At 35.5% G+C, this 144,179-nt stretch overlaps 4 protein-coding genes across 6 annotated transcripts in view; 2 read left to right on the top strand and 2 right to left on the bottom strand.

The window, feature by feature from the left end:
* LOC123531139 (alpha-mannosidase 2-like) overlaps positions 1-23,521 on the top strand; it is a 44,312-nt gene extending 20,791 nt beyond the window's left edge. The window contains exon 2 of the mRNA XM_045311924.2: positions 16,091-23,521. Coding sequence (XP_045167859.2) covers positions 16,149-19,379 — 3,231 coding nt within the window. The 5' untranslated portion in view covers positions 16,091-16,148 and the 3' untranslated portion in view covers positions 19,380-23,521. The remainder of the gene's footprint in view (positions 1-16,090) is intronic.
* Positions 23,522-26,007: 2,486 nt separating this feature from the next.
* On the bottom strand, positions 26,008-47,850 carry LOC123531150 (actin-related protein 10-like). Its single transcript, XM_045311934.2, has 12 exons — positions 47,674-47,850; positions 44,403-44,475; positions 42,301-42,380; positions 41,941-42,049; positions 41,060-41,167; positions 40,129-40,196; positions 39,812-39,888; positions 33,280-33,315; positions 32,096-32,175; positions 30,572-30,727; positions 29,633-29,834; positions 26,008-28,922 (listed from the first exon to the last, which is right to left on the bottom strand). Exons 1-12 carry the CDS (start codon positions 47,742-47,744, stop codon positions 28,819-28,821), a joined length of 1,164 nt encoding a protein of 387 aa, XP_045167869.2. The 5' UTR covers positions 47,745-47,850; the 3' UTR covers positions 26,008-28,818.
* Positions 47,851-56,815: 8,965 nt separating this feature from the next.
* Positions 56,816-109,659, bottom strand: LOC123531162 (uncharacterized). 2 transcript variants are annotated; one of them, XM_045311945.2, is made up of 7 exons: positions 109,518-109,659; positions 84,527-85,009; positions 72,719-72,908; positions 70,833-71,047; positions 70,432-70,591; positions 64,003-64,148; positions 56,816-63,163 (listed from the first exon to the last, which is right to left on the bottom strand). In XM_045311945.2, the coding sequence occupies exons 2-7, from the start codon at positions 84,976-84,978 to the stop codon at positions 62,815-62,817; spliced, it is 1,512 nt and encodes a 503-aa protein (XP_045167880.2). In that variant the 5' UTR covers positions 84,979-85,009; positions 109,518-109,659; the 3' UTR covers positions 56,816-62,814. The 2 variants fall into 2 exon arrangements, with proteins under 2 accessions (XP_045167880.2, XP_045167888.2); XM_045311953.2 differs by lacking the exon at positions 109,518-109,659 and adding an exon at positions 109,230-109,385.
* Positions 109,660-109,683: 24 nt separating this feature from the next.
* On the top strand, positions 109,684-136,242 carry LOC123564483 (uncharacterized). Of its 2 annotated transcripts, none has more exons than XM_053516737.1 (14): positions 109,684-109,818; positions 112,451-112,525; positions 113,256-114,094; positions 114,777-114,864; positions 116,159-116,325; positions 116,825-116,923; positions 127,501-127,573; positions 128,339-128,395; positions 128,647-128,754; positions 129,337-129,654; positions 132,009-132,274; positions 132,481-132,567; positions 133,665-133,867; positions 134,878-136,242. In XM_053516737.1, the coding sequence occupies exons 3-14, from the start codon at positions 113,261-113,263 to the stop codon at positions 135,152-135,154; spliced, it is 2,577 nt and encodes an 858-aa protein (XP_053372712.1). In that variant the 5' UTR covers positions 109,684-109,818; positions 112,451-112,525; positions 113,256-113,260; the 3' UTR covers positions 135,155-136,242. The 2 variants fall into 2 exon arrangements, with proteins under 2 accessions (XP_053372712.1, XP_053372714.1); XM_053516739.1 differs by having other exon boundaries at positions 109,706-109,818; positions 112,454-112,525.
* Positions 136,243-144,179: the final 7,937 nt, after the last annotated feature.

Genomic DNA, 144,179 nt, shown 5'->3' with positions numbered 1-144,179 from the left:
GCTAGAGCTAAAATTAGGAATACCTTTAAACGATACCGTCCCATGAACCACTGGATTGGTCTTCATCAAACATGGTTTGTAGCATCATTATAAAGTCCTCTCTCAAATTTGCCCAAAATGGGGCAGTCAGCCCGTTGTAGGGGCCACTAGGTCTAAAATAAAAATATGGCTTTTAATGATTTCTTCTTATGAACTGCTCAATGGATCTTCATCAAACTTGGTCTGTAGCATCATTATAAGGTCCTCTCCAAAATTTGTTCAATTGGGAGGGCGCTTGGCACCTTTTATGGGCCAGTAGAGTTGAAAATAGAAATGCCTTTAACGCTTGATGGATCTTCATCAAACTTGGTCTGTAATATCATCATTTGTTCAAATGGGGGCACTTTGGCACTTTTAGGGGCTACTAGAGTTAAAATAGAAATACCTTTGAATGATTTCTTGTGATGTTTATGAGTTTTTGATGCGTTACAGCAAAATACAAGAAAAACTTTAAATAACTTTTGTTTTAATGAACAGCTGAAAGGGTTTTCACCAAACCTAGCTAGAAGCAAAGTCAGATTGTTAAGACTGTATTCAGGTCAGCAACTTAGGCCCATTTGAGCCTCTTGTTCGTATTACTAAACAAGGCCTAGCAGAGTCTCAACATGTGTATTTTTAATGCATGCAATTCCATATTCTGTGATAAAGAATCAGCCAAAAACACTATTGATATCAAACATAATTATTAAAGCTTCACAATAGCTATTTTCTAGAACTTCCCATAGAAAATAAGTATTTCTACACCCTACTTTCCTTTAAAAGATATATATTGTCTTTTATAAAAAACAACAACAACAGCATAAAAATGAACAATTTGACAGTCAGAATGATGACAGCCTTAGCTGTTTGTGGCACTATGGGACATTTTAAGATTTTTCCCAGCAAAATATTTTTAGACTCTTTCCTGAAAGTGGAGACTGTGAGTGTGATTTAATAACTTTAAATTTTTGTTAAAACTGAGATGAAATAGATGCGTATAATGTAAATAGCTCTTTACTGCAATTCCCTGTGGAAATTTCCTGTTTTGAAGTGAAGTTCTAAGTGATTCCCAAAATGTGTTTGATAAATTATTGAAAATAAAAAAATCATGTTTCACAGTTGGTGGTATCTAATTCTCCAAGTGTGGGCAAGATGAGTCAGAAAAAGATCTGGTTAGAACACTTATGTAACACAAACCCCGGGGAGACTTGCAACTGCCTAACAACAGAGTTAGAGCTCATTCCCTGTAAGAGCAGCCATCAGTGTTGTCAGCGATGATTTTGACAAGAGATTAATTGAACCAGCCAAAACAGCCACCTGTATGAAGTGTTACCACCTGCCTTAAGAAACCAGACTATGTCACTCCCTTGGCTGGCTGCTTAATTCAGGTTTTTCTTTAATGTGTTTGCAGTCTTAGATCCTCCACTTCTGATCCATGTCCAGAAGTTGTTAATTACTTGACAGAACAAATTCTGATCACTAAAGTCTACTGGGTAGGTTAGTGTCATTAAACAAACATTTAAGAACAGAATGACTGAGAATGTTGGCCATAATTTTATAGTATGTTTTTTAGCTCACATGTCACAAAGTGACAGTGTGAGCTTTTGTGATCGCGCAGTGTCCGTCATCCGTCCGTGCGTCCGTCCGTCCGTGCGTAAACTTTTGCTTGTGACCTCTCTAGAGGTCACATTTTTCATGGGATCTTTATGAAAATTGGTCAGAATGTTCATGTTGATGATATCTAGGTCACTTTCGAAACTGGGTCACGTGCCATCAAAAACTAGGTCAGTAGGTCAAATAATAGAAAAACCTTGTGACCTCTCTAGAGGCCATATTTTTCATGGGATCTGTATGAAAGTTGGTCTGAATGTTCATCTTGATGATATCTAGGTCAAATTCGAAACTGGGTCAGCTGCGATCAAAAACTAGGTCATTAGGTCTAAAAATAGAAAAACCTTGTGACCTCTCTAGAGGTCATACTTTTGAATGGATCTTCATGAAAATTGGTCTGATATCTAGGTCAGGTTCGAAACTGGGTCACATGCCTTCAATAACTAGGTCAGTAGGTCAAATAATGAAAAAACCTTGTGACCTCTCTAGAGGCCATATTTTTCATGGGATATGTATGAAGATTGGTCTAAATGTTCATCTTGATGATATCTAGGCCAGGTTCGAAACTGGGTCAACTGTGGTTAAAAACTAGGTCAGTAGGTCTAAAAATAGAAAAACCTTGTGACCTCTCTAGAGGCCATATATTTCACAAGATCTTCATGAAAATTGGTCTGAATGTTTACCTTGATGATATCTAGGTCAAGTTCGAAACTGGGTCATGTGTCTTCAAAAACTAGGTCAGTAGGTCAAATAATAGAAAAACCTTGTGACTTCTCTAGACGCCATATTTTTCATGGGATCTGTATGAAAGTTGGTCTGAATGTTCATCTTGATGATATCTAGGTCAAGTTTGAAACTGGGTCAGCTGCGGTCAAAAACTAGGTCATTAGGTCTAAAAATAGAAAAACCTTGTGACCTGTCTAGAGGCCATACTTTTGAATGGATCTTCATGAAAATTGGTCAGAATGTTCACCTTGATGATATCTAGGTCAAGTTTGAAACTGGGTCACGTGCCATCAATAACTAGGTCAGTAGGTCAAATAATGAAAAAACCTTGTGACCTCTCTGGAGGCCATATTTTTCATGGGATCTATATGAAGGTTGGTCTGAATGTTCATCTTTATGATATCTAGGTCAGGTTTAAAACTGGGTCACATGAGCTCAGAAACTAGGTCACTATGTCAAATAATAGAAAAAAAACGACGTCATACTCAGTTCAAAACTGGGTCATGTTGGGACAGGTGAGCGATTCAGGACCATCATGGTCTTCTTGTTCATTATAGATACTTGATTCCCTGAAGTGGGAGCCTAAAGGTTAATGGCCTGATAGTATTTTGGGTCTGATAGAACACAATTGATGGTCTATATGTGATAAAGAGAAAATAGCTGTTTTTCCTGTCATGTATTATTCAGGAATTAGGAAAATAAATACTTGATGTACGATTCTATCTACCTAGCAGGTCAAATTTACAGAGGCCTGAACGGACACTGTGCTGGTGTTTAATAATAGGCACTGTTTGCTTTTAAGGAAGATGAATTTTTATATAACATTAAAACTGTTCTTTGTTTCATAAAATTTGGTCACATCAAGTTAGCTCAGTATGATATATTCTAGATTTTCATTTAGTTACACACCTAGAAGTAAAAGCGAGGTTGATTTTCATTAAGTGAAATGCAAGTCTGCTCTTAAATAAAACATCCATATGGTACAGCTAAACTTAATAAACTCTGCTACACCTCATAATTTGCAACAGAACCACTTCATAATTTCAACTATATATTTTTTTTACAAATGCTATAGACATCTAACCACTAACCATTATCAATGCCCAACTGCTCAGCATCTTAGTAATTTAAACATAAAAAAATGATTTTCACTAAATTTAACATAATTAATTTAAGCTAAGCATCATTAAAGTTGGTAAGAATTAAATGCTATTTTTTAATGTTTTATATGGGTATAAAATACATTGGGACTTTTTTGCAAATCCATTCCCAAAATTTGTCTCTCTGTTTATGGATCACATGTACCCATTTCATTCTCTTCATTGTCTTTTGGATCTTTGTATACCCTTACGAAAATGAAATATGGAAACAAGCTGGCATTAAGCTGCAAGGTAACTGTCAATGATCTGGCAACAGTCTGTCAAAAAAAAAAAGGTAACTGGAAATAATCTGACTCCTATATGGGAACAAACTTCCAAGAAAAAAAGTTTAGCTGAAAATAATATGGACACTATTTCCATATTATTTCCAGTTTCTGGGAATAATCTGCATACTATATGACAATAAACTGGCTCATAACAATCAGCATGTAAACACACTGACAATATTGTCAGCTTGTTTCCAGTGTCTGGAAGAAATCTGGCAGGAAAATGGCAAGAAACTGGAAATAAAAAACATAATTTCTATAATCGAATTGAATGAGTACTGAGTTACCAGCTTGCATACAAAAACTTAAGCAAAAAATGCTATGTGGAAAAAGGGGCTTAATTTTGGAAAAAAGTATAGTTATGGGACCTGCTTAGTACATGTCAGGTCATGACATTGAACAAGTGTGTAATTAGTTTCAATCTATAATTTTGTAAAAAAACAAAAAAGAAGAAGAAAACATAGGGGCATGTCCAATAACTTCTATTCTTTGAATAATCGAGATAACAAGAGCTGTCTCCGTAGGATGACACATGCCCCCGATGGCACTTTGAATGAATAGTTATGGCTGATGTTAGAGTTTAGGACCTTTGACCTACGGAGCTGGGTCTTGCGCGCGACACATCGTCTTACTGTGTCACACATTCATGCATAGTTATTTTAAAATCCATGCATGAATGACAAAGATATTGACCGGACATGCCCATCAATGCACTATCATGAAAAATGATCTTTAACGTCTAAGTGTGACCTTGACCTTTGAGCTATGGACCTGGGTCTTGCGTGTGACATGTCGTCTTACTGTGGTACAAATTCATGCCAAGTTATTTGAAAATCCATCCATCGATGACAAAGATATGGACCGGACACGCCCATCAATGCACTATCCTTTAACGTCTAAGTGTGACCTTGACCTTTAAGCTACGGACCTGGGTCTTGCGCACTGCACGTCGTCTTACTGTGGTACACATTCATGCCAAGTTATTTGAAAATCCATCCATCGATGACAAAGATATGGACCGGACACGCCCATCAATGCACTATTCTTTAACGTCTAAGTGTGACCTTGACCTTTGAGCTACGGACCTGGGTCTTGCGCACTGCACGTCGTCTTACTGTGGTACACATTCATACCAAGTTATTGAAAATCCATCCATCGATGACAAAGATATTGACCGGACACGCCCATCAATGCACTATCCTTTAACGTCTAAGTGTGACCTTGACCTTTGAGCTATGGACCTGGGTCTGTCGCACTGCACGTCGTCTTACTGTGGTACACATTCATGCCAAGTTATTTGAAAATCCATCCATCGATGACAAAGATATGGACCGGACACGAAAATTGCGGACAGACCGACAGACAGACAGACGGTTCAAAAACTATATGCCTCCCTTCGGGGGCATAAAAATTACATAAGTGACAATATTGTATGGATTGGCTGTCTGTCTGACAGTACATTGGATATAAATTTACTCAGAGCAGATTCTGACAATGTACTGGCTACACACTGGCAATATACCCATCTTAGCAATTTTCACAGCAAAACAAATATTACAAGACACCTTATCAAAATGGCCAAGTGTTGCATTTTTCCCTCCAAAACTATTTTCAGTTTTCATTAGTTTTCCAGCACTGATGGGCACATTGTAAAGGTACTTTTTCATCATTTTACAGTTACTTGTTTTCATTGTAACACAGATTCTATCCGCAACAAGTATTTTTGCTAACAGATATTTTTAAAAGTCATGTATTTTCGCTACCCTTTAAAATTAAACTTGCAGATTTACCATAATCTTTGTCAAATTTCCTTTGGTTTCAATATTATATTATTGATAACTGAAATATTGCAAATCTGAATTTGTATTAAAATTGAGTCACAAGCAAATGAAGGTTTTAAGTCACATTTAAATTCATATTAAACATTAATAAGAATAAATAGAAAAAAATACATACTGACACTAAACTGGAAACAAACTTCCCATACACTGACAATGCTATGACAATACAATGGTAATAAAGACAATTTTCCTAGGGGGAAATAAAAAAAATTAGTAACACTGAGTAGTAAGCGATATATTGGGATACTAGTCCATCTTTAGCTCAGTAGGTAGAGCGTCGATCTACGGATCATGGGGTCGCGAGTTCGATCTTAGGACGGGGCTTATGTTCTCCGTGACTATTTGATAAATGACATTGTGTCTGAAATCATTAGTCATCCACCTCTGATTCATGTGGGGAAGTTGGCAGTTACTTACAGAGAACAGGTTTATACTGGTACAGAATTCAGGAACACTGGTTAGGTTAACTGCCCCCTGTTACATGACTGAAATACTGTTGAAAAACAGCATTAAACCCAAAACAAACAAACAAAACTAGTCCATCTGCCACACTAATGTATACCCGCTGTTACATGACTGAAATACTGTTGAAAAACGGCGTTAAAACCCAAAACAAAAAAACACTAATGTATAAGTGCTCATAACTTTGTACTGCATAAAGGAATTTAGTTAAAACTTTAAATAATGATTCCAGTTTGCTAAAGTGTTTCTCTTGTCCATGTAAGAGAGCCTGGCATGTTGTGACTGACTATACACTGACAATACAATGACAACACACTGGCAATATGCCAGTGTGTTGTCAGAAAAATATTTCCAGTTGACTGGCTGTGCACTGACAATACAAGGACAACAGACTGGAAAGTCCAAAAAGCCGCTTGTTGTCAGTTGTGTATCCAGTGTGTTGCCAGATTGACATTGCATACCAGTTTGTTGCCAGATTGTTGTCAGTGTTTATTTCCAGATACCTCTATATAATTTAGCTCTTTCAAGTAGTTTTATATGAAAAATCAATGAAATTTTGTTAAAACGTCATTACAAACATCACTGACAACAAACTGTATATAAACTGACAGCAGACTGGAAGTTAAATTTTACAGTTTATTGTCAGCTCTGGAAATAGGCTGGCAAGTAAATGGATTTTAAAGTATTATTGACTGGAAACACACTGGACATAAACTGACCACACACTGACAATAGGGAAGGTTTTTCATAAGGGTACTAATATTATATCTGAGTAGTTTCATATCCTTATCACCCATATTTAATAAGGATATACATTTTCGCCCAAAGATTCAGATCAAAATTCTGTGTTGTCAAAGCACTAGCCGACACAAAACAGCATTGGTTTGGTTTTGGTTCAGTGCCTGTATAACACATCAACAAATGGCAGCAGCATTCTGAAACAGTTAATGAACCTGTTCATGAACAGTTTATGAGCTTTTTTTCATGAACAGTTCATGAACCTGTTCATTAGAATAATTCATTAATATTTTAAGTGTTCTTAAAATGTTCTTATCATGAAATACGAATTCAAGAAAACAGCAAAGCAGCATACCATACACTATATTTTAGCTGTGTATAAAATGATTATGAAAGAATAAATGAAAGAACAGCTTGAAATGTTCTGTTAAAAATATCTGTTATTTTAAAATTCTCCAATGACTGTTAAAATCTTACTTCAAACATAATTTGATTTTATTGTCATAAATGTGCACAAAGAACTGAGTTTTTACTGAATTACAAAACACAAGGCTTATTGTACAGGTTTTGAAATGGTTATCAGGTGTTCAACTTTTATGAAAATCATGTATAACAAGTCATTATCTATTTTTTTGATATAATAATACAGGAACTTGAATTACAATTTATTATGTACAGACAGACTGGAGACTATATTACAGTATTAAATTTTATGGACTAAATATTATATGGTGTATCCATATGACAATCCTAATTTTATTTTGAATTTATGTTGCCTTGAATTGTAAACAAATCAATTTTTATTGAGTTTCATCATGTATCAGCATATTATAAACAATCTGATATACCCAATCACACAGCAACAAGCCAATTAATTCCATTGATGGCAATTAACAAATTGTTTAATTATTTAATGTTCTCTATTCATCATCATTATAGAACTTTTAGTCTCTAGAAATTTATAGTCTTGGGTATTCAAATATTGATAATGTGAAACTTTATGGTCAGTATTATATTCAATTGACAGTATATTATATTATTGCAAAAAAAAGGGGAAAGTCATCATATAGAATATTAAAATATGTTTATGTAGTCAAATTATGTGTCATAAAAATAGGATGTAGTGAGATTTCAGCAAACTTGTTTTTATGACACCTTTGGGTATTTAAATTAATCATGATAGCAGAAGCTCACAAATGATTCATTCATCGTTGTTTTTTTTTTTTTTTGGCTGATTAATTTTCAAATTATATATGAATATATCACATTTAAATTTCCACTGCTGTCATTCAAAAAAAACACTTCCTGATTGGCTTAAACTGTGAAAATTTTGACAAACCAGCATGTAACATACATAAACTGTACAGAAATGACTGTAAACCTTCTAGTATGGGAAGACCTAATATTTTAATAAGCAATCTGTAGTAAAAACAAATTGTAGAGCGTCACATCTGTTAAAGGAATGTAATTAGATTAAAATATTTCCATTTTCATTCCATTGCCCCTCAAACAGTACAATGGGATTATATCAGTTGGCACTATTTCTCCAGAAAATCTGGTTGTATATCACATTTGTAAAGTGTTCTGATATCATGTACTTGAAATGTGAGGTTTCTTGCCATGTTTGTACAAAATTCATGAATACTCACCAAAGAGTAAAAGCTTTCATGAATTTTTAAAGACCTGGAGTGAAATGCTCTCGATAGGATGCCAAAATTGAATGAACTGTCAAGAAACTAGAAGGGTATATGCATGGTATATTAGAGATAGTTATATATTTGTATCGATGACTGTTAACTCTTAAAGCTGGATACCTTGGAGACTGTAGCTGTATACTTTGTGTCTAGCTAGATGTTTTAGAGATATTAGTTACATGATTGTTTCTAAGACTGTGAATCTAGCTGGATACCTTGGAGACTGTGGCTGTATACTTTGTGTCTAGCTAGATATTTTAGAGATAGTTACATGATTGTTTCTAAGACTGTGAGTCTAGCTGGATACCTTGGAGACTATAGCTGTATACTTTGTGTCTAGCTAGATATTTTAGAGATAGTTACATGATTGTTTCTAAGACTGTGAGTCTAGCTGGATACCTTGGAGACTATAGCTGTATTCTTTGTGTCTAGCTAGATATTTTAGAGATAGTTTCATGATTGTTTCTAAGACTATGAGTCTAGCTGGATACACTGGAGACTATAGCTGTATAATTTGTGTCTAGCTGTATATTTTAGATATAGTTAATTCTTATGCACCTGAAAGCTGTCTATAGTAGATTTTATGTTGACAAGGGGAAGCCTATGTAAACCCAGATGTTGACAAATGTCATGCAGCAGTTCTAGGTGCAGTCATTGTAAATACACAACACAAGATTTATGTTAATATATAAGTATAAAGTTTGTTGAAAACTCACAGTTTACTGTGCACCAAGACAGGAGTGCTTCCAAGACAGAGAATTTCTTTAAAACAATAAGACATGATAAGAAGGTTTGATGGATGGTATATTTCACGGTTCAGTAAAACCAAGAACATTTGTCTTGATGTCATTACCACTTCAGCAATAGATGTATTTTCATTCCAAGGAGGAGAGTTTGCATTATTCCCTTGCATATTACTGTCAAACTTGAAGGCAGTGGAATCACTTATCATTATTCCTGGAGGATTTATACTGATATAATGTTAACTTTGAGGCCATTTTTACTGATAGGCCTAATAACTTAGTTTCCTGGTACAAATATTTCTTCCTAGCTTTCTTGTTCAGTTATAGCAGAAAAAGTGCCAAATGATATTGAACAAATCTTTTAATCAGTCTGAAAAAAAAACTGATGGTTTTTATATCAGAAGTTATCAACTTTGACCAGAACCATGCCAGATTTTGCAGGAAACTCATTTGTCTAGTCTTCTTCCCAGACAAGAGGAAATGTTGTTGCAGAGCCATTCAACTTTATTTTGTCAATACTTCTGTCCGAGGTCCAAACACCTGTCTGTTTAAAATGCATCTTATGTAGACATTTATTATCAGTTTGAAGTCCCTTCCTGTCAGCTGTCTGTGTGTGTAATGTTCCCACTTGCCAATTGTCTTAGTGAGTAAAATCCCCACTTGCTACCTGTTTGAGTGTGTGATGTCCTCACTTGTTAGTAATGTCCCCTTTTGCACAATGCCAGTGTGTGTGATGTCCCCACTTGCACAATGTCTGAGTGTGTAATGTTTGTTCTTAGTTTATTCCTTTCATACTTGCTCAACTTTATTATAGAGTACTGAGAGTGAGTGGTGGCTTATAGTACCAAATTCTGCTGGTATAATATCTTAAAAATCTCATTCTTTGCTCAGTGGTGTCTTTGAATACATTTATTGCCATCGGTCAGTTACAAAATATGTGTTCAACAGCCAGGTAGATATTAGACTTGTATTCAAATCATTTTCCCAGGCTTTGCTTTCAGTAACATTATAGAACTTGAGGCAGTCAGCAGAGCTGTATTTTTCAAAATATATTAACATAATATTAAACGCACTTCTTTCACAACTGAAAGGTGGCCAAGTCCAGTGGTTAGAGTTCTAACTACACTCCAGGTTCTTGCTATTATTTTTGGCAGGAACATTATGATATGGGGAAAGCAATACACCTGATCCTAGTGTATAAATGAGTGGCTAAAAGCAACATTCTTGGACATCCAAAACAAATAAATCCTGATAGACATGAAGGGTATCAATGCTAGATCTCTAAGTAGTTATGCTCATCAAATGCTCTATGGTATGGTTCTACTTAGCAGGTGAATATATTTATCTTTATTGTAGTTTGATATAAAACAAAATCTAATCAAAATAGTACATCTTAGTTCTAAGGTTAATATGATCTAACATCAGAAGTATTGTCTCTCTCAACAGGAAATAAAAGACTGGGCCTTATGGTCTCCAAAAACATAAATTGTATGTAAACATGGCAGGAAAATATTTAGTTCTTGGTGCCAATGACTGATCGTGAGATCTCTGTGAGCTGATTGGTTTATTTCTGTCTGTCAGACAAAACATTCAACAGCCATTTCTAGGGAGATATTATTTTCTTATATACAAAAAATTTGATCAGCTGTATGATAACCTGCTGCTAAATGAGATTGTATCTACAGAACTTCCTTCCTTTGTTATCTTCCTAACTTTGCTAAAACTTTTAACCTTTGTGTTCCTTGTGCCAAGAACTTTTGGTTATTTCAATGACATGTTCACATTCTCAACTATTGTTTCCTTTGTTTCTTTTTGAGATGGGAGATGATCATCACAAAAACTTTGAATGTCCAGGCTTTGAACAAAGAATCTTAATGATATTGTTTAGAGTATTCCACACAAATGAGATACAAAAATAATTTTATGGCTTCAAAACAGAAACTCAATTAGCTTCTGTATATTTCCTTATTTCTAATTTTTTAGACATAATTTTGGAATTGATTCCAATGTTCAATTATCTAGACTAGACAGTTTTATTGCATTTTATGTTTTTGATTCCCTCTAATACTCTGATTGCATGAAATCATTCAAAACTGTGCTAAATTAAATTTGCTGTGCACAACAGAGGTGCTAAGCTCCAAGGTTTGATGTTAAAGCTATTGCAACTAGGGGACCAGGGCTTGGTCCCAATGATTTTACAATTGATTTTCCTGCAGTTTGTTGACATTTGAAATACTTTTTTTTTTAAATAAAAAATGTGTTGGTCAAATAAAAGTTGAAGCCCGGGCTTCTGTGATTCCACCTTGCTAAATACATACGTAAAATTTCAAGCTCTTAAAAACCTTTTAGTAACAAAATTCTAGCCTGAAATGAATGATGTATATCAGATAATCTAACACATTTACTTAATTCAGCAGACAGGAAAGTATTTAATATAATAATAGGATATCTGGAAAATGAGGATATATCCTGCAAGCATTTACTGATAAGCCTAAAACATGTGATATTGCTAATTTGTTCTGACATAATATGTAATTACTGCAAAAAAACACACACACAGGAACAATTTGTATTATGGTAGTCGCCTGTAAAGGCATTTCATCAAGTTGATCTAAATTATGAATGAACAAAATATAAGTATCTATTTGTTGGGTTTTTGTATTGAACCATTGTTAGGATGTTTAATTAGACAGGCATATATTTTATTGAGTAGACTTGATTTCAGTCTATCATCATAATTGTTTTAGTTGGACAAGTAATGTTTGAGATAGTCTACACTTTCATACTGATCTATTTTGAGAGGGGTGTGATTTTTCTTCATTCTAATGTAAATTAGTATATTTTAAAAAATTTAACAAAGTAAACTAAAAAGCTAAAAAGTAACAAAAACATTAGAATTAATTCTGGTAGACAAGCAATCTGATTATGACTTGTAAACATGTTATATGAAAAAGTGCTATTTCAAAGAAAAAAGAAGCAGTTAGCAATGTGGTTATGCTAGACTTTTCCATACTTCAACAAGCACATCTAAATAGGAACTGTTTGATGAATCAAATTCTTTTAGAATTTGTAAATATTTATTTCTCTAATTTTGCTTTGGAATGTTGTATATTTATCAGTATGATTTCTCAAACTTTCAAGTATGAAATTGATTTAATGACATTTATCTAGAAATAATTCATGCAAAAAAAAGTGGCAGTATGGTGAAGAAGCTTTGGAAGAGTTATGTTCTTTTCTGTCATGTTAACAGTTTATATTCTGTCATTTTAATGGCTTAACACAAAGTTAACAAAATGATAAATTCGATTTAATTGCAATCTTCCAAAGAATCAGGTTATTCGGAGATAAATCCCAGGAATTATGCTCCAAGAATATTTCAAATCAGAGATGAATTTCAGAGATATTGCTAAATGTTTTATGTTTTTCATCTGTCTTTCATACCACAGATGTACTGTGTTAAAATCTAACTCCTTTAGACTGGTTATCTGTAGAAAATCTAATGATAGTGTTGTTATCTTTGAAATTCAGAACCAGTCTGGATAAACATACTGCAGCATTAGATAATGCTCTTTCGGCATCCTGTAATTAAATTAAACTGAGGGAAAAAGTGCTTTAAATTAAGATTTATGTATTTTTTTTCATCAGAGTTATCAAATTTTGGTCTAAACCATCTGTATACTCAAATATTTTGCTGTTAGGCTCATTTTTTAGAATTACAAATAAATGACGATTTATTCCTGCAATATTGGTTCCTCAAAAATAATTCCCTCTATCTCAATATTTATCTTATCTAATTAGCTATATCCATTTGGGATTTACTGATCTATTTAATCAAATAAATTTGATGTTTTCCTGTAAAAATATTGGAAAAACATGTTCTATTCCACCGAGACATTTACATTGAGCCATCTTAGAATACATCAGATTAAACTAATGTTTGAGGACATTTCCTAGATTTTTTTATCTACAGATTTGTAAAAAAAAAAAATTACACAGCTTGTCTACTTCAGTATTTACTCTGTCAATTTCAGGGATCATAAGGTTATATGTCAGCCTGCTTGTTTTTAATATATAGGTGGGATAAATAAATGACCCTTTAGAAATTAGTATTCCAATAATTATGAGAGAACCAAGAAACGAAGCATTTCATGACAAATTAAATTTACTGACAAATTTTTGCTTTTGTACATACATTATTACATAACTGATATATAATAATTTTATAAATTCCAACATTTAAATGAAATACTTTTTTGAAATTTTTATTTCAAGGAAATTTCCAGGAGTAATCTACTAAAAATGTAACAAAAAAGCACATTTTTACCATAACTTTTTTACCTTTGGACAACTTGTTTTTTATTTTTATTGTGTAGGTGGCTAATACATCGTACAGAATGAAAACATAAAAATCATTTGTAGCCAGTTTAGTGTAGGTTAGTGTTTATTAGTAAGCATTTATTACATTAAATTGGTCTGGTGCGGAATAGCCATGTGACCAATTTAATTTGATAAATGCTTACTAATTAACACTAACCTGTTTAGTGTTTGAAAGTATTTTTTGTTTACAAATTTAAGCTCCGCTTACAGTATGTGACTTACCGGGTAAATAAACGACTAGAAGTAAATGTTGATTTACCAAAATAAATTTCCCGATAATTTGAAAAATACTGCAATGCCATTGGATGAAATATAATTTCAAACACTAATGAGTTATTTAGATTGAATACTTGGTTTAGACTGATTTTTACAAAAAATAACCCATATCTAGATAAAATATTTCAACAATTTTTTTTTCATTTGCTTACAATTTCTGATAACCAATTAAATGTTAAATATGATTTCTTCTGCAGCAGTGATTAATTAAACATTGAATATAGATCTTTGTGGATGTAAGGTATCATTATAAAAAAAATAGATCTACTGTGCTCTGTAAAATTCTGTTTTAAAACTAGTATGACATAAACTTTTTGCAAATATTTTTGTAAACTAGGCGTTTTAGATAAGAATGAAAAATGATGCTTAATCTATGAAACGTGCATAAAAATCTAAGGTTTTGCTAATATTGCTGTAGGAGTAATGATGACTAATTGAAACGAGAAATTTTGTGAGGAAAACTATTGTTTAATGCAGAAGATAAAATCGTCAAGTGGTATTTTTAGTTTCAATGCATGTCTGCACTATGATATACGAGATAAGTCATAAATAATTATTGAGGATTTCATGTCCTATATCTTACTGTTTACACTTTGTGCATTACATCATGAAAGATTGATTTAAGATATACAATTTTATTCTCAAATGTATAAGTGGTGGCAAAACCTTTTGCAACATTTTGTATATTCTCAAAAATTTTGAAACACACCTGTATATCTGTGCTGTATTAATAGAACTACAGGAAACCCAAAAATGGTCAGATCTGATCTACCGGGCTCGGCCACCAACCAATCCCTCGAGATTCTGCAGATGTTATAACACGAAAAAACATGCGTTATCCCTACATTGGTCATGATTATATAAATGAAAAACAGTTTTATAAGACAGAAAAACACCTATTTTTGTATAAAAATGAGCTGGCACAAGACCATGTACAGAATATTGTTGGAGAAACATCAGCAATGCTACAAGTATTGTTGATGTATCCCACAAACTGTTTTCATTAAGGCTATTTTCCTATTAGTGTCAGAGATGGTCATTCATCATTATTAATGGTCAACACTGTGGGATAATTATTACAAATAGACAAATAGTTCCTGGCCAGGTATTGTTATAATGAAAACCATGTTTATACCTACTCAGACAGGTAATTTGTGCTGTACATTTTTCATTCTCCAGAACTTTGAGGAATGTATATGTATGGAAAACAAGTGGGAATGTTTGCTACATGTTTATATTTTAGTAGAATAATAAAAATTGTATTTGATGCACAACGTATAGTTGAGACTTACGAAGCAGCAGTTCTGTAAAAGTTATTACTTGAAATATTTTAACCAGCCTTCTGCTTAAATTCGCTCAATCATCATAAAAATGGCATTACTTAAATTCCCATTACCTTCATTTTTTTCATTTTAATGTCAGAATGTTTCTAGAGTTACTATTTCTTTTAGCCAATTGTATTAACTTTTTTTGTGTCTGGATCATGTATCAGGATCAAGCATAAATGACACCACTGCAAATGTTAATAATGCATTAATTCCATTAAAATATTATACAACTATTTGCTGCTATAGTCGTGTTGTTTACAGTTCTATAGAAATGAAAAAGATGTACTGGGTTGCATATTTGAACAGAGTGAAGGAGTGCATTACACTGTAATCATTATTCATTAGTAGATGTAATTAATTACATTGTTTTCTGGGATGATCTGTGCAATTAACCTGATTACTGGCCTCCCCTCTGGGGGCAAAACATCTCCTATATAATGATCACTAGGTAAATAAATAATCCCAGAGATAAAAGGACCATTTCACTGATAGGCTGCAATCCTTATTGACAGATTCCATTTCAAGACTATAAAAACAACTGGTACATTCAGTAGATTCAAATCTGTTATTTAATGGAAATTACTATTTTTCAATGGGAGTAACAATGAAATTAAGGGATTTTTGCAGACAGGTAAATATCGTGTAAAAGATAAAATATTAATAAGGAAAAAATGTTCTTGTCTTACCTTTAAAAATAATCTTAAAATTGCGATGTTGGCTTGATTTTAATCTGGCATTACTCCCAGGACAATATTCTCTTTGACACTTTTCTCAAGCTATGATAAACAAATTATTAATGAAATTCCTTTCAAGAATATAACATTATTTTGTCTTTTTCATGTCCTTTCAGATAATGGGGCGACCAAGATGTTGAAGAGAATTGTAACCCATAGCAACATTGTACCAGGATGAAGTTTCAGCAGAGACTAATGATGTTGTCGTCTGCTGCAAGTCTCACGCTCGTGTTCCTGTTGCTCCTGTACAGTCCAGGTGTGATGCACGTGCCTAGGGGACATCCTGCCACACGGCATCGCAGGGCTCTCTCTATCGATTATGACTTTGATTCAAACCAGTGGACTCCAGCCTTGCAAAATCCTCAGTGCATGGAAAATGTAGATGTGAAACAATTGGACACTTCAACAATTTTTACACAGAACCTTCCTGAACAGACTAACTACAAAATTTACAAAAATAACCAGTATAAATTGCAACATCCAAATATCAAAGGAGTAGCAGAAAAAATAAATGTAATAATTCTTCCTCACTCACACGTAGATGCTGGTTGGCTACAAACTATTGAAGAATATTATGTTAATCATGTCAAAGGGATACTAAATAATATGGTTAAAAAGTTAAATACATATAAGGATATGACGTTTGTATGGGCAGAGACAGTGTTTTTGTCTATGTGGTGGAATGAGTTGGATGATGACGTTAAGCATCAGGTGAGACGTTTGATTCAGAGAGGTCAACTCGAGATAGCGCTAGGCGGGTGGGTTATGTCCGATGAGGCATCAACTCACTACCCTTCTGTAATTGATCAGCTGATGGAAGGTCATCAGTGGGTGTCGGAAAATCTGCATACAAAACCAGTCAATAGTTGGGCGATTGATCCGTTTGGACATTCCGGAACCATGCCGTATCTATGGAAACAAGCTGGTATGGAAAACATGGTGATTCAAAGAGTGCATCAAGCAATTAAGGCAACACTTGCTTCTCAGAAAGCTTTAGAATTCAACTGGCGACAAAACTGGGATTTTAGCGGTTCAAGTGATATTCTTTGTCATATAATGCCATATGTTTACTATGGAATGCAATACACTTGTGGTCCAGACAAACAAATTTGTGCAATGTATGATTATGGTAAACCTAAATCTCTGAAAGAACAACCAACTGGGAGAGAAATAACCAAACAAAATATTGCAACTCAAGCAAAATATTTGTATGAACAGTATAAAATGAAGGCAGGATTATATAAATACAATACAGTATTAGTCCCAGTCGGAGATGATTTTAGGTTTGATACGTCACTAGAATGGGACACTCATTATCATAACTATAAAAAAGTAATGGACTACATCAATAACCAGAACTGGAATATGTCTATTCAATTTGGTACATTAAAAGACTACTTCAGATTGTTAAGAGATGAGGAGTTCAGGAAATCCAAAGGTATATATGACAGTTTTCCAGTGTTGAAAGGGGACTTCTTTCCATATTCTGACCAAAATTCGGAATACTGGACAGGATATTTTTCCACAAGACCATTTCATAAACAATTATCACGTGACATTGAGGATAACTTGCGAGCAGCTGACATTTTAAGCACATTAGCATATTCACAGTGTAAGAAATATGGAATAGACTTTGAACGGCATCACGATGTGGCTAGTCAGTTACAGGAAGTGCGTAGAAATTTGGGACTGTTTTTGCACCACGATGCAATAACAGGAACAGCAAAGCCGCATGTTGTTGAAGACTATGAGAACAAATTGTTAAAAGCTTTTAATCTTTCACAAAATGTGATTAGTATCACAGCTCAAAACCTTCTTACAGACTGTGAACATGATGACCCAGTGATCTTAAGTCCTGAGAAATTCCGTACGGACGCACACAGTCCACTGAGGAGATATACCGTGACAGTAACAAAACGTGGAACCAAACTGATCTATTTTAACCCACTTGCTCAAGAGCGAACAGAAATGGTCACATTAATAGTAGATAGTTTTAACATTGAAATAAAAAATTCCCAACATATTTACATTCCATTTCAAATAAATCCAGTTTTCACATCAACAACAAACATTCACCAGACACAGTTTGAAATAGTGTTTCAATTAGAAATTCCTGCATTCGGACTGGAGACGTATACCTTATACAAAGTAGATAGAAATGTGTACGGATATTGGTCAACTGTGGAGACATTTAATTTGGAACCTGTTCAAAATCAGGAAAATATGAAATTTAAGCTTAAAAATTATAGAAAAGTACATAAAAACAGCTACATAGAAAATGAGTTCATTAAAGCTAATTTTGATAGAAAGGGTATGTTAAATAAAGTTTATGACAAGACAGTTGGAATATATAATGAAGTGGAATTAGACTTTATGAGCTATTCTTCTGAAGGAAGTGGAGCGTACATTTTTTATCCATCAGGAGAAGCTGTAGGTATATTAGAAGAAATAGTTCCGAACATCAGAGTAATTAAGGGACTATTTATGGAACAAATTCAAGTTGTATATAAAAATTTGTACCATTCCATAACTGTTTTTGACACACCTAGTACACAAGGACAAGGTTTACATGTTGAAAACAAAATTGACATGCGTTCCAAGGTCATGTCTGACAATGAAGTTATTATGAGAATTAACAGTGATGTGAAAAACAGTGATGGTTCATTCTATACTGACCAAAATGGTTACCAACTGATTGGAAGAAAAACAAATTTCAATCGTAGAATAGAAACAAATTATTATCCAATTACCACAATGGTGGTGTTGGAGGACAGTGTTAAGAGAGTAACTTTGCATTCTAAGCAGAGTCATGGAGCGGCCTCACTGCACCAAGGATCCATAGAGGTGATGTTAGATCGTAAAGTTTTGAGTGATGATAATCGAGGACTTGGTGAAGGTGTGTTTGACAACAGACCAACCATAAGTAATTTCATTCTTCAGTTTGAACACAAAAGTTCTGCCGTTCCTGTGAACAATTATCACATTGCATTTCCTTCTTTAGTAAGTAGTGTTATAAATGAGTGCTTGCAGCAACCAGTCCAGACATTATTCACAACTGTGAGGAATGATGTGTTTCTGCCGAAAATCCATCCAAAGAGTCAGTCAATTCCATGTGATGTGTCTGTTGTGAGTTTGAAAAATTTAGTTACGTCAGACCTAGTCTATAGTGGTTCCAGTTTAATCATTCATCGTAAAAAGTTTGACTGTAATTTCCCTACAGCCGGACTACAGTGTTCAATAACCAGCACAAATCCAACTTTATCATCATTACTACCAAATATTTCCATCTCAAGTGTAAGGGAAACAACTCTTACACATCTACACAGAAAGAGTAATGTACTCTTGGAGAAAGAACTTGCAATTCCCACAATGGAGATGATGTCATTTCTTCTTGATTTATCATAGCACTTAAGAACATATAAAACAATTATTACACTGTGATCTCAATTTTCAGGCTTGTTCATACTTTTTTAATATTTAAGTTTACCTGATATTTTAGATTGTCTTCTTTTTCTAGAACTTACCTAGTATTTTGTACTTGGACTCTGCATTGTTATTTTTTCTGGTCCTTTGAGAGTCATGGAGTCCAGTCAGTTTTAGTAGGATAGAATTCTGCTTAAGCCAGTGCTAGGAGGCGAGAAGGATGTTACATATTTTGTTGCCTCTCATGAACAGATTCTTTTAACCCTTACCCTGCTATGTTTCTATAATGGACTGGTCCATCTTTCAACTTGGACAGTACCACTTATTATTTAAAGGTGTTTTCACTGAAAATTTACTGACTGAATAGCGAACAGTGCAGACCATGATCAGACTGCACGGATGTGCAGGCTGATCTTGGTCTGCACTGGTCGCAAAGGCAGAATCATCTGCCACCAGCAGGCTAAGGGTTAAATCGAGTCTGCTGTTACTTGGTTGCAACACAATGCACTCCGTGCTTCCATAGGATCTTCTTATAGATTTTATTATGTATGTTAATTAGTTTACTTTATACTTCCTACAACACATTGACTTTGCACTGTATATGTTGCACATACAGCAGTATAGTAGGATTACACATATTTCAAGACAGCATGAAAAACATACTGTGTATGTATTTTATATTATTTGTTTGTTGGTTTCTTCAGAAAAAACGTGTAAGAATGTAATTATATAAACAACTATTCTGCTTGTTAATTTACAATGATTTTTAACATATATAAAATGAAAGAGCATGGCATTCCCTTAGTGTGAAGCCCTGTATGTGCTGAAGCCCTGTATGTGCGGTGTTTTTACTCGCCTGAAATTGCTGTTTTTTGTGTTGAATGGGTTAGGTACCAGTTAACATGAGTGCTCTGTAAACTTCATATTTTCTAGATTGAATTGTTACATTTACTTGACAGATGTGACCATTTCAAAACAAATATAAGTCCATTAGGAATTACTCTTATCTGTTGGAGTGTTTTGCATAAAAAGTCCTGATGCTGTTATAAATGCTGAATAATTTTACAGTTTATTAAACATATTTTTATTCTTCATATCATATATCCAGTTAAATTTTAAATATACGAGATGGTCAGTGTTTTGATTTAAATCTAAGCGGCTAGTATACATCAAAGGAACTTGAACTGCTAAAGTCGTTGGCGACGTTCTACTTATCTGTAGATAAAAAGGGACTTATGCATAAAAATAAATTGCTTGAGGCAGAAATAGTATTTTATAGTATTGGTAGAACCATTGGTGCATAGAAACTTTCGCTAATTCTTGTCCGTCCTGTAATAGTGTACAATATAGACTTTTTATTCATGATATTAAGTTATTTCTCTCTGTGTATATGTATAGTGTGTAGGTTGTAATTAAAGTGCATTGTACATAATAATACACATTATATGTATATATGTATTACATATTACAGGCCCAATATGGCAGGTTTATTGTCCTGATTTGAAACACATTGTTGACAATGATATTGTGATTGTTCAGTGTGCTAACCTCCCCCCAGTTGCAGACCCAAAAATGCACCAGATGTCACCATTTCACACCAGAGGTCACCATTTCAAATCAGAGGTCACCATTTCTTACCTATTATTCAAATATTTCCTGACCCATTATAGGAGTGGGTACCCTCCCCCGTACCTACCTTAGAGGTTGAGAAACAACGGTTTAACTGAAATGATGTCTGCTGAGAGGTTATTATATGCCTCAGCCTGTTCAGTGTTCAGATTAATGTTATTGTAAACCTAGAAATGGTATTGCGCTCTTTAAGTTGGCGACTTTCGCTGTCAGTGTGTTTCCGCGAATTTTTGTAGTCGCGAAATAACCAGCTACTGTGAAAATGTGAAAGTAAGAAGTTTTCATTGGTTGTCGGCTGCAAAGCTTCTCCACGATATATTTAGTAGTTTACGATTGCTAATTGTGTATTGTGGAACGTGAATTTTGTTCATGATCATAAAGCATGGTTGATGATAAGTGACCAGTTATTTGCCCAGTTTGTAAGCAGTCTTACCTTACGTGCTGAAGGTACCTGTAATTTTGCCTGCGACTGTTTGTTTTGTTCTAAAGCTACTCAATTTTCACCTATTTCGTGTACGATGTATGCCGCGAAGCTTTATAGCCGCTAAATGCCTGTTGTAATAAAAACACAAAATACAGTTTTCCCAAATGTTTCTAGGGTTACAGTATTTGGGTACTACCAATTTAGATGCAGAAATGCACTATAGGCCATCATTTCATAACTGTGTTTCTCAAATTTTCAAGGGATATGTCCCCCACCTAAAGCTTTGCCAGTGAGGCTTTCATTGGGGAAGGGGGCCCATCATCCCCTATAAAAAATGTTTGGATCCAAGCTTGATATTTTTTCTCCATATGAAGCAACTGTACTGTGATGTAGTGCTGTCAAATCCAAGTTCAGATCAGAGCATGTGAAAGCAGATCATATTATGTAAATTTTTGTCTAGGAATCTGTAAACTTTGTCACCTTGGAAATAAGATTTTGTGACATTTTGACATTTCTGGTACACATTTTAATATTTCTGGTGTATTTTTTGTCATTTTGGGGAGAAATGGAGAAGTATTTGTGACATTCTTATGGATTTGATGTTTTTGGAGTAAACAGTTTTAGCTTCCACGTCTGTTTTTTGTTAGGATTGTCCACTCACTTGTTTATATTGCACTTGGTACTCTAAGGATCATATTTATCTCATGTTGAATGTTGTATTTACCTACAGATCATATGTTACTTATTTGCCGTTTTGCATATGATGCAATTCCTTGTGTTGATCATTCCATTCTTTGTTGTTTGTCGGTTGTGTTGCAGATTTTACATTTGGCAACAGAAAAATTAAATGCTTATTAATTTATACCTGAAGGTGAGAGAAAATTTTCTATGGCTGCAGTGGTCTTTATTATACAAAAAGGCAGACCAAGGTTTCAGAAAGAGTTCAAGTTGTATTTTATTGATATTCAACATCTGAGGTGAACATTTTCCTCTCACTTGAATACAACATATTTAAGATTCCACATGTTCTATTTTTCATTTGTAGATCTGTGAACACTAGTGCTTTTAAAGTATGTTTGAAATGTAATTAGAAACTCTTCCCTATATGTGAAGTTTTCATTATTTTGAAGAGTATGTTGAAGACAAACCTAATTAGATTCTTACAGATTTCAAATATTCATGAACCTCAAGTACGAGATAGTCCAACAGGAAGAATATAGATGCAGTTAATATAACAGGCTATATACATGGTGTGATCACTTTTTGCATGGACACAGTACAAAATTTGATTTCTTTTGAAAAAGCATAAAGAGGTTCAGAATTCCTTTAAAATTAAGTTATGTCTGCTTCCAGTAGCATGTCAAAATTACAATGGGAACCAATGCTAAGTAACTGGCAGTAAAATTTAATCAAATCTTTTATTTAAAAGAAAAACACTTGTTGCTGTATGAATATACATAACAAACTTAGTTACTCTTGCCTACTAAAACTGATATCTTTTCCTGGAACTTTTGTACTGCCCTGGAATAAAGTTACCAGCACTTTAAAAATCTAGCCGATGTAACGGATTTAGTCCAACTGTCATTCAAAAGGAATAACCTTCATATTTCAGACCTACATTCAACTAGTCAAAATTTCATACGCAAGAATTTTGGGAATTAAATCACTATTAAAGCACAGTTTTCAGTATTTATGTATGAACGAGGAAAGAAGAATGCCGTTCACCAGTATGGTGGTAGTTATATTGTATGTGTGTACTGTGAAATCATTTATATTCGTGGGGGACTAATTTTCATGGATTTCGTGGTTCAGTCAATCCACAAAATATAATCCCAACGAAGAAGTAAAATTCCCATTCATTTTATGTTAAAAAGTTAAAATCGACGAACTCATATCCCCACAAAATTGCCGTTTTGATCAAAACCACGAAAATACATTCCCAACGAAATTAATGATTTTACAGTATTTGATTTGCTGTACATTTATAATTAAGTTTGAAATGTTTTGTACAAAAAGCTACTTTTTGTGAGTGAATATATGTACTATTGAAATAAATAAACCACAAATTTGATACTATTTTGTCATTTGTTTTTTGTTGTTTTTTTTCAACTTGTTACATACTTTCTTACCCAGTACAATATGATTCAAGAACTTTGACCTTGCTATGTTTGGTCACATTGTGAAATATCCTTTGGAAATATTTTTGAACACCCCATTGCTATTCATTCATCAGTTTGACTAATCAGGTTTAATGCCTTTTACATTTTAATTTCAGCTCAGATTTGTCAGTCAGTCTGCACTTCATATCAGTATCAACTTATTCTCACAAGAGCCATTTTAACAAGAGCTCGTAGAACACAAAATGCCCCCCCCCCTCCTCCACCCCTGATGCATTCAGTAATTGCACAAGGAACAGAAATACTTGGTCACTGTACACAAAAGTTCTACTGTTTTGCGTCAATGTGACCTTGACCTTTGACCTATTGACCTAAAATTCTATAGGGGTCATCTGCTGGTCACAATCAACCTCCCTAGTAAGTTTCGTGATCCTAGACCCAAGTGTTCTCAAGTTACCATCCAGAAACCATTTATCTGTTCCGGATAACTGTGACCTTGACCTTTGACCTTCAGACCTCAAAATCAATAGGGGTCATCTGCTGGTTATGACCAACCTCCCGATCCTAGGCCCAAGCGTTCTTAAGTCATCATCTGGAAATCGTTAAACTGTTACGGGTCACTGTGACCTTGACCTTTAACATACTGACTTCAAAATCAATAGGGGTCATCTGCTGGTCATGATCAACCTCCCTATCAACTTTCATGATCCTAGGCCCAAGCATTCTTGAGTTATCATCCGGAAACCATTTAACTGTTCCAGGTCACTGTGACTTTGACCTACTGACCTCAAAATCAATAGGGGTCATCTGCTGGTCATGATCAACCTCCCTATAAACTTTCATGATCCTAGGCCCAGGCGTTCTCGAGTTATCATCCGGAAATGGATTGGTCTACATACTGACCGACCGACTGACCGACATCTGCAAAACAATATACCCCTCCTTCTTCGACGGGGGCATAAAAAAGACATCTGCCCCCCATAATTACTTGTTCATACTAGGTATGTGATTTTCTATCGAAAGTACGCTGCAACATTGTCAGCGGCCATCTGATTACCTTTAAAAATCCTGCTATGAAGTTTGATTGACCATAGGCATTTTCCGGGTAATGATTTAAACCATTTATAGTCTTGACGTCGCTGTTGCTTAAATATCCCTGCAAAGGATATCTGCAACAGGTGGGTGACTCGGGAGAGGGTGGAGGAAACCTACAACTGTACAGAGATAGATGACAACTTCTCATTGACATTGCCTTGCTGTAGAGATATCTCTCTCACTTAAATCAATACTTCACAGGTATAGTGAAAAATCTGCTGACTCTTAATGCTGACAGTTGACATACATCATATTTGGTTGTGATAGCTGTTCATAATGAATTATTGATGTACACGTCTCAGACATCAAAGAAGCTTTCATGTTAAGACTGCAATAAATTGACATGAAAACTGGAATATATAACAAGAGTTTTACAGAAAAATGTAAGCAATTGGTAAAAAATTGGTGAAAGTCGGATCTCCAAATGAAGAAATTTAAAACAAGAACTATGTTCAGCAACTCTTAATATTTATTATTTATATTCAGCACATAGTATAATAGTACTCAAGAAGCATATTGCACAATTTAGGTAACACCATTGCCATAGTGACATAATGAAAACAACACTAGAGATTGCTTAAAAGTAAAATCACTTCTCCCTATACCATTTCATTTAAACAGGAAGGTGAGGTGAACTGATCACAAAGTCATGCATTTGGAGATAAACAAAAAAAGATAAGCTAAACTATACCATAATGGTGATACAGGTTTATTTAAGGGGAATGACCAAAATTGTCCAAGTAATCCTATGAAACTATCTCTCATCAGTATTTTCATCAAAATCTACTACAAGTTGGATAGTGGTTTTATTTTACTAATATCTCAGAATGAAAAGATTCAATACAGTTACAAATATTAAGCAAAACTATCCTCCAAAATTATAAAGCGCCCATTCTCAACAGGTACCTTTCAAGTCACAAACTACAGTATTTCAATGGAAGTTTAACGATTTTTTAGAAAGGACAACTAAAGTTTTTGTCTAGTCTAAGGGACTGATTGGAATAGTGGAAGTCGAAAGTCCTTGAATTAATATTGTACAGGCAGTTACTGTTGGCATAAACAGCTTCAACACTGATGACACCAGTCTGTTATACAGAACAGATACGGCTAGGGAATTCTCTTGGATTTGTCTTACATTTAATACTAATTCAATTGTGCTGACTCCACTAAAACAATGCTTAATTTAGAAAGACAACAATAGCAGTCGTACTTTCTATTTTGAAGGTAATCATCAGTCGATGACGAGGACAAGCCTTGTTCCCCGAGACGTTCATGCTATATAAGGTATAGATTATTTCTGTATTAAAGTCTCATATTGCTTTTAACTCGCATCTCAGACCGACTATTTCAAAATTAATAAAATAATTATACTTTAAAGGAGGTGTTTATCTTACAGACAGTAACTGGATGAAAAATTTTCAAGACAAGCAGGCAAATTATGACAATTACAGCTACGCAGGTAAATAACTGCGGACATGATAGAAAATCCATAACTATAACTATACATAATAACGGCATGTTTACAACACAGGATATAAATCAATGCCTTAGGTTATAAAACTGAGACTGGTCTTTTAAAACTGAGACTGAATGCAGCACTTTCAGCCTTTAAAAGAAAGATTTTGAGGGATGCCAGCCTATACCATTTAGATACAATTATGGAAATTAGGATCTGGTATTGCTGAGCATGCACCTTGCAATGATAATCTAATTTCCACTATTCTTCAGCATTCATCAACTGCCTGTTGTCTTCCATACAACTATCAAGACAGAATCTCTAGGGGTTAATTTGCCTGAAACAAAATTGACAGCTGTAGACCATGTTGACTGTGCTATACATCTCCATGTCAACACTGTCTCTGCAGTACCAATCACTGTCACAATATACAACCAATTAAACCATTCAAAATTCTCTCTTAAATCCTAGACCTCCTTACTGCTGCTTACATTGAATGTTTAAGACAGACGACAGTAACTGTATGACAAACCGCTGTCTTTTTTTTTTCTGTTTAGAACTCTGTAAAACCTCACTTTGCCGCAGATTTAAAAAAAGTGAAAAGATAATTATCCAAATAGTTTCAAGAACTTTATGATCACTGTCTTTAGTGAAGACAGTTTTGACATTTTCTCTGTATCAAGTCCCATCCATCGCAGCCATGTTTATAAAGGACCAACGATCTTATATATTCTGATGGAATTATTTTTAATCAGGATAATCCATTTCACAGGAGAATATCTTAACAATTTTCAGTATATATCAACAGGACTATTCTAATAATACAAAAACTTGACCTTTTACTGAATATGCCTCCCAAAATTTGATTAAAATCTGCTTTAACTGTTGCCTTGAAACGTAATACACTTGTTTTTAATCACACTATGTTCAAAGTCATATTATGAGTAAGTGGTCAAAGCCAATCTCTACAATGCATTTCAGACTTTTTAAGTTTTCAAAATATCTGTAGAAAAAAAAAATCCTGCTCATGGTGGCCAAGTTTCTTGACCAATTTTGTTTAGCTATACAGCAATGTGTCATCCTATGATTATTTCGGTAAAATTCTTCTGAAATCTTACAATCAGCTTCAGAAACAAGGACTTTTTGTAAGTATTCTCTTTTATCTGTCATGGAAACCAGAGTTCTGCTTGAATAAATCCTTTATTTTAGGTGTAGGAAACTGGAGAACTATCACTGTGAAATTTTATAAAGTGGTTTCAGAGATGTTATATAAAGCAACGACGGATGGATGGATGGATGGATGGATGACAGACAATACATGATCACAACAACTACAACAAGCCTTTGGCAACAGTTGTGCTAAGGTGTACAATTTCAGTATGTTTCACATTTTTCACACATTCATGATATCCCTAACAAGTTTTTCAAGTACATAACCTCATCCAAAAACAAGAGCACCGCCTTGCGGGTGCTGACGCTCATCTGATTTTTTTTTGTGTAATAGAAATATTGTCCTACCCATGATTTTCTAAGTCTAAAAAGGGCCATCATTCTTGCAAAAAGCAGGATAGAGTTATGTTTCTTGAAGTTCAGTGTCCACTTATGATGGTGAAAAACTGTTGCAAGTTTTAAAGCAATAGCTTTGATAGTTTATGAGAAAAGTTGACTTAAACATAATACTCAACCAAGAAAATGATTTTCTAAGTCCACAAGGGGCAATAATTATTGCAAAAAGCAGGATGGAGTTATGTTGCTTGCTGTACAGGGTCAGCTTATGATGGTGAACAAGTGTTGCAAGTTTCAAAGCAATAGCATTGATAGTTTAAGAGAAAAAGTTGACCTAAACATAAAACTTAACCAAGAAATCTGATATTTTCTAAGTCCAAAAAGGGCCATAAATCTTGCAAAAAGCAGGATGGAGTTATGTCTCTTGCTGTACAGGGTCAACTTATGATGGTGAACAAGTGTTGCAAGTTTTAAAGCAATAGCTTTGACAGTTTAGGAGAAAAACTGACCTAAACATAAAACTTAACCAAGAAAACTGATTTTCTAAGTCCAAAAGGGGCAATAATTCTTGCAAAAAGCAAGATGGAGTTATGTTTCTTGATGTACAGGGTCTGCTTATGATGGTGAACAAGTATTCCAAGTTTCAAAGCAATAGCTTTGATAGTTTAGGAGAAAAGTTGACCTAAACATAAAACTTAACCAAGAAATCTGATATTTTCTAAGTACAAAAGGGCCATAAATCTTGCAAAAATCAAGATGGAGTTATGTTTCTTGCTATACAGGGTCAGCTTATGATGGTGAACAAGTATTCCAAGTTTCAAAGCAATAGCTTTGATAGTTTAGGAGAAAAGCTGACCTAAACATAAAACTTAACCAGGCAACGCCGACGCCGACGCCGACGCCGACAACCGCTCAAGTGATGACAATAACTCATCATTTTTTTTCAAAAAATCAGATGAGCTAAAAATACCCGGCAGATTTTATTATAACAAAATATTATAACACCATTCCCACAATAACACATGTCACAACTGGAGTTTACACCACTCATTCATTGATATCATGCTACATAAATCTGACCACAATTTGCTTAAACACAAGATGTTACATCAAGCCGGTGAAGACAGCTATCACAATAATGTTCTACAAGTCCAACAATGACGTATTTCTGGTCCAGTCAGATGAGGATTTCTATCAAGATGCGATGTTACACCAATCAGATAAACTTCCTGTTTCCTTATACTGGTCCCGACTGACACTCTTGCTTGCTAGTGTATCCAGGGCTCCAAACATCGATCCTACAGGAAAACAATAAAAACCCTCAAAGTTCTAAATCACATCTACTACGTCCAACAAGAAGCTTCTTCTGATTTATTTCTTGTAAATTGTTATTGGTACTGTCTGAATGAGGTGTGAATTTAAAGTTCAACAGTTGAAACTTATTTCTAAGAAGCTTCTAAAATTTCTGAATTTGCATGGATACTTATGTCTCCAAATAATGGTGGTACATGTAAAGAAAATATTTATCTAAATGAGAACAACATTATTCAAATCTAAATACTTTTTTGAAAACATGTTCCAGAATTACAAATTTTGGGGGAAATCTGTGTCTACCTAAATCTTTCAAGTGACAAGATCAATAGTCAAATTCTTGATTAACTAATACTTGGATTTTATAATAACATTACCTATATCATTGATAGGTTTAATAACATTTTCTTTAGTTCCTGCATTTCTTACCATCTGTCAGTGACAACCAACCATACATAATTATTAGAGGTACAGAGTAAAACAAGTTTAAATATTACTGATCAGTTCATACTAGACAAGGTATGTCTAATTGCAGACCTGGTTACCAAGACACTACTTGAATTTTTGACAACACCAACTGCAAATACTGAAGAATAATATCATTAAAATGATGGGTTCATAAAATACAGACACTGAAAAGAAAACTGAATTTGTGACTTAAAACTTTCCATTTCTGCAAACAATACTTATATCTCACCTCCAAGCCAAGCAGTGTAATTAGCTTTTGCAGGTGGTTGATGGAACTTAAATTTTTTTAGTGCTAGAACATTGGTATATCTTGGTTGCTTGATCAGATCTTGTAGCTCCATCTGTATGCGATGTAGAAACCCTGGTAACAGAGCTGTCCCTCCTATAATCACGATGTTATGGGACAGTTCCACTCTCATATCTATTGGACTCTGAAATCATATAAACAATGACATGTACCTGTCATTATGTGTTCTGGTGAAAATCAATGATTCAAAAGGCAATTCAAAGTCATAACTGAATCAAAGCTAACAGAGTACACTTCATACGTTCTTTTACTTAATATTTAGTCAAAGTGACCACAATTCATTTTTAAGTTGAAATGTTAATCTGAAAACAATTATGTTATTATCTGTAAGTTATCTTAGTGTGTTCAAGGTGATCTTCCATGTTTCTTCTGACTACACATTTGTGTAGTCAGATTTTATTAAGAATATATGAAAAATAGAGGATATTACAGGAGTGTCTTTTCATATTGAATATATAAATCTTGTTGAATAAAATTGATAAAATGCCTAGCAGCGCCTCACATTTTATTCAACTTCTTTAATAAATTTGGTGGGGACCTATTACTGATCAATTCTATTTGACCAATATCCCCTATACTTAAAACAATGTCAATGTCAAAGCTTTATTAAATTAGTGTGATACCAAAATTATGTAATGGCTTTATTTCACTCCCAACAACGTCAAATATGTGATAAAGCTCCTTTTATTATAATGTATGGACATTGTGATACCTGTTTTCCAAACCTTGTGAATTGCAATTAAGTCTTAAAATTAAATCTACCCTTATCTTTTATTTTTAATGCAGACAACATTAGACTTGCAAAGAAAAGCTGTTTAAAAATTTCTATCAAGTCCTCCCGGTGTAAAATCCCAACTTTACCTGAATAATAGCATCAAGGAGAAGAGTGGCTATAGATTGTTGTTCATTATCTTGTTCAAACATGACTTCACAGGCATGCTCCCTAACTTTACCATCTACATGTAGAACACTTCCCCCATCTAGAGGGTACTGAACACTAGGGGGTGGGGTTGGCAGCTGTAATACAATATAAATTGATAACACTTTTCGCACAGATTTCCTTATATAAATCAACGATCCACTGTTTGTTCTATACAACTGGTCTATATTCAATACATTTATTTTGGGCTAAAGTCAAAATGGCTTGCCAGTCAATAATAAACAAGCGCTCGACTATAAAAAAACTGGTGTAACAGTATGTATGGTGTCAAAATATAACCAGATATTTTCAGAGAAAAGATGGAAAACAGATAAGAAAAATAATGTACTTGTATTTGTTGGACTGGATAAGTCTTGCATATATAGCAATGTGTCACTTATTCTTATTAACTAATTTCTATGTCAAAGAGCCATAACTGAGCCAAAATCCTTGTCCTAGTTATGGAGTCTTGTCTACATATGGAGACTATGATGGTAAATAAGTGGGTAAAGTTTCAAAGTCATATGTCAAACAGTTTAGAGAAAATATGGACTTGTGCGAAAAATGAACCTATTTCTAAGTCCAAAAAGGGCCATAATTCAGCCAAAATACTTGACAGAGTTATATACTTTTGTTTTCAGATAGAGACTGTTACAACAAACAAGTGATATAAGTTTCAAAGCCATGTATCAAACAGTTTACACAAAATAAGGACTGGTATAAAAACTGAACCAATTTCAAAGGCCAAAATTCCGCCAAATATCTTGGACATAGTTACATACCATTGACCACAGATGGAGATCATGATGATGAACAAGTGTTCAAAGTTCCAAAGCCACATGTCAAACAGTTATGACAAAACATGGAAATGTACAAAAACTGAACTTATTTCCAAGTCCAAGAAGGGCCATAATTCAACCAAAATACTTGAAAGACTTATGTACTCTTGACTACAGGTAGAGACTGTTATAATAAACAAGTAATAACAGTGTCAAAGCCATATGTCAAACAGTTTACTCAAAATATGAACCGGTACGAAAAACTTGACCAAGATTTTTAAGTTAAAATGGGCCATAATTCAGACAAAATCCTTGATGGAGTTATGCACTCTTGCCTAAAACTGGACATGGTGATTGTACACAAGTGTTGAAAGTTTGAAAGCTATATATCAAAAGGTTTTGTCAAAATGTGGACTGGTACGATACTTAAAGGTGTGACGCCGATGCGGACACCAATGCCGTGGCAAGTAGGATAGCTCTACTTATTCTTATAAATAGTCGAGCTAAAAAAGACTTCCTGTCATATGTGACCTTTTATGGATGGTCCCGTGGAAAGTCACATATGACAAGTTGACTGTATATGAATTCACCTAAAAAATTCTTAAAAAAGACATGCAACACTTTCAGCATGCATTATTATACAATTTAATTTTGGGAAAAAATATTTTTATAAACCTTTATACTTACACTGCTTTCATCTTCACCAAACATTGTGACTCGATGAATTTTCTTTGCACGATCGAATTTTGTTGTAAAACAGCATCGAACTGAAAGTACAGGAAATTGTTAAAAACAAGAACAAAATAAAATTAATCATTCTGAGAGGATTTAATTACCACATTCACATCAATTTATTACCTGTTAAAACTTTTCCTAATGAAGTTAAGTTTTATTTGTCTGGCAGGTATTAACAGACATTCTAAGAGTACAAAATTCTCTTGTTATAGTCAGAAACAGGTTAATGGCAAGTATATGGAATTTGTAATTTTATATACTCCAAATATGAGGCAATTTTACAGATTTCCTCATTTAGAGGCCATTTCGAAACAATAATTCACATATCAGTATAGAATGTAATTTAGGCAAATCAAATTGTAATCTCTTTATTGCCAGACAAATTTTAACAGAGTCACATAAGCTATGCATAGCTTTTTTTTGGATGCTTTTAAAGCTCAAACTAACACAATATATGTCATATGCTGAATTTTCAAAATTTTGATAGCTGAAGAAGACACCAGGCGCCCCTCCAGGCATTGTTTCAGGCATGGACAGGCACCCTTGTAGAACCACCAACCTTCCATATGCCAGCTTGATGGCTTCCTCACATGAAGAATTCTACAGCCAAAGTGAGGCTTCCAACCCATAGCAGTGATGAGCAAGTCATTCGAAATCAGCAACCTTACCAGTCAGACACAGAGGCCCAACAAAGCTATTTACTAACATCTGACATTGTCAATGCACTAAGTCATGGATTCAACAGTCAGAAATCCAAGTTAGACTCAAGACTAAAATACAAACTATTGGCTGAATTTCTTATCACTTAGTAGATCTACATCTGTATAAAGAATTTTGTTTTGTTTTTGTTGGGTTTAATGTCACACCAACACAATTATAGGTCATATGGCTACATTCCAGCTTTGATGCTGGAGGAAGAACCTCTGTGCATTGTTTATCACGAGCGGGCACCTGGGTAGAACCACTGACCTTCCATAAGCCAGCTGGATGGCTTCCTCACATGAAGAATTCAATGCCCTGTGTGAGGCTCGAACCCCCATTGGTGAGAGGCAAGTGTATTGAATTCAGGCACCTTAATCACTTGGCCACGGAGGCCCCCGTATAAAGAAACAAAACTTTCTATGCAATATACTTACCTTTAATATCTTCTAAAATATCTTCAGTAAGACAGTCTGCAATGAAAAAGTAAACATTCTAGTGTATCTAACACAGCTATCTTTTAAGGTATATCTAACAAAGCTAACATGTAAGCAAACATTTCTTGCTGTCCATTGTGTATCTCCAACAGACAATCTACACACACATTCTAAAGGGTTGTGTATCTCCAACAACAGACAATCTACACACACATTCTAGAGGGTTGTGTATCTCCAACAACAGACAATCTACACACACATTCTAGAGGGTTGAGTATCTCCAACAACAGACAATCTACACACACATTCTAGAGGGTTGTGTATCTCCATCAACAGACAATCTACACACACACATTCTAGAGGGTTGTGTATCTCCAACAGCAGATAATCTACACACACACATTCTAGAGGGTTGTGTATCTCTAACAACAGACAATCTACACACACACATTCTAGAGGGTTGTGTATCTCCAACAGCAGATAATCTACACACACATTCTAGAGGATTGTGTATCTCCAACAACAGACAATCTACACATACATTCTAAAGGGTTGAGTATCTCCAACAACAGACAATCTACACACACATTCTAGAGGGCTGAGTATCTCCAACAACAGACAATCTACACACACAAATTCTAGAGGGTTGTGTATCTCCAACAACAGACAATCTACACATACATTCTAAAGGGTTGAGTATCTCCAACAACAGACAATCTACACACACATTCTAGAGGGTTGTGTATCTCCATCAACAGACAATCTACACACACACATTCTAGAGGGTTGTGTATCTCCAACAGCAGATAATCTACACACACATTCTAGAGGGTTGTGTATCTCCAACAACAGACAATCTACACACACATTCTAGAGGGCTGAGTATCTCCAACAACAGACAATCTACACACACAAATTCTAGAGGGTTGTGTATCTCCAACAACAGACAATCTACATATACATTCTAAAGGGTTGAGTATCTCCAACAACAGACAATCTACACACACATTCTAGAGGGTTGTGTATCTCCATCAACAGACAATCTACACACACACATTCTAGAGGGTTGTGTATCTCCAACAGCAGATAATCTACACACACATTCTAGAGGGTTGTGTATCTCCAACAACAGACAATCTACACACATATTCTAGAGGGTTGTGTATCTCCAACAACAGACAATCTACACACACATTCTAGAGGGCTGTGTATCTCCCACAGCAGACAATCTACACAAATTCTAAATGACTGTGTATCTCTAACTGAAGAATATCTAACACGCATTCTAAGGGGCAGCTGAAGCTCTACACACATCATATGTTCTAAAGAGCTGTATATCTCCAAAAGACAATCTACAGACATATTGATATGCTAAAAGGCAGTAGACAATCTACACACAGATTCTGAAGGAAGGGCTGTGATTTTCCAATAGTAGACAATCTACACACAGATGATTTTCCCATACATAGACTCTGAAGGGCTGTATTTTTTTCCAATAGTATATAGTGTATCTACATACATATTTTTCCCATAGCAGAAAATCTACATACAAATTCTAAAGGGCAGAGTTTTTCAAATAGTAGACAACCTACAAACAGATTTTTCCAACAGCAGACAACCTATATACAAAGTCTAATCATTCAAGTTACTAATGGGCAGTGTTTCTCTAATAGTCGACAACCTACACACTGATGTTTTCCCACAGTAGAAATCTATACACAGATTCTAACAGGTAGTGTTTTTCCAATCACAGACAATCTACAAACATACGTTTTTCCATTAGTAGACAATCTACACAACAGATATGTTTTCTATAGTAGAAAATCAACCTACAGATTCTAAAAGGCTGAGTATTTCCAAGTGGAGACACCTCTCGAATAAATTGACAGGGACTGCATTTTGGCAAAGTTGAGCGATAACTTTGCCTTAAAAGACTTCACTTCGCCCTTCCCGCTCTGAAAAGTGAAGTTCCTGTTGCCAATAAAATTGGACAAAAGAAAAACATAACCAGCAATTAAGTGCGCCGAGTATATATGTCTCAGTTATGTTAAGTCTGTAAACACAGTATGCAATACACAGATTGTTACCGGGAGGCACTCGCAGTGAAACATACTTGTAACAACACAAGATGATCACTCGATTTCTGGTTGACGCTGCTAAATTGGCTGCTAACAGCCCAGTAGCCAATAAATAATAGTTTGCGATCAGATTTGTTTGCTGCGACTGCAGTAAACGATGATTAAAGCAAACAGAATAATAACAAGAGGGCCATGATGGCCCTATATCGCTCACCTGTTATCATTACACTTGAGGACAAGAAGGTCCTCAGTAAAAATATTTAAGTCCAAAGGACAGGAACAACAAAGGGAAGAAATTTAACCAAAAAGAAAAAACAATTCTTACAAGGTACAGATATGTCAAAATGCACCTAAAAATTGGAGGTACCATCCATGTTGTACCACAGAAAAGTGGTCTCGGTTTTTCCCTATGGCCAATAATAAAAAAGTTACTAAAAATAAGCTATTTATAGTAACGTAAAAGGGAAGTAATTAAAAAAAATAATATTGTAAGTGAACAAAAGAAGGATCTGCCAAATAAATCTGTTGACATAAATGAAATTTCAGATCAGTATCTTCATTAGTTACAGAGATATACCCATTTTAATTTGAAATAAAGGGAGGTAATTTGACATAAAATCAGTCCATAGTTATCTACCCTGATCAGGGTTCTAGCCAGGATTTTCTGAAGGCATGTTGCAGAAGGATATTTTTTGACGAGGAAAGGGGTGGGTGCGGGAGGGGTGTCCCCTCCTGCATGGGGGGTATGGGGGTCACCCCAGAAAATTTTGTGTTACTACAACTCATTTTGGTGCATTCTGGTGCATTTCAGAGTGAAAAACATAGTGGTATTTTCAGTGATTAATAAGCATCATTTACATGTACAACAAGAAAAGATACCAGGCCATAAAAATCCTATGGAGTTATTTGCTGAATGACAATTAAAAGTTCATCAATTTTAAGTTGCTAAAAATGTTCATTTACTATTTATTGTACATAAAACAACACAATTTTAGCACTGCACACAGATCTATTTGTATTTTAAAGTTTATGTCTTCTATTTCTGCGGAGTTTATTTGCTGAAAACTTATCCATTTTAAGTTTTTGAAAATGTCAACTGTTTGTTGTACATACATGTAAAACAACACAATCTGAGACTGTCATCCAGGGAAACGCTGGTTTCCATTTTGGATCAATGGCCATTTGGCGTGGCTGGGAGGGATTCTGAAATTGTGACGGGGGCCTCCGTGGCCGAGTGGTTATGGTCGCTGGCTTCAAATCACTTGCCCCTCATCGATGTCGGTTCGAGCCTCACTCGGGGCGTTGAATTCTTCATGTGAGGTTCTTCATGTGAGGAAGCCATCCAGCTGGCTTACGGAAGGTCGGTGGTTCTACCAAAGTGTCCGTTCGTGTTGAAATAATGCACGGAGGGTATTTCAAACTTTTCTCTACAAGTTCTATTTTGAAAGTGACAACAGAAAACATTAATTCTTGCATTGTCTTTTCGATATTCCGCCCGAGAAAACACATTTCATACATGTGAAAAACATTAATATTACGGCGATAATTGTTCAAAAGCATTTTACCGTGTTGCACAATTTTTGACTTAATTCCTTATATTGTCTTTCCTTGATTGCGGAAAACATTCGGACGATAATTGTTGAATCATCTGTCATTATATCTAATAACATGTATAATCTTAAAACTTGCGAAAACAGTCACTTTCATGTACACATCACAAGATGCCGCCTGTCAAAGGATTTAAAGGCGGAGCTACGATGAAATTTACGTCACACGTTCCACATATAGGAAGCTGTCATTGGTTTATCGGTTATCTTAACTGGCATCGCTTTACCTAAACTATCGGGTAGCACGTGGAAGCTTTTCGAATACAGTATCGAATTAATCGGGTGTTTATTGGGATGATTTTATGACATGTTGCTTCGGCAATTAAGGGATGACGGGGGAAATAAGAGATGTCGAATATACAACTCAAAGTCTGAAGGCATGTCGCACGCGACAGGCGATAATAGCCTGGCGAGAACCCTGCTGATTGTCTCAGTCCAACTAATGACAATAATGAAATTTCAAATAAGTCCTATAAGTACTAACTGATATAAATCCATTTTGATTACAATCAGGGGAGGTAATCAGATATAAAATAACTCTGGAACCTACGACTGGATCTGATTTGTCATGGAATCTAAGATTTATTGTTGTTGAAGATATTTTGGAAGTTTGTATCAAATAAAACCATAAATGAAGTCTCTATATGGCTGCAAAAGCCAAAACAAGAGCTGTCTCCGTAGGATGACACATGGCCCCGATGGCACTTTGAATGAATAGTTATGGCTGATGTTAGAGTTTAGGACCTTTGACCTACGGAGCTGGGTCTTGCGCGCAACACATTGTCTTACTGTGTCACACATTCATGCATAGTTATTTTAAAATCCATGCATGAATGACAAAGATATGGACCGGACATGCCCATCAATGCACTATCATGAAAAATGATCTTTAACGTCTAAGTGTGACCTTGACCTTTGAGCTACGGACCTGGGTCTTGCGTGCGACACGTCGTCTTACTGTGGTACACATTCATGCCAAGTTATTTGAAAATCCATCCATCGATGACAAAGATATGGACCGGACACGCCCATCAATGCACTATCCTTTAACGTCCAAGTGTGACCTTGACCTTTGAGCTACGGACCTGGGTCTTGCGCACTGCATGTCGTCTTACTGTGGTACACATTCATGCCAAGTTATTTGAAAATCCATCCATCGATGACAAAGATATGGACCGGACACGCCCATCAATGCACTATCCTTTAACGTCTAAGTGTGACCTTGACCTTTGAGCTACGGACCTGGGTCTTGCGCAATGCACGTCGTCTTACTGTGGTACACATTCATGCCAAGTTATTTGAAAATCCATCCATCGATGACAAAGATATGGACCGGACACGCCCATCAATGCACTATCCTTTAACGTCTAAGTGTGACCTTGACCTTTGAGCTATGGACCTGGGTCTTGCGCACTGCATGTCGTCTTACTGAGGTACACATTCATGCCAAGTTATTTGAAAATCCATCCATCGATGACAAAGATATGGACCGGACACGCCCATCAATGCACTATCCTTTAACGTCTAAGTGTGACCTTGACCTTTGAGCTACGGACCTGGGTCTTGCGCACTGCACATCGTCTTACTGTGGTACACATTCATGCCAAGTTATTTGAAAATCCATCCATCGATGACAAAGATATGGACCGGACATGAAAATTGCGGACAGACCGACAGACTGACTGACAGACAGACAGACGGTTCAAAAACTATATGCCTCCCTTCGGGGGCATAATAGCCAATTTTGGACCTTTAAGGGGCCATAACTCTGGAACCCATGACGGAATTTGGCCAGTTCAAGAAAGGAACCAAGACCTTGTGGTGATACAAGTTGTGTGCAAGTTTGGTTAAAATCAAATCATAAATGAAGCTGCTATTGTGCAGACAAGGTCAAAATAGCTAATTTTGGCCCTTTCAGGGGCCATAACTCTGGAACCCATTAGGGGATCTAGCCGGTTCAAGAAAGGAACTGAGATCTTATGGTGACACAAGTTTTGTGCAAGTTTGATTAAATTCAAATCATAAATGAAGCTGCTATTGTGCAGACAAGGTCAAAATAGCTAATTTTGGCTCTTTCAGGGGCCATAACTCTAGAACCCATAAAGGAATCTTGCCAGTTCAAGAAAGGAACCAAGATCTTATGGTGATACAAGTTGTGTGCAAGTTTGGTTAAAATAAAATCATAAATGAAGCTGCTATTGTGCAGACAAGGTCAAAATAGCTAATTCTGGCCCTTTCAGGGGCCATAACTCTGGAACACATAATGGAATCTGGCCAGTTCAAGAAAGGAACCAAGATCTTATGGTGATACAAGTTGTGTGCCAGTTTGGTAAAAATCAAATCATAAATAAAGCTGCTATTGTGCAGACAAGGTCAAAATAGCTAATTTTGGCCCTTTCAGGGGCCATAACTCTGAAACCCATTATGGGATCTGGCCAGTTCAAGAATGGAACCGAGATCTTATGGTGATACAAGTTGTGTGCAAGTTTGGTTAAAATAAAATCATAAATGAAACCACTATCGTGCAGACAAGAAATTGTTGACGCATGGACGGACGCACGGACGGATGGACGCACAGACAACGGACGAAGGGTGATCACAAAAGCTCACCTTGTCACTATGTGACAGGTGAGCTAATAAAAGTTGACCAAAATCATTAAAATCAAAGAGCCCAAAAAATTCGAAAACACCAATAACTTCCAAATTTCTTAACAAAGCACAAAGTGTCAGTACTTAATTTCTGAATAAGAAGATGTCTTATCCAATGATCATGGTTTTGATTAAAAATTTGACAAAGAAAAATTTGAAAAATCACAAATTGAACAGATTTCACTGTATATGTATTACCTGGTTGTTCAGCCACTGGTTTCTCTATACCACCAGTCTTCACCTTTCCATCTGACAGCAAAATCTGCTTTGATCTTCTACAAAATCAAGTTTTATTGAAATGAAGTAACAAGAGGGCACATTCCATAAATGAAAAACTTTTTTGCACAAACTTAGCGCTAAAAGTGTGTTGAGTGAATGGATTTACAATACAACACACTACCAGATGACCATAAGTAAAATGCTCCTGAAAACCAACAATGTAGCTGTTGTTAAGATATTTACATCAACTTTAGAAGTGGTCTAGGATACAATACATATATCTTAGAGATACTTACTCATGTACAGCTTTACTGGCAACAGGAAGTGACTGTATAGCTTTAAGTACAGGAATACCTTCATATACCTGAGCAATGGTGTCAAGGAATTACAAGAAACTGTTTAACACTGATTTTAAAAAAAAAACTTTTAAACTAGAGAAGCACATGACTGCTTTAAGGTGAACTGATATGCAATATCTGGCCATAGCACATAGACATGTGTTTGGAGACAGACAAATAGTTAAACCATCCCATATTTGAGCTACAAGTTGGTTTTTTTCTCTGAAAATTGAGAAAGAAATGACCTGAGATAGCTTTCACTCTCATAAATACTGTGACCTTGACCTTTGACCTACTAACCCCTAAAGCACTTTGGGTCCATTACTGACCAAAACAATCATCCTTCAAAGTTGGACAGCTGCAGGTCCTATGGTTATTCATTTATGGAGCAAAAACTTTTAGTCTCCAGATCATTGTTACCTTGACCTCTGATGCTCAAAACAATATAGGTTATGAACTGACCACAGACAATCTACAAGTATGAAGTTTGATGGTTTCAGACCTCTCAACGTAATTTTTTGTTAAGGTTCATTCAGACTAAATAACACTGCTTTTTTTTTTTAGGTGAGCACTTACAGTAAATTGTAACTATTTCTATCATATCAAGACAATCATCATCAGTACAAGAACCAATCAATGTATCTTATTCATGATTATTTACATTTATACAGCAATGGCAATAGTCTGGATATATTGTATGTTTATTAATCTATCTAAGGAAGAATAAACTTGAATTCTAATTATCATGCTAATTTGTATTTGATCTTGACATTTTGTTTTGCTGTTTTCAAGGTGAAAACCCTTAGAAAGCCTAACACCAACTTATGAAGAGCATAGATGATCAATGTATCAACAAATTCTGATAAATGTAAAATTGAGATAAGGATACAGGAACGACTAGAGCTTCATTATAACCAACATCCATCACAAGTCCTGTATTGGTTCCCAGCATTAACATGGCTGTCAAGTGACAAGGTGTAAACATTACAGAACCAACCTGAAATAAGAACATGAAATTATTAATCTTTTTAAAGCTACTTTTAATATGTTAAGCATGTCAACATAAAATCTGAACTAAGTTTAACAAAGATGTTGATATAATAAACAAATCATCCTTTGATGCAATATTTCTCTCCCTTGGCTTGCATTTTGTGTCATAACTATTATTGACATATGAATATAAATTCAATAATTTCATAAATGTAACACAATTTCATTGTCTAAAGAGCAAGTTGTAACATTTTGTCAACTCTTATACTTGATTCATACTATGACAACTGTAAACGTACAGTGAATTGTCTTTTAACACTTCAAACAATATGGCTGACTGCACAAGAGTACAAGATTAAAGAGAGGAGAGTAATTTTTCTCATCTACGGGACATTGTAAAGAACCAGTTTGAAATAAATCTTATCTAACATTGGTTTTCTCGCAGCGGTTGCAGACTACATTCAGATATGCTGTTTATTTGGAGTGTGCACAATCTTTTATATAGAAACAAGAAAATAACAGTAAACCAAACATTGACAAAAATAAATCCATAAGTTGTGTATAAAGAAATCCCACTTCAGTTTGTAATACGTCCAGTCTCTGGAACCTCAAATTTGTTCATATCTCAATCTGATGTATAATGTAGGGGAGTGGTAGATTCACTTTATATTTTTCTTAGTAAATCAGATAGAGAAGAGAATATGTCCCAGAAAAATTTACAGTCAAGTAGTTCTCTTCATCAGTTCAATCTAGATTGTTGAACTATATAAGATTAGTTACCTCAAAATGTTTAAAGAGTACCCTAGCTAGAGTTTCCCTGAAGGAAGCTGGACACAGTAGAGATTCACAAACAACCATTCTTCTATCCTTTGGATTGATTAGTAGGTGCCTGAAACATTAAAAAATTACAAGCTTTTCATTATCTTTCCTCCAAGAATCAACATAAGCTGGATTTTTACACTTTTATTAGTGAAATACACATTACTGATTTTAAGAAATCAACATTTTACAAAAGTTTAATTTGTAACTATGAAATCAAAGATAGAGAAGACCTTATAATTTAGCACCATTTCATCTTGTGTTACAAGAATATGATTACAACACAGACAAACAATCTTTAACTGCAGTGTACTAGCATACCTGAAGTACAGATTAAAGAGGAAATCTTTCAGATTTTCGAACAGTTCATCTTCAGTTTTATACACCCATAACTTCCTCACCTGAAATAAACATTACCATTATCAAAATCTAAAGCCTTAAACAAGGAAGCATATTCACAATATAAGTTTGTTACATCTTACATTACTGTTTATTACTGAACCAGACTGTGGCCTTGCATTATCAGATTTCAGCAATCTGAATAAGCCTTGTTAGACATTACCCATATTAAACAGAACTTTTTTCAAATAGGTTTAATATCTACCCAAAGGTCTAGTTTTGAGAGAAATATAAGATTATGATTACTCAGTCTTCTTTGAATTTATTATATTTTTGGTAAAAAAAAATCATGCTTGTTGTGCAGAACATGTTCCACTTTCCCAGGGGTGATTTCTATTCTTATAAATATACATACAAGTGGATTTTTTCAAGCCCTATACATGTACAAGTATGAAACCACAGCATCTATATCTCTAAATTGAATTCTGTAGAAGACACTTTCACAACAACAAGGGTGCCATGATGGCCCTATATCGTTCACCTGAGTTTAGTTGCTTGCTTAAACAAATTTCTTTGCTTAAGCTTCACTAACAAAAACTAGGTGAGTAAGTCATGGTAAAGATTATTCAAGATAACTACTGAAATCTGTTTAAAAATTAAACTGGTGGTACAAATTTCTTTGCTATAGCTTCAAAAAAAAAAGAAGTAGGTCAGTAGTTCAGGGTTAAGTCTTAAGAATATTAAAGATGAGTACTGAAATCAGTATCAAAAGTTATAAATGTGGTCTAAATTTCTATGCTGTACCTTCAAAAACAAGAAAGAAGGTCAGTAGGTCATGATTAATTCAAGATGAATATTGAAATCTGTATCAAACATAATGCTTGTGGTCCAAATTTCTTTGCCACTGCTTCAAAAACAAATAAGTCTATGTAAAACAAGGGACCACCCAGGCGTGGCCTATATTGACACCAGGGTCATGATTTGAACAATCTTGGTAGAGAACCACTGGAGCAACACATACTAAATATCTAAGCTATCTGGCCTATATTGACACCAGGGTCATGATTTAAACAATCTTGGTAGAGAACCACTGGAGCAACACATTCTAAATATCTAAGCTCACGGCCTTATGGTTTAAGAAAGCTTTTTCCCTGTACAAGTCTATTTAAACTATGTGCCCCCCAGGGAGGGGCCACATTTGACCCCAGGGGGATAATTTGAACTAGGTGATGCTACATACCAAATATCAAGCTCTATGCCCTTTGGTTTTGGACAAGAAGATTTCCAAAGTTTTTCCCTATATAAGTCTATATAAACCATGTGACCCCAGGGCAGGGCCAAATTTGACCCCAGGGGGATAATTTGAAAATTCTTGGTAGAGGACCATTAGATGATGCTACATACTAAATATCAAAGCCCTAGGCCCTGTGGTTTTGGACAAAAAGATTTTCAACGTTTTTCCCTATATAAACCATGTGACCCCTGGGACGAGGCCATATTTGACCCTAGGGGAATCATTTTATAATCTTGGTAGAGAACAACTAGGTGATGCTACATACCAAATTTTAAACCTTAGGACTTGTGGTTTTGGACAAGAAGATTTTCACAGTTTTCCCTATATAAGTCTATGTAAACCATGTGACCCACAGAAAATAAGGTCTTCAGACTGGCCATATTTGACCCATGGGGGATAATTTGAACATTCTCAGCAGAGGACCACTAGATGATGCTACATATTAAATATCAAAGCCCTAGGACCTGTGGTTTTGGATAAGAATAATTTTTAAAGTTTTTCCTTTCGGTTGACATGGCAACCAGAGTTCTGTATGAAATTCATTTCTTTGAACAATTTTTAAAAGAAGACTATCCAAGGAACATCCCTTTTAAGTTTCATCAAAACTGGCATGGTGGTTTAGACGGAGATGTTGTTTAAAGGAAAGTATGGACGGACGATGGCCGGACGGACGCCAGACGGTGAGGGATCACAATAGCTCACCCCGAAGATAGACCTCTTTATCTAAACTTTTTTTAATTTTGTCTGTGCTTAGAAATAGAAGGTTTAGCAGAAAATAAAGAGGTGTTACCTTGCCTGTCTTTTCATCCTTCAACTTTGATGGTATTACACATCTTGGACACATTTCTCCTGCTACACCACATCTGTTAGAGATCAAACATTACATTATAGGATTTCAAAAAACAAACTAAAAAAACTGTAATGATAAAGCAAAATGTAGAACAAAATTTCTCACAACATTGCAAATGCTAAAGAATTAGATCATACTCTACTACTGATTTTGTCTTAGTCCTCTACTGACAGCATGAGCCTTCTCTGTCTTCCTATCCAGAGAAGACCCGCCAAATTTACATTTTTCTATTCAAACATACAATAACAGAATGACATTAAAATAACTGAAGATACTTTAAAAACATCTACATATTGGTGAGACCATCTTTTTCAACATTCATTCAAAGATCAATATTCCCAGTTCTAAGTGCTTTTTTCACACAAAAAATTAACGCAGACAATATTTTTTCAACACCTACTTTTTTTTACAAAAGCCATACATTCAATTTTCTAAAATTAATTCTTGCATTTTACTACAGTGACTTTTTCCAAACAATAATTTTAAATAAGACATTCACCAATTAGCTCTTGTGTAAATGACCCTTACTTATTTACTTACATTTTTTCAGCCAGTGAACCTTCACAATGCCAACGGCATCAAGTAACTACAGAGGAACTTTCTTCTTTTATCAACAAAAATATTTTCAAACTGAAAAATGGTAATCTTTATTTGTTCAGGACTACCGACTAGAACTAGAACAATTGTTCACAAATAGTACAAGTTACAAAAATAACTGTTTTATATTATATAACTTTTTGTGGGAGTATTTGTTGTCATAAGAGTGACCGCATTTTGGACTGATTCGGAGTACCCAAGTAGACTGTATATTTCGTGCAAGTGTGAAAACAGTATCAGTGTCACACGGTAAGAAAAATGTGCAGTCAGTCCGGGGCTCAAACCCGGGACCCCTCGCTTACAGGGCGAGTGCTCACTGCTCTACCGACTGAGCTAATCGGCTGCCTGACACATCTCCTCCCCTAACGTGACCAAATCTGTACCGTGACATACACCCCCACAAATTGGAAACTCGTCCTCAAGTTTTGGAGGTACAGCTAGGTCCAATTTTTTGGGAGAAATCACTTTTCCCTCAAGCTGATTTAGGGAGAAGTGGGAAGACTTCTTCGATTTTCTATTACTACCTCAACGCTATTGAGTGATTCGAAAGGTGGCTGTAATTTTCTTGTTTCTTAGTTAATTCTAGATGAAAAAAAAACAAAATATTGATGTGACCATTCATTTTCTTAGTAATAATAATAACAACACAGTTACGTCTAGCCCAATCTTCCCTGTGAGCTTTTTTTTTTTTTTTTTTTTTGTTGGGTTTAATGTCGCACAGACACAATTTTAGGTCATATGGCGACTTTCCAGCTTTAATGGTGGAGGGAGACCCCAGGTGCCCCTCCGTGCATTATTTCATCACGAGTGGGCACCTGGGTAGAACCACCGACCTTCTGTAAGCCAGCTGGATGGCTTCCTCACGTGAAGAATTCTACGCCCCAAATGAGGTTTCGAACCCACATCGATGAGGGGCAAATGGTTTGAAGTCAACGACTCTAACCACTCGGCCACGGAGCTAGTTTGCTACATCAGTTCCCATACAGAGTTATTGTTTCATTACAAATTTCTGAAAAAATGTTTTCAACAATTCAAGACGATGCTGTAAATCTAACCTGCAGATTTTTGGTTATTTCTTGTATTAATGCAAGATGAGAGCGTTTATTATTAACACCGTGTCCCCACTTAAAACTGAGGGTAAACTGTGTAAACTAGAAATACATATTCAAATCAATTCATCAATGAAAGTCAATTTAACGTAGTTAATACTTAACATGTCGTTCTTTTGGGCATTCTTTTACCACAGATACCAAATAATTAATAATTCCAATTAATTGCACGGTTAATCAACAGTTTCTTTATAAAACATTGTTTTTGTGCACATGCATAATTATGTTGACAATTAAATGCAAAATGTCAAAGGCGTAACCGCGGCACTAACTGGCCGAACACAATTGTCTCTGGTGTATCAGAAAATTTGATTCGCTCATGAAAATCTCGCAAGTACCTGAATTAGGTCGAGCTTAAACAGGGCTTTTTTCCGCTATAAATCTACCTCCTGTAAAAGGAGGTAATCCCAATGCAAAAAAGTATGTTTTTTTCCCAAAGTTGAATTTAAAATTCCCAAATGATTATACCGTTTAGGGTTTTTGCTGTTTTAAGATAGTTTTGCTGATTTGTATGTACATTTAGGTAAATTATAATACTGTTGAACAATTACTGAAATGCAATTCATTAATATTTCACACAAAAACACATTTATTTAGATTTTGGTAATTTGCAAATTATCCCAACTAAGACAATTTCCGAGAGCATTTTCCCAATTCCACCGGTGTCGGTGGCATTCCCAAATTGATGAAAAAAAGGCCTGTTAAATAATGCTATCGGCATGTTTTTTGTATTCAACACAGCCCAAATTTATTGTCAACAGTCCCAGGGTTTTTTTCCGCTGTTTTTATAGCCGTTATTGGGCTATATTCCCAATGCCAAAAAGTATGTATTTTTCCCAAAATGAGTGCAAAAATTCCCAATCTACATTCTGAGAAATAAAATCAGCAAAATTGTACAAATATTATGGACAATTTTGTAATGGCAGTTTGTTAAAGAGGTTGTACAATGTGAAAAATGTGTATGAGAAAGTGTCTAAAAACATCCTTACTATATCCTATGGGTCTTAATATTTCCTAATTTGGAACATTTACGCGTCAAATTCCCAATGCTTAGGGTATAGGCTATGTTCCCAAAACAGCAAGAAAAAACCCTGTGTCCGAATAGTGGTAATAAGCGAGTGCGGATCAAAGAAAGATCGGGTGACTTGCATAATAATTTCACTTTGAGCGAAGTTTGAAGTTCCAAAGAAAGTATTGTGTTCAAGTCGCCCACTCGCGAGAGCCCTATATATTGCATGTGTCGCAAGACTGACCAAGTAAGCATGCCAAGGCCCCACGTTGGGCGCCAAATGTCAAAAGGTGAGAACCTGGGACCCCTCCCTTACAGGGCGAGTGCTAACCTGCTGCCTGACACATCTCCCATCTAACGTGACCAAGTCCGTACAGTGATATCAGCTTAATCAAGAAATATTATACATAATACATAATGTAAGTTATTTCATGAAATTATTTTACACAAATTAAAATCTGAAAATAACTTGTGAACTAGCTCGACAAACACTCACTTTGTGTAAGCTGTACCAAAATCAAAGATGATCACATTCTTGTCACTCGTATACCCTTCGTACAGTGGCATACTGTTGCCTTTACGATGTTTACGATGTTTGAATCAGCGGCAAATTTCGATTTTTCGTAAAAAAATTAGCAAGTGACATTTAACCGGAAATTGAATCTAACAGCATTGTTATCTTTCAATACTAAAGAGTATTTGAATTCTATGAAAAATCCTGTCTAACCCGGCTTGTTTTGTGTACGGAATAGTAAGTTACGACGAGGCTACACATTTGGTGTCCCCATACCATGTGGGCCTCAACATATATACATATACACACATATTTTAAAACAGTTGTATTGAATAACAATAGTTAATATGATGCAAATAGTAATTTGTTATAAATAGAAAGTTTTGCAACAAAAGTTCATTGGATACAAATATTTATAATTAAATCAAGTGGAGAATCATAGTCTAAGCACAACCGAAAATAATCAATTCCATTTCCAATCTCAGTAAAAAATCAAACATGATATCAAGAATATGATTTACAAAAATAATTTAAATACTTGAAGCAGAAAAGTGCCACTTCAGATATGATGCTTGGAATTGTGCAAGTGATTAAGAATTACGAATTACGAATACTAAGTGGAATATCTTTTGGACCCGAGTAGTCCAGAGACATTCTAAAGAATTCCATATTAGGTTTCGGAACTACTAGTTCATTGTTGTTTACAGACCTTAGATTATGATTATGTCCTTCATCATTTTTGTGGATTTTTTCTCTCTCATATACTCCGGAAAGGAGTAATCATTACTAGATTTGTACATTAAGGTATTGGACCCCTAATAGTAGTGTTTAAAAATGGCATTTGCTTGGTATATTATTAAAGTTGACCATGTTTCACTCTGTGTTGCAAATTTTAAACAACTTTTACTGTACCGTTTCTTGTAAATTTCAATGTGATGGCCACTATCTTAAACGCTTGCAGAGAACTCATTGCAGAATTGATTTTGATAACATAAACATTAAACTATTATTAAACAATTATAAAACACAAAATAAAACTGTAAATATCTTTTTTTCTAGAATGCCTCAAGTAAACAGATTTAATGAGACAGAATTCTAACTTCAACATTCAAAAAATAAGGTCGAATTCTGTGGATCTACTTTGAATTTTGCTCACTTCATTCTAAAATGATTTTTCCACTTTTGTACAATACATCCATAATAAGTCTTGAAAGAAGTAAAAACTTACAAGAAAATAGGAAAATATAGAAAACAAAATCTGATCCCAGTGGGGCTTGAACCTACGCCCCCTTGCAGTCAAAGTAGTAGGTTTATGGTAGGAATTGAATACTCTTCAAAAAGGAGGTACTCTTTTACGGGTCCAATACTATTTCGCACTCTATCCCTACCGCCATAATAGTGTTTTTTGTAAGCTACTCGCTCATCAAATTTCATCTAGTTTAATTCTTTGAATAGTATTTCTGATGGAGCATCATAAATCTTATCCAGGATTATCATAGCAGCTCTTTTTTTGAAATTTAATCAAACACTACGACATAAATGAAAATGTTGCCGGCTCGGTTTAATTGAGCCTGTTCATGGACGGTAGTGAAAATACAAGCTACCGTTCAAGCCCTCTAGCCCCGGGTTGAGCATAACTCAACACTTACACATGTTATAAGTACCAGAATACAATTTAGACATCCGCAGATGTCTTGTCTTGTTCGTTGCCATTTGGCCCCAGACTGTCAACAGTAGTTCAGGTGTGGTAATATGCATGCATTGTAGAATAGTTTGCGTTTGTGAATATCAAGATCTTGTTTGATTCTTAGAAGAAGGTATAACTGCGAGTTACATTTCTTCAAAGTTTTTTTTTTTTTTCAATTTGAGTCGTCCATTTCAGGCCATCCTCAACATTATTATAAACACTTAATAACTTTTCATTTTCCGAATATTCTATAGCTTGATTTTGTAAGGCCTAAAAAATATCTTTGTTTCCGGTAACATGCTCGAAAAAATTAGGGTAGGTAGGTCGGAATTTTTTTTTTGTTATTATTAAGTGAGACTTTTCGGAAATTATTTTTGTGTCAAAAATGAATACAAATAATGGGGTTATGCCTTTAGAGCATCAGGAAGTTGATTTCTAACATCACTGACCATGTTTAAAGCATAAAAAGTGCATTTTGGCAACTTTTTATAAAAAAGTTGAAAAAAATATTCTCCAAGGCCATAAAAACATTTAGGGTCGGGCCAAAAATTTAGGGTAGGTCGGGATACCGGAAACAAAGGTTTATTTTTTTACACCTAAATGCAGTTGTGGTATTGATGAGCTATCTGATTTTGTAGTTTTGGAACAGACATACATTGCCTTAGTCTTGTGGCATTTAACAACATTGCATTTTGTGCACAGCATGAGTTTACTTGATAAAGATCTGTTTGGAGATTTTTGTGATGGTGTGTCCAGAAAATGTTAATGATGTATCATCTGCAAACATATCAGCGGGAGAAACTTTGACATGGAGTAGGAGTTCATTTATGTGTATGATGAAAAGAAGGGGCCCCAAGACAGATCCCTGTGGTACCCCTGATACAACCTCTGCAGGCTCAGAGAGATTGCCTGAGATACATACTTTCTGTGACCTGTCAAATAGATAGGATTCAGTTGTTTGTTGCTGTGATAAATGATAGTATTGAAGTTTATTGATAAATACTTTGTGATTTGAAGGCCTTTGATAAGTCCAAGAAAATAGTTCCAACAAGTTTACCTTCATCTATGGCTTTAATCCAGTTATCAACTATATTTGTGAAAGCTGTTTCACAACAGTGTTTTGTTCTAAATCCTGATTGTGTGGTATACATTAGTTTGTTAGATTCAAGAAATGATTTCAAGTGGAGTGATACATGTTATTTCAAATATTTTTGTATCATTGGTAAAACTGAAATTGGTCTGTAGTGATATAGTTATTTATATTAGATTTTTTACCCTTTTTGTCTATAGGAGTGACTTTTGACTAAGTTTAAATGGAAATTTTCCAGATTGTATGCTGAAGTTTATTATCATACATAGGGGTTTGCAAATAACTGAAGATGCTGTGTTTAGAACTTTGGAACTGACATCGTCAAGCCCAGTAGACTTTGTAACATCTAAAGAGTCGTCAAGTATTTCTTTCGCAAATTTTCTTTAACTTGAGGGATAACAAATTTTGGGGTGTTGTCTTTCATTTTAGACTTTAGATAAGCTTGTAGAAATGATAAGAATTCATCATTTTGTGATAATGCTCCTGCATTTTAAGTACATTGGCAAAAATTGTATTATTAAACAAATCTGCTTTTAACTTTGAATCAGAAATAGGATTTCCCTCTTCATCATTGGCATAGCTTGTCTGGTAATTCTCAGTTTTATAAGAGAGATCTAATAATTTTTTCCACATCTTCTTTGAGTTTTTTTTCTGTTTGAATTTATTTCTGTGTTAAAGAAATCTTTTTGTGCATTATGACAAAGAAGGTTTACGTGTGATCTCCAGTATTCAATTTTTTCAGTAAGATTGTGTTTCTTTGCATAAACTCTCTTTCGAACTGCATCAACTATTTCATCATTGAACTAGTCCTTTTGGTTTTAATGTTTTACACACTTTTGTTTGTAAGGGGCATGTGAATTTAGTATTTGTAAGAAAAGTTCGTAAAATGTGTCAACAGCATCGTCTGGGTCAGTAAACATATCAATGATCGACCAAGGTTGATTCGATAAGTCTTCATTAAACTTTTCTGCATTAAATTTCTTCAGACATCTGTAAGTAACTTTACATGCATACGACCATTTTGTTCGTTGTATTTGCTTTCCGAGTGAAAATTACTGGGTAATGATCACTAATTGAAAGAATTTCAACGTTGAGGCATGTTCGTGTAGAGGTGATCTATGGTTTTTGATGATGATTGTGTATCTCTAGTTGACTTTGTTACGAGTTGCCTAATATTGGAAGTTATTATTATGTTGTTCCATATTTGAAGTTCCATTTAGTATTTGAAGAGACTGAATCTTTGATTTCAATTCAAGCCAAATAGCTTCAACTTCACTTTACTCAACAGCCTTTAAATTACGTCGCATGGTAAAGCAGATTTAATATAAGCACTGTTCCACCTCCATTTGTTTCTCTATCAAAGATTTTAATTCAGTGATTTTAGGACATGGGTATAATGTAATATAGTTATTTATGTGTAAAAAGTTAATACCATTTTTATCAAGTTGTATACTTCAAAAAAAGTTCCAAAGTTTGTGTTATTGTTATTAGAATTTGAAGTTCTCATAACACTTACTTTAATATATCACTTGATTTTGAAGTTTCACAGGTCACTGATATTCTCGTAATACAATCACATGATTTATTTACAGTACATGTATGTTGAGATTTGTTTTTTATAGTAGCTCAGTTGTACTTTTGTTCAGTTAAAATGGTGGATAGCGTATCACCGCTGGTTGGCACTGCCACGGAGATAGGCATGGCATCGAAGATTGGCAAGGCATCGGTGTCCAATGAATTCCCGAGACTGTTGTGTCGAGTGCCTTTGTATTGAGGGTTGTACACAGATTGAGTTGCTGTTGATTTTGACATACGGCTGTTTCCCTTTGTTGTAAGTATTCAGCAGAGGTTTCTGGTATGGAGAGTCTTTGTGAAAATTTACGGCCTTCTGGGGTTGAGTTGTTATATCCAGGACAGAATGGCCTGTAGTCCTGATTGAATTTCCCAGTACAGCAGCACCAGCATGGTTGAGGTGGATTTCATCATAATATAACTTCTCATTGACTTTGGCATCAGTCGTGAATTATATAGTATTGTCAAAGAATTAATACATATCTCTTTGTATCACACACACTCTTTGTGTGATTATTGACAGATCTGATAATATCCTTGCAGAGTTTGTCTTTTCTTTGGCAGGATTGATGAAACAATGATCTTGGCATAACTGTTTTCTTTCAAGAATGCATTTATGAGGTATTTTACATGTCATGCAGCTATGGTTGAAAACGTATCTGATTTGAAATATTGTTAATTCCTGCATGAATGATAAAAACATCACTGTCTTGTAAGTTGGTTTTCTTTTGCAGCTCCTTGTTCTCAGTGTCATTGATTGTGGCTCCTGAATAGGTTCGAATTTTCATATTTACTTTACTGTTTGACATTTTTGAAGTTCTGAGAACTCTGGTAACTGAATCTCCGAGGATTAATACATATTTCCACTGCTTTCACTTGGTGTTTGTTCATGAATACATCTTTATCTTCATTTTGAGTATATTTTTGTGTTGTTGCTTCAGTCTCTGTCAGTGTTTTTCCTGTTGGTTCTGACTGTGTTTGCAGTTTTGAAGGCTGTTTTGCATTTGAAAGTTGCGCCATGGCATCGCATATTATGGTTTCTTTAGATATTCTGTTTGAGCTTAGATATTTCGTTCATTCCTTTTGCAAGTGCATTCCTTAGATGTAAATTATCAGCTTTTGTTGCTGTAATCTCAATATTTTGTTTCATTTGTTTGAACAGCTCCACTGTCATCTTCAACTCTAGAAAACTGTGTTTGCTGGAACTGTCTTTGCATCATTTTTAGAGGAGTTGCTTTGCTTTATTAATATTTTGCGCTTTTCATCCTTGAGTTGGTTTATTGTTTGCTTAAGCTTTGTGATTTCTTCTTCCAGCACTAAACATTGTCCAATAGTCTTAGACGATGATATTTTAATAGAAGAAATTTGATTGGACTGTTCTTTGGTTTTGTTCATTAACTCATGATTAATCATTTTTAGTTCTTTATTTTCAAACTGAAGGGAACGAGTGAGTTTGACTTTGGAGTTCTGTCATGTCATCATTTATAATGAGTTCTAGTTTACATTGTATCAAAATTTCACACTTTATCATATCCACACAAGATGTTTCTTCTATGTTATGGTCATTTTTGTTTAAGTCTTTTAGTTCACATTGAGTTTCGATGTCACACCTTACTAGAACCAAATGAGATGATTCTTCTCTGACAGACAAAGATGTAGCATGTCCATTACCATTACTGATAGTTGAGAATTATTGAGAAAAGTTGAATAGTCATTATCAGATAGGCTTAAGCTATTTACACTTGTAAAAGATTAGTGTTAATAAACATAAAAACCTTGGAAAAACACTAAATAAAACTAATAATTCAGATACTGATGCTTCATTTTTGGATTTACATCTCTCTATTTATGGCAATATTATACATACCAAAATTTATGACGAGAGGGATGATTTTAATTTTAGTATTGAAAATTTTCTCCATTTGGATGGGTATTACATCAGGCTACATCTTAAGGGTTTTATATTTCTCAACTGATTTAGTTTGCCACAGGTGTGGTCATGTTGAGGATTTCAATTAATATCAATATATTACAAATAAACTTCTTCAACAAGGCTACCGTTAGTATAAATTGTATAAATATTTTGCTAATTTTACAATCGTTATTCTGATTTGGTAAGAGTTTGGGTCATGGTAATTTTCCAATTGTATCTGGTAAAATTATAAAATGTTTTATTAAAAGAGGTTACAACCCAACTATTTTGAGACACACCGCATGTTTAGTGTTCAACCCGTTTACAGTTGGACATTACGCTTCCCTCTTTGATTGTGTCTGACGGAAGAGGGTGAGGACTCTGTGATAAGCAGTTTGGCCCTTAAGGGTGTTTCTCTCGACGCTCTGTTTTCTGCAAAGGTATTGATTACATACGTTTCTGGTTCTTAAGGTTTGGTTTGCTTTTTATATATTTATACAGGAACATTTTTGTGTTTTTGTGTTGTTTCCATTACGTGTGTTAGAGATTCACCTGGAAGGGATTACTTTTATTTACACTGTCCCGTGACTTTGGAACACGGTGGGGTAAGAGTAAGGTTGGGTGCGCACCAAGCTCCCCTGTGGTGTTTTGCCACTGACTGTTCCAAGGCAGTGCCCAAATATGTTCCTTTATTTGTTCGTAGCATTTTGCTTATGAACATCTCTAAGGTGACACCAGTAGAACCGAATTTTCTTTCTGACCAATAGGTGAAGGTCACACCAATAGAAATGTTCTCTTTCTGACCAATAGGTGAAGGTCACACAAATAGAACTGAATTCTCTTTCTGACCAATAGGTGAAGGTAACACTAATAGAACTGAGTTTTCTTTCGGACCAATAGGTGAAGGTCACACCAATAGAACTGAATTCTCTTTCGGACCAATAGGTGAAGGTCACACCAATAGAACTGAATTCTCTTTCGGACCAATAGGTGAAGGTCACACAAATAGAACTGAATTATCTTTCGGATCAATAGGTGAAGGTCACACCAGTAGAACTGAATTCACAACAATAGAACTGAATTCTCTTTCTGACCAATATGTGAAGATCACACCAATAGAACTGAATTTTCTTTCGGACCAATAGGTGAAGGTCACACCAGTAGAACTGAATTCACACCAATAGAACTGAATTCTCCTTCTGACCAATAGGTGATGGTCACACCAATAGAACTGAAATCTCTTTCAGACCAATAGGTGAAGGTCACACCAATAGAACTGAATTCTCTTTCTGACCAATAGGCAAAGGTCACACCAATAGAACTGAATTCTCTTTCAGACCAACAGGTGAAGGTCACACCAATAGAACTGAATTCACACCAATAGAACTGAAATCTCTTTCCGACCAATAGGTGAAGGTCACACCAATAGAACTGAATTCTCTTTCGGACAAGTAGGTGAAGGTCACACCAGTAGAACTGAATTCTCTTTCTGACCAATATGTAAAGGTCACACCAATAGAACTGAATTATCTTTCGGACCGATAGATGAAGGTCACACCAATAGAACTGTCAATTCTCTTTCTGACCAATAGGTGAAGGTCACACCAATAGAACTAAATTCTCTTTCTGACCAATAGTTAAAGAAAGTTAAACCCTTTGGCCTGCGAACTCTGAATGCCAGAACTCAACAGACAACACATTTGAATGAACTAGTCAGTTGATCAAATATCGAGGTATAACAGAACAAACTTCATTAGTTTACCGATTTTGCCACACATTGTAGTTGATACCATGTAGTCAGATGATCTTCCAGCTGATCTGAGGTGACAGAGCAATAAGTAGAGAATGTTTCATACACACAAATAGTTCATTGGTTGATTTAAGTGGCCAATTACGACAATTTATTATTCAGGGATCATGTAGTTAGACATTGAGATTATGTATTTCAATACTTTATAGTGTTTGTGGAATGGCAGCAGCATTTTCAACAAGTTACCTGTATTTTAGCAGCAAAGAAGTATTTGCTGATATTCTGGAATCAAAACCCTTCTCAAAGTACAGCTTGTGGCCTAACTAAAAGCAATCTACGATACACCAAAATTTCCTTGCATTTTTCTTTAATTTAATTGTCATGATTACAAGTTTTTGTCCTGGTATGTGATTACAGCTTGAAAATGCTACATTGCACATGAAACTGGGAAAGAAGTTTGGTCCATGAAATTATGCTCCGTCTACATCTGCCTTGTTGTCTGTAATCACTTGCATATTGGCATGGTGTTCCAGATGACTGAGTTTTAGGGACCTTCCTATTATACCATGTATGTACATACATTTTCTTTTAATATAAAAATATTTTATATCTGTATAAATGCTGTAAAACAATATGATTTGTACTTCATGTGTAAATACCAACAGGCAGAAAACAAAATCCATATTGTACTGTAAAACCAGTATTGTGCATGTTGTCTCTCTTTATCTGTTTGCTAGTCTGTCTACCTGTCCATCTGTCAGTCACAAAACATGGATTCTTTGTCAACTTTCAAACTACAAAATTTTTTGTCATGAAACCAGACTTAAAGATGGTAGGCTATTTCAAGAAATGATGGTTCTTCAATTAGGTTTCAGTATAACAAATGTGCTTGCTATGCAGCAAATATAAGGAATGCCCTTTCCAGTAGGGGTCTTTCATTGCTTGGCAATAGGTTTTTTAAATATAGGTCAGGTTCAAAATTGGTTTATTCATGGTCAAAAACTGGTTTATTATATGAAATAATAGTCCTTCAAAAGTTGTACGTTATGAAACCTGGTTACCTGTTCACAACTGAATTATATATCTTAAAAGGAGAAAAAGGAAAAGATGTCATGAAAGAAATTATTGCTTTATTAGTGCAGATATACTTAGCAAATATAAATATAACAGTTACACAATAAATTTCATTTTGATTCAGTACAATAAAATATAAGGCTTGCTTTCTTGGTGTTTTTTTATTTTGAATATGTATTTCTACCACATGAACTGGACAAGCTACCTAATTGTACAGCATAAAATTTACATCAAAGATAATCAAATACCATTATCAGTAATAAAATTGTAGGTGTCAGTCTGGTATGAACATGGAAGCAACTTACTTTACCTGCAGTTACACTTTGATTACCTTTAAAAATTTGTACCAGTAGGTATAATTTCAAATCTGAAGTATGTTTCTTATTTGTACTGGCAAGCATACTTTTCTATTATATAAATACTAATTTCTTGTTTAAAATAAAGATTGATTTTCACGAATGAATACAAAACCCTATATTCAACTCCCATTGGATACAGAAAAATACTCAACGATGAGACTCATTGCATTAGTCGTAACATCAAGTATGTTGTCAGAAATGATGTAATGATGGTGTCTCGACATTACACATGTGACAAAATCATCGTTTCAAATAACTTTTCAATTTGATTTGTCTAAAATTATTGTCAATTGAGGGCTGATATAACACAAGAAATAGATGGTGGTATATCATAAAAGGATCATTAAAACACTACCTTGATCTGCAATGATACACTCATAGATTTTGCAATGCCTGATGACACACAGCTCAAGCGCCTCGGGGGATCCAGGTCTGGGAATTTCCACTCAAGTTAAATACATCATTTCTGATCAAGGTACTGTTATAATTACCCACTGTGCAGCAGGTACAAGTTTACTACTAGTTGCATTTGTTTACTTTTGATGCAAATGGTACTCCATATAACTGTACCATAGTACCATAGTACTTTTTTACTGTCAGTCTTATTACTGTAAGCAATCTTCTGGCAAGACATCAGTTATAAAACTGGTGTTAGCTTCAAAAACATGCAAACCATATGGAATGTAATATCTGGATCAAAACATAATAATATTATTATCTTGCAGCCAGGTAATATTAAAACTAGCTTTAAAAATAATTCTATTAAGTATTGAACTTTTTCAAAATAGCACAAATAAATTTACATCGTATAACCCTAAGGTTCTACATGCCTATGTACAATTTTGTAAATATAGCACAAACTATTATCAACACTAACAAAATATAAACAAAAGAATCCCATTTATGTAAAACAAAATTTATGTTATGTAAAATATATAAATACTGCTGAGAAAATTGTCATGGATATAACAAATATGTAAACTATATATTGACTGCTATTAAATAAAGTTGGGAAAGATACCAGAAAGAAAATTATTAATAGGCTATTCTTGACAACTGGAATCAAATGGTAGGCTGTTGAGTGTTGATGACAATAACTATTACTGACAATAACTATTATATATAGAGAGGATATTTGTTTGTTTCAGTGTAAGATTGAAATATTTTTCATGAGTTAGCACCAGATGCAATATTTTCACAAGTGACATAGCCAAAATTGAAAATGTAAGATATGGTGTTCATGAGTGAAAGATATTTTGATCTTACATGTAAAACAAATAAATTTTCTTTTTATTTCATGTGTTGAATTTACCCATTTCTTACCTGTGAACAAGAGCTCGGCAGACACGAAATGCCCCCTTGATGCATTCAGTAACTGCACAAGGAACAGAAATTATTTGGTCACTGTGCACGGGAGTTTTGACGTACTGACCTCAAATCAATAATTATGGGTCAATTACCAGTCATAGGTGACTTCTGTATCAAATGTGGTCTTAAACCAAAACATTCTCTAGTTATTTGGCAAAAGTAAGTTCTACTGTTCTGCGTCAATGTGACCTTAACCTTTGACCTCAAAATTAATAGAAATCATCTGCCAGTCATGATCAACCTCCCTATTAAGTTTCATGATCCTAGGCCAAAGATTTCTCAAGTTATGGGCTGGAAACGGTTTAACTGTTTTGAGCCACTGTGACCTTGACCTTTGACCTACTGACCTCAAAATCAATAGGGGTCATCTGCTGGTCATGACCAACCTCCCTATCAAGTTAAAGATTAAATTAAATTAAAGATTTCTTTTACATGTAAATTTTGGAATCTGTAATAAATAATAAATCTTTGAGTCAATTACGTAATATTCTGTGTTGTGCTGTAAAAATTTGAAAATTAAACCAATTTGTCATGAAATTCAATTCTTAGTTTGTTTCAGTTCTTAGTTGAAAATTTTTATAGGAAATGTCTTTAAATTGTATGATGAAATGTAGTTTATATAGTACTAGGGTACATTACAAAATCTACACTGTGTGTTTGAGATACATATTTATGCATGTTAACAGTGTATATATACAATTCAGATAGAGCGCCAAACATAATGCCATACTTTGACGTTATGTTGTCATGTTAAATGACGTCATACATTGCATTCTAACATGACTTGGTATTATTTCCAGTTAAACAAAGAAGGAAATAAAGCTCTGTATATTCTGCGATAAACAACGGTTGACGCGCGGTCTGGTAAGAGAGCATTATGATGTCAAATAGCCGCATGACGTCCGATACATTACTACTCGCATAAATGAAGTCCAGTAAATTTATTAAAATATATTAATGAGCATGTCAGAATGAAAACAATCAAGGCCTTCTTGTGATTTATCATCCAATTTACCACGGTTCATCGTTCAGATGCTTCAGTATTTAACCACTCGGGCTAACGCCCTCCTGGTTCAATTCCTACGCATCTGAACTCTGAACCGTGGTAAATCAGACGATAAACAACTCGAAGGCCTTGATTATTTGTTAATTATATAACTTTTTATCATAACTGTAATTATGTATTTCATTGCTATGTTAATTTGAAAGTCTATGATGAGGCTCACAGGGAAGATCGGGTTACCTGACTGTGTTGCCTCTTTAAATAACGTCTTTATTATTATCATTATTATACATATGTCAGTAAACATTGTATGTTTGCCTAATAAGTATTTCAATATAAAATGCGTTGTAAACTTCAGTTGTCTTCTTTTCTACCCTTATCATGTTAACAGTGAAACAATTCTTTATAACTTTCACCACTGCTTTTACATCCCTAGCATTATGTAAAAACAGGTATGGTTCATACAAAAGACTATGACGGTGCATAATGTCAGCATCTTGGAAATACATGAATCTTAGCTGAACACATTACAATATTTAGATACACAACCTACTTTTGATAGGCAAAAATTTAACTAAATACAACCTACTTTTGATAGGCAAAAATTAAACTAAAACCATGATAACCTTTAGTTGCAGCTGAACAATTATATGAATAAGCCTAAAACTTTGAAATAGCTTATATACAAGCAAATAATCATAACAACATACAAGAATTTTTGTTGCTAGGCAACATGGTATATAACTAAAATGAACAAAAGTAAACCTCCTTTTTTAAAAAAAAGATAACAATTCCAACTAGAATGCATATAGAACCTTTTGGCTCATATAATACTGAAGATGAAAGACAAATGAGCCGTGTCATGGGAAAACCAACAAAGTGGGTTTGCGACCAGCATAGATCCAGACCGCGCAGTCTGGTCAGGATCCATGCTGTTCGCTATTAGTTTTTCTAATTCCATTAGGTTTGAAAGTGAACAGCATGGATCCTGACCAGACTGCGCGGATGTGCAGGCTGGTCTGGATCCATGCTGGTCGCAAGCCACTATGTTGGTTTTCTCATGGCATGGGTCAAATGTTTAATATGAGTTCACATTCGTATCAGTGACTATAAATATTTATGACACAATTTAACAATTATCATCTATTCTAATATGACTAGCGATACTTAAATCATCACAACGATATTATGTTGACATCACGTCAACGTGATATTTAGCGCCATATATGCATCGAGAAATAGCGCTTTGAAATTTGATCAAATATTTTACTTAATAACATATTTAAAATGAAATGTCACATTGCATAACTGTGTTGATTAATTTACACACATACCGAGTTGGTTATTTGAAACATGTATTACCATTTCCGGTCCTGGCGTGTATAAACAAAGGAGCGTTACAAACTACAATTTGGCGCCATGCATGCGTGAAGAAACAGTTTTATCATATTTAATCTAAATTTTACAATAAAAGAAAAATTAGAATCAAAATAACGAACACTATTTATACGCTCGGGCGGTTATACGTCATTCAATATCATTCACTCAGGTTGCACCCTCGTGAAATTATTATGCCCGACGTATAACCACCCATTGTGTATAAATAGTGTTAAAACACTGTTTTGCTATAAATTGCTATAAATCATTTCTTGAATACTACAATATTAACTCATATAAACCTTTTGCAATACATTTACTACAAAATCACTGTATATTATGAGAATTACAAGGATGATTGTCAACAAGCAAATACACTGAATTGGTATTTCCAATGCAATGTGTCTGTCAGTCCTTTTAGGAAATATAAAATTCATGAATGATTTTTAAGTCTGACTTTAATCAAACTCTTGAATCATATTAGAAGAAAAGGGCAATGTTTGTATTGTTTCCATCAATGTCAGTTAAGGTAGTTCTGCACTTTTGGATCGAAATTTTTTCTACAATGTAGAATTTGATTAAACTCTGATTTTTCAAAACTTAGGAATATATTAATCAAATTCAGCAAATAAAAAAGATAGGGTCGTGTGCTTGATTTTTTGCTAGACTGATTTGAAAAATTTGGATCTTACCCAGTTTATGGGAAAATCTTTCATAACATTTTCGTGAATAGAAATTTTTCTAAAATGTAGATTTTAATGAAACTTCTCACAGTGGTAAATTAACATAAGGCCTATAATGTGGTGAAATAAAATGTATAGGTCCGTGTGCTTACTTTTGAGATATTTGGCCATGATTAAAGTGAACTACCCATTTCAAGCTATATTTAAGACATTATTTTGAATCAGTTAACGTGTCACATGTTTTCATACGATATTTTACGATATTTTAACTTTAGAAAGATAGTAACAGTGCCATTTTAAAAAATTAATTCTTAGGTTGCCATTAATTCATAAACAGATGTTCATTTCCGTACGCCGAATCCAGGCTTTAGTCTACGTTTTCCGGATAAATGACGTTGCGCCATCACTTCCGGTTTTTCAAACGTGCAGAACTACCTAAAGAATGGATGCTACGAAGGTTGATATACACCTGCTGTGGGCTCAAATGCAAATGAGTTATTCCATCCATTCCAGGTGCCGACTTTCATAGACTATCCAACTTCAACTTAACAATAAACTTTTTACTTTCAAACATTTTAAAGTGTCATGAAATCTTCGACCCCTTTTGTTATCAGCTATCACTTTGTGAAGTACATTACCATCTACCATAATATCTGGTATAATTTATATTTCCTTAACAACCTAAAAATTATTACAAAAATTTGAAGTAAGAACAAGAGTAGCTCACCTGAGTTTCACAGCTTGCTAGAAAAGTTTTGGGAGAGAGTCACACAAGGAAAATTTCTGTGAAATTATTTTGAAATAGGAAATAGGGCCCGTGTTTGCTGACAAGTTTGCAAGTGGGTAACATGTATCTGTGTGTGTATGTGCAGTGGGAGGTTGCTGTGGGGTGAGGTGGGGGGGGTATTGTAATGTGGGCAGGAGCTTGAAAGAATTTGGTAGAGGGCTGCCAAAGAAACATGTGTGAAATTATTTTTTGAATTCAGGCCAGCAGTTTCAATGGAGACAATTTTTGATGTTTTATATCTAGCCATATAGAGAAAACTAGCACCCTGTAAGGCTGTTTTCTAACAAACCAAAAAGGCTTGGAGTTTGGTAGAGGGTCATTGTAGAAACATTAATTTTCTGTGTTATTATTTTTAAATCAGGCCAGCACTTTCTATTTTCTGATTCTGATTTTGATTTACTGGTATCAGAAGAAATGATTTAAGAATTTCTGTTATGAACCATGTCTGCAGGCAACTGATGTTATACATTCAGAATGTCTGTAGATTCAACATTACTGTGTACACGGTTAAACCTATAATTGACGGAAACAACTTGTTCATCTCTGTCACAAAGAAGCCTGGTGGCTTCATCAATGTCAGCTTCTCTCTGGGAATTTCCTGACTGTAGATTTTGATTTAATTGTAAATTATCGCTTTCAAAGTCAATTAAATATGGTGGCGGTTCAGAATCATACCGCAGCCTGCAGGTTTCATCAGTGTCATTGTTCTGGTTGTCATCTGTGTCAATCAGAGGACTGATTTCAGTTTGCACTCCATTGTCTGATGTGAAATTGACATGTTCTGGTGGGTTTGGTACTACTTCTGGGGCCCTGAAAAAATGTTTGAATTGAAACAATATTAGCTCCTTAATATGTTTATATGACTTTTTGAGACTTGAAAAATAATTTTTGCAATATTAGCATATTCTTTTATCAGAATATCAGATTTTGAGCATGGTCTACTGTATGTGTGTGTGTGTTCGGGTTTAACGTCTTTTTCAACAATTTTTCAGTCATATAAATGACGGTCTCTACTTGTAGCAGTGAGCACAATGCCCAACTTTATAGTGCTGCCTCACTGGAATATCCCACCGTAGACACTTGGCATGATACCACACCCAGTCACATTATACTGACACCGGGCTGACCAGTCCTAGCACTATCCTCTTAATGCTGAGCGCCAAGTGAGGAAGCTAATAGTACCATTTTTTACGTCTTTGGTATGACGTGGCCGGGGATTGAACCCACGACCTCCCGCACTCAAAGCGGACGCTCTACCACTAAGCTACCGAGGCGGTCATGGTCTACTGTAAAAGAGAAACGGCATGCATCATTGAAGAACACAATAAAGAAACAAAACCTTATCTATCACTCAATGGCTACCCTGGAAATGTTAACAAATTAAGAGCTGCCTTGGAAAACTAAGCTGATAAAAAAAAAACACATTTTCTGTAAAGATGAAAGATTTCTCTGCACTATGGACCTAACACTTCCAAAAATAGTAACAGGCATTTATAACCAAACCAAAATAATGAAATATACAGTCTTAATAAAATTATCTCTAAAATGAAATCTGCAAAAAAAACCAAAAAAACTGAGCATCCTGATATGAAATTAATACACAGGGTTCTGTGTGAAATCTCTAGCTGGTGTATGTACTATATACTTACCCTGTATCATAAATGTAAATTGCTGGTATCATAATACAAAGTGCAGCCACACTGAGCCATGTTGACAGGTAGGCATGGGGATGCCATTTCAATGGATTTTCATCAAATAGTGTGAAGAATATGAACACAAGTGGAGTCTGTATTGACTGAAACATGACAAAGACATAAACGTTTTATTTGTAATCTTTAATTAAAAGGAATGAATTCTATGAAATCATTTAATATGATGTGCTTTAAATTTCATTATTTTAGCAAACACAAATATTTTGTGGGGGTATGAATTTGTCAATTTACTTGTTCATTGGGATTTTTTTTTATTGATGTAACTGCAAAATCTGTGGAAATTAATCCCCCATGGATATTATTGGTTTCACAGTATATGAATTAGGGATAAAAGTCTTTTCTTATGTCATCAATGTGCCATGTCTGTCGCAATGTTTGTTTCTTATGCCCCTGAAGGGAGGCATATAGTTTTCTGTCTGTCGGTCTGTCCGCAATTTTCGTGTCAGGTCCATATCTTTGTCATCGATGGATGGATTTTCAAATAACTTGGCATGAATGTGTACCATAGTAAGACGACGTGTCGCGCGCAAGACCCAGGTCCGTAGCTCAAAGGTCAAGGTCACACTTAGACGTTAAAGGTCATTTTTCATGATAGTGCTTCGTGTCCGGTCCATATCTTTGTCATCGATGGTTGGATTTTCAAATAACTTGGCATGAATGAGTACCACAGTAAGACGACGTGTTCAGCGCAAGACCCAGGTCTGTAGCTCAAAGGTCAAGGTCACACTTAGACGTTAAAGGTCATTTTTCATGATAGTGTTTTGTTTCCGGTCCATATCTTTGTCATCCATGGATGGATTTTCAAATAACTTGGCATGAATGTGTATCACAGTAAGATGACGTGTTGCCCGCAAGACCCAGGTCCGTAGCTCAAAGGTCAAGGTCACACTTAGATGTTAAAGGTCATATTTCATGATAGTGCATTGATGGGCGTGTCCAGTCCATATCTTTGTCATTCATGCATGGATTTTAAAATTATTGGGCATGAATGAGTACCACAGTAAGACGACGTGTCGCGCGCAAGACCCAGGTCTGTAGCTCAAAAGTCAAGGTCACACGTCGACGTTAAAGGTCATATTTCATGATAGTGCAATGATGGGCATGTCCGGTCCATATCTTTGTCATTCATGCATGGATTTTAAAATAACTAAGCATGAATGTGTGGCACAGTAAGACATCATGTTGCGCGCAAGACCCAGGTCAACAAACCCAGGTTTGAACAAATCTGAGTGAAGACCTTAGAATAATTCTACAATCAAGTTTGATGAAGATCCATCCAGTGGTTCATGAGAAGAAATTGTTTCACAAAATTCTATTTCTAGTTCTCATGGCTCCTAAAGAGGCCAAGTACCCGCTTTTGAAAATAAATTTTGTAGAGACTGAGTGCATTACCATGCTTGATGAAACAGTTCTTGAGCAGAAGTGTTTTTAAAGATATTTCTGTTTTTAGCTCTAGCAGCAAGAGCCCCCATTTGAACAAAATTGAGAAAGAACCTAATAATGATGCAACAGTCCAAATATAATGAGGCTCCATCAAACTGTTCATGAGAGGAAGTTGTTTAAACGTTCTTTGTAATGTTAATATCTAGCAGCCCCTAGAAGGGGCTAAGAACCCCTACTTGAATAAAATTGAGAAAGGACCTTAACATAATGCAACAGACCAGGTTTGATGTAGATCCATCATGTGGTTCATGCGAAAACTGTTACATATTTTGCTATTTTTAGCTATTATGGCCCCTAATGGGACAAAGTGCCCCCATTTAATCAAATTTGAGAAAGGACCTTAAAAAGATTCCTCAGAATAAGTTTGAAAGAGATCTATCAAGCAGTTCAAGAGCAGAAGACAAAGGTATTTCTTTTTTTAACTATAGCAGCCCCTAAAAAGGGTCAAGTATCCCCGCTTGAACAAAACTGAAAGAGAACCTTACTCTGATGCTACAAGTAAAGTCTGATGAAGATCCATCAAATGGTTCATGAAAAGAAGTTGTGTAACGGTATTACTAGTTTTAGCTGTAATGGCCACTAAAAGGTGGTAAGTGCCCCCATTTGAACAAAAATAAAAGAAGACCTGATGCTAATGACCATGTTTGATGAAGATCCAACGAAAAAGTCATTAAAATGTTTTTCTGTTTTTAGCTCTAGTGGTCTCTAAAAGGGACAAAGTGCCCCTATTTGAAAATTTGAGAGAGGACCTTACAGCAATGCTACAGACCAAGTTTGATGAAGATCTATCAAAAAGTTGATGAGAAGTTGTTAAATTTTTAGCTCTAGAACTATACTTCAGACATAATAATTCTTGCCCAGATGATTGTATTCTATTGGCAGATGTAAGTACTACACCTACGTATGCAGTATACAATACATTTAAAATGACAAGATAGATCAAGGTATCTCAAGGTGTATGGTTTAAAGTACTTGCATTTTACATTGAGAACACAGCACCAGGTATCTCAATGTATACAGTATACAATACTTACATTTATAATGACAAGATATTTAGCACCTTCTAGGTATCTCAATGTATACAGTACACAATACTTACATTTATAATGACAAGATATTTAGCACCTTCTAGGTATCTCAATGTATACAGTATACAATACTAACATTTATAATGACAAGATATTTAGCACCTTCTAGGTATCTCAATGTATACAGTATACAATACTTACATTTTTAATGAAAAGATATTTAGCACCTTCTAGGTATCTCAATGTATACAGTATACAATACTCAATACTTACATTTATAATGACAAGATAGTTAGCACCTTCTAGGTATCTCAATGTATACAGTATACAATACTTACATTTATAATGACAAGACATTTAGCACCTTCTAGGTATCTCAATGTATACAGTATACAATACTCAATACTTACATTTATAATGACAAGATAGTTAGCACCTTCTAGGCATCTCAATGTATACAGTATACAATACTTACATTTATAATGACAAGATATTTAGCACCTTCTAGGCATCTCAATGTATACAGTATACAATACTTACATTTATAATGACAAGATATTTAGCACCTTCTAGGCATCTCAATGTATACAGTATACAATACTTACATTTTTAATACATTTTTAATGACAAGATATTTAGCACCTTCTAGGTATCTCAATGTATACAGTATACAATACTCAATACTTACATTTATAATGACAAGATAGTTAGCACCTTCTAGGTATCTCAATGTATACAGTATACAATACTTACATTTATAATGACAAGATATTTAGCACCTTCTAGGCATCTCAATGTATACAGTACACAATACTTACATTTATAATGAAAAGATATTTAGCACCTTCTAGGTATCTCAATGTAAACAGTATACAATACTCAATACTTACATTTATAATGACAAGATAGTTAGCACCTTCTAGGTATCTCAATGTATACAGTATACAATACTTACATTTATAATGACAAGATATTTAGCACCTTCTAGGCATCTCAATGTATACAGTATACAATACTTACATTTTTAATACATTTTTAATGACAAGATATTTAGCACCTTCTAGGTATCTCAATGTATACAGTATACAATACTCAATACTTACATTTATAATGACAAGATAGTTAGCACCTTCTAGGTATCTCAATGTATACAGTATAGGAGAGATCGCCATGAAGTCACGCATAAATACCTGTTTATCTGGTGGTGGGTAAAACAAATGTTTTTACACCGTTTGTGTATGGGATCTGAATTTTTAATTTTTAATAACTTTTTCGCTCATTTATGGATTTTAAAAATTAAAAAAGTTTTGGAATGCTTAGGATTTTCATATTTTCCCATTTAAATATCTTTTTAAAATGAATATCCGTTTTAAATGACATAAGATTTTAATAGCGGCGTAGCGATCCTCCAAACATTTTGAAAAAACACTGTAAGTTAAGCGTTCATAATTAATCCATTTAATTTCGAATTTATAATCAAAAGTAATCAATAAATTGCTTGTTTTATACACTTTCCATTGATTAAAAAATTATTGATATTATTTGTGTTTTAAGAAAGTTTAAGCCGTTAGAAAAACATCACTGTTTACAAAAAACATGGACACTCGGCGTCGGCCCACCCGGTCTTTGTCTTATCAGTTCTAAAAATAGAAAATACAATGGATTTGTTTACAAACACGATCACTCCTATACAATACTTACATTTATAATGACAAGATAGTTAGCACCTTCTAGGTATCTCAATGTATACAGTACACAATACTTGCATTTATAATGACAAGATATTTAGCACCTTCTAGGTATCTCAATGTATACAGTATACAATACTTGCATTTATAATGACAAGATATTTAGCACCTTCTAGGTATCTCAATGTATACAGTATACAATACTTGCATTTATAATGACAAGATATTTAGCACCTTCTAGGTATCTCAATGTATACAGTATACAATACTTACATTTTTAATGAAAATATATTTAGCACCTTCTAGGTATCTCAATGTATACAGTACTCAATACTTACATTTATAATGACAAGATAGTTAGCACCTTCTAGGCATCTCAATGTATACAGTACACAATACTTACATTTATAATGAAAAGATATTTAGCACCTTCTAGGCATCTCAATGTATACAGTACACAATACTTACATTTATAATGAAAAGATATTTAGCACCTTCTAGGCATCTCAATGTATACAGTATACAATACTTACATTTTTAATACATTTTTAATGACAAGATATTTAGCATCTTCTAGGTATCTCAATGTATACAGTATACAATACTCAATACTTACATTTATAATGACAAGATAGTTAGCACCTTCTAGGTTTCTCAATGTATACAGTATACAATACTTACATTTATAATGACAAGATAGTTAGCACCTTCTAGGTATCTCAATGTATACAGTATACAATACTTACATTTATAATGACAAGATAGTTAGCACCTTCTAGGTATCTCAATGTATACAGTACACAATACTTACATTTATAATGACAATATAGTTAGCACCTTCTAGGTATCTCATTGTATACAGTACACAATACTTACATTTATAATGACAAGATATTTAGCACCTTCTAGGTATCTCAATGTATACAGTACACAATACTTACATTTATAATGAAAAGATATTTAGCACCTTCTAGGTATCTCAATGTATACAGTATACAATACTTACATTTTTAATACATTTTTAATGACAAGATATTTAGCATCTTCTAGGTATCTCAATGTATACAGTATACAATACTCAATACTTACATTTATAATGACAAGATAGTTAGCACCTTCTAGGTTTCTCAATGTATACAGTATACAATACTTACATTTATAATGACAAGATAGTTAGCACCTTCTAGGTATCTCAATGTATACAGTATACAATACTTACATTTATAATGACAAGATAGTTAGCACCTTCTAGGTATCTCAATGTATACAGTACACAATACTTACATTTATAATGACAATATAGTTAGCACCTTCTAGATATCTCATTGTATACAGTACACAATACTTACATCTATAATGACAAGATATTTAGCACCTTCTAGGTATCTCAATGTATACAGTACACAATACTTACATTTTTAATGACAAGATAGTTAGCACCTTCTAGGTATCTCAATGTATACAGTATACAATATTCAATACTTACATTTATAATGACAAGATAGTTAGCACCTTCTAGGTATGACAATATATACAGTATACAATACTTACATTCATAATGACAAGACAGTTAGCACCTTCTAGGTATCTCAATGTATACAGTATACAATACTTACATTTTAATGACAAGATATTTAGCACCTTCTAGGTATCTCAATGTATACAGTATACAATACTTACATTTATTATGACAAGATATTTAGCACCTTCTAGGTATCTCAATGTATACAGTATACAATACTTACATTTTTAATGACAAGATATTTAGCACCTTCTAGGTATCTCAATGTATACAGTATACAATACTCAATACTTACATTTATAATGACAGGATAGTTAGCACCTTCTAGGTATCTCAATGTATACAGTATACAATACTTACATTTATAATGACAAGATAGTTAGCACCTTCTAGGTATCTCAATGTATACAGTACACAATACTTACATTTTTAATGATAAGATAGTTAGCACCTTCTAGGTATCTCAATGTATACAGTACACAATACTTACATTTATAATGACAAGACAGTTAGCACCTTCTAGGTATCTCAATGTATACAGTACACAATACTTACATTTATAATGACAAGACAGTTAGCACCTTCTAGGTATCTCAATGTATACAGTACACAATACTTACATTTATAATGACAAGATAGTTAGCACCTTCTATGTATCTCAATGTATACAGTACACAATACTTACATTTATAATGACAAGATAGTTAGCACCTTCTAGGTATCTCAAAAAGTAGGACACAGCCACACGATTCACCATCAGTAACACAATACAAACTCCAGATATCACATTTACCGCTCCTCTACAACCCTCGTATCCTAGGAAACATTTGATGTTGAACCAAAACCTAAAGGTGGATAAATCTAAACCTCAAAAGCAAAGAAAGTGAAGCTGTAATACATGCATAAAAGACAGAATTTTGTTTCAAATATAAAATGTAACCCATATGAAAATATTAATTTACCACAGACAAAAGTTTGTTAAAAACTATGACAGTATTACAGTTAGATAACTTGACAGAGAAAACTGCCATCTATATAGAAAAATCAGTAACTGTTAATATTGTAACATTATAAGATTATAAATACCCTTCTGCAAAATGTACCACATCATCTGACATTCCAAATCCTGGGATAATGTCAGTCCAGAATAGGAGCATGAGAGAAAGAAGGTTAAACAAGTATGACCAGAACAAGAAGTATGCTATATTGATGTCTGTATCATCATCATTTGGACGTCTCTGTGCAGGTGACGACGATTTAACGGTTTTCTCAATGATGATAGACACTAAAGCCATTGGAACCTGGGATCAGATATATTTCTCATTAAAATGTAATTTCAAAGCTGATGATATTAAATCTAGAGTTTGAAAAGTACCATTATTATGTTACTGAGGATTTGCAATATTTTGTAACACTAATCAGACTCCAACGGCCATTAAATCATTGCAGTACAGCATTAAACATAGTTCAACCACTGTAGTACAGCATCAAACATAGTTCAACCACTGTAGTAAAGCATCAAACATAGTTCAACCACTGCAGTACAGCATTAAAACATAGTTCAACCACTGTAGTAGAGCATTAAACATAGTTCAACCACTGTAGTACAGCATTAAACATAGTTCAACCACTGCAGTACAGCATCAAACATAGTTCAACCACTGTAGTACAGCATTAAACATAGTTCAAATACTGCAGTACAGCATCAAACATAGTTCAACCGCTGAAGAACAGCATTAAACATAGTTCAACCACTGTACTACAGCATCAAACATAGTTCAACCATTGTAGTACAGCATCAAACATAGTTCAGCCACTGCAGTACAGCATCAAACATAGTTCAACCACTGCAGTACAGCAATTAACATAGTTCAACCACTGTACTACAGCATCAAACATAGTTCAACCGCTGCAGTATAGCATCAAACATAGTTCAACCACTGCAGTACAGCATCAAACATAGTTCAACCACTGCAGTACAGCATCAAACATAGTTCAACCACTGCAGTACAGCATCAAACATAGTTCAACCACTGCAGTACAGCATCAAACATAGTTCAACCACTGCAGTACAGCATTAAACATAGTTCAACCACTGCAGTACAGCATCAAACATAGTTCAACAACTGTAGTTCAGCATCAAACATAGTTCAACCACTGCAGTACAGCATCAAACATAGTTCAACAACAACCACTGCAGTACAGCATCAAACATAGTTCAACCACTGCAGTACAGCATCAAACATAATTCAACCACTGTAGTACAGCATCAAAAATAGTTCAGCCACTGCAGTACAGCATCAAACATAGTTCAACAACTGCAGTACAGCATCGAACATAGTTCAACCATTGTAGTACAGCATTAAACATAGTTCAACCACTGTAGGAAAGCAACCACTGAAGTACAACATCAAACAGTTCAACCACTGCAGTACATCATTACACATAGTTCAACAACTGCAGTACAGCATCAAAAATAGTTCCACCACTGAAGTACAGCATCAAATATAGTTCAACCACTGCAGTACAGCATCAAAAATAGTTCCACCACTGAAGTACAGCATCAAATATAGTTCAACCACTGCAGTACAGCATCAAACATAGTTCAACAACTGTAGTACAGCATTAAACATAGTTAAACACTGTAGGAAAGCAACCACTGTAGAACAGCATGAAACATTGTTCAACCACTGCAGTACAGCATCAAACATAGCTCAACCACTGTAGTACAGCATCAAACATAGTTCAACCACTGTAGTACAGCATCAAACATAGTTCAACCACTGTAGTACAAAATCAAATATAGTTCAATCACTGCAGTGCAGCATCAAACACATTCCAACAACTGTAGTACAGCATCAAATATAGTTCTACCACTGTAGCACATCATCACTGCAGAACATTATTAAACACACTTCAACAACTGTAGTACAGGAAAAATTGACCAATATGAAACAAAGCAACTGACTTACAAAACCAAAGAAGAAGCACAATGGCCACAATATTCCAGGAACACCGAAGGCCCCACCCTGGTCACTGCGGGCTTGTTGACTCTCCAAGCCAGGAAATATGTCCGGTAGCAAAGCTGTAAACTCGGCAAACAGAACTAATACTGCACAGAATGTTTTCCGACATGTAGGACGCTTCCGTAAAACAAGAAACCTGTAAAATAAAACAGTAATTCAATAATAAATTGTACTGACATAACTTGATGTCAGTTGCGAATTAATAATATACAGGGCTTTTCATCCTTATATAACAGAGGCCTGTACAAGGCCACTTCCCAATCCAAAAATATTCAATTTTTTCCCAACTGTGGCAGAGATATTTCCAAAAATGCAAGGTAAGATTTCCCAAAATCGTGCAAAAAGATGATTAAGATTTTGTTTACATTTTAGTATTTCCAGAGGAAGCATTTGTCTGGTATTGGTTTTTTGTTGCACTATAGCCTAACAGTGCACAGAACCACGTGTGACACATTACAAGTCTAATCCGTTATGTTCCATGGTCTGGATTTTAGTCCATGTTTCAAGGGAGACAAAGGAGTGACGAATAATGCCCCCACAATACGGCCTTGTCATAGAAGTTCAAGTATCGCAAATCTTAAGTTGGAAACGGGGCCATAACTACATAAAACAAGTGGGCCAAGATTGTACTAGGTCGCTCACCTGTGTAACACACCATAACAGTGTAAACATGTTTTACCTAGTGATTTCATGGAGACAAATATTCTGACCAATTTTCATTAAAATTGGACCAAAAAACATGACCTCTTGAGTGTTAACAAGCATTTTCTTTGATTTGACCTAGTTAGCTAGTTTTTTAACACACATGACCCAGACTCAAAATTGTCCAAAATTTCATGAAAACAAACGCTCTGACAAAGTTTCAAGAAAATTGGAGCAAAAAAGTGGCCTCTAGACTGCTTACAATCTTTTCCTATGATCTGACCTAGTGACCTAGTTTTTTACCCCACTTGACCCAGATTTGAAATCGTCCAAGACTTCATGGTAACAATCATTTTGACCAAATTTTATGAAGATAGAATAAACAAGAGTGCCAGAATGTCACAATATACGCCCGTCACAGCAAATTACTTTACACTAGCATCTGTATTTGCAAATGGAATTTTAATTTTCTAGTTGTTTACAATGTTTGTTTTTTTAGAAATTATTGAAATTCTTTTATTTTTCTGAGTCCACAAAAAAAATCCTTACCAGGTAGAGATACCTTAAAATGCACCCAAAATTTGAAAGTAACATCAATGTTGTACCACAGAAAAGTGGTCTTGGCTTTTCCCTACGGTCAATTATAAAAAAGTTACAATGTAAGTTATTTATAGTAACAACCAAGGGAAGTTAATCTTTAAAGAGAAAAAAAAACAAGAGCTGTCTCAATAGGATGACACATGCCCCCGGTGGCACTTTAAATGAATAGTTATGGCCGATGTTCGAGTTTAGGACCTTTGACCTACAGAGCTGGGTCTTGCGCGCAACACGTCGTCTTACTGTGTCGCACATTTATGCGTAGTTATTTTAAAATCCATGCATGAATGACAAAGATATGGACCGGACACGCCCATCAATGCACTATCATGAAAAAAGACCTTTAACATCTAAGTGTGACCTTGACCTTTGAGCTACGGACCTGGGTCTTGCGCATGACATGTCGTCTTACTGTGGTACACATTCATGCCAAGTTATTTGAAAATCCATCAATCGATGACAAAGATATGGACCGGACACGCCCATCAATGCACTATCCCTTAATGTCTAAGTGTGACCTTGACCTTTGAGATACGGACCTGGGTCTTGCGCGCGACACGTTGTCTTACTGTGGTACACATTCATGCCAAGTTATTTGAAAATCCATCCATCGATGACAAAGATATGGACCGGACACGCCCATCAATGCACTGTCCCTTAATGTCTAAGTGTGACCTTGACCTTTGAGGTACGGACCTGGGTCTTGCGCGCGACACGTCGTCTTACTGTGGTACACATTCATGCCAAGTTATTTGAAAATCCATCCATCGATGACAAAGATATGGACTGGACACGCCCATCAATGCAATAACCTTTAATGTCTAAGTGTGACCTTGACCTTTGAGCTACAGACCTGGGTCTTGCGTGCGACACGTCGTCTTACTGTGGTACACATTCATGCCAAGTTATTTGAAAATCCATCCATCGATGACAAAGATATGGACCGGACACGAAAAATGCGGACAGACCGACAGACTGACAGACCGACAGACAGACGGTTCAAAAACTATATGCCTCCCTTCGGGGGCATAAAAAACAAGAGCTGTCTCCATAGGATGACACATGCCCCCGATGGCACTTTGAATGAATAGTTATGGCCGATGTTAGAGTTTAAGACCTTTGACCTACGGAGCTGGGTCTTGCGCGCAACACGTCGTCTTACTGTGTCACACATTCATGCGTAGTTATTTTAAAATCCATGCATGAATGACAAAGATATGGACCGGACACGCCCATCAATGCACTATCATGAAAAATGACCTTTAACGTCTAAGTGTGACCTTGACCTTTGAGCTACGGACCTGGGTCTTGTGCACGACACGTCGTCTTACTGTGGTACACATTCATGCCAAGTTATTTGAAAATCCATCCATGGATGACAGAGATATGGACCGGACACGCCCATCAATGCACTATCCTTTAACGTCTAAGTGTGACCTTGACCTTTGAGCTACGGACCTCGGTCTTGCTCGCGACACGTCGTCTTACTGTGGTACACATTCATGCCAAGTTATTTGAAAATCCATCCATCGATGCCAAAGATATGGACTGGACACGAAAATTGCGGACAGACTGACAGACCGACAGACTGACAGACCGACGGACCGGCAGACGGTTCAAAAACTATATGCCTCCCTTTGGGGGCATAAAAATTACAAGTCCACACAAAAATCCTTACCAGGTAGAGATAGCTCAAAATACACCTCAGAGTTGGATGTAACATGCATGTTGTACTACAGAAAAGTGGTCCCGATTTTTCCCTACGACTTGTAATGAAAAAGTTACAATATAAGCTATTTATAGTAACAGCAAAGGGAAGTAATTCAAAAGAAGGGACCAGTGCATGACACTCCGTCTCATGATGGTGTACAATTGTGCCAAGTTACATCAAAATCCCTCCATGCATGAAGTAGAAATGCTCTGGACAAAGTCATTCTTGTATCTGACCTTTGGCCTCTAAGTGTGACCTTGACCTTAGACCTAGGGACCTGGTTCTTGCGCATGACACTCCGTCTCATGCTTGTGAACATCTGTGCCAAGTTGTATCAAAATCCCTCAATGCATGAAGAAGAAATGCTCCGGACAAAGTTTTCATTCTTGTATCCTTGACCTCTAAGTGTGACCTTGACCTTACCCCTAGGGACCTGGTTCTTGCGCAAGACACTCCGTCTCATGATGGTGAACAATTGTGCCAAGCTACATCAAAGTCCTTTCATGCATGAAGAAGATATGCTCCGGACAAAGTTTTCATTCTTGTATCCTTTGACCTCTAAGTGTGACCTTGACCTTAGATCTAGGGACCTGGTTCTTGTGCATGACACTCCCTCTCATTATGGTGAACAACTGTGCCAAGCTACATTAAAATCCTTCCATGCATGAAGAAGATATGCTCTGGACAAAGTCATTCTTGAATTTTTCATTCCTGTATCCTTTGGCCTCTAAGTGTGACCTTGACCTTAGACCTAGGGACCTGGTTTTTGCGCAAGACACACCGTCTCATGATGATGAACAATTGTGCCAACTTTCATCAAAATCCCTCCATGCATGAAGAAGATATGCTCCGGACAGTCATTCTTGAATTTGACCTTTGACCTCTAAGTGTGACCTTGACCTTAGACCTAGGGACCTGGTTCTTGCGCATGACACTCCATCTCATGATGGTGAACAACTGTGCCAAGTTTCATCAAAATCCCTCCATGCATGTTGAAGACATGCTCCGGACAAGGTCTGTGGACGCCGCCCGCCTGCCCGCCCGCCCATCCGCCCGCCAGGGGCGTTCCCATAATACGTCCCGTTTTTCAAACGGGCGTATAAAAATGTGCCCACTACGGTGTAAACAATCTTACTCTTTGATCTGACATGGTGACCTAGTTTTTGATCCCACATGACCCAGATAAAAATTCATGTGATATTTCATCCAGACAAACATGCTGACTAAGTTTCATGAAGATACAGTCAAAGATGTGACCTCTAGATTGTGTACAAACTTTTCCTTTGATTTGACCTGGTGACCTAGTTTTTGACCCCATATGATCCAGTTTCAAACTTGGCCTAGACCTCGTCAAGATAAACATTCTGACCTAGTTTCATGAAGGAAGGGTCATATGACCCTGTTTCAAATTTGGCCTAGAAATCATCAAGATATTTTTAAACATTCTGACCAAGTTTCATGAAGATAGTGTCATAAATGTGGCCTCTAGGTTGTTAACAAGCTTTTCCTTTGATTTGATCTGATGACCTAGTTTTTGACCCGGCATCATCCAGTTTCGATTCCGGCCTAGAGATCATCATGATAATCATTCTGTGCAAGTTTGTATCAAATCAAAGCATAAATCAAACCTCTATATGGCTGAAAGGGCCAAAATAGAAAATTTTGCCGCTTTCAGGGGCAGTAACTCTAGAACCCACAAAGAAATCTAGCCAGTCTTGGAAAGGAACCGAGATCTTGTTGTGACTTAAGTTGTGTGTAAGTGTGGTTAAAATCAAATATAAAATGTCACTTCTATCGTGTTCAGAAGGTAAAAATTACCAAATTTTGGCTCCTTTAGGGGTCAATCAGGGGCTGTAACTCTGGAACCTATGATTGGATCTGACAGATTTATCATGGAATCCAAGATTTATTGTTGTTGAAAATATTTTGCAAGTTTATATCAATCAAACTGTAAATGAAGTCTCTATATGACTACAAAAGCCAAAATAGCAAATTTTGGCCCTTTAAGGGGCCATAACTTTAGAACCCCTGATGGGATCTGGCCAGTTTTCGAAAGGAACCGAGATATTATGCCAATACAAGTTGTGTGCAAGTTTTATTAAAGTTGATCGCAAAATGTGGTCTCTATCCTGTTCACAAGCCAAAAATAGCAAATTTTGGCCCTTTAAGGGGCCATAACTCTGGAACCCATGATGGGATCTGGCCAGTTTTTTAAAAGGAACCGAGATATTATGCCAATACAAGTTGTGCGCAAGTTTGATTAAAATTGATAGCAAAATGTGGTCTCTATCGTGTTCACAAGAAAATGTGAACAGACTGAGACGACGGACAAAATGCGATCACAAAAGCTCACCGTGTCACTACGTGACAGGTGAGCTAAAAATTGGTGGTTTGTCGAACTTGACCTGTATTTTATGATGTTACACCTGTGTACCAAAAATTATTTAAATCTGTCAAGCATTTCATGAGTTATTGTCCAGAAACCATGAGTTTGGAAAATTTTAAGTTGGAAAGCGGTCATAACTAAGTCAAACAAGGGCACCGCCTTGCGGGTGCAGATGCTCATCTGATTTTTTTGTCTCTGTATAATAGAAATATTGTCATACCCATGATTTTCTTAGTCCAAAAGGGGCCATAATTCTCGCAAAAAGCAATGTAGAGTTATGGTATTTACTGTGCAGAATCAGCTTTTAATGGCAAATAACTGCTCCAAGTTTTAAAGCAATTATAGCTTTGACCATTAAGGAGAAAAGTTGACATAAACATAAAACTTAACCAAGAAATCTGATATTTTCTAAGTCCAAAAGGGGCCATAATTCTTGCAAAAAGCAGGATGGAGTTATGTTTCTTGCTGTAGAGAGTCAGCTTTTGATGGTGAACAAGTGTTGCAAGTTTTAAAGCAATAGCTTTGATAGTTTAGGAGAAAAGCTGACCTAAACACAAAACCTAACCAAGAAATCTGATTTTCTAAGTCCAAAAGGGGCCATAATTCTTGCAAAAAGCAGGATGGAGTTATGTCTCTTGCTGTACAGAGTCAGCTATTGATGGTGAACAAGTGTTGCAAGTTTCAAAGCAATAGCATTGATAGTTAAGGAGAAAAGCTGACCTAAACATAAAACTTAACCAGGCAACGCCAATGCCAACACCAACGCCGATCAAGTGGACAATAACTCATCATTTTTAAAAAAATAATCAGATGAGCTAAAAATGGTGGTTTGTAGCCAAAGTCGAATTTGACCTGTATTTTATGATGTTACACTGTGTACCAAAAAATATTTAAATCTGTTAATTGAGCCTTTCATGAGTTATTGTCCGGAAACCATGAAAACCAAAGGACTGACCGACCGACCGACAAGCTCACTCCTGTATATCCCCGCCTCCCCCAACCCCAAACTTTGTTTGTGGGGGTATAATGACAATCTGTCAACAAGAGGGTCATGATGACCCTGGATTGCTCACCTGAGTAATATGAGCTACATGTTTCAAATGTCAAACTGATGATTTTTAGAATTTTTTTGGAAAATTTTCCAATGTACAATCAAGTAACATCTGGGGCTGGGCCAATTTTACCCCGGGGGTCATGATTTGAACAAATTTGTAGAAGTCTACTAGGCAATGTTACGTATCAAATATCTAAGATCTAAGCCTTCTGGTTTATTTTTAGCAAATTTATGAAGATTTCCCTACGTACAATCAAGTAACCCCTGCGGGCTGGGTCAATTTGATCCTGGGGGTCAAGTTTGAACAAATTTTGTAGAGGTCCACTAGGCAATGCTACATGTCAAATATATAAGCTCTAGGCCTTTTGGTTTATTTTGAGAAAATTTTGAAGATTTTTCTATGTACAATCAAGTAACCCCATGGGGCAGGGTCAATTTTGACCCTGTGGGTCATGATTCGAACGAATTTTGTAGAGGTCCACTAGGCAATGCTACATGTCAAATATCTAAGCTCTAGGCCTTCTGGTTTATTTTTAGAAATTTTTTGAAGATTTTCTATGTAAAATAAAGTGACCCCCTTGGGCAGAGTCAATTTTAACCCGGGGGTCATGACTTGAACAAATTTTGTAGAGGTCCACTAGGCAATGCTACATGTCAAATATCTAAGCCCTAGGCCTTCTGGTTTATTTTTAAAAAAATTTTGAAGATTTTCCTATATAAAACCAAGTGAATCCTGGGGCGGGTCAATTTTGACCCCGGGGTCATGATTTGAACAACTTTAGTACAGGTCCACTAGGCAATGCTACATGTCAAATATCTAAGCTCTAGGGCTTCTGGTTTTTGAGAAGAAGATTTTTAAAGATTTTCCTATGTAAAATCAAGTGACTCCTGGGGCGGGGTCAATTTTGACCCCGGGATCGTGATTTGAATAAATTTGCTAGAGGTCTACTAGGCAATGATTCATACCAAATATCTAAGCTCTAGGGCTACTGGTTTTTGAGAAGAAGATTTTTAAAGTTTTTCCTTTCGGTTGCCATGGCAACCAGAGTTCTGCATGGAATTCAATTCTTTGAACAATTTTGAAAGGGGGCCACCCAAGGATCATTCCTGTGAAGTTTGGTGTAATTCTGCCCAGTGGTTTTCAAGAAGAAGGTTTTTTTAGAAAATGTTGACGGACACACGACGCACGACGGACATTGAGCGGTCACAATAGCTCACCATGAGCCTTTGACTCAGGTGAGCTAAAAACAGGTAAAATGAGAATCCAATTTTAGGGAATGGACATTATTGCATATACATAGAAAATATACATGTTTTACAGGTCTAGAACTGTAGTATCATATTTAAAACTCTGAAATGTATGGAAGTGTGACTCGATACTTCCTGGGCTCCTTTTCCAAATTCTAAGGCATACGCCGACAAGAGTGCCAGACTGTCACAAAAAAAGCCTGTCTAAATATTCAATTACATATCATAAAGGTAATAATGTTGATGCTGTATGCCTTGTTAACCCAAAAAAAGAGTAAGAAGGAATCAATGTATTTGTGAGGTTCCATGTGGGATGAAATTGACAACCGGATCAAAACTGTTTGAATGGACAAGGCTAATTTTGCAGATTTAGAGTAATTCAAGGGCCATAATCCAAAAGTGCCCGAGGCGATTTGGGTGGTTATCGAACTTGGACGAGATATTATGCCCACAAACATTGTCAGCAAGTTTGGTGAAGATTGGATGAAAACTGTTCGACTTAGAGAGCGTACAAGGCTAAATTCACAGTTTTTCGAGTAATTCAAGGGCCATAATCCAAGAGTGCCTGGGGCGATTTGGGTGCTTATCGAAATTGGCCAAGATATTATGCCCACAAACATTGTCAGCAAGTTTGGTGAAGATCAGATGAAACAAGAGTGCCAGAATGTCACAATATACGCCCGTCACAGCAAATTTCTTTACTCTGATACCTGTATTTGCAAATGGAATTTTAATTTTGTGGTTGTTTAGTAATCACTGTAAGTCATTTGTTTTTCTAAGTCCACAAAAAAACTCCTTACCAGGTAGAGATACATTAAAATACACCTAAAATTTGAAAGTAACATCTATGTTGTACCACAGAAAAGTGGTCTTGTTTTTTCCCTACGGTCAATTATAAAAAAGTTACAATATAAGTTATTTATAGTAACAACTAAGGGAAGATAATCTTAAAAAAAAATAAAAAAAAATTATAAGTCCACACAAAAATCTTTACCAGGTAGAGATTGGTCAAAATACACCTCATAATTGGATGTAGCATGCATGTTGTACTACAGAAAAGTGGTCTCGATTTTTCCCTATGACTAGTAATGAAAAAGTTACAATATAAGCTATTTTTAGTAACAACAAAGGGAAGTAATTCTAAAGAAGGGAACTGCGCATGACACTTCATCTCATGATGGTGTATAATTGTGCCAAGTTACATCAAAATCCCTTCATGCATGAAGAAGAAATGCTTCGGACAAAGTCATTCTTGTATCTGACCTTTGGCCTCTAAGTGTGACCTTGACCTTTGACCCAGGGACCTGGTTCTTGCGCATGACACTCCGCCTCGTGGTGGTGAACATTTGTGCAAAGTTATATCAAAATCCCTCTATGCATGAAGAAGAAATGCTCCGGACAAGGTTTTCATTCTTGTATCCGTTGACCTCTAAGTGTGACCTTGACCTTAGACCTAGGGACCTAGTTCTTGCGCATGACACTCCGTCTCATGATAATGAACAATTGTGCCAACTTTCATCAAAATCCCTCCATGCATGAAGAAGATATGCTCCGGACAAAGTCATTCTTGAATTTGACCTTTGACCTCTAAGTGTGACCTTGACCTTAGACCTAGGGACCTGGTTCTTGCGCATGACACTCCATCTCATGATGGTGAACAACTGTGCCAAGTTTCATCAAAATCCCTTCATGCATGTAGAAGATATGCTCCGGACAAAGTCTGTGGACGCCGCCCGCCCGCCCGCCCGCCAGGGGCGTTACCATAATACGTCCCATTTTTCAAAAGGGCGTATAAAAATGTTCAACTTAGAGAGCGGACATGCTTTGGACACCGACCGCCCAAAGGGTTTTCACATAATACACCCCGCTCTTTCAGAGACAGGGCAAGGCTGTCGCAGGCGGTCCGGCCGGTCCGACCATGGCCGGACCACTTTTTTGGCCAAGCATGATATCGGCGGTACCAGTTTTTTTGTTGTTGTTTCGCATAAAATTTCAGCTTTTGCTTAGATTAAAAGTGCCGAAATATTGCCTTACTAATTATCCGCAACGAGCGGTTTATGTCATGATTGCCCGCGGGGTGTGAAAACTTCGGTACACTTCGTGTCAAAAGTATCGACCCTGCTTGATTAATCATAATTAAACGCTTATCTGATATATCTTTAATCCGGTAAGATCTAAAGGGCGATTTTTTTATAATCTATAATAATTGCCGCTTTGATGGAAAAAAAAGTCGTTTGTTTAAAAAAAACGGAAACAACTGGGGTTTTCGTGGTATAATTATAATAATAAAACAAAACTAACCGAAAGCTAATTTTTACTAATTACTTTGAATAATCTTAAATAACCGCTTTAAATCAGATAAAATGCCGATGTACATCTCAACTATAAAATAATATAAGCTTCGTTTCTATCTACTCTTAATGGAAAATGCTTTCAAGATGCAAGGAAAACGCACTTACGGGCATACCAAACCTTAAATTTTCTCGGGGGAGGCCTCCAAACCCCCCTTACAAGAGGGGAAAACCCCCCTCTCATGCCTTCGGCACTCGCGGGACGCATTTGACGTCCCATGGCCGGACCACTTTTTCGAAGCCGGCGACGGCCCTGCAGGGGTATAATAAAATCAAGATTCTTTGGTGGAAGATATTACAAGTGACTTTTCATACTGAATTTATTAAACAAGTTGAATAAAATGCGAGGCTCCTTTCATCATATGTAAGCTTTTCCTGCTAAAACATCAAAATTTCTTCTTTCTTTACCTATTATAGACCAAGAAAATTCAACTAACATCTCCTATACTTAAAACGATGTCAACGGCAAAGCTACTAGTCATTGTAGTGTTATACCAAGTTTATGTAATAGCTTTATTTCACTCCCAGTATATCAAACATGTAATAACTATGTTCTATTTGCAGATCAGTTTTGACATTAACAAGAGCTGTCACTAATGGTGACAAATGCCCCTGCAGTGTCTTGACCTTTGACCTGGTGACCTTGACCTGGTGACCCCAAAGTCAGTAGGGGTCGTGTACTCAATAAGCACTATCAGCGTGTGAAGTTTGAAGGTCCTGGGTGCAGTGGTTCGCGAGTAAAGTGCCTTCATGCAAAAAGTTAACATTGGCCCCTGTGACCTTGACCTTTGACCTGGTGACCCCAAAGTCAGTAGGGGTCGTGTACTCAATAAGTACTATCAGCATGTGAAGTTTGAAGGTCCTGGGTGCAGTGGTTCGCGAGTAAAGTGCCTTCATGCAAAAAGTTAACATTGGCCCCTGTGACCGTGACCTTTAACCTGGTGACCCCGAAGTCAGTAGGGGTCGTGTACTCAATAAGTACTATCAGCATGTGAAGTTTGAAGGTCCTGGGTGCAGTGGTTCGCAAGTAAAGTACCTTCATGCAAAAAGTAAACATTGGCCCCTGTGACCTTGACCTTTGACCTGGTGACCCCAAAGTCAGTAGGGGTCGTGTACTCAATAAGTACTATCAGCATGTGAAGTTTGAAGGTCCTGGGTGCAGTGGTTTGCGAGTAAAGTGCCTTCATGCAAAAAGTTATGTTGTGACGAAGGGACATGCAAAAAGTTAACATTGGCCCCTGTGACCTTGACCTTTGACCTGGTGACCCCAAAGTCAGTAGGGGTCATGTACTCAATAAGTACTATCAGCATGTGAAGTTTGAAAGTCCTGGGTGCAGTGGTTCGCGAGTAAAGTGCCTTCATGCAAAAAGTTAACGTTGTGACGAACGGACGGACAGTTGAAAACTAATATGCCTCCCTTCAGGGGCATAAAAACTGCTTTCTTTAGATGATTTGGTTTGTTCATTTTCATATCTAAGCCTTAAAACATATTGAGCAAACACAAAAGTTTTAATTTGACCTTAGACTCCATGTATGTGTAGTTTAAATATGCATCTATAGCTTTTACAATTAGAATCTGGAGGTGTAATAAAAAGGTGTTATAAAGAAATTATTAATCAATTCAAATTATAAATAAATGTGTCCTACAGTTTCTACTAATGCTACAGTCTCAGCTCATTTAATCATTAATACATCGAAAATTTACAAAATTTATGAAAATAATTATACAAGTGACCATGATAAAGAGTTAAATTACTGGCAATACCTTATGATGAAAGTAACCGGTACAGAGAAGTTAGCTGCTAGTGACTGCAGGTAAGGAGCTGTCCGACATCCACTACTGGCATACACAAAACAAATGCTCGAAACCGTATCTGATATCCCAATCAATGCAAACTCTCGTTTCTTGTACTTTGTCTCTCGTTCAGTAATTAAATATGGGCACACAAATTTTGTGACCAGCAGAATGACTCCGAAGAAAACAACAAAAATAAAATTAGCAATAAACATAATGGTGTAGGCGTCAATTTGGTGATCCGAATTTCTGGCATCACAACTGGAAGAGGAATCATTAGCTGAATGGTTGTTGCGTGCATCGAGCCACAGTGGTGTAAGGATTGAGGTACTGGAGCGTGACAGCACACACACCACCATAAGGACACAAGCACCTGCTATAGGTATATGTCTTCTCCTGGTTGGCTGGTTATTTTCTTCCATTTTGTTTCCGATACAATTGTCTCACATGTCACTGAAAAATAAATCATATTTTATACATTAATAGGTAACCTTTCTTTGTGTTAGTTTATACCTTACACTTCATATTAATACTTCACAAAATGATACCTGTTGGCCAGATCTGTGAAAAAGTTCTAATCTTTAACAAGTAGGGTTTTTTTGTTTGGTTTAACGTCACACCAACAAAATAATTTTGTCATATGGTAGCTTTCCAACTTTGATGGTGGAGGAAGACCCCAGGTTCCCCTCTGTGCATTATTTCTCCATCAGCAGGCACTTAAATTAGGTAGAACCATCGACCTTCCGTAAGCCAGCTAGATGGGTTCCTCACATGAAGATTTCACACCCGGATTGAGGCTCCAACCCACATTCAGGTTTGGGGCAAGTTTTAACAAGAAGGTACTAATGAACTTCACACAGATAGGATGTTATTACCTATGATTAGTTAGATTATAATCTGGGCTACCACATAATAAATTATCTGAACTGCGCATTATTATTGCAGATTATTCATTGAGCAGCCCAGAAAACTTAATGATAAACATGTTCATAATAATAATTATGCATAACATATTTTGACTTTGACATTACCTGTATGTACAGGTTATATCTTACATTTACACAGAAACATATTATTTGTTTTATCAACTTATAAGCATGATAAACCAGTGAACAAAGAAAAATTATACAAAAATTGACATTATGAAAAATAAATTATTACATATCAGATTTATTGAAATGACTAAATGTCTGTAAAGTCAGCTAACCTGATATCAATCTTGGAAAACATGACATAACTAACTGCAAAGTGATTCATCTTCAGTACAGCTAGTATTGATGCCTGAATAGTACAGCTGATTAGAGCCCTTGGTTCTGAATCTGGCTGAAAACCAGAACAGCTGATCAGAAGCCTTGGTTCTGAATCTGGCTGAAAACCAGTACAGCTGATCGAATCTGGCTGAGAACCAGTACAAGTGATCAGAATTCATGGTTCTGAATCTGGCTGAGAACCAGTACAGCTGATAAGAAGTCATGGTTCTGAATCTGGCTGAGAACCAGTAAAGCTGATCAGAAGTCATAAATTTTTTTTAATCTGGCTGAGATCCAGTACAGCTGATCACATATCACAGTCCTGAATCTGACTTGAAACCTGTACAGCTGATCGGAAGTTATGGTTCCTGATCTGGCCGAGAACCAGTACAGCTGATCAGAAAGTCATGATTCTGAATCTGGCCAAGAACTGAACCAGTAAAGCTGATCAGAAGTCACAGTTCTGAATCTGGCTGAGAACCAGTACAGCTGATCAGAAATCTTGGTTCTGAATCTGGCTTAAAACCAGTACAGCTTATCAGAAATCATGGTTCCTGATCTGGCTGAGAACCAGTACAGCTGATCAGAAAGTCATGATTCTGAATCTGGCCGAGAACTGAACCAGTAAAGCTGATCGGAAGTCACAGTTCTGAATCTGGCTGAGAACCAGAACAGCTGATCAGAAGTCTTGGTTCTGAATTTGGCTTAAAACCAGTACAGCTGATCAGAAATCATGGTTCCTGATCTGGCTGAGAACCAGTACAGCTGATCAGAAAGTCATGATTCTGAATCTGGCCGAGAACTGAACCAGTAAAGCTGATCGGAAGTCACAGTTCTGAATCTGGCTGAGAACCAGTACAGCTGATCAGAAATCTTGGTTCTGAATCTGGCTTAAAACCAGTACAGCTGATCAGAAATCATGGTTCCTGATCTGGCTGAGAACCAGTACAGCTGATCTGATATCTTCGTTCTGAATCTAGCTAAGAACCAGTACAATCAGAACTCTTGCTTTCCTGTATGTATGTAAACCACCCTTGAATGTGTTAACTCATTCTGCATGCATGATGCATTAATGCATCGTCCGAATCTGTATACTGTGTGCCGAGCAAGCGCATGTCGCATACATGCGTCATTACAGAAGTAGCTCTGAATTCTGCATGATGCTTTCAGGTGTCACATTTTATTGGTCTTTTGATAAAATCTTTAGTTCTTTCTTACAAATTGGATCAATCAAATATTTTGTTGCATATCATTCATAAAACAAAAATAAAACCGCATGTTGTGAAAAAATAAAAGTTTCTGTTCAGAAAAGCTCTAAAAACGAGCGTCATTCGAGTTATTTGTGATTTATTGAAGACTGAAAAATACGGATGATTATTTACATGATCTAAACATAAAAAATAAATAGATGAATGAATATATAAATAGATATCAATGATGATTCATTGAGTCATGACAGCTGAAATAAGGCAACCCTAAAATAAAAACTTTTTTGCTTGTCGCCATGTGGCAAATAGTGCCATCTGCGGGATCAAAACATTTAACAGCTAATTGAGTTTACTTCTGATCATTATCATTGTTATGTTTTATTATAATAAAATAATCATTAAATATTGTGCCAAAATTTAATTCAAATCTGTCAAAATTTAACAGACATAAAAATAAAAACCAAGCTGTGGAGTTGGAAAAGGCATTGAGTATGTATTTTTTTTTCAAATCGCGAGTATTCTCTTTTACTATGAGGCCATTAGTGAAGATGATGATGATGATGAAGTACGGATCTAAACTTTTGAATGTAGAAAATTTTGAATTGTAAATGATTTGGTATTGTTATCAAAAATACACTTCAATAAAAAATTACGTACATAATTTCCGCACAAACACAACTTGTATGCATCATACCGAAATGCAAAAAAAATTAAAATCAATCTCTTAGAATTATTTTACCATTTTATACGCATGAAATGTTATTTATTTATGCACACAACATTACCTGGACAAACCTGGTAAAATTGTGAATTATATCCTTGAAGATTAAAAGTATCTTTCACTCATGCACACTAGACATTTCATTTTCAGATATGCGATATGACAGTGTTCACGTGTGTATAAAAAAGTAACATCACATTCGTTGGTATTTATTTATTTATAAATAATTTAAAATTATTTTCAAGAATTGATTTTATTTATTGTAAAAATCTGTGCATAATAAAATTTAGCAATTTATAACTGTTATTTATTTTGTCTCGACTATTTCAATGCTGGATAGTGAAACTGGGCACATCTGAGGAAGCTGGAGCTGTCACTGGAGTGTTTAATGACTCCAATGGTGGATGAAGATATTGCACAATAGCTTGAGTCTGTGTCAAAAATATTAAGTAATAAGAGAGATAAAGATAAAGTGTATCAAAACACTAAAAAAGTATAATTCTAAGCAAAAATGGGGCATAATTCATAAACGTTTGGTGCAAGAGTTATGCACCTTGTGTCATATAATGTGGGTGATGATGTGGAACAACTACTTCAAGTCTGAATCAAATCCATTCAGTAATAACTAAGATATAGTGAAAATGCATCAAAATTATCCTTAAATTCTAAGTAAAAGGGGACAATATTTCATTAAAAATTGGTGCCAGAGTTATGCACCTTGTGTCATATGATGTGGGTGATAAGGTGGAACAACTATTTTATTTCAAATCCATTTAATAACTAGAGATGCTTTTGAGAAAAGCGCATGTCTCCCACAACTGCCTAATCATCTAAATAGTAAGTCAGTCTTTATATACTGTTTACTTAATCCACATGTGCATGCGCTTTCTTGACACCAAAAGGACGCCTATACTACTAGTAGTATAGGCGCCGGTTTAGGGGTAAAACTGCGCAAGAAATCTGAGTGTTTTTGGTAAATCAAGGGCCATAATTCCGAAGTGCCTAGGCCAATTTGGCTAGTTATCGAACTTGGCCGAGCACTTATTGGCAGACACATTTTGTTGAAGTTTGGTGAAGATCGGATGAGAAATGTTCGATTTAGAGTACGGACAAGCTTTGTGACAGACAGACAGACAGACTGGAGTAAATCAATATGTCTCCCACACCACTGTGTGGTGGGAGACATAATAACTGAGATAGAGTGAAAGTGCATCAAATTTATTTATTTATTTGGATTTTAAGGCGCACCAACACAGTATAGGTTATATGGCGCCAAACAGGACTACAAATTTTGGTTTCACAGCTAATTTACATTGAAATAAAAACATGAGGTATGGAAGAACGTGCATCAAAACTTTAACCTGAAATTGTAAGTCACAAGGCAGTCTGAAATCCCCCGCCACTGCTATGGATAGTGAAAGGGTAAACCTTTGATTTTAGCTGTGACCTTGACCTTGAACTGACATGGCTGACTCATGAATTCTGCACAACGTCTTGATGAGGTGATCATTTGACCAAAGTTTCATGAAAATCCTTCAAGGGGTTTAGGAGATACAGAGCTGAAACCTTTGACCTTCAGTTGTGACCTTGACCTTGAGTTGACATGGCTGACTCATGAGTTCTTGATGAGGTGATCATTTGACCCAAGTTTGATGAAAATCCTTCAAGGTGTTAAGGAGATACAGAATGGGCACCAAATGGAAGGCTCAAACCTTCGACCCTTAGTTGTGACCTTGACCTTGAGCTGGCATGGTTGACTCATAATTTCTGCACATCGTTCTGATGAGGTAATCATTTGACCCAAGTTTTATAAAATTCCTTCAAGGGGTTTAGGAGATATAGAGCGGACACGAAACGGAAGGCTCAAACCTTTGACCTTCAGTTGTGACCTTGAACTTGAGCCGACATGGCTGACTCATAATTTCTGCACATCGCCTTGATGAGGTGATCGTTTGACCAAAGTTTGATGAAAATCCTTCAAAGGGGTTAGGAGATATAGAGCGGACACAAAATGGAAGGCTCAAACCTTTGACCCTAAGTTGTGACCTTGACCTTGAGCCAGCATGACTGACTCATGGGTTCTGCAAATCGTCTTGATGAGGTGATCATTTGACCCAAGTTTTATAAAATTCCTTCAAGGGGTTTAAGAGATATACAGCGGACACAAAATGGAAGGCTCAAACCTTTGACCTTGAGTTGTGACCTTGACCTTGAGCCGGCATGGCTGACTCATGGGTTCTGCACATCGTCTTGATGAGGTGATCATTTGACCCAAGTTTTATAAAATTCCTTCAAGGGGTTTAGGAGATATAGAGCGGACACAAAATGGCAGGCTCAAACCTTTGACCTTGAGTTGTGACCTTGACCTTGAACCGACAAGGCTGACTCATGGGTTCTGCACATCGTCTTGATGAGGTGATCATTTGACCCAAGTTTCATGAAAATCCTTCAAGGGGTTTAGGAGATATGGACCGGACACGATTTTGTTACGGACGGAAGGACGGACGCAGACCATTCCTATAATCCCTCGGCCACGGCTGGGGATTAAAAAGGGGGAATAATTTTTAAAAATTGGTGCAAGAGTTATGGCCCTTGTGCCATATGATGTGGGTGATGATGTTGAACAATTGTTTTAAGTTTGAATCAAATCCATTTAGTAATAACAGAGATAGAGTGGAAGTGCACCAAAACTAACCTGAAATTCTATGTAGAAAGGGGGCATAATTCATGAAAATTTGTGCCAGAGTTATGAAACTTGTGTCATATGATGTGGGTGATAATGTGGAACAAATGTTTTAAGTCTGAATCAAGTCCATTTAGTTATAACTGAGATAGAGTGAAAGTGCACCAAAACTTTAACCTGAAATTTCAATTGAAACAAGAGGACCATGATGGTCCTGAATCGCTCACCTATCTCCACATGACCCAGTGTTCAACTGAGTATGACATCGTTATTTCTATTATTTGACATAGTGACCTAGTTTTTGAGCACATGTGACCTAGATATCATCAAGATAAAAAATTCTGACCAATTTTCATGGAGATCCATTGAAAAACATGGCCTCTAGAGAGGTCACAAGGTTTTTCTATTATTTGACCTAATGACCTAGTTTTTGAAGGCACGTGACCCACTTTTAAACTTGACCTAGATATCATCAAGGTGAACATTCTCACCAATTTTCATGAAGATCTCGTGAAAAATATGGCCTCTAGAGAGGTCACAAGGTTTTTCTATTTTTCGACCTACTGACCTAGTTTTTGACCGCACATGACCCAGTTACAAACCTGACCTAGATATCATCAAGCTGAACATTCTCACCAATTTTCATGAAGATCCATTGAGAAATATGGCCTCTAGAGAGGTCACAAGGTTTTTTCTATTTTTAGACCTACTGACCTAGTTTTTGACCCCACGTGACCCAGTTTTGAATCTGACTTAGATATCATCAAGATGAACATTCTGACCAATATACATGAAGATCTCATGAAAAATATGGCCTCTAGAGAGGTCACAAGGTTTTTCTATTTTTAGATCTACTGACCTAGTTTTTAACCCCACGTGACCCAGTTTCGAACTTGACCTAGATATCTTCAAGGTAAACATTCTGACCAATTTTCATGAAGATCCATTGAAAAATATCGCCTCTAGAGAGGTCACAAGGTTTTCCTATTTTTAGACCTACTGACCTAGTTTTTGACTGCACATGACCCAGTTTCGAACTCGACCTAGATATCATCCAGGTGAACATTCTGACCAATTTTCATGAAGATCCATTGAGAAATATGGCCACTAGAGAGGTCACAAGGTTTTTCTATTTTTAGATCTACTGACCTAGTTTTTGACCCAACATGACCCCGTTTCGAACTTGACCTAGATATCATCAAGGTGAACATTCTGACCAATATTCATGAAGATCTCATGAAAAATATGGCCTCTAGAGAGGTCACAAGGTTTTTCTATTTTTAGATCTACTGACCTAGTTTTTAACCCCACGTGACCCAGTTTCAAACTTGACCTAGATATCATCAAGATGAACATTCTGACCAATTTTCATGAAGATGCATTGAGAAATATGGCCTCTAGAGAGGTCACAAGGTTTTTCTATTTTTAGACCTAATGACCTAGTTTTTGACCCTACGTGACCCAGTTTCGAACTCGACCTAGATATCATCAAGATAAACATTCTGACCAATATTCATGAAGATCTCATGAAAAATATGGCCTCTAGAGAGGTCACAAGGTTTTTCTATTTTTAGACCTACTGACCTAGTTTTTGACCCCTTGAGACCCAGTTTCGAACTTGACCTAGAAATCATCAAGGTGAACATTCTGACCAATTTTCATGAAGATCTTGTGAAATATATGGCCTCTAGAGAGGTCACAAGGTTTTTCTATTTTTAGACCTACTGACCTAGTTTTTGATGGCACGTGACCCAGTTTCGAACTTGACCTAGATATCATCAAGATGAACATTCTGACCAACTTTCATAAAGATCCCATGAAAAATGTGACCTCTAGAGTGGTCACAAGCAAAAGTTTACGGACGCACAGACGCACTGACGCACGGACGGACGACGGACGACGGACACCGCGCGATCACAAAAGCTCACCTTGTCACTTTGTGACAGGTGAGCTAAAAAGGGGGCATAATTCATGAAAAGTTAGTGCCAGAGTTATGGACCTTGTGTCATATGATGTGGAACAACTATTTTAAATTTGAATCAAATCCATACAGTAACAAGAGCCATGTTAGACATGGCTAATCCCCCAGCCGGGCATATTATAACTGAAGGCTAAAGTTCCTGGCAAGTTAGTGTCTGAAAGTATTAATTTTGGGGAAAGCTTTGAAGAACCGTTTAGTTGTGGTCTGCATCAGGGGATTTAAAGATGTGGAAGAAAGAATAAGTCAGTGGTGAGGTGGTTTAATTTTGTGGTTGTTTAGTAATCATTGTCTTTTGTTTTTCTAAGTCCACAAAAAAACTCCCTACCAGGTAGAGATACCTTAAAATACACCTAAAATTGGAAAGTAACATCTATGTTGTACCATAGAAAAGTGGTCTTGTTTTTTCCCTACGGTCAATTATAAAAATGTTACAATATAAGTTATTTATAGTAACAACTAAGGGAAGTTAATCTTAAAAAAAAACAAGAGCTGTCTCCATAGGATGACACATGCCCCCGATGGCACTTTGAATGAATAGTTATGGCCGATGTTAGAGTTTAGGACCTTTGACCTACGGAGCTGGGTCTTGCGCGCGACACGTCGTCTTACTGTGTCACACATCCATGCTTAGTTATTTTAAAATCCATGCATGAATGACAATGATATGGACCGGACACGCCCATCAATGCACTATCATGAAAAATGACATTTAATGTCTAAGTGTGACCTTGACCTTTGAGCTACGGACCTGGGTCTTGCGTGCAACACGTCGTCTTACTGTGGTACACATTCATGCCAAGTTATTTGAAAATCCATCCATCGATGACAAAGATATGGACCGGACACGCCCATCAATGCACTATCCTTTAACGTCTAAGTGTGACCTTGACCTTTGAGCTACGGACCTGGGTCTTGCGCGAGACACGTCGTCTTACTGTGGTACACATTCATGCCAAGTTATTTGAAAATCCATCCATCGATGACAAAGATATGGACCGGACACGCCCATCAATGCACTATCCTTTAACGTCTAAGTGTGACCTTGACCTTTGAGCTACGGACCTGGGTCTTGCGCGAGACACGTCGTCTTACTGTGGTACACATTCATGCCAAGTTATTTGAAAATCCATCCATCGATGACAAAGATATGGACCGGACACGCCCATCAATGCACTATCCTTTAACGTCTAAGTGTGACCTTGACCTTTGAGCTATGGACCTGGGTCTTGCGCGCGACACGTCGTCTTACTGTGGTACACATTCATGCCAAGTTATTTGAAAATCCATCCATCGATGACAAAGATATGGACCGGACACGAAAATTGCGGAGAGACTGACAGACCGACAGACGGACAGACGGTTCAAAAACTATATGCCTCCCTTTGGGGGCATAAAAAAAATCTTTACTAGGTAGAGATTGGTCAAAATACACCTCAAAATTGGATGTAGCATGCATGTTGTACTACAGAAAAGTGGTCTCGATTTTTCCCTACGACTAGTAATGAAAAAGTTATAATAAAAGCTATTTAAAGTAACAACAAAGGGAAGTAATTCTAAAGAAGGGAACTGCGCATGACACTTCGTCTCATGATGGTGTATAATTCTGCCAAGTTACATCAAAATCCCTCCATGCATGAAGAAGAAATGCTTCGGACAAAGTCATTCTTGAAACTGACCTTTGGCCTCTAAGTGTGACCTTGATCTTAGACCTAGGGACCTGGATCTTAAGCATGACACTCCGTCTCGTGGTGGTGAACATTTGTGCCAAGTTATATCAAAATCCCTCTACGCATGAAGAAGAAATGCTCCGGACAAGGTTTTCATTCTTGTATCCTTTGACCTCTAAGTGTGACCTTGACCTTAGACCTAGGGACCTGGTTCTTGCGCATGACACTCCACCTCGTGGTGATGAACATTTGTGCCAAGATATATCAAAATCCCTCCATGCATGAAGATGATATGCGCCGAACAAAATTTTTTAAGAAAATATGATAAAGGGGAATAACTAAAAAAATAGGCAAGGTAGAGTTATTGTTCTTGCACACTGCACTTCCTCCCAATGTGTTCTATCAGTGTATGAAGTTTGAAGAAAATCCCTCCAGTACTTTTGGAGTTATGCTCCAGACAATTTTTTTTAAGAAATAAGATAAAGGGGAATAACTCAAAAAAATAGGCAAGGTAGAGTTATTGTTCTTGCACAATGCACTTCCTCCCAATGTGTTCTATCTGTGTATAAGTTTGAAGAAAATCCCTCCAGTACTTTTGGAGTTATGCTCCGGACAAAGATCGTTGCGGACACACGGACAGACGGAGAGCATTTCTAATAATAAATAACTGAGTGAAAGTGCACCAAAACTTCAACCTGAAATTCAATGTAAAAAGGGGGGATAATTCATGAAATATTGGTGTGAGAGTTATGGCCCTTATGCCAGATGATGTGGGTGATGGTGAGGAATAACTATTTTAAGTTTAAAGCAAATCCACCAAGTAAATACAGAGATAAGGAGAAAAATGAGAAAGTGTAAAAAAACAAACTTTATTAAACCAAGATGGGCTAAAAATGACTTCATTGCACAGCTGCATGAAATAAACTTTGTTGTATAGCTAATTCAATTTACTTACAAGGCAGTCTGAAAGACAGCTAAATCCCCCGCCACTGCTATGGATAGTGAAAGGGTAAAACCTTTGATTTTAGCTGTGACCTTGACCTTGAACTGACACGGCTGACTCATGAATTCTGCACAACGTCTTGATGAGGTGATCATCTGACCAAAGTTTCATGAAAATCCTTCAAGGGGTTTAGGAGATACAGAGCTGAAACCTTTGACCTTCAGTTGTGACCTTGACTTTGAGTTGACATGGCTGTCTCATGAGTTCTTGATGAGGTGATCATTTGACCAAAGTTTGATGAAAATCCTTCAAGGGGTTAAGGAGATACAGAGTGGACACCAAATGGAAGGCTCAAACCTTCGACCCATAGTTGTGACCTTGACCTTGAGCTGGCATGGTTGACTCATCGTCTTGATGAGGTAATCATTTGACCCAGGTTTTATAAAATTCCTTCAAAGGGTTTAGGAGATATAGAGTGGACACGAAATGGAAGGCTAAAACCTTTGACCTTCAGTTGTGACCTTGACCTTGAGCTGACATGGCTGACTCATAAGTTCTGCACATCGCCTTGATGAGGTGATCGTTTGACCCAAGTTTGATGAAAATCCTTCAAGGGGTTTAGGAGATATAGAGCGGACACAAAATGGAAGGTTCAAACCTTTGACCCTAAGTTGTGACCTTGACCTTGAGCCGGCATGACTGACTCATGGGTTCTGCACATCGTCTTGATGAGGTGATCATTTGACCCAAGTTTTATAAAATTCCTTCAAGGGGTTTAAGAGATATAGAGCGGACACAAAATGGAAGGCTCAAACCTTTGACCTTGAGTTGTGACCTTGACCTTGAGCCGGCATGGCTGACTCATGGGTTCTGCACATCGTCTTGATGAGGTGATCATTTGACCCAAGTTTTATAAAATTCCTTCAAGGGGTTTAGGAGATATAGAGCGGACACAAAATGGCAGGCTCAAACCTTTGACCTTGAGTTGTGACCTTGACCTTGAACCGACAAGGCTGACTCATGGGTTCTGCACATCGTCTTGATGAGGTGATCATTTGACCCAAGTTTCATGAAAATCCTTCAAGGGGTTTAGGAGATATGGACCGGACACGAATTTGTTACGGACGGAAGGACGGAAGTACGGAAGGACGGACGGAAGGACGGACGGACGGAAGGACGGACGCAGACCATTCCTATAATCCCTCCGCCACGGCGGGGGATTAATAAAGAGTGCAAATTCCATACCTGTAACACATATTTTATGTCATATGTCACTAATTAAGAACAGTACCCTTACAGAAGCAAGCCTCTGTGGCGTACATGCTGCGTATTTGCTGTGTATATGCCGCGAACACAGTAGTACGCCAGAGGAGTACATTTTACATACACCGCATGCCGCGTACATGCCGCATACTATTTCGACGAGAACACAGCATGTACGCAGGAGGTCACTAGTACACTTCAAGTATGCAGCACAGACTCTGAAAATTTAAGGAGTACACTGCATGTACGCAGGAGGGACTTGTACAAGAAAATAGTACACTGCATGTACACCGCAGATACTTTGAAATTTGTGCAGTACACTTCATATACGCGGGAAAGACTTGTACAATTTCTTTTAGCATTTATACTTAGTTTTTTTTTATAAGTTAAAGTCTGAAGTAAACTTCATATACGTGGGAGGGACTTGTTCATTTTCTTTTTGGTGTTTATACTTCGAATTTTTTTAGGTAAAAGTCTGAAGTACACTTGATGCAGGAAGGATTTGTACATTTTTTTTTTTTTGGAAGCAAGAACTTGATTTCCGAGTAACTTTTATCTTAATAGCATAGAATAGTTCAGATTACCGGTACACGGCTACTAAACGCTAGCACCACCACCAAATTGTGGTGATAAGGAAAAGAGCTATCAACATTTCCGTGGTGCAGCTATCGCCCGTTTCTACTTGTAAACACGTGAGTAAAATTTATATTTTATCTTATATTTTTATTGATAGAACTTTTTTTCGAAAATCGGAGAATGTAGTTCCGTGTAACAACACTTTTACTACAGGTTGGCTGTAATTTCATTAAAATAATATGCAAATTGTGGTGTCAGGAGCTTTTCTCCCGAATCTGACAGTGGCACATTTTCATATCGGCCAGTATTCGAACACCATTCCGATAAACAGACACACTGTTAGAACATACCTGCGCATGCAAATGGTGTAGAAATGATAAATAATTATATACGCACACACCATGAATAATAGAATTAGAGTTAGAAGAAATATACCAGGATTTTTGAAAGTGGTGGCGCTATAAATCTAGTGGTGGCGCTGTTACGGCATTCAATAATACGAACTGCTGACGCATCCGGACCAAAACAAACACTAATATTCTCTAATTGATAATTTTCTTGCAAGGAATTATGTTATTAATGAAAGAAAAACACGATCATAGTTTATTTACCTTTATGAAACATTCTCTATCCAAGATAAAAAAAAGAACAAAATACTCACAGACCCATGGGACTCTTGTAGTCAAAGTAAATATTTTCCTTTGTTTAAAGTGTTAATGTAGAATTATTTCTAACCTTTAAATATTGTACTTAATAAATACAAACGTAAGTAAATTCAGGTCAAGAAAAATAGTAGCAATACCTTTATTTCAAACAAAGGTTTGTGTCCAGGAAATAAGTTGAAGATAGTGTAGAATTTATTTTTTATATTAAGATTCTGAAAGTTACTTCCCTTTGTTTTTATACGTCGTTTGCATGTCATTGTAAACAAAAGACCTTACTTTCACAATTCTTTCTGAAAAGTGAGTACAGTACATTTTCAATTCCAATAGATTAAATATGATTAATCAATAGAGCTTAGATGTACAATCTGAATCCATATACATGTAGATTATTTTGCGATCATGTAGAGGTTACTACATGTAGTTTGTTGAGTAACGTAATTTGGGTATAGTGTGGGATAGGTTGATAACATCGATTATTGTAAAAATTTCCGTGGCTTGCAGACAGACATTTTCATATATCAAAATTAAATATATAAAAACCACTAATCATATACAACAGCGCCACCACTACTGTATAGCGCCACCACTTGAGTTATAGCGCCACCACTTTCTAAAATAGTCGTGTTTTAACTTTTTACTGTGTTTTTCATAATTCTTTGGTGTATGGGAATAAATGCAATTCATTTCTACAACATTTGCATGCGCAGGTATGGTCTTACAGTGTGTCAATTCATTGGAATGGTGTTCGAATACTGGCCAATATGAAAATATGCCATTGTCAGATTCGGGAGAAAAGCTCCTGACACCACAATTTGCATATTATTTTAATGAAATTACAGCCAACCTGTAGTAAAAGTGTTATTACACGGAACTACATTCTCCGATTTTCGAAAAAAGTTCTATCAATAAAAATATAAGATAAAATATAAATTTTACTCACGTGTTTACAAGTAGAAATGGGCGATAGCTGCACCACGGAAATGTCGATAGCTCTTTTCCTTATCACCACAATTTGGTGGTGGCGCTAGCGTTTAGTAGCCGTGCGGTATTCTGAATGTTGAAAATCTGACAAACTATTTGCAAGGTTCATTTGTGAAGCTTACATCTTAGTGATTTCTGAGCTGCACCTTGCATGCAGTGTAAAAATATATTCTTTTTCATTTTGAATTAATCCTGGAGCTTTCTAACTTGGATAATTGAAAAGCCTTATTTGAACTTCGTTGCATTACATTTTGTAATACATGAAATAATTACAAAGATAATGGGTCAACAGCGCCCGAATGAGAAGAATTAATAGCTCTCACTGTTATTTGAATACTCTTAAGCAAAACACCATTCTATCATGTTTTATAAAGGCTTTAATGCTCATTATGTTAACTCATTAAGGCCTCACCAAATTAAAACGTTGTTCATCGGATTTGCCGCTCATATATTTTCAGAACGTTTTTGGCTAATTGCGCTCGCCCCATTGGAAAAAATCAATCCAAAATTTTTTGGTGCACTACTTTTTACGGACGTAAAAGTGTATAAATGCTTATATAATTCCAGTCCTAGATTGTTCTCAGATGGATTTTAATCAAAATAAATACATACTACGCACACATCGTCTATAATAAATCATAACACTTATATTTAGTTGCATTAAAGTTGTTTCCCCTTGATGCAGTTACGCCATTTTCTTCAAATGTTTACCAAATTACATGCTACAAAAATTGATTTATTTCACTGAAAAGTGGATGAAGAAAAGCATACTAATTTATTTGGTAACATCAATCTACATTATTTTGGTAAGGGTAAATACTTATTGATGCATGTCACTTATCTTTTTTCTGTTTTTTTCTGTCCAAATGATCAGCATTTGCATACGAAAGATGGTGGGGTAAGGAATTTTCATTATCACACCAGTTTCGCCACAAGAGTACACAGCATGTATGCAGCAGGAGTACACAGCATGTACGCCGCAGGACTCGGGCCAGGAGTACACAGCATGTACACCGCAGGAGTACACAGCATGTACGCCGCAGGAGTACACAGCATGTATGCCGCAGGGGTAGTACACCGCAGGCTCATTTGCATGTGAAAAGTGTATGTGCCGCGTACATGCTGCGTACTATTTCCTGCATACTAAATTCCTCCAGCGTACATCCTGTGTACTATGTAGTCCACAGCATGTACGCAGCAAGTAGTACGCGGCAGAGCTCATTTGCATGTCAAATGTGTACTAGAAACGTACTATCGGTGTATGTGTGGTGTATATCCTGCGTACTATTTAAAGCCCTTGATTTCAGTACACATCATGTACGCATCATATACGCTGTATGTACACAGCAAGAGTACGCAGCAGGCCTTTTTCTTCTGTAAGGGTACCACCAAGAATAAAACTACAAAATCAATGTTATCTCAACCTTGGTGGCTGAAAGATAAATATCAGCAAAGCAGCTAGAAGTTGGCCAGAATGTGTTGGTATTATGTAAATTTGGTATAATATACGTTTGATAATCCTACAGGAAGTAATTTTTAGATCCTGACCTTCTTCTTAGTTTGTTATATGAAAAGAAAACTGTTTGAAGCAGAGAATGTAAGGCATATACATTTTTCCATAACATGATTTATTCCTAAACCAAACTTTATTGTTCTTGAACAAGTTTATAAATTGTCATATCCTATCTTCTTTTGTTTATAATATAAATGTTCCTTTTTTTCTGACAAGGCAATAAAAATATTTTTTAAGCTGGGATTAAAATCTTCAGTAAATTGGTAGGCAACAGACAAACACATTTTATTGTAACAAACCATATGAGGGACGACACGTCAAACACCGGGTACTAGTTTAACAACTTTCATTAATATCTACCAGTTTCCTTCATCAGGATAATAATTTTAACAAGAAATTCTAGCCTAAAGTGCACAAAATATGGGTCGACATATTTCAGATATGTTACCATAAATAGTCTTTTTTTGGCATGAGAATAGTTGAAAAGTGTTTTAAATTGTAACAAGAGGGTCATAAATACCCTGAATCACTCACCTGAATAATATGAGCCACATGTTTCAAATGGCAAACTGACGCTAAAATATAAGAAAGTAGGTCAGTAGGTCAAATTCATGGTCACTGAAAGTCAGTTTTAAGATTGGTGTGCAAAACTGTTTATGTCATCCAAATTTCAAGGCTGTATCTTAAAAAACAAGAAAGTAGGTCAGCAGGTCAAGGTCAAGTTACTCCTAATCGCTTTGGGTCATCAGGTAATTATAATTAAACAGTCTAGGAAATATGATCTGATAATTTTTTAAGTATTTATTCCTATATGATTCATATAACAAGTGACCCCCAGGGTGGGTCCTCTTTTCACCCCAGGGGCATAATTTGAACAATCTTGTTAGAGATCCACTAGGCAATGCTACATATTTGGCACAATTTGAACAATCTTCATAGAGGACCATTAGATAATGTCACTTGCCAAATATCAAGGCCTTGAGGTTTTGGACAGTAAGATTTTTAAAGTTTTTCCTTTTGAACAATTTTGAAAGGGGGTCACCCAAGGATCATTCCTGTGAAGTTTGGTTTAATTCTGCCCAGTGCTTTTCAAGAAGAAGATTTTTTTAGAAAATGTTGATGGACACACGACGTACGACACAAGACGGACGACAGACATTGAGCAGTCACAAAAGCTCACCATGAGCCTTTGGCTCAGGTGAGCTAAAAATAAATTTGAAACTGAGAAATTTTAGTGTTTTTGTTGTTTATATTGATAGTTCTATTGGAGAATTCCATAGATACTGCCTGCAGTTATTAATTGTTCATTGTCCAAGCTGAACATGCCATAATCGTCTTCACAGATAGTTTCAGTACTTGTTGTTGGTGTTGGTTCAATTGCTGTTGGTAGTTCCTCCATACTGCTGGTTGGTGTTGGTGGGTGTGGCGAAATTGATCGTGGTATGTTGAACGTGCACAGTTCAATAGGGAGCTGTTCCCTTGTCTTTTGTTTGGGTGTAAGTTTTATGTAAGATGTCCCTGTTTTCCCTAGCATAATTCTAAGTTTGGGAGTCTTCATTAGTGTCTTCTGGTTTGTCAGGGTAAGAGCTAGCTGGGAAGGTTACCTTTTTGACTGTTACTTTTTTTAATTCTTCCTCTTCAAAGCCATGTATGGTTCTTGAATGGTGTTTTAGGGTGTCTCTCCTATACATTTTATTACACCATGGGCACTGGAATTTAGTTTCTTGATCTTCATGACTTTTCTTGTGTTTGTATTTCTGGTTTCTAGTAGTACACTGGTGTTCGCATAGGTAACATGGTGGACGGACGTTTTGGCCACGGACGTTTTACATAGGTAACTTTATTTTTTTAACTTCTGGCCTTTTAACTTTGTTGCTGTGAATAATATTTCGTCATTCATTTTAGAGTTTTTGTTTTGAGCTTCTTTATCCAAACTTCCTCTGTACGTAGCCATTTTTTACGTCACGTTCAGTTTGCAGTATTATTTTGACGTCCACGGCGTCTGCGTTGTGATCCCTGCCATTAAAGAGAATTCCTATAGTTTTTTTCCTTTCATAGAATTTTTTTAAATTCACATATATGATAGGAAAATTTGTGCTGAAAACAATGAACAAATAAAAAAAATAGGTCACCAGGCTTGTTTTTGTGAAAAATTGTTTTGAACACACCCACTGTTGCTGAAACTGCCAGCGATTTTTCAACATTTTCATAATTTTCTGCTTTTTTATAAATACCAACCAAAATATAGATCCAGGAAGCACAATACGGTTTTTTCTTTTTACAGATTTTATTATATACTTATTTGATATCATAGTCATATTTGTTATACTATATCCTTACAATAATGGGTACAAGTGAAAAAAAATATTGTTTCATATTTACTTTTGTGAACTTTTTTCAATGAAAAATACCCATAGTGAAGAATTTTTTTTTTTAATTTTGAAAAAACTCTTTCATAGAATTTTTTATTTTTCTTCTTGTGTATAGATAATTGTATTGTGAGCATAAAAATGGCTAAAAATGTATGGGTCACCAGGCTAAATTTTATGTTAAGACCGCTAGAATACAACACCTGTTCGGACGGAAATGGCGCGAACCTGGCCAAATTGATGACATGTATGTCTGCTAAAAGTTAAAAAAAAAGTTTTAAAAATTCTTAATTCTTTCTATAATTGAATACTAAATAATCTGAAAGGTGATATTGTCTTATCAGTACTAAGTCAATTATCTTACATTAAATAAACAACACTGTCTTTGTACTAAAATGCGATGTGAAAACACAACCACAAAAATAGCAAGATACCTGTCAGGCATGATACTTGTCAATACAACATAAACCAGTATCAACATTTGATTACTGATATAACTTATCAAAAATGTTATTTCATTCAAAATTCCTCATATTTAAGATTGTCTGTAACATGTTTCAACAAATGTTGACTTCCCTTCAGTTTTCCATAGAAAGTGTCGGCTGCGCAGAAAGATGTGCATAAAAAACTATAGGAATTCCCTTTAAAATGGCAGGAAACTGGTTTGAAGTCGTTCTTCATCCTTATGTCAGTCAGATGTCCATAGAATCTTTCATGTAGTGCATTTCCTGTTTGGCCCACGTACTGTAAACTGCATATCTTACATGTAATAAGATAGATTGGACTTACCGTTTTGCATGTGAAATGGCCTGGAATTTGGAATGTTTCATTGGTCACTGTGCTCTTAAATTCTTTTGAGACTGACATGTTTTTACACATGCTGCAATTTCTTCCACAAGTGTAGCTGGCTTTGGCGAGTTTTTGTTGTGTTAGGTCAGACCTAACCAACTTGTCCTTTACATTTCTAGATCTTCTGTGTACGGTTATTATCTTTGCGTTGTTGATGAAGGATATTGTTATATTGGACAATAGGATTGGGAGGTGTGCATCAAAGCCTTCAAAGATCCGTTGTGATTTTGGATTGAATGGACTGTATGTAGTGATAAAAGGTATCACATTTTTCTGATCCTTGGTCTTGCGTGCTTTGGTCAAAAGTGTGTACCTATCTAATTTTCCCGCCTTTCTTTACACTTTTCTGTATCAAGTTTAGCTAGCATGGTATCCTTGTGCTCTTAGGTTTTGGAATAAGTGGTCGCTGGCTGTTTGATACGACTGTTCATCGCTACATATACGTCGTATTCTGACAGCCTAGCTGTATGGAATGCTTCTTTTCTGGTGTTCCTGGTGAAAGCTCATGTAATGTAAATACATCTGGACATTAAATTCTAATTCAAGCCTCAATGACGGCACTGAATTTTGAGATTCTTCTTCCTGGCAAGTTTGGTAATTTTATTTGCAGTGATGCAACATACACTGCTGCAAATAACAACTACACTTTGTACCGCCTTGAAATTACAAAGGCATAATAATTATTTATCTTTGCTTGACTTTGACAAAGGGCTGAAAGTTATTTAAATTAACTTATTATCAGTACTGCATCGCCATGATTTTTGTGTGTTATGTGCAGGTGCATGTCTGTCCTCCAAAGCTCAAGTTGGAAACCATTCCAGCAGTGTAAAGAGGACCAACACCTAAAGCATTAGTAATTTTTCTGTAATTTTACAGATAATTTTTAAAGATTTTTTCAGTCTTTTAATTTTAAGATTAAGTGTATGAAAACTGCTCAAAGTTGCAGGTCAGAATATATTGTTCACACATGTAATATGTGTTATTATTTAAATATTGCATTCCTGAGAGGGCGATATGAAAAATATTCTCTGCAAGATATATGAATATCAACCGAGGCTCCAGCCTTGGTCTATATCCATATTCCGAGGGGTGAACATTGTTCATAATTATCACCCTCTAAGAATGCAATATTTATCTTATTATACCGAAAATATATAAAAGTAAAAACATTTACTGGAAAATCAACATAAAGTCAGAGTTATATGATTTATTTAATATTAAAAAGTAATTTCTAACCAGAAAATAGGCAGAAGGAGTCTTTACTTGTTAGCACTCAGAAATTGTGGCGACTTTGCTGCGTAATAAGACTTTTCAAGCAATATGATAAGTTTAGCAGAGACGTTTACATATCATTGACCCCTATACATATGCGCATATTTCAACGACCCGTCAATGTCGAAACAGACAGCAGTAACATTTGATAATTTCTTATTTCTAAACAAAACTAGTGTGAGCACTCATTTTCTTAGTTAGTTCATTTCCTATCCGATGATTATAGTTTCTATTCAATATATGATAAAAAGTTGTTTTCAAAACAAGACAGCAAATCATTAAAAAAGAAAAATTGGCAGAGTTCACACATGTATGAACACTAGAAAAAGTAATTTAATCCTACAAAATATATAAATGCCTCATTAAAATTGATTGTCGCAGTCTTTAATCAATGCAGAAGTATCAATCTCTCAACAGCAAATATGTAAAATAATATCACATGCGCAGAGAAACAAAATAGTGCTGCTGCGCATGTGATATGAAATCAAGGATCATATCACATGCACAGAATAGAAAAAAATGATTTTGTGCATGTGATATAAAATCACTTAGGAATACGACATCGTATATTATTTAAGTTAAACATGTGAAATTTGCATTGGGCATTTATGAGTTTTAATAATACAAGAGGACCATGATGGTCCTGAATCGCTCACCTGTCACCACATGACCCAGTTTTGAACTGAGTATGATGTTGTTTTTTCTATTATTTGACATAGTGACCTAGTTTTTGAGCTCATGTGACCCAGTTTTGAACCTGACCTAGATATCATCAAGAATAACATTCAGACCAATTTTCATACAGATCCCATGAAAAATATGGCCTCTATAGAGGTCACAAGGTTTTTCTATTATTTGACCTAATGACCAAGTTTTTGAAGGCACATGACTTAGTTTTGAACTTGACCTAGATATCATCAAGGTGAACATTCTCACCAATTTTCATGAAGATCTCATGAAAAATATGGACTCTAGAGAGGTCACAAGGTTTTTCAATTTTTATACCTACTGACCTAGTTTTTGACCGCACATGACCCAGTTTCGAATTTTAACCAGATATCATCAAGGTGAACATTCAGACCAATTTTCATGAAGATCCATTGAAAAATATGGCCCGTAGAGAGGTCAAAAGGTTTTTCTATTTTTAGACCTACTGACCTAGTTTTTGACCACAGCTGGCCCAGTTTCAAACTTGACCTAGATATTATCAAGATTTATACATTCAGACCTAATTTCATACAGATCCCATGAAAAATATGGCCTCTAGAGAGGTCACAATGTTTTTTATATTATTTAACCTACTGACCTAGTTTTTGATGGCACGTGACCCACTTTCAAACTTTGCCTAGATATCATCAAGGTGAACATTCTGACCGATTTTCATAATGATCCATTCAAAAGTATGGCCTCTAGAGAGGTCATAAGGTTTTTCTATTTTAGACCTACTGACCTATTTTTTGACCACAGTTGACCCAGTTTCAAACTTGACCTAGATATCATCAAGATGAACATTTAGACCAACTTTCATACAGATCCCATGAAAAATATAGCCTCTAGAGAGGTCACAATGTTTTTTTATTATTTGACCTACTGACCTAGTTTTTGAAGGCATGTGACCCAGTTTCAAACTTGACCTAGATATCATCAAGGTGAACATTCATGATTCTGACTAATTTTCATGAAGATCCATTCAAAAGTATGTCCTCAAGAGAGGTCACAAGGTTTTTCTATTTTTAGACCTACTGACCTAGTTTTAGACTGCACGTAACCCAGTTTCAAACTTGACCTAGTTATCATCAAGATGAACATTCTGACCAACTTTCATGAAGACCCCATAAAAAATATGGCCTCTAGAGAGGTCACAAGTTTTTTTTTATTATTTGACCTACTGACCTAGTTTTTGAAGGTACGTGACCCGGTTTTAAACTTGACCTCGATATCATCAAGATGAACATTCTGACTAACTTTCATGAAGATCCATGAAAAGTATGGCCTCTAGAGAGGTCACAAGGTTTTTTTATTATTTGACCTACTGACCTAGTTTTTGAAGGTACGTGACCCAGTTTCAAACTTGACCTAGATATCATCAAGATGAACATTCTGACTAACTTTCATGAAGATCCATTGAAAAGTATGGCCTCTAGAGAGGTCACAAGGTTTTTCTATTTTTAGACCTACCTGACCTAGTTTTGGACCGCACGTGACCCAGTTTCGAACTTGACCTAGATATCATCAAGATGAACATTCAGATGAAAATGTGACCTCTAGAGTGGTCACAAGCAAAAGTTTACGCACGCACGGACGACGGACGCTGCGTGATCACTAAAGCTCACCTTGTCACTTTGTGACATGTGAGCTAATAAAAGTAATGGTCATTTGTGAGTTTCAGTCATTTTTGACGACAATGATTTTTCCGCTTTATCTATCTATCTATCTTCCAATACTGTCTAACCCTTTACAGGGAAGTAGACACTTTCGTGCACGTCAAGCCACAAAGATTGTTAGTAGAAAATAAAATAACAAGAGCTGTCCGTAAGACAGCCAAGCTCGACTATTCGAAATATTGTCACAGAAGCAGGAAATTATTACCCAAAATGTTAAATATCAAAAGAGTTTTAAGTTCGAAAGGGGACATAATTTGACCAAAATACATATCAGAGTTATGGGACTTGATGCTATCAACTAGTTTTATAACCCCGAAGAAACATGTTAAGTTTCAATTCAATATCTGCATTAGTTTTGGGGATAGTAACTTGCATGTAAAACTTTAACCAGAATTTTTTAAGTCCAAAAGGGGGCATAATTTGCTCAAAATACATGTTAAGAGTTATGGAACTTGACCCAGTGAGGTTGGTAATTGACCTAGAAAAAGAATAAATAAGTTTCAAAGCTATATGCCTTTTGGTAATAGCTGTATGTACTTGCACGCAAAACTTTAACCAGGATTTTCTAAGTCCAAAAGGGGGCATAATTTGCCCAAAATACATGTCAGAGTTATGGGACTTGGTGCTATCAACTATTTTTGTAACCCGGAAGACACATGTGAAGTTTCAATTTAGTATCTGTAGTAGTTTTGGAGATAGTTACTTGCAAGTAAAACTTTAACCAGAATTTTCTGAGTCCAAAAGGGGGCATAATTTGGCCAAAATACATGTCAGAGTTATTGGACTTGACCCAGTGAGGTAGGTAATTGATCTAGAAAAAGAAAAAATAAGTTTCAAATCTATATGCCTTTTAGTAATAGCTGTATGTACTTGCACGCAAAACTTTAACCAGAATTTTCTAAGTCCAAAAGGGGGCATAATTTGGCCAAAATGAAGGTCAAAGTTATGGGACTTGGTGCTATCAACTAGTTTTATAACCCCAAAGACACATGTGAAGTTTCAATTCAATATCTGCATTAGTTTTGGAGATAGTAACTTGCATGTAAAACTTTAACCAGAATTTTCTAAGTCCAAAAGGGGGCATAATTTGCTCAAAATACATGTTAGAATTATGGAACTTGACCCAGTGAGGTTGGTAATTGACCTAGAAAAAGAATAAATAAGTTTCAAAGCTATATGCCTTTAAATGATAGCTGTATGTACTTGCATGCAAAAACTTAACCAAGGTGTGACGCTGACGCCGACACTGACGCCGACGCCAGGGTGAATAGAATAGCTAGACTATTCTTCGAATAGTCGAGCTAAAGATCAGGCCAAAATAAAAGGGAAAGGAAAATTTATTAGTACTTAATTTAAAACATAAAAACAGGGGCGAAGAGCAAGGTTATGGTGAAGTGTGTTCAATGTTACAAACGGCGGCATTGAATTGCTCAAGGGTTGGAAGGAAGAGAATGTCTTGCGGAAGATTACTCTATAGGGCTATAGTCCTGGGGAAAAAGGAATATTTGTAGTAGTCAGTGGTTGCTGAGATTAACCTGTAAGACAGTGGATGATAATGGTGTGATTGCCTTGTTAGGGGGCTGAGATAATCTTCCAACAGGATTGCAACTAGTTGATTTGAGATTTTATACGCAAGAGAGAGTTGGGAGTCAATGCGCCGGTGATCTAGCCTGTGCCATTTTAGGCTGTATAACATGTTAGTGACACTGGCGCCAATGTGCTGCCCGTCTTTGGACCGCTTCTATTTGGTCTAATTGCGTTTGTGTGTATGGAGACCAGACTCCGGAGCTATATTCCAGCTGAGGTCTGACGAGGGTCTGATATGCCATGGACTTAAGGGATTTGGAGTTAACCTTTATATTCCTGCGAAGGAAACCTAGTTTGATTTGCCTTTTTGGTTGACCCATTTCTGTGGGCGTCCCACGAGAGATCGATCGTATCCATGCCAAGGTATTTTGCTGAGGTGACAGATTCTAGTGTATTGTGCAGGTAGCATTGTGAGGGAATATGATGTTTCCTTCTTTGACGTGGATAACACGACACTTGGAGGGATTGAATTCCATATCCCAGTCCAACTCACACTTTTCTAGAGTTTTGGAGGGTATTTGATTGCCTGACAGAGGTTAGTGACATTTATATTGCAGTGTCATCTGTGAACAGACGCACTTTAGAAGGGATATTTTGTGCAAGGAAGAGCAGGGGCCAAAGCACGTCGGACCCCTGCAGAACTCCAGAAGAGACAGGAATACGGATTGAAGCAGGTTGTCCAGAAAGCTCTTAATCCATTTCAAGGTTTCACCATATATACCACAGTTATGCATTTTAAACACGACTTTCTCATGGCTCACTTTATCAAATGCTTTGCTGAAATCCAATAGTATCAAGTAAACCTGTTGTTTGTTGTACACAGATTTGACAAGTTCATTTACAAGATTTTCAGTAACATCAAAGTCAATATAACAGACTGAAACCCAAATGACCTTTATCTATTTATGTAAATTCAAAGCAGATGATCTAGGTCACAAAATTTTCAGAACATCTGAGTGACAGCTGCAGCCTGCACCCAACCCCAAATAACGATATCAAAGGCACTCAGTGAAATGAAAAGAACTTCTCAATAATAACAAATTACTAACATCGGAATTTGAAAGTTTTCCGAAGCATCCGATGGTGGGATTATATCTCGCGCGCGCTTCTTTTTATTGGGAAAATACTAGTTTTATTTTCTGAAAATCAAAACCGAAAGTAGAAATTTCTGGTACCCGACATGTAGCATTCCCTGGCAGCGAAGAATGAAAACCAGCTCCTTAAGGGAGGTCACTCCCATAACCAGTCACAATTACAATTTTGGAAAATGAAAATGAAAGAGCTGGAAATTCCGGATTTTGATTTCATACAGAAGGTTTAGGTCTGAATTTTTCGGCAAAAAGAAAATTGGTGAGTCTAATGTTTAATTTTGTTAACATTTCTTCTACGAAATTCAATCAAGCAGAATCTATAAGCAGGTCTAAGTTACAGCTACGGATTTTACTCTAAAAATTGAAAGATATTTCAGTCTGTTATTGTAATTTGTAGACTGGCTATATGAAATCTGTTGAAATTACATTTTAACTCAAAATTAGTCTAAACCGCAGTTTTAAACTTAATGACTAACAGATTGCATGCATAAATGAAGGTAAGATAATACTGTATGTAGTTAATATTATTGTAGCATTTGAAGTTGCCAAGACAGCAGGCACAATATAAGCTCATGTGAGCTTTTGAACAGACTTGTACTGAGTGATTTTTTATGACTGAATTTTTTGAAAAACAAGAAAAAATCATGCATCAAAGTGATCCAAAGTGTCTTGTGAATGAGAGTTTTATCTATGCGTGCAATATAAATATGTATGTGTATGTGAAACAATTTCGTTTTAACTGTTAACATGCTGTTTTGAGTTAATTGTAATTTCAACGGATTTCATACACCAACTGACCCAGTTTGTAAATTTACAGACTGATAATCCTTGAAAATTATGGACAGCCCATATACCTGTAGAATGTCTGCAAAAACATGGAAATCATAGACCTGGTAATCAGATAATAGCGGATTCAATTTGACTCAGCTAATGTTGTGACTACACCCCTCATGCCCCCAAGCACCTGTATAATCTGAACTATATTTTCAGGAAAAATAGAATGATCAAAAAAACGAACAGAAAGGATAAGATCCTTTGGAAGCACAAAATGCAAGCAAAATTTTATAAAGGCATTGGCTCAAGCAAACTTTATTTATTCAGAAAGTACATTACATGGATTTAATGATACTAAAGGACCAGAAAATATAAAAACCTTTGAGTTTACATTTTTAATAATTTCATTGTGGCGGCCAAATAGATAAGGCACATGTCTCTCAATCATGAGGTTGAAGGTTTGAGTCCAGTCAGAGGTAGCTAGCCTAGCTTTTGTTGCTGAAGAGTGACCGGATGGCAGTTAAATAGTGGTTACCAATTTCCTATCTACATTGTGCTTCAGGCATTTATTAAAAATAGGAGTCTGCGGTGTTTTGAGGTCTCTCATATAATATATTAAACGCTATATCATGTCTGTGATATTCAAGCCTACTTTTTCATAAAAAACGCTTCTATCATGTTTATGTGTTATTCTGGCTTGAATCATCTAGAGGCATACTGTACAACCAGTTGCACAGTAACATGTCTTAACTTATAGATTCTGGCTTTAGTGAAATAGAAAGTTGAATAATTTTCAAATGGTATTGATGGAAATGTGCTAGTTGTGAGCAAGTTTTAGTAGGTGATGAGTGAACTGGTCAGTTTCTATCTAAAGGAAAGGCAAATGCAATGAAAAGAGATGTCTGTTTACAAGTAAGATGACAGAATGTGAAGAAAATGCAGCTTTGTCTAGGTTAACTACCAATGAATATAATTACAGTTAAATTCTTATTCATTTTAATTTTGTTCTAAATATATAATCACATAAATAGAAAGAAGAATAGAGATATGGTTCTTGCACAAGACACATCATGTCAAGCTGATCATTGAATCCAAGTTTTTTTTTAATCCATCCATGAATAACAAAGTTACAGATTCTATAGGAGACATTCAATATTAAATTAAGGGAGATTTATGGTTCTTGCATGCAAAACATAATTCCCCCCCCTCCCCCGAGCAGATGAACCAGGTCTATAGGTCAATGGTCATGGTCACAAATTGAGCTCAAAGGTCAAATCTGCCGGTCTTACTGCATGTCTAAAGCATAACTTACCAACCAGTCAAGTTATTGACTTCAGACTTGGCATGTAGGCAGGTAGTGATGAGACAATGTGCATAGAAAAAACACACGCACATTACCCACAAATGTCTTTGAACCACCTTGAGCAGTAATCTAATTTGTGATAAGAGTTCCCGCTATGAGTGTGGGAGGACATGGGTAAGCTTTCTGGCTTCGTCATAACGAAGACGCAATAAATGGTACTACTAGCTTCCTCGTCAGTCCCAAAATAGAATATGTTGAAATATGGCATTAGTTGGTGTTTTCATCTTCCAAGTTTTAATTAACAGTATTACTTTTAAAATACCAAATTTGAAGTAAGTGGAAAATATTTAAAAAAAAAATTACATCTTCTTAAATATATAATCACATAAAACGGATTTAATTTGGAGAGAGATGGGGTGCTAAGTCTCTATCTGCATATAATTATAAATGTTGTTTTAGTAGTTTATAACTGTAGTTAACCTAAATGTATGAGAAATTTTAATGTACTATTAATTTAAAATATTTGGAAAGCATAAGAAAAAATTGGTCTCAGAAGTCAAAGTTTGAAATGACACCCCTGCTCATTATAAAGCATGACAGGTTGGCTTAATTAGTTTTATAAGTAATTAGCTTCAACCTGTATGCTTAAATTGTTTTTTACACCTAAATGAATGTGACAGTTTTCACACAGGAAATTGAACATGAAAAGAAACTACCGGTAGTGTAAACTTCAACTATTAGTGATAGAATTTACTGCCAGTTTGTCAAACTTTTCTGCCAGTATAATAATTTGTTCTATAATTGTGTGTTTCAGCAGTCAAGTTGCTAACTTTATTTAGAAATCCTGTTTTGAGTCCAGCGTCTATCAGAATTCACTTACTACCTATCAGTACGTATGTTTTATTTTACACTTCCACTTTTAGTGTTATATTGGGGAACATTTTAGGGGTTACAATGTATTTTAGGATACAATGTATATACGTCATGGTATAAAGAAGATTTGAAATTTTGTTTTGTTATATGTCTTGCCGACTTAAAATAAAACGTATCTTATCAGTTGTTTATTTTTAGGGTGTTTTTTTTTTTTTCATGAAAACTTTACACATCGTTACTGTTAATATTTGTGCACTACATATTCATAACATAATACATTAAACATCGGCTTTAGTATGATGTCTATTTTCACTTTATTTTTCACTTTTTTCTTGTTTCTTTTATATCCATAAACATTTTAGAGTTTGATCTTACTCAAAACTATATTTATAACTTTGATATTGTTCTCTTATAAAAATTTAAAAAAAGAAGTGTTAATTATCATTGACCTTTGTCGCTTTCTACAACTTCACCTGCTTTTTGACATATAGGCATTTGATGCATTTGTTTGGTCAATAATGATGCTATATATTATAAAAAAAACATTTATGGACAGTCCAGGACCTAAAAAAAATAGATATGTTCAAATGTGCTGTTAAATTGATCCTGACTAATGAAATTATTTGCTTATTGCTTATATTGCTTATTTCCTTAACTTTTTGCTTGATGTATTTCTTTGCCATTCCTCACCACAAACCCACTGACGGGGGATACCAATTCATCAAAATTTACTTGTATCAATACAGGAATAATGTCTGAGAGTGAGAGAGGCGCACCAGGTAATCCAGATTTTAAGAGACCCAATGATCCGGAAGCTTCACCAGCTGGCAACGATGCTCCCAGGGGCAGGGGAGGTTTTCCTAGAGGAAAGTCTTATGGGAGTTATAGAGGCAGAGGCAGAGGGGATCAAGGGAATGCCCCTGTGATGTCTATGGCAAGAGGGAGAGGTAACCATTACAATGATCCAGGTATGTCACCAGGGAACAATTCTTCAAACAGAGGGTATGATGGAAACCAAGGTGGTCCTTACAGTAACCAAAGTAACTGTAATGATAATAATTTTCGTACACCATCTCCTGCAAACAGGAAGAGATCACATTCTAAAGAAGGACACAGAAGTAGTTCAAACAGTAGAGATGATAACAGAAATCAAGGCAGAGATGGTTCACGAGAAAGGAGTAGAAGTGGAAGTAGACCATATGAAAAAAATGGCAAAGGATACAGAGACAGATCTCGGTCAAAGGAGAAAGGTAACAGCAACTCATGGAATAGATCACCTCAGAATAACTGGAGTCCTAACAATAATAGACAGAACTATTCATCTCCAAATCCTAGATATGAAAGCGGTTACTCCCCGCAGCAAGGACAATCAGGTTATGGTCACTCACAGTGGACACAGTATGATAATTACTCACCACAAGGGGGACAGTATAACTATGATTACTCGCCACAAGGGGGACAGTACAGGAGGGGTTCAAACAAATACTCTCCAGAAAAACGTGGTCGAGGAAGGCATGGTGGTCAATATAGTAGTACAGACTTCAGCAGTGATGGGCAAACACCAGATAGAAATCGCCGTAGATGGGTAAAAACGATTTTTACTTAAAAAATATTGCAGAAATCTGTTGAGTTTGGCTTCTGAAAGTTTAATTTTTAAATTGTATAAAAATTATTACAATTTGTTACAAATGTCTTCAAAAATCATCAGGTATTAACGATAATGACTCTTTGAATATTTAGTGTATGCAATACATTTGTACTATTTATAGGTTATCTAACATTGTTCTGTTCAATAGCTATGGTGATAAATTTGGATGAGTACCCATTTGAAGAAAACTTGCAAGTCCAGTATGTTTTTCGGATGGGTAGGAGTCCAGATATATGGCATAATGTACAAGACAAATTTAAATAACCTTTTTATTCTGTGCTTATTTTTCTCAGTAGGAACTGAATAAACCACCAGACAGACAGGACTTCATTTTTTAAACGCACAGAATTTGTTGAACCTTGATTTATGTGATAATCCTGCTGGTAATTTTACTAATCAGTGGCTTTTATTGTTAAATTAACATAGAGATTCGAATAATTGCATTTACCAATATGGAATATTATAATGTATCTGGTACGAAAATATGATGAACGGTCGTTAGTCACTTGGTACCAATGTGAATCACTGGTTGGAAGAAAAAAGTAGGTGTACAGTACATGTATTGATTAGAAAAGAATGGGTCACACTGCTGTTACAAGATGTATTGTATGTATTGCAGGAGGAAGATCCAGATGTGTTCTTGTCTAAAACCTTATCATCCATCCTGCGACACAATGCTGAAAGGTTTGGATTCAAGTTAATGAAAGGTATTGTTCCATTTGTCAGTGTTTTGTATATTTCAAGGGCCAGCTTTAGGCCAGAAAGTAGGGTTCTCACCAAATCTTGATAAAAATACATCACTGTTATATTTTTCAGTTAAAGCTCTGTGTACATTATGTAAAATTAAATATCTGAAACAAAAATTTCTATTTAAAAAAAAAGCACTTTTAGCATGATTTTCACCTGCCAATGAACCTACCTCCATTCCGAAAAAGTGAAGAAAAAAACACTGTTGTGAAGTGCAGTTTTTACAGAAAATAAAGAAGTTGAAAGTTTTGGGTTGTAAAAATATTGTATAATTAAAAGCCGCAAAAAAGGAAATAGAAAAAAGTGTAAATAAAGAAACAAGAGGTGCCTTAAGTATTTATTTTTTTATTTTTGCATAAAATGCATGAGCTGTTTTTGCACTAGTCCCACTATATGACAAACTATTGGGGTCAGTATGTAATTCTAAACAAATGTCTGAGGCAAGACTAAATTTTGAAGTGCAGTTTTTACAGAAAATAAAGAAGTTGAAAGTTTGGGTTGTAAAAATATTGTATAATTAAAAGCCTCAAAAAAGGAAATAGAAAAAAGTGTAAATAAAGAAACAAGAGGTGCCTTAAGTATTTATTTTTTTATTTTTGCATAAAATGCATGAGCTGTTTTTGCACTAGTCCCACTATATGACTTGAACTATTGGAGTCAGTATGTAATTCTAAACAAGTGTCTGAGGCAAGACTAAATTTTAGTCCTATATATAAGACCTGACACAACTTATATGACCTTATGCATTCATTTTAATTGATATTTTACATGTTTTATTTTCCATATTGAAAAAAGTCATTTATAATAAAAATTGAAAAATGTCACAAAAAATGAATGTTGAATGTAAAATAACTTTTTTCACATCTTAATATTTGGGCAGGACTAGATTTGCACTTGGCATCCATCTACTTTAAGAAGATGCCCAGTCTATTTCATTCCCAAACCTGACACAATCTGCCCGACATCTGTTTATTACACTGCTCATTGCTATCAGGAAAATAAGGATTAAGGATACTGGGTGTTCTGCAGTTCCAGGTGTATTGCTTTTAGCTGGCATAGCAACAGTCTACGTTTGAATCAAACTTTTGCAACTAAACAGGGGATATAATTTAATAAGCTGCTTCAGTTAGACAGTTTTTATTTTGTAAATGAAGTTTTCAGTCTTTCAGTCGTTTTATTTTTCAGAAGTTATAAAATATATGTCAACTGTTAATGATTTCTTAAAGAGATAAATTTCTCAAATCAATATTTCAGGAGGTTTTCTGTATGTAGATGACATATTACAGTATGTTCATAAGTTACATGGCTACACAGCAGAAGATGTAAAGAGAATAGTGGACAGCAATGACAAGAAAAGATTTGCACTGGAGTCTGAGGAAGGTCGACTCAAGATAAGGGCAAACCAGGGACATAGTATAGAGGTAATCAAATTGCCTTTTGATTTGAAGAGGCATTCATAGGATTTATATAGGCATTTGGTCCCCATTTTTTGAAGAGCTTCTTTAAACTTGGTCTGTAAGATACATGAAAGGTCCTACCTCAATTTTGTTCAAATGGAGGCAGTTGACATGGTTTTTTTTTCATTCTAAACCCAGTTGTTACCATTCATTAGTCAGTGTGTCATACATACATGTTATTCATGGTCAATTATCCAAGGCCAAGTTTTATACTAAACACATTAGTTTCCATTCATGATTCTGTTTACCATACATGTATTCAAGTCAAACAGTCGAGGTCAGGTGAGTAACTTAGAGCATTTATAGCCCTCTTGTTTCATGCTTTTTACAGATTCTGTCATAACTGTCTTATGTTGTATGATTTATGTAAAAAGATATATATTGCAATCATTTTAAATGAAGGTATGGTATGTTAACTGCCTGTAAATGGTATGGAAGTACTCAATTCTGTATTCTATTTCAGGTTGAGGACTTGGATCTAACACCTATATCATCTGCTGATGAGGTTCCCGTGGTTATACATGGAACATACTATACATCATGGGAGCTTATTAAAAAAACTGTAAGTTTTAATTGACAATTTCATTTTTCCACCTTTGAAAAATGTTGAAATTACTTTCCATAAATCTTTTACTCTGAGCACACCGTGAAAATATCTTTGTTTCACCTCCATTGACCCTTGCCATTAAAAGACTTCGGTATGTAGCCTAGGTAGGTATAAATATGGAAAATATTATTTTTTAAAACTACATTTCCAGTTAATAAACAGTGTTGATTTTAAAATTCAGCCTTTGCCTCTTGCATTTTTGTCACCTTATTCATCCATAATTAACTACTTTAAATACCTTAGGGCTTAAAAATTTGTTAGAATTTAATCCTGATGAAGGTCTAGATAAGACTGAAACTGGTAGATCTATTAAAATAGTCTTAATCACCCCCGTGTTTGGCGTGTTGTTTCTCAATCAGCCCCTGTCCCCTTAGTAAGTTTACTTAATAAATACATTTGTAATCTGTATCAGCTGTTTCATTTGCAGGTAACAAACCTGTTAGGTTTCCTTTAGAACCAGAACCACTCACCCTAAAGATAATATTGCTTTTGTTTTTGTAATAGAGTAATGTGAGGAGAGGTTGTTTTGTGGGTAGATAGCAGGAGTGGAAACAGAGAGAATTTTATCTTAGGCCCTGAAAAAAATGTAGACCCGTTGAATTCAAGTCATTTTGAGTTTTCTTAAACAAACACAAAAATTTAATGCAGGATGTATTTTTTAGTGATGATAATTTTTGAGCAATTTGTAATAAATACAGAGGTTAGTGGTAGTAGTGGTGTGTGACCTAGGAAGTTTTGAAATGTAAACAAACCTGAACTTTTCATTTTTTCGTCAATTCAGCAACCAGTTACAAGCTTTTAATCATCATACACTGAAAATGGACATTTCAAGGATTTTATTGACGATTTTACCTTTGATTTTACGTTTGTGCACACATTTTAATGTTGATCATCATAAACAGTACATGTATTCGGACAATCAAAAGTTCGGACAAACTTTTCCAGCGGTAAAGATTAACAGTTTCCTGTTTGACTTCATTGTAATTGGAGAACTCTGTTTTTATGAAGATATTGTCACTTCACACTACATTGTCGGCGAGAAGTCCAATAATAATTTTCACTGTTTTGAACATCATAACGTTTCGGACAATCAACATTTCGGACAGATTTTTTCCAGCGTTCATATAAACAGTTTCCTGTTTGACAACATTACATTTGGTGAACTTTCTTTTTATGAACATTTTGTAACATCATACAAGTTAGCCGAAAAGAAGTCCAGACGTAATTTACAACATCTTGAACTTGATATTAGTGTCCATAGATCCAAGTGGCTCAGAGTGTGTTTGTTATTATGTGGTGACATTCATCCATGCCCAGGTCCAGTAAATTACAGTAATTTCAAAAAAAGAGGTCTTCATTTCGTCCACCTAAATGTTCGCAGCCTGCTGCCAAAAATTGATGAAGTCCGCATTATTGCACGAAATACCAATGCGACATGTCTGTTGCTAACGGAAACTTGGCTAGATCAATCAGTCTTCGACTCGGAAGTTGCCATTAATGGTTATGTCATCCAACGTAAAGATCGAAATCGACACGGTGGAGGAGTTTGTATTTTTATTCGTAAAGACATTGCTTTCAACAACAGAGACGATTTGAATCATCAGGAGCTTGAAGGAACTTTTATTGATATTTTACTTCCAAAAACGAAACCGATTTTATGTGGTGTTTTATACAGACCTCCGAAGCAGTCTAACTTTTATGAGATTTTAGAATCAGTATTTTTATCCAGTGTATCTCTGATTAAATCAGAAACAGTCATTTTAGGGGATTTTAATACAGACGTGTCAGCTAAAAACAAGTGTCCTCTAGTCAGGAGTTTGAAATCTTTGTGTGATATGTTTAGTCTTAAACAAATAATCAATAATTTTACAAGAATTTCACTTTCATCTTCTACAACTATTGATTTGGTCTTGGTATCAGATCCTAAAAATATTTCACAGAGTGGTGTAATTGACTGTTGTGTTAGTGACCATATGATGACATTTTGTACCAGGAAAGTTTCACGTGAATTTATTGGAAAACATAATACTGCTACTGTTCGTTCTTTAAAGCATTATAATAAAGAAAGTTTTCAACAGTCTCTTTTGGGTTCTGACTGGTCATCAGTTTTATATTGTGATAATGTAAGCAGTGCTTGGAATAATTTTAAATCAATTTTTGTCTCTACTTTAGATACCATTGCTCCTCTAAAATCTGTTCGCATAAAACAAAGAACTGAAGAATGGGTTGACTCTGAAGTTCTAGAATGTATTAAGGCTAGGGATAAGGCTTTTTATAATTTCAAGAATGTCAAATCTGAAGAAAACTTTAATCTTTTCAAGTCCTCGAGAAACAAGGCTAATACTGTTATTATGAATGCAAAAAAGAACTTCTTTAAATCTTCTCTTGAAAACAATAAAAATGACTCTAAGTCTTTATGGAAAAGCCTAAAAGATCTAGGTTTACCAAGTAAGAATAATCAGTGCTCAAGTAATATTGGTCTGACCATTGATGGTAACATTTGTTTTGATAAACTTAAGGTGGCAGAAAAATTTAACTCATTTTACACCTCTGTTGCAGATAAACTTGTGAGCAAATTACCAAACTGTGTTAATAATTTTGGTATGAATTTTGTTTTTAATTTTTATTCTTCTAAAGGTGTAAAGCCTGATAGTTTTTCATTTTCAGTTGTTTCTGAAAATAAGGTTTTGAAATACCTAAACAATCTTTGTCCAAATAAGGCGACAGGTTTAGACGGGATTCCCTCACGTTTTGTTAAAGACTCGGCCTCTATTATTGCTGGTCCACTTTCACATGTTATAAACTTGTCAATTATACAAGGTACTGTCCCTGATGAACTTAAGTCTGCTCGTGTAGTGCCTTTGTACAAAAAGAATGATAAGACGGATGTTGGGAATTATCGTCCAGTTTCTATCCTTAGTATTGTATCTAAGATCTTTGAGCGAGTCATTTATGATCAGTTAGAACAGTACCTTGTGCAAAATAGTCTTTTGTATGAATATCAGTCAGGTTTTAGACATGGGTTTTCAACTGATACATGCCTTATTCACCTCACAGATTATATTCGTTTTCAGATGGATAAAGGTCATCTTGTGGGTATGGTTCTTTTAGATCTACAAAAGGCATTTGATACCGTCAACCACTCAATTCTTTTAATGAAACTAAGAGCATTGGGTCTCACAGAGTCCTCTATCAGATGGTTTTCTTCGTATTTGTCTGATAGACGCCAGTTGGTTGAAATATCATGTACTTTGTCTTCTTCTGCCAATATAACATGTGGTGTGCCCCAGGGATCTATATTAGGGCCTCTGCTTTTTCTTATTTATGTGAATGACATGTCAGCTGTTGTAAAAAACAAGCTGCTTCTCTATGCTGATGACTCAGCAATTCTTGTGTCTGCCAAAAACAAGTGTGATATTGAAAATCTCTTAAGTCAGGATCTGAATATTGTCAGTCAATGGCTTGTATGTAATAAACTATCTCTTCACCTTGGTAAGACAGAATCTATTTTATTTGGGTCAGTACAAAGGTTAAAAAAACATGGTAATCTTGATATAAATTGCAATGGTCAAACTATTGAATCCAAATCTTCAGTTAAATATCTTGGTGCAACCATTGATCAAAGTTTGTCATTTGAGTCAGTGGCTAGGTCTGTTATTAAGAAATCCAATGCTCGGTTAAAATTCCTCTACCGTAAAAGTGAATTCCTCACTTTGCACACAAAAAAGCTCTTAGTTACATCACTTGTACAATGTCATTTCGACTATGCCTCTTCTACTTGGTTTAATAGTTTAACACAGGAATTAAAACACAAGTTACAGGTCACACAAAATAAACTTATACGTTTTGTGTTGAATTTAAATCCCATGTCACACATTGGAATTGAGCATTTTTCACGTCTTAACTGGTTACCAGTTTCAAGTAGAGTTAATCAAATAACTCTCTGTCATGTTTATAAAATAAATTCTAATATTGCTCCTTCATATTTAAGTGAACACTTTACCCCTATCAATACTGTTCATGATTATCCCACAAGGTTCAGAGCAAAGGCAAATGCCTCCCTTGATGGTACAGGTTTTTCAATGTCAGATAGTAAGAGATATGCTCTCCCAGTGGTCAAAGGTTTTGGAAAAAAACATTTGCTTATAATGGTTGTTGTTTATGGAACAGTCTGCCACAAAATGTTAGGGATGCCACAACCATGTATTCATTTAAACGTAAGGTTAAGGAACATTTTTTAAGCTTAATATGACTTTTAGTTAGATTGCATTATAGATAGATTTTTGCATTGTGTTTTTTTACTAGTCAATCATTTTTTATACTAGTCAATCATTTTTAAGTATAGGATTTTTATACAAACTTATCTTCGGGTATTTTTCTGTGATTATTTTTTTACTGTGATAAATTATTCTTCCTATGTCATACAATACTATATCTTAAGGACCACAATGGAAATAAGAGTTTATTTTAACTCTTTTTTGTGTAATCCTTAACATATAATGTTGATTGGCATGGCTATATTAATTCATACATGTTTGTTTATTGTTTGATTGTATGTTTTAATTATAAGTCGCCATGTAAATTGTACATTTTATGTTGAAATAAATCTATCTATCTATCTAGTAGATAGATATAACAATATAATATGCTTGATTGTTTGTTGAAGTGACTTTGTACTCTGTACTCAACATATCAGGTAATGTATTTGATGAAAGTACAAAAATGGATTTTGTGTAAAACTGTAGTGGTTTATAACTGCATGTATAAGCTGCTTCATCTAAACATTCTGAAAATCATTGTGTCAGACCACCTCAGTAGCATTTATGTAAATTCCAATTCAAGTTTCCCCCCCCCCCCCCTGCTTAATTACCGAAGGTGTGAAAGATGGCGCTAGTATTTTCCTTGCTTAGTGCACAGCATTAAAAGGATAGTTCAAGGACTGGTCGGTCAGGTGTCAGTATAATATATCATGTTATTGTGTCTGTGGCATGATATCCCAGTGTGGCAGCACTATAAAGTTTGGCATTGTGCTCACTGCTTCAAGTAGATGCCAACATTTATATGACTGAAAAATTGTTGAAAAAAGCTGCTAAACCTGTACATGTACAAATCAGTGTGTTCTGGAAAAATGTTTCAGAAATGGTACCAGTCTAAATAAACATTTATATAAAAGATAAAAGGTAAGGGTAGATTTTTCGGAAACGCACAGTAAAAATATTGTAGACGGGTTGCTTCAAAAATCCAACACCAAAATACATTATAAATATATGAAAATACAGAAAAATGGGGGAGAGGAGTGGTGGGAGGTGTGGGGGGGGGGGGGGAGCAAGTAAGGGGTAGATAAAGTCAAAGTTTGGTTTATGTACTTTTAATGTTGATTTCATTGATAATGTAATAAAGTTGTGTAATAACAATATATAATTATCATTGGATTTTTCACACACTATGATTCAAGATGAATAGAAATAGTGGAGGATGTAGAGGAAAAGATTTTAAAGAACATAGTTAGCTGTCAAATCAGTGAGTCTGAATGACTTATGATTTATTTCATTAATAGTTCTGACTGTTGTTAGCACACACTTTTTGTATCATACTGTCTACAACCTGGAGGAATGATACGGGATCCACCCTCGTAAAGTAGTTCGGCATTTCATGTTCACTGATGGTATTTTCCCAGTATAAGTAATGAAGATCAGGTCTCTTTGCTATTACTTCAAACAGTTTATAGTAATGGAACATTTTTCTGAAATTTTGTGGAAACAGTTCTATAAGGCCTGATGTTTTGGGAAGAAATAATGCATGTGTTAGTCCAGCACCATGCATTCCTATAAGGATATCAGTTTTTCCTATAAATTTTAGTTGTTCTTTCATTGGTACAGATTCCAAAAGCAAACCATTTACACAAATATTTGGATATTTATCATAAACAACCTTATAGATTTCAGCTTCGTTGAATATTTTTCTCTGTACGGATCCTTTTAAATTTCTTGGATGCCAGATTTTGTCACGTCTCCAGATAAAAGTGACCGTTAATTTTCTACAATTCAGAAAATGGTTTTCATTTAATGTGTACTGATTATAAACAAATGTTCGAAATTCCTCTAAATATGGTAAGGAGTTAATCCAGTATTTTGAAAGTATACTTTTCCCCTCCTTCAGTGAAAGAACTAAGTTTTGAAATTTAACATTTCTTTTAAGTTTTGTGACACGTATCAATGGTCCATACAGGGTTGCAAGCATTTCATCCACTTCTGCTTCTGGGTGTGCATCCAAAAGTAAAACAGTCATGTTAATTGGTTGCTGATGAAAAACCATTAACATTGTGAATATACTATGCATGTGTAGCATAATATGATAGAAATTAGCATAATCCTCTCTCTGAATAGCTACAGTAAAACGTCTTTCATAATCAAACGATAGATTTAGTTCTTTGTTATAATTTCCTTTGTCAGAGCTTTTTTCCTGCTTGTGTACCGTCAGGTACTTTAGCATCAGCACATTCTCTAAGGATGCATTGTCCAGTCTGACAGCATATTTTCCAGGGCAGTGTATAGCTAGCAGTCCTCTGGTTGGCTGTAAAACTTCAGCTTCATCTGTACGTAGTTTATGGCTCTTAAACGTATGTAGTTTCTTTCCAGCTTCTGTAAGTCCTGTTGCTTGCCATTTATATAGATGCAGCATCGCATCATGAAGGATAGCAAAGTGTTTACGGTGAATTTCAATTTTTCCGTCACATTCAACAATGGTTTCATTTCCTTCAAAAGCTGAAAACAAACTTTCATTTACTAAATCTGTTTGTAAGAACTTGTACCTTGATTTTTTACTCCCTGCTAATTTTTCGTCACAGTTGTTAAAGCATTTATCAAGATGTTTTTGTGCTGTGTTCTGTAAAACTTTCTCTCGGTCTGTTATTGCGTTTGCTACAACATTTTCATAAGATATGTCTTCTGTCTCCTGATTTCTTGATGTAGAATGTTCAGAACCGTTTAGTTTATTTGATTCTATTTCAGTTTTTCTGTGCTGTGGATACTGATAGATATTTTCTGCAGCAGCTAATATTTTGTTGTGATTGTTGTTGCTGTTGTCTCCAGTTTCTGTACTGTTTGAAGTAGACTTCTGTACAGTCTGATTTGAACGTCTGTTGAATTGTTTCTGTTCTGGTAATTTATCATGCATAAAAAGTGCACTGCTGTATGTCACAGGGGCATAACTCCATTGCTCGATAACTACATTCATGACATACAGTAGAAAAATGTTTATTACTATCAAGAAGAATATCCATTGTTGTCGGGAAACCATTGTGCAGTTGTTGTTTTTTCAGTAATACCGTTCCAATTTTTAGCTCACCAGAGCACAAAGTGCTCAGGGTGAGCTATTGTGATCGCTCACCGTCCGGCGTCCGTCCGTCCGTCCGTCCGTCCGTCCGTCGTCCGTCCGTCCGTCCACACTTTCCTTTAAACAACATCTCCTCCTAAACCAACAGGCCAATTTTGATGAAACTTCACAGGGATGTTCCTTGGATGGTCTTCTCTAAAAATTGTTCAAAGAATTGAATTCCATGCAGAACTCTGGTTGCCATGGCAACCGAAAGGAAAAACTTTAAAAATCTTCTTCTCAAAAACCAGAAGCCCTAGAGCTTAGATATTTGGTGTGAAGCATTGCCTAGTGGACCTCTACCAAGTTTGTTCAAATCATGACCCCGGGGTCAAAATTGACCCCGCCCCAGGGGTCACTTGATTTTACATAGAAAAATCTTAAAAAATCTTCTTCTCGAAAACCAGAAGCCCTAGACCTTAGATATTTGACATGTAGCATTGCCTAATGGACCTCTACTAAAGTTGTTCAAATCATGACCCCGGGGTCAAAATTGACCCCGCCCCAGGGGTCACTTGATTTTACATAGGAAAATCTTCAAAAATTTCTAAAAATAAAGCAGAAGGCCTAGGTCTTAGATATTTCACATGTAGCATTGCCTAGTGGACCTCTACAAAATTTGTTCAGATCAGACCCCCGGGGTCAAAATTGACCCCGCCCCAGGGGTCACTTGATTTTACATAGGAAAACCTTAAAAAATCTTCTTCTCAAAAAGCAGAAGCCCAAGAGCTTAGATATTTGACATGTAGCATTGCCTAGTGGACCTCTACTAAAGTTGTTCAAATCATGACCCCCGGGGTCAAAATTGACCCCGCCCTAGGGGTCGCTTGATTTTACATATGAAAATCTTCAAAAATTTTCTTAAAATAAACCAGAAGGCCTAGAGCTTAGATATTTCACATGTAGCATTGCCTAGTGGACCTCTACAACATTTATTCAAATCATGACCCCAGGGTCAAAATTGACCCCGCCCCAGGGGTCACTTGATTTTACATAGGAAAATCTTCAAAAAATTTCTAAAAATAAACCAAAAGGCCTAGGTCTTAGATATTTGACATATAGCATTGCCTAGTGGACCTCTACAAAATTTCTTCAAATCATGACCCCCAGGGTCAAATTGGCCCCGCCCCATGGGGTTACTTGATTGTACATAACAAAATCTTCAATATTTTCTAAAAATAAACCAGAAGGCCTAGAGCTTAGATATTCGACATGTAGCATTGCCTAGTGGACCTCTACAAAATTTGTTCAAATCTTGACCCCCCAGGGTCAAATTGACCCAGCCCCAGGGTTTACTTTATTGTACATTGGGAAATCTTCATAAATTTGCTTAAAATAAACCAGAAGGCCTAGATCTTAGATATTCGATGTGTAATATTGCCTAGTCGACTTCTACAAACTTTATTCAAATCATGACCCCCGGGGTAAAATTGGCCCCGCCCCAGGGGTTACTTGATTGTACATTGGAAAATTTTCCAAAAAATTTCTGAAAATCATCAGTTTGACATTTGAAACATATTACTCTGGTGAGCGATCCAGGGTCATCATGACCCTCTTGTTCACTGTAGTGTTTGTTTTTGTAAACCATTATTATAACTTGTCACAAATGAATGGTGACTTTATTCAACCAGAATTTTGTAATTTGATAGCCTTTTTTGTTCTTGTTCACTAGGTTTAACACATGACAATTATTGACTTTAGATTGTGTACAATTTGCTGTTATAAAGACAAAAAAAAATTCAAAAAAATTCTTGTGTTATATACAGTAATCAGCTGGACCCACTCAGATTGAACTGAAGTGTTTTCTTTTTTTAAATTAATGTTTTTTTGGCATGATTGAAATGTCTTCTTCCTTGCTTTCATTTCTAAAGTTACTAAATTTTTCATTTTTTGAAACAGTTTTAAATTCACCTGCTTTATTTACAAGATGATTGGTTACATTACTGTTGTTCAGATTTCGGATTCCAATGAAACTGTGTTGTATATTGTTGACCTTCAGATCAGTATAATACACCTCAGCTGGAGCCATATTCCTGTATGGTAGAACTCCATGTATGATATAAATAAGAAACATATTCACAACTACTAATAAAAATATCCACTCTCTCTGGCCCTGAAAATCCATTTTTATTCATTCAGCTGGTCACAAAACAAATTCCATGCAGTTCAACACCTGTTATAAATGCCACTATTTGTTGAATAGTGATACCAATAAACTGCTGCTGAGGTAGCATCAGTTTTTTTTTTCCGGATATTAGTTTGAAAGAGTTCTGTTGATATTTTGTATTGATTTTTGACCTAGCAGTTGGTGTTAAAGAATTGATTTTTGAAGTAGCTAAATATGGTATGTAAAATGATCGCTGTTGAATATGTTATCCAAATGCTTATATGTTAAAACTTACCATTGTCATTAATTGGTTAACTTTGAAAATCTGTGAATGTTGTTCCAAATCAAAGAATTGAAATGATTATGACAGTGATTATGATGATGATTATAATGATGATACTACCATCATCCACAATTTTCATGAAACAACTTCTTATGAACCACTTGATGGATGTTCACAAAACTTGGTCAAATCATCCTTGGATGTAGCACTCTCTTCTTTATAAAGACAGTTCAACTTGACTGCCTTTAAGGAACCAAGGGCTAGTAGAAACAGATAATATTTTGAACAACTTCTTCTTGACGACTGCTTGAAATATCTTCATTTTACATTGGTCAGTGGCATTCTTGAACAGATCAGTCTTAAGTTTGTTCAAATGGTTCAGCTTGACTGCACATAGGACCACAAGAGCTGAAAGCAGAAGGCCTTTAGGCTTTCTACCCAGATGTTCACCTGACTTAGTCAGAAACACCCTTGCAATGCATGGACCATTCTCAAGTTTTTTTAAAATATAAAGGTTCTGCATGACTGCCTTGGGGACCCCTACAGCTAGAAACTAGGGACGTTTGTAAATGACATTTTCTTATGAACAGCTGGAGTGATATTCACCAAACTTGGCAAGAAGCATCCTTGCATGGATCTTCCAAAAGTCTGTTAAAATATTGCTGCTTGACTGCATTTAGGGAATGCTAGTGTCTTTATATATATTGTGTGAAATTCGTGAATCAGCATGGAATATTAACACACTATTTCTCATTTTTGTCATTGCAGGGTTTACGCAGAATGAATCGTAATCATATACATTTTGCTGCAGGAGAACCAGGAGAGAATGGTGTCATTAGCGGTAGGTACTTTCTTCTTCTGCCAGGTGTTGCTGGTCTGTAGCCAGGACATAGAAGTTTTGTGCATATAGCTCAACTGTTCATATTGTTGGCATCAAGTAGAATTGTTTATTATTATGCCTCCCCACCCATTCTTCTTCAAAGAAGAGGGGGCTATATTGCTTTGCTCTTTGTCAGTATTGGTAAACCATTTGGTTTCCCATCAATAACTAGAGAATGCTTGGGCCTTCAATAATCAAACTTCATAGGATGATGGCCTGTGGTCAGTAGATGACCCTGTTCTGGGGTCAGTAAATCAAAGGTCAAAGTCATTACAACCTCTTGACTGAAAATGGGTTTCTGCTCTTGACATGCTATCTTTAGACTACATAGTATGACTGCCTGTCGTCAGTATATGACACATATTTTATGGATCAGTAGGTCAAAATTTAAGGTATATAAGATCTAAATTTCATATTAAAAACATGAACAGTTACTTCATATAGTTTATGTAAACATGAAATTAACACGAGCTTACGACGGCGTAATTTCACAGGATGATTGCCTGTTGTATTTGAGACCATTAGGCTAAAGGTCAGTTGCCTCCCAGAGGCCATTATGGGTGCGTATGTGTTTAACAAATAGCTCTTGCAGTTACTAGAGTCACAGGTTCATTTAACACTAATTTATGATGAATTATTGTATAGTTGGGGAGAAACAGGTAAAGATGAATTAAGATATGGCATTAAAAAAGTTTTATGTTCATAATACTTACGTTATATTTACAGGTATGAGAAAAACCTGTGAAGTGATGATACACCTTGATATGGCGAAAGCTCTGAAAGGTAAAATTATTACATTTTCAAGAGGAAAATAAAATTGCAACAGTGTAAGCCTACCTTATAACAGAATTTATTCTTGATACAAAAATTTAAAATGTCATTTAATCCTTAAAATGGATAGTTTTATTGTCTCTTGAATAAGTAAACGTGAGAGCTGGTTGTGTTTAAATTTGGTCAGTAGACCAGAACCACTGTGTTCTCCTGTTGTTGTTTTTCGGATGATTAATTTTTTTTTTCATATTTATTTACAACAGATGGTTTGAAGTTTTTTCGTTCTGCTAACAATGTGATCCTGTGTAGCGGCGATGAGAACGGATTTATCTACCCTTGTTACTTCTCTGGAGTACTCGACAGATTAAATCGTAAGTGATGTTTATTCATGACATTTTTAAACCAATTTCTTCATCACTGTCTGATAAGACTGTATCGTATAAAATCAATCATGTCAGGCCAATTATTGTAGCAGATACTTGCTGAAATGGAATTCTCTGTTAGTTTCAAAAAATGCTTTGTTTCCTGACAAAATGACTATTTAATTCATGGATTCACACTTTTAAACATAAAATGAATGGTAAGGCCTAAAAAAAAAATTGTTTGTTTCTGGTAACATGCCCCCCTCAAAAATAGGGTAGGTAGGTTGGAAATTTTATTTTTACAATGAAGAAAGAGCAACTGCGCTTTAAAAGTGTAGAAAATATCGAAAGTATAATTTTTTTTCCAATGTCATAAAAACATTTAGGGTTGCAGCAAATTTTTAGGGTAGGATACCTGAAACAAACAATTTTGTTTTTAGGCCTAATTTCTGTTGTTCATTGGGACTTAATTTTGTGGATTAATATAACCATTAAAAATAAGCTTCCAACTAATTTTGACAATTTTACATAAGCATTCTGTGATTTAGAATAGCATGGTTTTTCAAAATATTGCACATATTTCCTGTACAGGATGTTTAATGCACTTTGATCACACGATAAGTGCATCCACAGCTGAAGAGAAACCTTCAGAAAGCAAAAAGAGAAAGAAGAAAAATAAGGGAAAAAACAAACAAGAGGAAGCAACAGAACCTAAAGAGGAGATGCCAAAGGAGCCGGAAACTAAGGAATGTGAAGATGGTGCCACAACTGATGACACCTCTTTGCCAGCAGCGAAAAAACAACACGTGTTACAGCCGGAAACACCAGATAACCATAGTGCTGACAATTCAATGACAGGGAATGTTGAAACAAACAGAAATGAGAATCGTGAATTTGACAGTGATGAAGGTAGTGTGTATTGGACTTGACTTCATATATCTCCCCTGCTGTAGTTGCTTTGGCTGTTTTTAGCTTCCTGCAGTATAGATGTTCTGTGCAACCCCAGTATTACCCGGTAGCTAGATTTTAGTTTGGAAAGGTCACTATATATTTTGGTAGATAACTGATACCTGTAATTATGCATACATTCCTTCTGTTGTAAAAATTTCCTTCATGTTTTTAAAGGTTCAACTGACGTTTTCTTGGATTTTAGGTTGTTTGTTGACTTCAACAATTGAAAATAGAAAATATAGTTATAGGTTGTGGGGTTTGCTTTAAATTTATTGCATACACTTCAGGTTGCTAGCGGAATTTATCTCAATACAAAAGCATATTGAACTAGAAACACTAAGAGGTCAAAAAAAATCAGCTTAAAATGATTTAGGTCCATTTTGTAACAGACAGTGCCTGCTCTTATATATATATATATATATATATATATATATATATATAAAAAGTGTTCTTTCAAGAAATGTATAAACAGACTGATTCAAAATAAAATTCCTTAATTGAGAACATTGCAATCTTTACAAAAGTATAAAATTAATAAGTCATGGTGCTAATTTTGCAGGAAAAGATGATTTTTTTGTTAGAACTTAAAGACATGGAAAAAGCACTATGTATTTTTAATATAAATTTTAATGGTTGATCTCTTCTAAAGCTTTCCATCTTAAATGATATTTCCACAAAAAAAAAAATATGGCTGAAAAAAATCCTTAATGTGCCTTTTATTCCTACTTTCCATCCAATCAAGTAACTGTACTCCTGCCATCTGTAAACAGAAGTGGGGCCTCTTTTTTGTGGATTTCTTGGTCTTGTGAATTTTCAATAAACAGAAAATTGAACACTAATTTTTATCTACAAAAAATGTCTTAAACAAATAGCCATTTGACCGGAAGCACAAAATTTCCCAACCTCAAAATTATAGTTGTGTTAAAATGAATATGTGACATTCTGTCTCTTAAAGATCTCAGTTACCTCAGTTTTGTTGCACAGTGCAGATCAGGGCTCTTTAAAGGGGCATCCCTTAAGGTGAAAAGCAGTTTTTAGCTCAACTTTTTGAAATTTTTTCAACTATTGTTGTCACCCTTAGCCAGTGTTGGCATCCATTTGACAAAAGTTTTGCATTTAAGCAAGTTTCTCTAAAACTACTGTGGGTAATGCTTTCAAAATATGTTGGTTTGTTATATATTGTAAATGATAGCATTGTTTTATAGTTTTCACATTTGTTTTAAAGGGCTCTGCCTCCAAACAAAGGTTATTCTTTTTAAGATTAAAATAAGTGCTTTCATAGTAATAATTATTGTAATGTGATTGAGGGAGTTCTTAACAGTACTTTTGTAATAAAAACACCTGGGTAGTCAGTTAAATATGAAGTAAAACACTCAAAAGTCCTGCAATAGACTTGCGATGTAAACTAGAAGGAAATTTGCTATTAATATCATGCTTATAAATAATCAACTTGCGCATTTGTTTATATTACTGATTTACAATGTTTGATATTGTTTTAAATAATTTCAAATTTCAATGTTTGCCTTGATCAATGCCCCTTTAATGAAGTGGACCCATAATGACACTCAGAAATTCTCATTCGGTTACATAAGCTTCATATGAGATTTCTGCATTCTCCGGATAGCCATGTGCTGGTATGAGTTACATGAATATCCAAAGAATGTGGATACCTAAATCAAGAATGTAATTGCAAGGAAATTACCGATGTCATTAAGGGTCCTCTTCCTTAACATGTGATATGTATCTATAGTAACATTCTCAGGGGACTCCTGTATTTCACATTGATTTCGTTATTTATTCCTTGATTGCAATTAAGATTTATCTTAATTCTGCTGTATTATGTTCGTTTAACCTTTACCGTGCTAAATTTCTAAAATGGACTAGTCCAGCATTCAATTTGGGCAGTACCATTTATTATTTGAAGGGATGTTCTCCAAAAATTTACTGTCTGAATAGCGAACTGCAGATGAGCTTGGTCTACACTGGTTGCAAAGGCAGAATGACTTGCTGCCAGTAGGCTAAAGGTTAAATGTAGTGCTATACACATCCTAAAATTGTCATGTGTGTTTGTTTTTGATGGATTTCTAGGAAAGCTTTGTAAGTAAGTTGAGTGAAGAAAATAATACTGTGAAATAATTAGGTATTATGCTGTTAAGTTTTAATGAATTTATATTTATTTGTAAATACTGGTACATCTTTTTGTATAGCAGAATTGTATAGTATGGAGCAAAGTTGTTGAATATTTTAATATGAAAACAAATAAAACCAAACTGAAACTAATTCTGTTATTTTATTTTTTAAATCTACAACAGTGATGTCAAAGGGATGGCAAGACCCAAGGCTAGTTATTGATGCTGCAGAATCTAAAACTTTGGTGGAAAGTTTATGTAGTAATCCACCATCACACATTGCTGTCTGTTGTGTTGGGCAAAATCTGGGTCAAGAAGATAGTCGGATTAGTGCAATTGTCGTTACTTCGCACCCAAATTCTTATGTATACCACCTATATGATGAGAACAGACATTTGATAAAAGACGGACATTTGGAGCAACTGCTCATTAATAAGGAAATAAACAAAGTAAGTTTTAGTTAATATGCTAAAATATCAATACCTTTGTTTACTTTTATAACTTTCTTATTTTACTGTTATTCTTTTCATTGCAAAGTGGTGTCTTAGTAAGTCAGAAAGTTGCTCTTTGCTTTGCATCTGTATTGTAACACTTTATGTAATGTGAGTTTTACAAGTTAAGTCTATCATAGTTTTGTGCTTCTTGTTTGTTTCAGGTGTTCCACGATATTGGGGCTGTGTCCACTAGTTTGATACGGGAGTTTGATGTTCTTATGGATGGAACACCAATTTGGGACATCTTGGTAAATGCACTTATGCCATTCTGACTTGCAATTATGAGATTTAGTATGGTAGGAGCAGAAATCATCCGCAGAACTTGTCTACTCTCGTAACTTCAGCAGTCCAAGTTCAATAACCAGGTGGACAATGTCTCTATTGAGCTATCACCCTTGGAAGACACACAATTGCAAAACTTGACAGTGTCTGCTCTGTGACTTGAGCATTTCTTATCCTGTGTTCACGAGACTAGGTCATAATGTTTATGAGCATTATATGTTGGCCAAGTTTGATAACCATCCAGACTGTCCCAGTGGTGCAGCAATTACTAGTATTGCCCTTAAATTACTTAAAATTGTGAAAATTGACAAGGTGCTCTCTCTAACTTGAGAAGTTCATATTCAGTGTTCACCAAACTTGGTCACAATGTTTATGCGCATAATTTCTCAGACAGGTTCAGTAACCAGCCAGATAGTCCCACTCACTTTTGAGATATGGCCTTTGAATTACTTGAAGTTGCAAAAATTGACAGTGTCCTGTCTCTAAATTGATTACTTACTTATTTTTCCCCAGACTTAGTCACAACATTTACGAGCATATTATCTCAGGCAAGTTCTTGGCCAAGTTTGATAACCAGTTGGATAGTCACAGTAACTTTTGACATATGGTCCTTGAATTACTTAGAAAAGATAGTCCCAGTAACTTTTGAGTTATGGTCCTTGAATTACTTAGAAAAGATAGTCCCAGTAACTTTTGAGTTATGGTCCTTGAATTACTTAGAAAATAAAAAAAATTGACAGCATCTGCTTGATAACTTAAGCAGTTCTTATCCCATGTTAACCAGACTTAGAATGTTTATGGGCATACTGGCCAAGTTCAATAACAAGCGAGATAATATTTGTCACTGTGGAGTAATGACCCTTGAATTAGTCAGAATTGATGAAATTGGCAACTTGTCTGCTTAAAAAAGTAATTTTGAATGTAAAAAGAAATTTGCTTTGACAGGCGTATACTATCACAGTAAGGGACTCTTGTTGACCATTTTATCTTGATATATGTATTTGAGTCGTAAATATTGGTTAAAGTGTTGATAAACAAAATATTCTTATTTTTTTTTATCCAGATGTTGTTCACCAAATTGTCACCACTTCCAAGTATGGATTTAGAAGTACTAAAGTTTGACAAAGGAATGTTTAAGAAATGGACAAAACTGAATGAAGATTATGGCCAGAAAATGTCCAGTGAGGACAGTTTTGATGCTGATATCGTCGGTGACTTAGTTGGGAGGGGAAAACTAATGTGGGATTTATATAGGGTCTGTTCTAAGTAAGTTTAGTCTTCATCTTTATTATATTGACACATTCTGTTATGCATTTTTGGTAAAAATCTCTTCTTGAGTTTCCAGTTCTTGATTAAGCTTCTAAATATAACTTTCTGCAAATGTGTTGATGACACGGTGTCATCTTTATAACGATCAGTCAGATACTTATTTAATGGCATTTTCGTTGAAAAACTTACCTTTTATAGGTTATTCAATGTATTTCCTGCTCATGCTTAGTTTTCTTCAAGTGTTGGCCACGGTTACTATAATGGCTTGCACAGCTTGTAATTCTTAATAATGGTGGTGTATAAGATAAATACAAGTTATACCTAAAAAAAATAAGACATAGCCACAAAAAAACAGATTCATTTAAAAATTGTGTAATAAAATTGTCACGAAACTAGTGCTTTCGTAGTGGCCTGGTAAAATATCCTTGATTTGATGTATTGGTGGCAGACATGATCTAATGCCCTAGGCCATATGGCAGACCTTGAACATCACACAGGGACATCATAAAAAGGTGTTCATTAATATATAACGTCATAGCTATATACTATTATGGTCTCTCAAGAATATAATGATACAATTTTGTTTGAAAAATCTGGTAGGAAACAGCCATAAAGGCCATTAGGCAGATGTTTTCAAATCAAAGCTTTGTATGGAACACAAGTATCAGCGATCTGCTAAACTAAAGCATTCTCAGTTGAGAAATTAATAACTTGGGGTGTACTTACTTGGTATGAATAATATACATCGAGGGTCCCCAATTAGCACATGCCATTCTGGCTATAAATTTAAAGTATGTTTGGGTGACTTTGATATATCAAGCCCATTTTTGGGATGTCCAACGATCTCATTGTGGCAGTCTGCCAGAGATGGCCAATGAAAATCAGGATTGAGATGGGAAGTAGGCAAATCAAGCCATCTATATAGTCTCAGATTTAGAGCGAGAGTACATTTATCATTTCCAGCTGATAATGAATTATAGAAATAATTCCCCTTCTTTTCTTCACAGAAAGTTACAATTAAACGAGGGGCTTAAGAAAAAACTAAAGAAGGAGATTTTTGAAGCAGCAGTTCCGTCCACTGATAGTTTTTTAGCTGAAAAGATAAAGGTTCTTAAGCTTGAAAAAAAGGGGAAGAAGCCGACTGAAAAGCCAGAAGGAGCATCTCAACAACCAAATCAGCAGCAGCAGCAGCAGCAGCAGCAACAGCAGCAACAACAGCAAAAACAGCAACAACAAAAACAGCAAGGGAAAAGCAAGAAATCAGGGAAAGGAAAGAAGAAGTAGGAACCATTCTAAATGGCTTCTGTTTGATATATAAACTGTGGAGAAGACTTTTTATTCTTGAATTAAAGAGAAAATTGTTTTTCTAAAATCCAAGTTATAGAAAAACACAAATTATATATTATTAGTAATTTTGAGTTCAATGATACTTATATTTTACCTTATATACATTGTTTATAAGTGATAGATTAGCAGTATTCTGCATATATGTCTTGATGAATTTACTTATATTAGTTTACCTGATTATCATACAGCAATTTTATCCCCAAATCAGTTTTTGTTTTTTCATGTTCTTCACTAAAGAGGATTTTTCCTGTCTTGTACATATTTTCCAAAATGAGTATCTTTCAGATCATGTTTATCGTTTTGTTAAGACTATGACTTACTTTATTTAATCATAATGAATTAGCTGTTTGCACACAGTTCCTCTGGTTTTATTTAATTTCAGAAGTATAGAGTGAATTGTCTAAAAGAAGTTTTAATTGTCAATCTGTGATATTGTTAAGGTTTAATGTTTTCTATATCAGTTGATTAAAAAAAATGGGGTATTTTGGGGGAATTTTTGAACTGATATTAAATTTTTAATCAAGTTTTAGATTTTACTTTTACACTAATTTTCTTGACTGTGTCAGTTTGCTTTTAATCAATAGTATATTGATATTGTGTTTACTGATGTAGTAAATATTTTTCACTGTTAATATTCATACTTGTTGATGTCTAGCAAGATATGTTGTTAATTTATGAGGTAAATTTTAGCCTATGCTTTTCACTGTAAATAAGCCCCAGTCACATACATGTATTGAATTGAGTTTTGATTATTTTATCGCATTTATTGTAGATTTAAGATTTTTATTTTTGCAGAGTAAATATTATATTTACAATTTGTCTGCAAACTGGACTGCTTTTAGCTTGCATAAAAAATCATGTTTAAATATTTTACTCACAACTGCCAAGCAGTATTTATTTTGATAATGTTATTTATGTGTCAGTGTAAATATATTGCTGCCCCATTGCCAACATCTGAAAAGGTTGAATACACTGTTGTAATAATGGGCTATCTATCTGCCGTTGACGTCAAACCCCTTGTATGAATGCAGTACATCTTCATATGTTTCTGTCTTTATTGGCTACATATTGGTGTCATTCTTGTCCATGCCTTTTGGGGCAGTATTTGACTGTACTGTTTGCAAAGCTAGATTTCTAGGATTGATTTTGGCAGTGATAGGGAAATCATTAGGGTTATGGGTAGATTACACCATTGTAGAATTTACAAACTAATGTGTGTTTCTGTCTCAGCCCTTTTGGAGAAAGTGTATGGATAGGTATTGGTTATTTTCCTGTTCTTTTAAGCTCACCTGAGCCAAAGACTCATGGTGAGCTTTTGTGACCACTCAATGTCCGTCGTCAGTTGTCTGGCGTGCGTCCGTCGACAATTTCTAAAAAAACCTTCTTCTTGAAAACCACTGGGCAGAATTACACCAAACTTCACAGGAATGATCCTTGGGTGGCCCCCTTCCAAACTTATTCAAAGAATTTAATTCCGTGCAGAACTCTGGTTGCCATGGCAACCGAAAGGAAAAACTTTAAAAATCTTGTGCAAAATCGCAAGGCATGCAGCCTTGATATTTGGCATGTGACATCATCTAATGGTTCTCTATGAAGATTGTCCAAATTGTGCCCATGGGGTGAAAGAGGCCCTGCCCTGGGGGTTACAAGTTTTACATAGACTTATATAGGAAAAAACTTTAAAAATCTTTTTGTCTAAAACCACGGGACCTAGGCCTTTGATATTTGTATGTAGCATTGTCTTGTGGTCCTTTACCAAAACTGTTCAAATTATAACCCTGGGGTGAAGAGAGGCCCTGCCCCAGGGGTTCTCAAGTTTTGCATAGACTTATATAGGAAAACTTTAAAAATCTTCTCGCCTGAAACTGGAACGCATAGGCTTTTGATATTTGGTATGTTGCATTGCCTTATGGTCCCCTACCAAAATTGTTCAGATAGAGGCCCTGTCCTGGGGGTCCCAAATTTAACATAGAATTATATAGTGGAAAAAATACAAATCTTGTCTTTAAGTTCCGGTCTAGACCTTTGATATTTGGTATGTAGCATTGCCTAGTGGATCTCTAACAAGATTAGGGGTATGACCTTGACCTACTGGCCTACTTTCTTGTTTTTTAAGATACAGCCTTGAAATTCAGATGGCATGTACAGTTTTGCACACCGATCTTAAAACTGACTTTCAGTGACCATGAATGTGACCTACTGTCTAATAATTTAGCATCAGTGTGCCATTTTAAATGGGCTCGTATTACTCAGGTGAGCGATTTAGGGTCATCATGACCCTCTTGTTTCTGTTGTGGTAATGGGTTGTTGACCTACTGTATATATGTCTTACATTTAATAAATCATCTACAATGTCACAGTTAATAAATGGTACTGGTTTAGGTTGTTAACATGTCTTGGCAGTTTTTCTCTTAAAATTATCGCCATGAATATCTTTGCCATTTTGTAGATTTTCTTTCCTTCTATATCATTCCAAACTACATTGACAATTGATGTAATGAAATATTTATAACATCTTAATAAAACAAATTGTATATTTAAGTACTGGGGGGTTTAACCTTGCCAGTTTGACTTTTCACATTTTTTTTATTTAGTTACTGCAATTCTTATAATAAGTGCACTTATAGGCAGTCTTTGCTTTTTTTATTTTAGTTCATATACATTTAATTTGTACATACATATATATTTTATGTTTGAGTGACTAATATAATTGTTGTTACAATTATTTTGTTATTTAAAAAAATTGTATAGCTCTAATACAGATTTTATGTACAACTGTTAAAAGTTTTCAAACTTTATCCCGATGTTGTTCAAGTGTTTACTTAACAATATCGTGTGTGTATACACATATTTGTCTTGCAGTTCTGGTCACAGTCAGATTAAGCAAATATTTCATTTAGAAGTGATTACTGTTCTCAGTGTTTTATCCGTTTTCTCTTAAACTTCTCTGCAAGTACATCTGATTTCCTTGTATAAATACTGCATTTACCATGACCTGGATTGATACATGTTTATACCCCCACCAAACATGTTTGAGGGGGGTATATAGGAGTCAGTTTTGTCGCGTCCCGTCGCGTCCCGAAATCTATTATCTCAGTTTTTACCAAATGGATTTGATTCAAACTTAAAATACGTGTTCCACCTTATCACCCACATCATGTGACACAAGGAGCATAACTCTGACACCAAGTTTTCATGAATTATGTCCCCTTTTACTTAGAATTTAAGGTTAATTTTGTTGTATTTTCACTGTATCTCAGTTATTACTAAATGGATTTGATTCGAACTTAAAATAGATGTTCCACCTCATCACCCACATCATGTGACACAAGGTGCATAACTCTGACACCATTTTTTTTATGAATTATGCCCCTTTTTACTTAGAATTTAAGGTTGATTTTGAAGTATTTTCACTATATCTCAGTTACTACAAAATGGATTTCATTCAAACTTAAAATAGATGTTCCACTTCATCACCCACATCATGTGTCCACATCATGTGACACAAGGTGCATAACTCTGACACTAAGTTTTCATGAATTATGTCCCCTTTTACTTAGAATTTAAGGTTAATTTTGTTGTATTTTCACTATATCTGAGTTATTACTAAATGGATTCGATTCAAATTAAAATAGTTGTTCAACCTCATCACCCAGATCATGTGACATAAGGTGCTTAACTCTGACATAATTTTTTTTATGAATTATGTCCCCTTTTACTTTAAATTTAAGGTTGATTTTGATGTATTTTCACTATATCTCAGTTATTACAAAATGGATTTGATTCAGACTTAAAATAGATGTTCCACCTCATCACCCACATCATGTGACACAAGGTGCATAACTCTGACACCAATTTTTCATGAATTATGCCCCTTTTTACTTAAAATTTAAGGTTAATTTTGATGTATTTTCACTATATCTCAGTTACTACTGAATGGATTTGATTCAGACTTAAAATAGATGTTCCACCTCATCACCCACATCATGTGACACAAGGTGCATAACTCTGACACTAATTTTTCTTGAATTGTGTCCCCTTTTACCTAGAATTTAAGGTTAATTTTGATGTATTTTCACTATATCTTATTCTGATTGGCTTAGAGCCAGAGGGAAGTAACCTTTTTTTAACTTTTGTACTGAGTTTCTTCCTCTTAAATTCAAGGAATTAGTCTATTTTTAGAAATCCTATTTTTAGATTTTCAATATTTTAGGTATTTTTCTAACTTTTTTATTATAAGTCCTATGTAAAAAGTAAATACATTTTTCTGTGGTAACATGGGTCGGTAAGATATTTTTTTGTATTCACTTTCAGTGTATCTCTAATATTAGAGATTTTTTATATTTACTAGTATTACTATACTAGTATTATACTAGTATTACTTATATGTGGAAGCCCAGGATGAAGTACTCCAAAGACTAAGTATTTTTAAGATTTCTTATGGTTGCCATTCTTCTGTGACAAGACCGTATGGTGGGGGTATGAGTCACTCCTGTGACAGTTCTAGTTATAAATGGGTAATTTGCGTCCATGTAGGCATCAGCCAAATCTTTTTGATGAGATATGGTTGTCTTGGAACTTTTGTACATGTAAAGCTTGTGTTGATATACAGCTAATGTGAAATGCTATTTAACCCTTACCCTGCTAAATTTCTATAATGAACTTGTCCATCTTTCAGTTTGGACAGTACCATTAACTGTTAAAAGGGGTGCATACAAAAAAGATATTGACCGAATGGCGAACAGTGAAGATCATGATCAGACTGCACAGATGTGCAGGCTGATCATGATCTGCACTGGTCACAAAGGCAGAATCAGTTGTGTCCAGCATGATAAGGGCTAAAACTGGTATTTAATGTATTATCAGCAATATAGACTATTAAGCTAGGTGACATGGTTAAATTAAGTAAAAAAAACATCAGAATGGCATTTTCTGAGAAAGCCAGTTGCTGCATTTGTCAACCTTATAACTTACCAGAAGACTTATAAAAAATCAATTGGGTTGAAAATGTTAACGATAATAATGGAGTAATCTTTAGACATTTGCATTTAAATCTTAGAATTCTGTTTGTGCTTTGTTTTGTTTTTATTGGAAATTTAACCAATTCAAGCACTATTTTTTTATCTGCACAAATAAAACTCAGTGTGAAAATCACTGTTATCTTTGGCAAAAACTATACTAAATGTATCTCTCCTCGGTGTAAAACACTTTCATTTTAACTCCTCTTTTCTTAATTATCTTCTATCAAATCTGTTACAACAGCCTGTGTCAAATTGTGGCACTTTTTTAACAACATTTTGAATCTTTTGAACTGTTTATCAGAATGCTGGCGTGTGTTTATTTACAGTATAATATTATGTTGTTGAATAGATTTGATTTTTGATTTCACTGTGATAAAGCAAATAAAAGATCATACTCGATATCTTCTGTTCTAGTTGCTTTTGTTTGTCTATTTTGGGTTTAACACCGTTTTTTAACAGTATTTTAGTTATCAGTGGGCAGTTAACCCAACCAATATTCCTGGATTCTGTACCAGTACAAACCTGTTCTTGCCAACTTTCTCACATGAATCAGAGGTGTGGGATGATTGATGTTAGACACAATGTCTTTTATCAAATCATCATGGTGAACATACTCCTCGCCTGGGGATCAAACTCAAGACCCTGTGATCCGTAGATCTGCGCTCTCCCTGAGATAAGCGGGCATGCTAATTAATTAGAAGCATCAGTATCAAATTATTGGAGATCTGCAATTCATGTGGCTTTAAATTGAGGATCTTTGTCAATTGCATGTAAAGAGGAACTTCTGGTCATAAAACATGAAGTACCACCTTGAATGTATGTAGGACACACTGATTCATGAATTGTAACAATTGTGTTCAATATAAAACATACAGGTCAAGTGCACACATTTGAACAAATCTGAGGGAGGACCTTGCAATGATGCTACAGACCCAGTTTAATGAAGCTCCACCAAGCATTTCAAGGGGAAATGTAATTTGAAGAGCTTTCTACTTAGCTTTAATTTAACAGAAACTTTTATAAGAATACTACACACCAATTTGATGAAGATACATCACTTCAAGAGAAGTTGTTTAAAGGTGTTTCTATTTTTAACTCTAGCAGCCCTTAAAAGGGGCCAAAAGCCACCATTTGAATTAAATGGAGAAAGGATCTTATAATGATGATTTGTACAGTTTGAAGATAAGTTGTTTTTTTTCTATTTTTAGCTCTAGCAGCCCCTACAAGGGGCCAAGTGCTCCGATTAAAAATACATTGTGACAAAAATGCTAGACAAAGTCTGATTATGATCTAACAAGCATTTAAAGAGGAGATGCTCAAAGACATTTCTATTTTTAGTGGCGCCTAAAAGTAGCCAAGGGTTCCAGTTTGTCCAAATTTGAAAACCTTGTAACAATACTAACAAGAGCTGTCAGATGACAGCGCGCTCAGCTATTCGAAGAATTGATTGAAGAATAGGGTCAAAATATTACCACAGATATTCAGACATAAGAAAACAAGAGGGCCATGATGGCCCTGTATCGCTCACCGGAGTACCATTGCTCAAAATGATATTATGAAGTTTTGACATAGAGCACATAGGCATATACATTAAATATCGTCAGGATAAACATTTTCTTGTAACAGTCCCTTTTGACCTTGACGGGGCCAATTTCCATACCAAGTTCGAGGGTCCTAGGCTCAAATGCTGCATTTTTGTACTAACATGACTATTCCTTACCCTGGAAGACTTAAATAACATTTAAAACCAATCTCATTAGATGCTGGTGAGATATATTCGTTTACATAAAATAAAAGGAGGTAATTTGTCATAAATTCATCTATAAAAGTCATCTACCCTGATTGTCCGAGTCCATCTGATGGCACAAATGGCATTTCAAATCAGTATCTTCATTGGTTATGGAGATACACCTATTTTAATTGAAACAAGGGAGGTAATTTGACATAAAATCAGTCCATAGCTATCTACCCTGATTGCCTCAGTCCAACTAAAGACAATAATGAAATTTCAAATGAGTTCTATAAATATTTACGGAGATAAATCCATTTTTATTAAAATCAGGGGCGGTAATCATGCATTGGTATATGCATGTAGAAGATACAGAGTACAAGCCTATACAAAATATATTATTAAAGTAATATGGATAAATGTTTAATCAAGAGTTATCTAATATAATTATTTCTTACCATGGAAGACATAACGTTTCAAACCAATCTCATTAGAAGCTGCTAAGGTGTATTCATTTAGATAAAAAATAAAGGGAGGTAACTTGTCATAAATTCAGTCAATATATATCTTCACTGTTGACATAAATGAAATTTCAGATCAGTATCTTCATTAGTTACGGATATTTCCCATTTTAATTTGAAACAAAGGGAGGTAATTTGACATAAAATCAGTCCATAGTTATCTACCCTGATTGTCTCAGTCCAACTAATGACAATAATGAAATTCAAATAAGTCCTACAAGTACTTACTGATATAAATCCATTTTGATTACAATCAGGGGAGGTAATCAGATATAAAATAACTGTAACCTACGACTGGATCTGACAGATTCGTCATGGAATCCAAGATATATTGTTGTTGAAGATATTTTGGAAGTTTGTATCAAATCAAAGTCTCTATATGGCTGCAAAAGCCAAAATAGCAAATTTTGCACCTTTAAGGGGCCATAACTCTGGAACCCATGAGGGAATCTCGCCAGTTCAACAAAGGAACCAAGATCTTATGGTGATACAAGTTGTGTGCAAGTTGGGTTAAAACAAGTGAATGAAGTATTGCCATGCAATACAAAGTCCCCTACTGGAAGGCACCTAATTTTCTCTACTGCAGTATAACATAATGAACTGATATCTGTCAATGATGTATAAACAATATTGTACTATATATACAATTTGTTATAACAACACGCTTGGATTAAAATGTGCATATATAAAAACCCACAGTTGTTTTCATATTGAAATGTTTTTGCAGATTCTAAAAAGTTATCATATAAGTTATTTATAGTACCAACACAGGGAAATTAATCTTAAATAAAAAAAAAAAAAAAAAAAAAAAAAAAATCTATATAATATAAGTCCACAAGAATCTCTTTACCAGGTAAAGATAGGTCAAAATACACCTAAAAATTGGATGTAACATGCATGTTGTACCACAGAAAAGTGGTCTCGATTTTTCTCTACGGTCAGTAATAAAAAAGTTACAATAAAATCTATTTATAGTAATAATAAAGGGACGTAATTCTAAAAACAAGGGTGCCTCATGGTGGTGAACATTTGGTCCAAGTTACATCAAAATCCCTCAATGCATGAAGAAGAAATGCTCCGGACAAAGTCATTCTTGAATTTGACCTTCGACCTCTAAATATGACCTTGACCTTAGACCTAGGGACCTGGTTCTTGCGCATGACAATCCGTCTTATGTTGGTGAACATTTGTGCCAAGTTACATCAAAATCCCTCCATGCATGAAGAAGAAATGCTTCAGACAAAGTCATTCTTGTGTCTGACCTTTGGTCTCTTAAGTGTGACCTTGACATTAGACCCTGGCCTGGGTTTTGCGCATAACATGTTGTCTCATCCAGGGGAATATTTGTGCTAACTGATCTCTAAATCCTGTTTTGCATGACAAAGTTATAGACTGAACAGGAAAAAAATCCTACTGACCTTTGATCTCAAAGTGTGACCTTGACTTTTAAGCTAGGGTACTGGGTGTTGTGCATGACATGTCATCTCATCATGGGGATATTTATGCCAAGTAATATTGTAATCCCTTGATGGATGACAGAGTTCTGGATAGGACAGGAAAAAAACCTTATTGACCTTTGACCTCCAACTGTGACCTTGACCTTTCAGCTTAGGGTCTGGGATTTGCGCATGACACGTCATCTCATCATGGGGAACATTTGTGCCAAGTAATATTAAAATCCCTTAATGAAT

This window comes from Mercenaria mercenaria, chromosome 1 (genome assembly GCF_021730395.1).
Source record: "Mercenaria mercenaria strain notata chromosome 1, MADL_Memer_1, whole genome shotgun sequence".
NCBI lineage: Eukaryota > Metazoa > Mollusca > Bivalvia > Venerida > Veneridae > Mercenaria > Mercenaria mercenaria.
Note: the sequence above shows the minus strand (reverse complement) of the source record. Positions and strands in the feature narration are given on the sequence as shown.

What these genes read in the sequence shown, in the direction of transcription:
- LOC123564483 (XM_053516737.1), top strand. Translation starts at nt 113,261, where the DNA reads ATGTCTGAGAGTGAGAGAGGCGCACCAGGTAATCCAGATTTTAAGAGA. An exon ending in ACCAGGGACATAGTATAGAG is followed by an intron (nt 116,326 to 116,824) that starts GTAATCAAATTG and finishes ATTCTATTTCAG; the next exon opens with GTTGAGGACTTGGATCTAAC. An exon ending in GGGAGCTTATTAAAAAAACT is followed by an intron (nt 116,924 to 127,500) that starts GTAAGTTTTAAT and finishes TTGTCATTGCAG; the next exon opens with GGTTTACGCAGAATGAATCG.
- LOC123531150 (XM_045311934.2), bottom strand. Translation starts at nt 47,744, where the DNA reads ATGCCACTGTACGAAGGGTATACGAGTGACAAGAATGTGATCATCTTT. An exon ending in TACTCTTTAAACATTTTGAG is followed by an intron (nt 41,168 to 41,940) that starts GTAACTAATCTT and finishes TTCTTATTTCAG; the next exon opens with GTTGGTTCTGTAATGTTTAC. An exon ending in TTGGTGAAGATGAAAGCAGT is followed by an intron (nt 30,728 to 32,095) that starts GTAAGTATAAAG and finishes ATTGTATTACAG; the next exon opens with CTGCCAACCCCACCCCCTAG.
- LOC123531162 (XM_045311945.2), bottom strand. Translation starts at nt 84,978, where the DNA reads ATGGAAGAAAATAACCAGCCAACCAGGAGAAGACATATACCTATAGCA. An exon ending in GTGGTACATTTTGCAGAAGG is followed by an intron (nt 70,592 to 70,832) that starts GTATTTATAATC and finishes ATCCACCTTTAG; the next exon opens with GTTTTGGTTCAACATCAAAT. An exon ending in ATTTACATTTATGATACAGG is followed by an intron (nt 63,164 to 64,002) that starts GTAAGTATATAG and finishes ACATTTTTTCAG; the next exon opens with GGCCCCAGAAGTAGTACCAA.